General features: G+C 28.1%; 7 protein-coding genes and 1 long non-coding RNA gene across 18 annotated transcripts; 3 read left to right on the forward strand and 5 right to left on the reverse strand.

The window, feature by feature from the left end:
• The first annotated feature begins 3,911 nt into the window (after nt 1-3,911).
• On the forward strand, nt 3,912-6,737 carry LOC113551452 (protein FAM183A-like). Of its 2 annotated transcripts, XM_026953700.1 has the most exons (4): nt 3,912-4,017; nt 5,191-5,299; nt 6,120-6,267; nt 6,373-6,737. In XM_026953700.1, the coding sequence occupies exons 2-4, from the start codon at nt 5,212-5,214 to the stop codon at nt 6,521-6,523; spliced, it is 387 nt and encodes a 128-aa protein (XP_026809501.1). In that variant the 5' UTR covers nt 3,912-4,017; nt 5,191-5,211; the 3' UTR covers nt 6,524-6,737. The 2 variants fall into 2 exon arrangements, with proteins under 2 accessions (XP_026809501.1, XP_026809502.1); XM_026953701.1 differs by lacking the exon at nt 3,912-4,017 and having other exon boundaries at nt 4,490-5,299.
• LOC113551450 (phospholipase A-2-activating protein) lies at nt 6,731-12,420 on the reverse strand. The gene is made up of 11 exons (XM_026953699.1): nt 12,101-12,420; nt 11,171-11,364; nt 10,457-10,729; nt 10,211-10,355; nt 9,512-9,682; nt 8,817-8,951; nt 8,574-8,748; nt 7,765-8,152; nt 7,530-7,682; nt 7,185-7,456; nt 6,731-7,107 (listed from the first exon to the last, which is right to left on the reverse strand). The coding sequence occupies exons 1-11, from the start codon at nt 12,226-12,228 to the stop codon at nt 6,820-6,822; spliced, it is 2,322 nt and encodes a 773-aa protein (XP_026809500.1). The 5' UTR covers nt 12,229-12,420; the 3' UTR covers nt 6,731-6,819.
• Nucleotides 12,421-16,667: 4,247 nt separating this feature from the next.
• On the reverse strand, nt 16,668-22,359 carry LOC113551816 (transportin-3). The gene is made up of 17 exons (XM_026954320.1): nt 22,240-22,359; nt 21,956-22,159; nt 21,487-21,864; nt 21,261-21,424; nt 21,045-21,195; nt 20,592-20,738; nt 20,313-20,524; nt 20,108-20,253; nt 19,786-19,977; nt 19,614-19,714; nt 19,395-19,535; nt 19,176-19,316; nt 18,884-19,116; nt 18,652-18,808; nt 18,396-18,563; nt 18,210-18,322; nt 16,668-17,309 (listed from the first exon to the last, which is right to left on the reverse strand). Exons 1-17 carry the CDS (start codon nt 22,357-22,359, stop codon nt 17,249-17,251), a joined length of 2,829 nt encoding a protein of 942 aa, XP_026810121.1. The 3' UTR covers nt 16,668-17,248.
• A 7,794-nt stretch (nt 22,360-30,153) lies between these two features.
• Nucleotides 30,154-31,216, reverse strand: LOC113554353 (WASH complex subunit 3). Of its 2 annotated transcripts, none has more exons than XM_026958165.1 (3): nt 31,078-31,216; nt 30,849-30,952; nt 30,154-30,790 (listed from the first exon to the last, which is right to left on the reverse strand). In XM_026958165.1, the coding sequence occupies exons 2-3, from the start codon at nt 30,930-30,932 to the stop codon at nt 30,449-30,451; spliced, it is 426 nt and encodes a 141-aa protein (XP_026813966.1). In that variant the 5' UTR covers nt 30,933-30,952; nt 31,078-31,216; the 3' UTR covers nt 30,154-30,448. The 2 variants fall into 2 exon arrangements, with proteins under 2 accessions (XP_026813966.1, XP_026813965.1); XM_026958164.1 differs by having other exon boundaries at nt 30,849-31,013; nt 31,078-31,095.
• Nucleotides 31,217-32,276: 1,060 nt separating this feature from the next.
• On the reverse strand, nt 32,277-33,583 carry LOC113554563 (60S ribosomal protein L44). The gene is made up of 4 exons (XM_026958462.1): nt 33,443-33,583; nt 32,613-32,786; nt 32,427-32,543; nt 32,277-32,363 (listed from the first exon to the last, which is right to left on the reverse strand). The coding sequence occupies exons 1-4, from the start codon at nt 33,443-33,445 to the stop codon at nt 32,343-32,345; spliced, it is 315 nt and encodes a 104-aa protein (XP_026814263.1). The 5' UTR covers nt 33,446-33,583; the 3' UTR covers nt 32,277-32,342.
• Nucleotides 33,584-33,727: 144 nt separating this feature from the next.
• Nucleotides 33,728-35,644, forward strand: LOC113554564. Of its 2 annotated transcripts, XR_003405280.1 has the most exons (5): nt 33,728-33,957; nt 34,038-34,171; nt 34,359-34,497; nt 34,611-34,673; nt 35,558-35,644. It is a non-coding gene; the product is annotated as an uncharacterized LOC113554564 (long non-coding RNA). The 2 variants fall into 2 exon arrangements; XR_003405279.1 differs by lacking the exon at nt 33,728-33,957 and having other exon boundaries at nt 33,966-34,171.
• Nucleotides 35,645-36,457: 813 nt separating this feature from the next.
• LOC113554561 (L-2-hydroxyglutarate dehydrogenase, mitochondrial) lies at nt 36,458-40,839 on the reverse strand. 8 transcript variants are annotated; one of them, XM_026958456.1, is made up of 7 exons: nt 40,719-40,839; nt 38,036-38,553; nt 37,801-37,974; nt 37,463-37,627; nt 37,227-37,336; nt 36,958-37,137; nt 36,458-36,885 (listed from the first exon to the last, which is right to left on the reverse strand). In XM_026958456.1, exons 2-7 carry the CDS (start codon nt 38,525-38,527, stop codon nt 36,660-36,662), a joined length of 1,347 nt encoding a protein of 448 aa, XP_026814257.1. In that variant the 5' UTR covers nt 38,528-38,553; nt 40,719-40,839; the 3' UTR covers nt 36,458-36,659. The 8 variants fall into 8 exon arrangements, with proteins under 8 accessions (XP_026814257.1, XP_026814258.1, XP_026814256.1 ...); XM_026958457.1 differs by having other exon boundaries at nt 40,685-40,746; XM_026958455.1 differs by lacking the exon at nt 40,719-40,839 and adding an exon at nt 40,385-40,570.
• Nucleotides 40,840-41,174: 335 nt separating this feature from the next.
• LOC113554560 (E3 ubiquitin-protein ligase TRIM9) lies at nt 41,175-107,121 on the forward strand. Its single transcript, XM_026958453.1, is given in 10 exon segments — nt 41,175-41,907; nt 41,909-42,322; nt 93,899-93,994; nt 94,974-95,207; nt 95,679-95,835; nt 97,525-97,664; nt 102,019-102,157; nt 103,737-103,961; nt 105,366-105,538; nt 105,643-107,121. Coding segments are annotated over 10 exon segments (2,082 nt in total). The 5' UTR covers nt 41,175-41,523; the 3' UTR covers nt 105,763-107,121.
• The last annotated feature ends 3,058 nt before the right edge of the window (nt 107,122-110,179 follow it).

Raw genomic sequence — 110,179 nt, forward strand, 5'->3', positions numbered from 1 at the left:
TAAATAAATAAATCATACAATTCATGGTTTTGAAATTATTATGACACTGTAAATCCGTATTATTTTAACTGTTGTTTCAGCGTTGTATTTTCAATTTTGTGTGATTTTCGAGGGATGTCCAAAATAACCATTATAATGACCGTAAAATTCGAATAATTTATTGATATTCAGGATAAACTGTAAACTTAGATTAAAAATAAAACTCGAAATGTGTTCAAATATGGAGACACATCTCTCCCTACAAAATAAAAAAAATACGCCACTGGGTATCCTTTTGAGTAAACAGTTACCTAATCCTAATCAAATGGCTGCAACCTATTGCTATGGAAAAAAAAAATTAAGGTATGACAAGTGTACCTATTTATTGTATATACATATAGGTAATATGTTACAATCCCTTTGGAATTACTTTCTTCGTGAAAAATTATTTTAAGCAAGTCTTCCACTATTTTTCTTGTTTATAAGTACCTAATAGTTACAAATAATTATTATAAAGTAACGCTTAACATAATAAATGTAATATGAAATTTAAATTATAATTTTATACTTAAAATTATATCAATTTCTGTTTCAATAGGCATTTTCAAATAATTTATATAATCATAACATACTAAACCTAATGGTTTTTGTTCTGTAAAAAGTATATGACCGCAGACCGCTTGGCACTCGATACATAATGTAAACTTTAAGCCCCTACCATCTCAATACGGGGTTGACAACAACACTTGGACTCAAACGCATCGTATTTTAACGAATATACACAAGTGACAATAACAACAACAAAAACAACAAACACCTATACAAGTATATACTGTATACATCAAGTGACACTGTTTACTGTTTATAGCTACTATAATAATATACACTGCAACAGAGGAGCGACAGGGTAAAAGTTTAAAAAACAAGACCTGTAGTAAAACAGTGTTAAATTGCGCGCATAAAAAAGAATCCCAAGGAAATATATGTCGATGGCATTGGACTCGATGCTATTATTATTTTGTAAACGAATTACGAGGTGATCTGTTTAAATGACACTACACTAATAATTTTTCCAAATAAATTTTTTCTCAATTATTTTCATATACCTATTATAATTTATAACTTATGAAGTACCTATAGTATCTACCATTATTATTTTTTAAACATAAATATTTTGACAAAAACTTATTTAGTATGAGTTTTATATTTTTTTAATCATCAACTATTTGAATACATAAATATTTCAATAAATTACAGTATACATATTTTATAAATCGTATTTCCTAGATTGACCAGGGGGCTGCAAATATTATAAGGAAAATTACATAGGCAATTTAACGTGAAAAGCTTTAAAGGGTCGCGAAATAAAAGATTTAATTTTTTTAAGAATAATTGTTTGATTATTTATTTATTATAAAAATAAATATTTACGAAATACCGTCAATGAAATAGAGTGAATTTAATTTATGAATGATGCGTGACGTCACATATGAATAAAAGATCCGGCAAATCCATACTCTTGACAGCGAGTGCAACGGTGACCTGTGTTTATACACCATCATGGAAAAGTATAAATGTACTAATTGTACTCGTAGTTTATGATTTTTGATTCTGAACGGCGCGATGAGCTTATTGGCTTTTGGGAATTTGGTATGCAAATGACTTATCAATGATGTGTTTTTTATATACATTTTTATTTTTATTTATTTTTTTATCTATTTTTCATATAATAGAAAAAACGATTTGATTTTAACTTCATTATCTTTTCTAGTAGGAAGGAATAAAGTTGGTACTTTAGTAATCAAAGATAAAAAGTCTTAGACATTTTCCTAATGATTATGAAAAATACAAAATATTTCGGAAACAGGAATTTTATGCAAAACCGGTTTTTGAAAAAATCGATTTTCTTATTTTGAAATAACTTAAAACGAATAACTTATATAAATATATATAATAAATTTAAACATTTTTAAGAATTCTATAAAATTAGATATTGAAATTTTCATCAAATGTATTTTCTATATCTATGGAATAATTTTCAAAATATTTAAATACTGAGCTATTATTATAACTTATAAGCATTTAAATTTTTTTTCTATAAAATATGTTGATAAAAAAATGTTGGTTTGGTAAAAAACATTGAAAATGGAATACAATTATTTTCATGAGGAATTTATAATGAAAACAAAAAATATAAATTATATAGATGTTTAAAATATATATAAACCTATAAGCACAATATTTTCATATAGACATTTTAAATTCAAATGTTGACGATACTGAATATTTGAACAAATAACAATTTTAGTTAATTAATGTTTATTGTTGATATTCTAATAAATTCGCTGGCACATGTCATTTTTAAATTTATTTTTATTATACGCAATGGTATTTTTAAAACATTTTAATAATATTTATAATCTATTGTAATATTGTCTAGTTTATATCGTATCGCTAATATAGAAGAATAAATTACTATAATTCCAATATAAATATATATTATATATGATATAATATAAACTTAGTAATGTAGGTTAGGTCTCCGCTATTATTATAATCGATTTTCGTGTGTTATAATTTATTATTATTATAGATTCAAATTTAATGTAGGTATCCATTATAACAGTGACTTACTCAATGACGAGATATATTTGACATCAACTGCACGGCAGCGGTTGCCTACTTGGTTACTTTTTACAAATTTTTTTTTCATATGACTTATAACCAGGGTTTGGGATTTATAACACTTAAAATAAGCGCTTAAAAACATCAATACAACCACTCAAATAAGCATTTTAAAAACTTAAATTTTAGCAGAAATATTTAATAACACGTTTCTAACTAAAAAATCAAAAAACATAAATAAATCTTTATATTATAAAAAAATCAAACTTCACTTTCGAGACATTTTGCCTTATTGTTTATAGATTTTCCGAGATATTTTCTGAAAAAACTATAAAAAGTAGAAAATTGGTCAAAAAAGCAAAAATAATCATAAAAACTGAAAATAAACATATTTTTTAAAAATCGTTGAAAAAAGAAAAAAAAGCACCCAAATTTTATAATTGAACATATTGTAACATAACATACACTTCCATAGCACACTGCTACATTTTAAGTCAATCTATGAAAATAAGCAAATGCTTTAAGTCCCGAGCCCTGCTTTTGACATATACGGCTATATTTAGTAGAAAAAATGCTAAGATGTTCAACATAAAATTAAGTATAAATAAAATATATTTTTCCAAGATAGATAATAGATTTCGAAACAATAATGAGTGTTTTAGTAAAGCAGCTTTACGTTAAAATATCATACTGTATAAAAACATTTTTATGTGAACTCCCCCTTCTGCGTTTCATATCCAACTCAACCCGCAGTTACATTATTTGTATTTATAGTACCTACCTATCATAAAAAGTATACAAATATATATATATATATTGAGTTCAAGTAGTTCAGATAATCAGATTTTAAAATCGAATCGGAGCTGTTTATAAAAAAATAAATACGGTGCATGTTGCATGCGTACAGGGATATATACATAGAAGATACCTTTTTCTTAACTATATATAGTTATATATTAAATTGGAGTAATATAGTTTTTTTCGAATAGATGTATATATATATTATACTTGCGTGAATGGCACATATTATAAAAAAGCTACCAAACATATTATTTATATATATGTATATTATATATGTGTTACGTGCCCATATAACAGTCAGTATATTATTATTATTATTATTTAGTCAATGACTCAAGAGTAGGTACACTATAGTCGTCTGCAAGATTTTAAATGTTCAATGCCATGTATAATAATTATTAATTACTATTATAATATGCGTAGTACGACAGTCGACAGAGTATTATATGGCCAGGTGTAACAATTAGTGATCATTTCGTTTAACTGTTTAAAGTAATAAAGTATAGGCACGATACACACGTATTATATCCATATAATATACCTAAATACCTAATATACAACTTGTCAACTTCCGACACATTGCATATTTAAAAGATCGCACATTTTTCAAAGGTAAGAAAAAAAAATTAATAATTTAAATTAAATTTTATTTTGGAGACTAAATTAAAATATAAATAAAAATTTGATATTCAAATAATATATATAACTAAATGAGGGAAAGTTGTGACTTTGTGAGTGCCCGCGATCCCTCACCTAGAAAATGTTTATGAACATTGTCTCAATAAAATAACTCGTTTCATTTCTCTACTACCGACGTTAGAAAAAACACATTCACGTAAAATAATTTTTTTTTAAATAATCTTATAATAAAATAACGTATTATACAAAAACTATAAAGAATAATACTTTTGATGGTTTTTTGTATCGGTTTTATATTTTATTAATTGACTTTAAAAATACAAAAAATTTTTTTTTATACATTTAAATAAGTTACAAATTGATACTTAGATAAATAATTTATATCAAACCCTCTTTAAATCTATACTATGTTATTTTTGTAATTGACTATTTTACTCTAGGATTATTCAAAAACACGAACAAAATTATACTATACATAGATGAATTGTTTATGGAGTGTGTCATGTGTGGGCTCTTAGAGGGAGAGTGTGTTGATATCCTCTAGTCTAAGTTAATTAAAATCAAAAGTTCTGTCTAGGTACCTCTAAAGATACAACACTGTATAATAAAAAAAAAAGAACAAACCATGTTTATAATTTAAAAAATAATATTAAGCGTAGGTATAAAGTGGGTTATTAGAAAATATATAAATAAATGTACGATATTTTTGACCATGTCCAATTTCTCCTATAATTAGACTTTAAATTAGGCGTAAATAACACGTTATTAAGCAAGCATATACTTTTAAATGACAACAATATTGTAATATTAAATCGGTTCTAGATAATGTATTAATCCCGAATTCCCAATTCTGGATAAAACTCAGAAAGTAACAATGGGATTAGCAAATTTATTAGACTTTTAAACATGTTTCGGTTTATAGGTTGGTAAGTTTACAATAGAGATGATCGTTAGCCGGCAAGACAAATATCATCATTAAGGGACTTCGCAAAAAATGTGATGATTGTTATTTTTTTCGTAGGGCGTAGCGAATGCAACTATCAACTATGGTAGTGAAGGCGACTAATAACCATTTTAATTTTGTTTGTTACTTTATAACAAAATTATTTGTAACTATAAAAACAAAACTATTCTATTTTTTTTTAGTTACACGAAACACATAATATAATGTACGACTACACTCTTTTGGTTGAATTGTACAAAAAAGAAAAAAAATTTCAGAAAGTTTACACAACGTTTCGACCTAACTTAAAAGGTTAGTTATGAATGTTATGAATTTATGATAGTCGCGAAATTAAATCAGTGGATCTTTTGCATTTAAGCTCTTCTTAAAAATTAACTAACATTATTTTATTTTATATAAACCGTACATAATGTGTGCTTATTATAAAAGGCTTCATTTACAGATTGTATAATTTATTTTTCATTAAATCATTACATTTAATTAAAAAAAAAGTTATAATAGTTTTACTGTGATCATGTTATCATGGATTTAGGCTAAGATGTTTCTCAATGCAGGTGCGGAACAAACCTCTCACTAACAATTTTTTTTATTAGGAGTAATTATTATTTGATATAATATATTTAATATAGATACTTAATTTTGATCATTATAAGTTCAATTCTCAGTTCAGCATAAGAAATGCACTTAGTGGCTGACTTGAGTGCAGGGATATGTACATGGCTCACAGACTCAGTAACACAGTAGGCTTACAGATGGTTGATTAAGTGTAGGCTAGAAAAAAAAATGGTTTTTGAGTACCACCCAGCCAAAACTGGTCGTCAACAGATGACAAGTATGTTTCTTAAGTTGAACAGAGGTCATCAAATAGCAGTTTATGAACAAATATTATCTACAACAGACAAGAAATGAGTTTTTTTTTTTGATTTTGCATTTACTTTCAATGAATAAAGATGTAAGTACATACAATTTTCATAATCCCCAAAATGTCTTGAATTCCTTAAGTGACCCAAAAATATTAATTAGTGACCATTGCTTTAGAGTACCTTTAAAATATTTTTATGTTACACTGGTTAAACTTGATGAGCATTTGAACACAATATGTAATTTATAGCATCACCTGTAACGGGGAAATTTTATGCTCGCCACGAAGCAAATGTCAATCAAGGTGAACCAAACAATCACTACATAAAACTTTTGGCACAAGCTAAATCTTTAGGGCCAAAGAACAAATTTCCTTCTCCAAAAACTGAAAGTCAAAGGTAAGTATTGAACTGGACATAATAAATATGTCAATGAAAATTTTTTTTTTTTTATATATATTAAACATTTAAGGCAGCATGGTTCTAAATTCATTTTTTTTGTAGGTATGGATGGTATAATAAAACTTTCATTCCACGAAAAGAAGATATTTTGATGTTTCCACATGTAGAAGCTCCCGAAATTAAATTAGATATTATACTAAAGCAGAATTATAAAAATGAAGTACCATTTAGTGGAATACCTTTTAAATTATAATAAAACTATAAAACAAAATAAATTATAAAATCATAGAATAAAACTGTATTTTTTTTTTCGGTTTAAATCATTTAGACAAGGTATTTCTTAGATATATAAGTATATAACAATACAATACCTATCAAAATTTATTTTTCAACATTTTTAAACAGTAGAAAAAAAGTACAATATTATTTTCTTTTAAAAATTATAAATATTATACTTATAATTAATGTTTTATTAACAATTTATTCCCATTCTTACATTTCAATTTATTATTAAGTATAAAATATATAAATAATGTTTTTTTAATTTAATTACTTTCCAATAATTGTCATCAAATGTTTACAACATGATAATACCTTTGATGGTTCTGAATTCGATGCCATCAGTTCAATATAATCTCTAATTTGTTCCGTCAAAGTCGGAGGATACTTTAAACTTAATAAGGTTCCAATAGCAACAAAACAACGAAACATTGCTTCAGGTTCAGTCAATTTTGGGCATACCATATTTATAGTATTATTCACAGTCTGTATAGCTATTTCATCATCAGATTGTTTGATCATAACACTAAAATTCAGCATCAATGTGGCGACAGCAATCTATTATAAATTAATTAATATTGTAAATTATTTATAAATTCAATTTAAAAATGAAAATATCAACAACTATGTCTCACTTGAAGCTGTTTTGGAGAAAGGTTTTCATTAGATAAATTTTGAATAAGTTTTAAGAACTCTTCATAGTATTTTACTACGAGAAGTTCTCCTGGTTCATGATGCATTAGATTACATAAACATCTAAATGCCAACATTTGATTAGTAGGCTTATCAGTATCATAAATGTGTGGAATTAATTTATCCATAATTAAGTTGTTTGAACACAATAGATTATTTACATGTTTATTGCGTACAGCCAGTCTTGTAATATCCAATACAGGAAATAAAATATCTTAAATGAAACAATATTTTAGTATAATTTTATAAATATATGTTATACTATAATATGTAGGATTATTATTTACCTTTGGGCCAATCAAGTAAGTTGATCAAAATCTTTATAGAATTCTCATCAGGATTAATGTTTACATCACAAAGTTTCAGAAGGGAATCAAGTTGACTTTGGTTGAGTTTATTAAATGAGTCACCTGATTTTTTATTAAATTCTTCTATTTTATCTAAAATAGACAACAATCAAATAAAATGAAAGTATATTATAATGAATAATATATTATTTCAAATATTTTTATCTTTACTAACTTAAAATTGTTGTGGTATTAGCTTGATCAAATTTTAAATAGGTAGCTTGAGGGAAAAACCTGTTGTAACCTGAAGATACTTGACCCAGCTGTTCAGTAAAATGGTTTTGACCATTCGTTCCAGATGAAGAAGTAACGTTACTTGATGGTACATATCTAGCAGCTCCAGTATAAGGATCTACATAACCTTGACTAGCAGGTAGTGGTGGAGGAGCAGTTTTTGAATTTGAAATTATAAAGTTTGCCACAGTTTCTAAATAAGATTGTGGTAAATTGTGTTTGTGTATAAATGCTTGAGCTACCACCCAAGGATCTTCATCTCTGTTAAAAGGTAATTTGAGAGGAGGTGCACCATCTTCTATATCAACGTTCCATACAAAATCATACTCCTATAAATTACAATAAAATTGAAAAACTTAAAATAATTATTGACAATACAGGTTATTCAAAATGATTAATTCAATATAAATAATAATATTTTTTTGGTTTTAGAGTAACATGTGATACAAAAAATAAAAGAATATATTTTCGAATTTATTTAAAAATACCAATAAATGTTCTACATTGCTTCCCTTGGTTACAAGAACGATATCTAGTTGGAACTCTAATTCATTCCATATTTATCATAAGTGACTGCGTTAATTTTTAGTTACTCTTGGGTTGATAATAATAGTGGTACATAACCAGTATATTTAACATATCCGCTAAGTACAGAGTATAGCGTGACGTAAAATAAGATGATCCAGGAAGTCAGGTTCAAAACATTGGATGATTAATTTTAAATAACCCTATATTATTAGTTTAACTTACCTTTCCTTCATGCATGTTCTTATTTGGATCAGATGCACTTAAGACATCTCCAACTTTATCCCATTTACATTCATTTGATAACCACTTATAACAGATAGGTTTTCCGTTTTCATTAACCATTATTATTTGGCCATCACTTTTTCCAGGTTTATATAGTACTTCTGGTCCAGGCAAACTATTGAATATACATAAGTAAAATAAAACTGTTTCATAATTTAATATTATAACTAATACAAAACACACCTATCAACTTTAATACCACCAACTTCCTTTTGTGCCACCTGGTTAACATTGTCAACTTGTTCTTGGAACGCTGCTTGAGCTTCATTTGTCGCTTGGCGATTTAAATTTGTACTGAATATTCTTATTAAGCCATCACTAACAAACAATAAATATAATTCAATACATTTTTATTACAGTAATTGAATTATTCAAAACATAATATTATATTTATTGTTTTAAGAAATTGGTTGAATTAAAATGTTTGCTCATTAACAGAATATATATGTATATATATATTTGTAATAATGATGGAAGACTAATCAATTGTTAACACGTTTACCACCACCGCCGATCACAGATTGGCGCTAGCAGTAGGGCAATGATGGCCACTGCTGATTGACTAGTATTTATACTTAGAAATGTTTAAATAATTCGGCCATTGAGACACTGCTTCAATATTTATCATGGCCATTCAGAAATTATTAATAAACAATGTATTGCAGTTGGTTTTTGTTTCCCATGTATTTTGCTAACTTTTATAGAAAACAATTGTTATTAACAGTTATATGCGGCATGTGGCACTGATTAGGAATATACGTGTGGAGGTGAACGTGTTAACGTTAACATTTTTACTATAATTTAATGTGCGCTTAAGTGATAATTAAGATTAACTATGACATGAAGCAACATTAAAAATTTGATTAAAACATACATACCTAGAGCCAATAACAATATCTGTATTTGGAAGAATAGCTACAGCCCATATACTTTGTGCTGGTTGTAATATGACTTGTTGTTCAGAACTTTGCCAAACATTTAGGTATCTATCTTCTCCACCAGTCACAACTAATGAATTAGTCATATCGGTTCCACAAAAAACACTTAAACTAAATGACAAGAAACAAATTTTAATGACCATTACAAAGCAATATTATTAAAAAAGAAAAGTAATAATCGACCGTGAGAATATTAGTGTACAGAAATCAAAACTAGTTGTTTTCTATCAACTATAATGATCTGGATGAATGCACAGTAATAAGCACAAAAAAATTATATTCTTTCAACGCATGGAATATAGATGTCATCTATACTTTATTCCAAATAAGGGTAAAATAAGTAAGTAACACAAAGGTTACATGGTTTATTGGAATGCTCTGTGCTTCGATACAAATAGAAGCAAGTGACACATTACTCTTAGATCACATGTTGAAAAATTAATACTATACTAAACTCACACATTAGAGAATGAGCAAACCTGCCAATCAAACATATGATGGTGGTAGCTTTTGAAGTGGGATATGCTGTGGTAACCGTTTAGATTGTAGAAGACTGTCACTCTTATTGGAATAGAGAATAGTTGTAATAATATTTTAACCACTAATCACATAATAATATTAAAGTTTCTAATTATTTACCTATAAATATAGCTAGGATGACCATAAAACGTTTCTAAACATTCACCAGTTACTGCATTCCAACGTTTTACTGTAGCATCATTTGAACAAGACAGAAATTCATTATCCAACAAAACTGCTAAATCTCTCACACAGTCAGTATGGCCTAAAATAAAATAATATATTTATAGATGACAATTAAAAAAATCTAAAAATATGACAAAAAAATAATAATATAATAATATATAATATATATATATAAATTACCAGTTAATTTTTTTATAACAACAGATGAATTTTCTGGATCACCTTGTAAAATATTGTGTATAAGTAAAGTTTTATCGGCTGAACAAGTTACAACTTGATTTATAGATAGATGTATTGAAGACCAAACAGCTGCCGTATGTCCTTTAAAAATTGTTAGCAATACTGGCTGATAAGTATGATCAGGATTGACTGTTATTTTCCAAAGGCGTGCTGTCATATCCCACGAAGAAGTTAAAAATGTATTTGGTAATATACCAGGAATGATTTTACACACTAAAATATATAAAAGAATAAATAAATAAGATTTTTTTTTTAAACATAACATTTTCAATTAATAACTTCTGTTGATTTTAAAAATTGTTTCTTAATTCCACTTTTAGATGGATTTTCATCAAGTTCTTTTAGAACTAAATTTTAATGTTTTAAATCTGATGAGTATGAGAAGATACATTTTTATATTATAAATATATACATGTCTCGAGGTATGTTTACTTTTCCAGTCCTTCAAAACATTTTTAACTTGTTGGAATCAGTTACACTTTTAAAATCATTTTCATAATATTTATTTTAATTTTAAATATCATCAACATTATGAAGCTTGAAAAGTGATTGTTACAATTGTATTATTTATCACAATTATTTTAACAAAATTATTATGATAAATATCAAATAAAAATAAATTAAATAAATAAATTGCTAATTAATTTATCTCACCAGTATTTGTATGACTAGTGTCAATAAAAACTGGTTCTGGTGATTCAGGAAGAAATCCACATAAAAGTTTATCATTGCCACCAGTTAAAATGAGACCATTTGGTAAGATATCAGATTTTTTTAGTATTGTGACTGATACTACATAATTGGTATGGCCTTTGAATGTTTGAACTTCTGTGAATCCAGCATTTTCACTGAAATAAGAAAACACAAAATGAATAAATATTATGTAATTTATCCTGATACAATAAGTTATTTTTATAAAAACAAAACAATACCTTCAATAATCTTGTACATAAATTTTAATGATCTGTATAATTAGTTAAAAACCTAAATTCCTATTGTTTATCATCAATAATAATTTAAAAAAATAGTAAAATATTCAAGTATAATAATATTTAGTATTGTGTATATACAACTAGATTCATCCATCATGAATTGGATATAAATATATGAATAGAGAAATTTTACTAAATTGATGTGACATAGAAAATGTAGTGGTTGAATTGGGAAAATATTAGAAAAGGTATAGGTACAAACATTTCTAATGCCTACATTCTTTATTAATTACTTAGGATATAATAAGAAGAGGTACACTTAAAAAATGTTAATTAATAATTTGGTTTCCGTTTCTCTCCAATTCAAATAGATACAGTATTTATTGAAATAGTTAAGAGAGAATTAAAGTATAAGTAGCTATAATCGATATTTGGCTAATAATTAGACATATCTTACTCAACCTAAGACTATTTATATTGTACATGGTGACAACCAGTAAAAACAAAGAAAATCAAAATAACTGTTTACCAGAGCCAATTGGAAGACGAATAGTACATTTCGATGCGTGCAGAATGTGAGCCGGTAAGATTATTAATAGAACAAGGGGATCGTTCAAAAACTTAAAAAATAGCATATTTATTGAAATAATACCTGTTCGGTTTCCAAAGTTTAGCGGTTTTGTCTCTGGACGCGGATACAATGTAACCGTCGGATCCGGTGGCCAATCCGCGGACGTCCATTACGTGTCCATAGAGAACGGAACTTAGTTTGTACGCCATAAATAAAGCAGGCGAGATCCAGGAGAACAACAAGAATAATCACCGTCGGACTCGAGGTTTCGCTAAAAGCCGACGACAATAACGATGATAGTAATTGTTTAATTATACGTTGGATGTGCCCGGTACCGTACCTAAAATATTAAAAATAAATAATACTTAACAATTTTACATTAAAATATATTGTAATAATAATAATAATGGTAATAAATGTAAATTCACTTACCGATATGAAGTGAAAAATGTTTGTTATCATTAAACATCATTCAGGGGTTCTCAAAGTGCTACCAATTTTAATTTACAGATTTCAAATTGCCTCCACAGCCTGCTGCTGCACAAGCATATTATCCATTTTGTATACAGTTCTGATACAAATAATTTTAGGCGTTGAATAATTTAAAAATAGTTCGTTCGAGAGGTAAGGAATGTGGGATGATACCTATAGGGAGAAACAACTTTTATTTTCAATAAAGCGAACTGCTCACATTCTCACAATGTGAGTTGCCACTTTGCCAGTAGACACAGCATACTTATTCAATAAATAAATACATGGAGAAAAAAATAAAATGTATGATATTTGTTAACAATGCAAAATACTAAAATAGTATTTTATAATAATAATGGCTTATATCGGTCTTAAGCTTAACATTTAACAATTAATTAATTAAATAAAATGCATATATAACAAAACCGAAAGAGGATAAAAATAAACCAAAAATCACAATCCAACTGGTTCATTCGACGCTCGCGTATTCTCCCGCAATCCCACCACTCTTGTTTTGTTGATGCCCATCACTTATATTTCGTATTTTCGATGTGCTATAATAATCTTTTTTACAATTTTTCTTTTATACTGCAGATAAAAAAGGTTATTATTAAAAATAATAATAATAACAACAACAACACGATAAATACAAAAGTATGATATATCCATATATATATAATATAATATTATTATATATCTATGGATATCCGATATCGCCATATCAGTGTATGTGGTGAAATAAATTAAAGGTATGCGATTCGTTCGAGGAAATAATGAGATACATCCGAATTTTGACCACCTGCATAAGTTTATCTATTTTTATTTTTACGATTTTATCCATTATTTTTTTTTAAATACTGCACTATAAATTGTATTGAATTATTTTTAATACCGGGGATTTTAGTACCTTTTTTATCTGCAGTATAAAAGATAATAGCATTTCGAAAATACAACAAATATAAGCGGCGGGAAAATACGTGGATGTCAACTAAACCAGTACCCTAAAACCCCTTATGGCTTTAATTTTGTAATTTGATACCTGATGATGGTCAAATAATAATTACATTACATACAAATATACAAATATACAATCGTATTTCATACAAAATAAAAATTCATAAGCTATAGATGATTACATAAATAGCACAAAGTAAGTTAAATAAATCTATAATAATTCTAAATTTATAAAAATAATAAAAAAATATTAAAATATTAAATTTTATACAATATGACTTTTGATTCTTTTTGAATGAAAAATGTTTACTGATTTTATTGGCTAATGATCAATCCTCGGATTCTAATTGATTGATTTAGGTTGAATACATTTGTGCATTTAAATCTGTTTTCAAGACGATTCCTTACAGTTGATTTAAATTAACTGACTTTGAAATATAGGGGGACCCGGGGTCCCGATATTATGTATATCAAACATCAAAATACCATAAAATAAAATAGATACTTGGTGAAATTTGTTTTGTTTTTTGATTGATGTATTGAATTTTTATTTGAAACTATTTTTAATTTATTCTTATCGGTGGTTGATTATGTGAACTTTGCTCAAGACGTTTTAATGAAACTGGGTTTAAATATTAAAAAATGTCGAGGCCATCTTTGATGAGTAGAGCACATTCAGAAATGTAAATAAGGACAAAAACATAATAGGTGTTGTTTTATCAGCCAAGTATGTCCATTGCTGATTACTGAACTACTGACAGGGCCGGATTTAGGGGGGTACAACTGGTACAATTGTACCGGATGGCAAATTTTTTGGGGCGGCTATAGTTTTTAGGAGCAGTAGTAGTGGTACAAAACGTTGAATAAATTCTAATAATAATGACGGAAAGTAAAACAAATAATTTAATCATTTAAAACCTTTATAACATTTAACACATTCGAAACGAAACACAACAATAGAAAAATAAGTTAATCACGCACTGAGCGCGTAAAAGTATTTTATAGAAATAATAATAGGAACAGTATTTTAATTGGAAAATTAAAATGTATAGGTAAATGGTTGGCTCCACGTGGACTGTGGAGCACTGTTTTATTTATTTTTAAGTGATGGCAACAATTGCGTTTTCCCTAGAAATAATTTCTATTGACTTCTAATTTTGTTTCAAATATTTTGGATATTTCTCGTGAATTATATCTAATTATATCTTTATAAGTATAAATCTACTAAGTATATTTTGAAATACATATATAACATAGAATTAGTTTATAGTTAATACATACACATAATAATATATGATATATATTTAGCATAGTAGGTACTAAAGTTATTTCATTATTATAATGAGATGTTAAAAAAAATAATTTTTTTTGTTACAATAAATTATTCCTGTTTTATAAAATTTGAAAGTAATTATATTAAAGTATATGTTTTATATTTTCATGGGGGGGGGACAAATACCTAAACATATCTCCCTATTATACCCTAGAGGGAGGGGCGGTGTACAATTTAATTTGTACCGGGCGCCAAAATCTTAAATGCGGCCCTGACTACTGACTACTGTACACTGTACTACTGTAGCAATAATTGAATTCTAGGGCTTTATCAGCTTTGGGTAAAGAGTTTGGTGATAAAGTTAAAAAAAAACTCATGTCGATAAAAACGTTTATCTAGTATAGTAATTTTAAATATAAAAAAAGGTTATGTAAAATTAGACATTATTTTAATTGAGTTAACATGTTTTGTTTATACATTCATTTCTAAAAAAAGTGTCAAGTGGGTATCACTCTACTGTATAGACGTATAGTAGAAATCAGTAGTAGGTCACTATAATAGATGTGCTAAATTTGAATGCAATGACAGCCGACAGGTATTAATGTATCATTGTATACGAAAAACGATTCTGAATAAAAAAAATAAAAAAATGTATTTATTATTTAAAAATTGGTTATGCGTAAAAATTCCCGTTTTACCTGATGCATTTGAAAACTAGATAGACCAGAGTACCAACTAGATGAATTTTCCTTTTCAAAGAAGGGCCGAAGTCAAAAATCAAAACATTATTTCTACTCTAAAACAAAATGACAGACATAAAAATAAAAAAAAAACATACATCATTGTAAAATCAATACATTCATCACTCCGTTCAGAATCTTAAAGAACGAACCAAAACTCTAAAAATTGAGAAGATAATTGACAATTTTGCCAACACAAAATCAGGAAAAAAAATTGTTTTAAATAAAATAATTAAAAAAAATGTACTTGCTTTTGCTTTATTTAACATTTCCATATATATATTTATGTAATAAATAATTTATATATATATATGTTAAAATATGGTTATAAATTTATAATGTCATTTGATTTTTAGTAAAAATATAAAGGTAAAATATTATATAGTAAATTTTTTTTATAGTGGCCCCTAAATTGTTTTTGCACCAGGCCTTAATTGAATTCATTTTAGAAAATAGCTGCTCGCAGCAAGCTTCGCACATATTATAAGTAAATTCAAACATTGTAAATAAAGTAAGTCAAACTAATGTTTTTAAAAATAGTTATAACAGTTTTACCTTGACTTTTCAGTAAAATCTGTGAATAACTTCCAATTTCCATTATTTTTTTAAGTCATTGTAGACTAATGTTTCTTAGCATATAATACAATGGAAGTCGATTACCGTTGATTATTTTTTTTATTCCAACATTTCATTAGAAAAAAGTTAAATAAATCCATAATGTTTACCAACCATACTTGGAGCTCCATAAATAGTTATTAAAACACTATTTTGAATATTTATTTTTAAATTTATTAACTTGTTATGTACCTTATTGATAATATTGTAATCAGTTGCCTTTTTTTTTTTAAACAATTGCGTATATTACTAAAAGAGTGTGTGCATGTCATAGGTTCACCATTTCTGGACTATAATGTTTTAATAATACACAGTACACAATGTATTGGTAAATAATACAAGTACTTTTATTAGGCATGGCCACGTAGATATCATATACAATAGATCTATAGTTTTGAATACTTTTTTGAGTTTATGAAATGTACTTCAATGCCACAATGACTTAAGTACACTTTTAAAGTAATAAAGACTTTTAGACATCATATTCCTATCGTCCATAGCATTTTACGGACCCAGCGGGAATTTAAAAATAATCATATCATCATATAATACACATTTTTGGTAGCTAAATAAATAATAATACAGTAATACAATATTCTTATGAATTTTAAAAACAAAAAACTTTAATTACAATTAGGTATTCAAACTATATACAATGGTCAATTTAAAGACTGAGGTAGACACTGCTACCTCTCACTACTCTATGGATACACTTTTCAGACAAAAAATCAACCTGAATGTTTATTGTTGAAATAAAGACAAGAGAAAAATACCATTTTTAAAACTGAACAGAATGTTAGATATTTAAAATTACATTTTTGGCATAATGCTCAAATATTAAAATATTAAAATTAATTGATTTATTTATTTTAGTAAATAAATAAAGGAAAATTATTAGATATTTCTTGTACTTTACTCAATAATAAACATTTCACACAAAAGGTAAGTGAAAAATGTTCAACCAATGATAATTTATTTATACATGATAATTAGTTAGTATATCAACTATACTGCAATTAATAGTGATTTAACATTGAACATAAACTTAGGTTTTTTCACAACTATAAGCACAATCAAATGGAGTGAATTATTAAAAATTCAAAACAAAATGATTTAAACAGCAAGGTCAAAACTGAATAACATTAAAACATTTTAATATATTAATCATAGTCAACACTACCGAAAATATCGCGAAAATTCCCGTAATGAACGGCATAGCTCTCCATCATTTTCATAACTAAAACAAGGCATATTTAAATTATTTTTATATTAAATAAACCTATAAATTATTATATTTTTTTGTATAATACAGTAGACGCCGCTTATAAGACTCACGGATATAAGATTCAGTCACTTATTAGATTCAAAATCATCTGGAACGGTCTAGACGTATCAAAATACATTAAAAAAAAATCGGTTATAAGACTTAAATTTTGTAAAATAAATAGTAGAAAATAAACTTTTTTGGTTATAATTTAGAAATAAATTGGTATTGAAAAATTAAATAATATTTGTGTTGATTATTTCTAGTTTCTGTTGGTACCAGGGGGTCATTTCACATTTTTTTATGGGATGCAAAATCAATATTGAAAATCTAAAGTAATACCAGTCACTCGTATGGCTGTCATCCCATGAATATTTTTCAACACACATTTTGTGTAAATGTAAATAATTTTATAGAAATTATAATATAAAACAAATAACAATAATTTTGTTCATGGGATGCATTTGTACACCCTTGCATACCACAAATTACGCCACTGGTTGGTACCTTATAACGTATAATTTTTATCGCAGATAAAAGTTCACATTTATTGCAACGATTATCGTTATTAGATTTTCGGAATATTAGAACAAAATAAAAAATAAACTAAAATTACAATTTTTTTTTCAAAATAAATAATAAATACATTATACATATAATCTTTATAATTTTTATAATATTTTTGTATGTAATATTTACTTATTATAATTTTAGTTTTTTTTATCAGGATTATTAAATTTATTCAATAATAAGTATGTATAATAATTATGTAATATGTGTTAAAGTATTAAAATTAAAGCAAAATATGTGCTGGTCCCAAAGTGAGTCTTATAAGCGGCGTCTACTGTATTATATATATTTTGTAATAATTACCTATGAAAAGAGTTTAAAAATTGTAGACACTGTTCATTTGTTGCTGTAACTAAACCGGCAGAGTTTTGTTTTGGTAATTTTTCAACTGCTCCAGTTAACCATCTTAATGTTTGCTATATAAATATTATAGCATTTAGAAAATCAAATCATCTATTTATAAAGTTCATACAAAAAATAAATTCTTACGACTTTATCATAAGCCATCAGTTCAATAATCACGTCGATCACATCAGGTAACATGTATGTTTGAAGTGAGAAAACGCTCGCTTGAATTAAATTGTCAATTAATTGTTCACCAATTGAATTTATTATTGAGGTAACATATTGTCTACATTCTTCATTGTTGATATTGTCCTGTATACATCATATTATTATGTTTCAAATATTAAATATAGTTCTTAATCATTATAAATAATAATGATAATAAAAACAAATCATTTACTTTTCTTGATTTTCCACATAATAATAAGTCTAATAGAAATTTCATAACAGATGCATTAGCTTCTTTATGGTCCAATGAAACAGCAGTTATACTGCACCTAATGATTACTTCAAGTACCGGAGACTGAAGAAAAGGCATTGGAAGTTTTTGAATAAATCTAAAATGTAATTTATAAAAATACAAAATAAAGTAATTATTTTCTTAAACATTAGGGTCCTGATTTCCTTTCTACCTGCACGCCAATCGAAAGAAATCATCAACGGTATCTGGATAGTTTCTGAGTCCATCTTTTTCACTAAATAATCGGAATGCCGGTTCAATGAATGCGTCTATCATTTCTAATAGGAGTGAGTGACATTGTGTCATAACAAGTGGGTTGTCATATTTGGAACCATATTCATCAACCAAAATTGAACCGATATAAAGATAACAACTGTGATGATGCTCTTTGTATAAATACGCCATCTACATAATATAATTGTACATAACATATTATGTTTGATTTCCTGATAAAATGCACTTACTTGTTGAGCAACTGGTGCTAAAAGTGCAGTTGTTGATCGACTAACCAACCTAATCATAAATCGAAGACACCGACAAAAATGTTCAGTGATACGTGAATCGGTTTTATATCTAGTGCATATTTTTGACATAGATGGCCACATCTAACCAAAATATAATACATCATTAAATAAAATAATAAAAGATAAAAAAGAAAATTTAAAACTAATATTAAAACATACTTCAACAATAGCAACTACACAAGGGTCTTTTTCATTATTTGATTTGGTTGCTAAATGTCTTAAAATGGCTGATAAACGATCCAACCAATATATTGGGTCCGTAGAAGTATTAGTTTCAGGAACAGTTTTTTCTGATGTAGACTGAATAAAGATATAAAATTAAATAACTATGTAATTACATTATTTTATAAATTTATATTAGACTAACAGCAAATTTACCTCAACTAAAGCTAATAATGGACTTAACTGTCTCCCACAAATTTCTTTAATTGCTTTATATACATGTTCTTCGGGAACTTCAGCAACAATCACAGCAACACCTTTTATATAATTAAGAAAAGTAAAAATGAATCAACAGAAATTATTAATTAATAGATAATCTACTACAAACCTTTTAATAAACCAATCGCAACATCATTCGGTAAATTCAGCATATCAACCACTTTAAGGATTTCAATAAGCCCACTGAGATGTTTGACCATGTGATGTCGGCAAGTAGTACAAATACTATGTAAAGATTTTGCTGTGACAGCAGCAAGATTTGGTTGGCGTAAACAATACTGTAGATAATTCAATATTGGTTCTGAAAATAGTAACATTGAAATGATAAAATAATTTAAATTTAAATATTATTTATCTATCATTAATTAATAATTTGTCATTAATAGTTTATAGATAATTTTTGAATTATGTAATTATTAACTATTTAATACCTAAAGTTTCTGAATGTTGTTCATGTGATATCCATTCGCATAATTCTCCTAACAGCATCACTGAAGTGTATCTCATGTTTATGTGAACAGTTTCTGGCATATTAAGGATAGCTTCAACCACTTTCGGAACCACTTCATTTTCATGTCTATGTGAGTTATAAACATAAATCACATTGTTTAAAATGGGTAATTAATAGTGACTTACGGCAATATATTCCTAGCAATGGCTTGCATAATAAACAGTGCTGCTTCCATTTGATCCCAAGTGACATTAGACACAGAAGCTGTTTGTAAGAGCATATACATTTGTTGAAAAACAGCTGATGAACTGACTATAAATACTACATCTTTAATTAAATCTGAACATTTCATTCTGAAATCTGCAAAGTCTTCTGTGCCTTCATCCAATAGACCTTCCTGAAATGTAATAATTCATATTGAAGTTACAAATGACAAAATTAAATTAAAATAAATTAAAACTCACATGATCTGTATCAATCATACAGTGTTTATATAAAGCACCAATTAATTGTTCAAAATAAGGTTTAAACATTTCAGTTAAAACTACATTATTTATTTTATATAATTCTTCGGATAACCTAAACCATAGATTGAATGTTATTAATAAAACCTGAAAAAAATAATGATACATATACATGAATTAAACATCTCATAAAATTCTAAAGAAATATAAAACTGATAATTTATCAAGTTTTAGAACCGAGAAAACTTTCAAAGAAAATAATGTTATTTAAGGTAACTATTAATACGAAATATTGACATTTGCCTAGACACAAATTATAATGAATTTGACTAAAAACAAAATTGACTTAATAGCCAGTTATTGAGTTATAAGTAGAAATAATTACTAGTAGAAACATTTTGTTAATAATACATAATTGGGTTAGTAATTACATTTTAAATATTATCTATTTACCTCATAATCATGATGGTTAGCACATAAAATAACCAATTCTAATGCTTTTATAGAGAAATGTGGAAGACCATTAGATCCTAAACTTTTGTTTACCATAGTCATTACTAGTGATTCTGCTAACTCAGTGAATATTCTACAGTAATTAACAGTTCTGTAATAAAATTAACATGATATTAAACATAAATTTACATTTATCAAATTGATCATGCAACATACCGATCCAAGTCTTCATTGGTAACTGACATCATGTAAGCTTGCTCTAATCTACTAACTGAATTTATAATTTCAATTTGTATTTCATCTTGATTGTTATTATCTTCTAGATTTTGGAGAAATGCAATCACTGCATCTGCAGCTGCTTCTTGAATCATACTACATTCCTGTCATAAAAATAGATATATTTACATACATTTCTTAATTTAAATATTAAATAAATTTTTACATCAAAACTCAACACATTAAACGCATTTGATAGCACATTGCTATGCCACACTTGTGATAATGATACACTTCTGATATTCAACCATGATGCAAAACATTTGTACGATCGGATTTTGATGAGATTATCATTTGCTTCAGATGTCAAGCACAGCTCTAATAATTGATTAACAGCTGGCAAGTTATCACTAAATTCAGTATAAATTTCAGATCGACGATTAGCACCCAGACGTAAAGTTCGAGAATTGACTTCTTCTGGCAACACAGTCAACAACTCTAATATGAAACATGTTTTCAGTGAATTATATCGTGAAGCAATATCAACAGCAGCGTTCTTCCACGAACCCATTTGGAGAGCTAAGTGTGCCAATGCAACGCACAACTAATATACAAAAATGTTTCAATTGAGCACAAAAATAATGTTTAGAAACAAATCAAAATAAATTATTATATATTTGAAACTTAGGAGATACCTGTGTAGCAATTACACCGTCAGTGGTATCATCTAATTTTGACAGATGATTCAGTAAGGCATCTCGTAATGACGCATGTGAATCTTGAGGTAGTTCATGAAAGGAGTTTTGTAATTTGGATCGCATAGTCTGTGCTGCCAAATAACACGAGTTCAGGTCCACCTTCCTGGCCAACAATTCATCAGCTATTTTCCATGCGTATACCTGGTATGATGAACAAAATATGATGGATTAAAATTTTGGTTTTCGGTTTTACTGCAGTGTTTGGTCGATGTGTCACGTACCGATTTCTGCATTTCGTTAAGCCAGTTCGAGGCTCGCTGCTTTTCGGCAGGGTTAGTGTTTTGGTTGTAGAGCGCGTAAATAGCTTCGTATACGGTTTCTATCGAAGGCGAGTCTTCCATTTCAGCGGGTAAATATAATGGGCGTAAAAGAGTAAACTGTGTTTTTTTTTAATTAATTTATTATTATTAATTAATAATTACATAATAAAATTGAGTGCTAATCTAAGTAAATCGACTATGAATAGTATAAATTTAGTTGCTAGTAGGTATAAAGTTGTTGTAGTAAGTAAAAAATATAATTCATAACATTTGTTTGATGTTTATAATATTGAAAAATGATAAACCGTAACGTGTGATAGCGGTATTCGCATGGAAGAGACTAAATGCAGGTGCCCCCGGGACTGATTTGATTTATCCGCTTAAATATTATAATTAAAAAACAATTAATTGAAACGGTTGACACTGCGCGTGAAAATCCATAAACTAAAAACCGTGAAAGTAACACTCGGCCTATGAATTATGATTTAGACAATATGCACTTCTCTACGTGAACGATCGTCACGATCCTGTAGACGTCCCGTGTATGACTGCATCAACCATCGAGCCATAATCGACCGCAGTTCCAAATTGCGACTCACTCAGACTGTCAGACGGATCCGAAAACCTGTAGGTACCCTACTCACTACCCGTTGAAAAGTCACACGATTTGTCCTATACTTGAAGAGTAATCGAAAACCTGTCTAGAAAACGGTTGATTTTAGCCAGCCAAAATCAAATTTTAGTCATTTTTTTTCAGTCCCTATTTTTGTGTGCAGTAGCAAATGACAAATAGACGAATAAAAAGTTTATGTTTACTAATTACAACCCTTAAAATATGTTTGTCTAGGTATGTTAAAATTAAAAAAAATGGTAAAGTGTGTGGTAGCAAAATTTACAAAAAATAGGGATTGCATTTTATCAGGTACGTAAAATTATAATACACACATTACACATAATATTATTAGTGTGATCATAATTTTATTTTTCCAAGATAAAGTATCCACCACTTTCTAATTTTTTTTAAGAATTATTATAATTATCTTTATCTCCAAACTATTGGATAAATGTAAAAACATTTAAAACCCTTATGTAGTTAGGAATACCTATTGTACCAATAGTAGGTACCACAAACCATTCAAATATTCAATATACCTATAATCATTTATCTAAGGGGTCGAGTAAATATGTGTATATTAACTATTAACTATAAAAAAATAGTAAGCGATCATTACTCATTATTCATTAGTGTGTCAGTGTATGTGGTGTGTGTATAAATTAAACAGCGGAGCATTCTAGCTAACCGCTCACATGTGTATGTAGTATATTATATATGTAGTAGTATAGTATCTACAGTATGTGCATTATTATGCCAATAATACACTACGTAATAAATACTAATTATTATTTTTTTATGATCAAAAGTATCAACATTTTGCTAATAAAATATATAGTACATACGTATAGTAACTATTTATCCGATAAAATGTTAAAAAACATATTTGCAGAATTCGTCAAGAAATTTATTTGAAAATGGTTTTCTTAAATTTGTAAATTAATTTTGTCACATTAATATTGTTAGCATTTTTGGCATAATTGCAATTTATATATAGCTACGACTACCATGCAATTTATTTTTTTCGAAATATGTATTTCAAATAGTTAATAACTATTATGGTGCAAAAATGAATTTGCCCAAATGATTATTTTGGATGTTATATACTCTTCTAAAGTTGGCGAATTTACGCTATTACGCATGCGCACAATGTAACACAAAATAACGAATTTTTCAATTTATTTTACATATTTTAATGAATTTGAATGATTATGAAATCATAACACGATCGACTGTCCAGGTGTACAACAGCTGTGACTGGGCCACTGGGGCTAGTGGTTGTAGATGGTGATTACTTTTTTATTTTACTGGTAGGTATAGGTTAGGATTATTTGTTAGGTTACTAGCTGCCTGATGAAGGGATCGCCAACCTTCCCTCCACAGGTTAGCTATTTCAGCCCCTGGGGGGGAGGGGGTCGAGCTCCCATCTAATTCGTGGTTCGGAGGACCGAGTCTGGTCTCGGAGCCGGTTGGCGAAGAAACTAGGAAGCCATTATACTTGACATTTAATTGTTGGCAGGTTTTTTACTTTAAAACCTAAGTAAAATTATTCAAGTGTACTAAAATTCGAAAAATTGTTATAGACGCGGCACGTGGCCAGAAAAATAGCGTAAAATCGTCAACTTCGGAAGGATATAACTTCCAAAATGATAATTTGCGCAAATTCGCTTTTACACCAACGTTCTTAACTCGTTGAAATACATGTTTCAAAAAAAAAAAAATCGAAAAAATTGCGTGATGTGAGCTAAACCTGTTCCACATTTTTAAATTCTTGATATTAAAAAATATAATATTAAATATTATAATAATATTAAAAAAGTTTTAGTTAACGAAATAAACAAAAAACGTCCATTAGGTAAATCAAAGACTCGATAAGCGAATGTTATAGCTCAATATATCAAAAATATAAAAAAAGAATCGTTTTTAAACGATATATATGATAGAAAGAATGTTCATGGAGTCATGTGAACTTTTAATAATCAATATAGTCATAATATAATATATATTATGATTAACAAAAGCCTATAGGATCTAATGTACCTACTCCACATTTTTCTATCAGAATTTAAAGCATTATATAATCATCATTTTATGTATCATTGTACCAAATATCATGATTACGAGGTAAATAGATAATATTATAATATAATTATTTAGGTACTGATAGCGAATTATGTTTTATTAACGAAATGTTTTCATAACAGTCAAAAGGAAAATAAAATTTGTATCAGCCGGATCATTAATAAACTGTTGATTTTTAAACATGAAAGTTACCTAGCTGTATCATTTTTAAAAGTCTTAGTTGTTACTTGTAATACATTGTCGCATAATTTAATGATGTTAGAATTTAGAAGTACAGGAAAATATTTTCTTTGTTGATCAATGATTGTACATAATACATTGCTTTACTCACAGATTTGATATCATGACACATAGCGATAGTGTATATTAAACCGAAGGTTAGGTTTGGAGTCGGTAAAACAGTAATTCTTTCGAAATTTGAATTATTTTTATTGGTATACTAGAAACTGCTGATTCCTCTGCTCGTCAGTCGTCACATATAATTTTTTCAGATGAGTTATCTTTTTATTTTATTTGGAGTATCCGCTAGATGATTATATACATCTATTATTGAGTACTGAAAAATGTTTGCAAAATTGATGCAGTATAATTTTTATAAAGAAAGCAGCACAGCTTTAAAAAAAGTTTATCGCATTTTTGAATATTGAAAAATCTATGTTTATATTAGTATATTACAAACAGCTAATTGTTCCTATTATTTTTCTCTGACACTGTCCACTGACTGACAGAATAATATGAATTTCTAAATTATTCGTTTTACTTTATAAACTCACTTCGACTTCGAGGTTAGGTTAGGTTATTTGTACTTGTATTTATATTGATGATAACTGATAAGTATATTAAATAACCATAGAATTTTTCAAACCTGTATCGAAATCAATGTATATAGACATTACACGAAAACGGCAGTAGGTATTATAGAAATATAGACTATCTATAATCATTACTGGATTTAGGAATGTATAGAAATCTTAGGCCCATCCTTAGTGGTAGCTTTTATGCATGTATTTTAATAATTTTAGATAATATGTATAATCGAATATTTTTATTTCAATTGTGATTTTTATAAATTTATTTGAAAAAAAAATCCATTATGTGGAGGCTTGGAGGCCCAAATTGGGTCCTTTTCTAAATCCAGTTCTACCACTAATCATAACTAAAATTTAAAAAAATCTATAAATGTTAAGAACTTAGAAATTTTTAACGCTTTTTTTATTTCATTTTCTGATAAAAAAAGTAATTATAAATTAATATTGGTTAAAATTCTAGTCCAATCAATTTAGTAGATCATTATAACTTTAAACATGTAATTTGTAGTTATAAGAACGTAGTTTCCAAAATCCACCATGTAACATGACATATGATGCGCTATGATTGAATATTTTATGATAATTTCACTAATGTTGCAAAATATGTCGTATATTATTTAATTATACATAATTGTTTATTACAGCGGTCCCCAACCGGGACGAATTTAGAGTCTGCTCGGGGAAGGGGGGGAATATAGTGATGATGGAATTACGAAAATAATTATGTTATTTTACAATGTGTAAAATTGAAATCACTATATTAGTTTTCAGTTTATCGGGTATCGATAACAATTATATATTATAAATTTCTCATTAAATTTACTTATATTATTATTTTTGTTTTTGTATTCAAACATTTTTTCTTATACTTAATATTATTACTATTTACTTCGTAAGTTGATTTATAATACATTTTTAAAATTATGAAAATAATAAAAGTAAATAGTTATATATTGTTTAATATATAGTTATTTTGTATGATTTATTTGTATTTTGTACTGCTTACAAAAAAAATTCGCCTAAATTCTAATTTAAGGAGGGGGAGAATGAGATTTTAGTAAATTTACATGGAGGGCGTAGAATGAAAAAGGTTGGAAACTACTGGTTAATTATTATTATATATAGTACCTAGTTAAATAGAAAATAAATACAAAATAAGTATCTAGTATATATGGATATGTATATATTACTCTAAGGTCTATATAGTATGCTTTATAATCGTCTTTTTTTTTCATACAGATCATTATATGAAAATTGGTATTATCTCGACACATCGTGTCCTCGTTTATTGTTTTACTATGTTAATAACAGTATTACTACAATAATTGTTGACGTATTATCACGTATAACTTAATAATTAAATAAGTATTAACTATTAAGTACTAAACCTATTAATCATTATCTACCTATTCATAATTATCCAGCATTTCAAACAATATGATAATTTTATTTTTAGTAGGTAGATTGGTAGATAATCTGATCCTTAGTATTTAACATGATAAGTATTGTTATTATTTGTTAATATTATTATACGGCGGATGCGAATCCTTCTACTGCCGATTAACAGATTTTATTATTATTTGTTAAAGAGTTGTTTAGACATTGTAATACATATTATTTATGCGTAGTTAGCTATATACTTATAAGGTGTAACAAGACTATTTGACAAACTTTCATTACAAATATTACTATATTGTGTTCTCCCAAAACTCATTTTTCTCTATCTTTCATTTGATCTTCAGTTTCTTCGAGATCGATCCATCTCATCCTATGATATTACCAAAGATTACATAGGCGGAGTTAGGGGAGAGCTTTGGGGGCTAAGCCCCCCTAAGTTTCTGATTAGCACCCCCAAAATATATACACCTTAGGTATGTATCTACAGTTTTGTATAATTATTCACAAATATACTACTTAAAGGGCATCATAAAAGTAATTTTGTTTTTTACCTACAATTTAAAATTGGTATTTAATAAAACAGTTATAGTTATTTCATTTACATCACTTTTTTTATTTTACAGTTTATTTTTGTATTTGTAGTAATATTGCATTACTATGCAATACATTAATACATTTTAGTTTATTTGATCATTGATTTGTATTGAAATATAATTAGCTGCCACCCGCTGATCGCTGGCTATTTTTTTGTTTTTACAATACATAAACATTAGATTATTTCTAACTAAATAGGAAGTTATTAATAATTATTTTCATTAAGTAATCTGGAACTAGAGCCCCCAACTTAATTTACTAAGCTCTGCCTATGTCAAAGAACCTTAAGATTTTCTATTTATATATACGTACCACTTCCAGTTTTATTTCTACATTTAGCAAGTCTAACATTGAGATGTTTGTCATCTTTTCCGTCCAAAAGATTCTCTTAAACGCAAATTATTGATCTATTCCTACCTACAATAACTACTCTACTATTCCATTTCTAGAGTGTCTTTCTCAACACTGTTTTAGTGTAGATGTTGAAAAGGATAGGTGAGAAAATGCAGCCTTGTCGAACACTTTTAGATTTTTAGTAGTTTGGAAATTTGGAATGGGTATAAAACACCTATATTTTAATTATTTTATTATACGAAGTGTCCCGTGAGGATTTACCCATTGTGTGCATTGCGATATTTCCTGAAATAATGAAGATATCATAATTCTGGTTTATAAAAAGATTCACAGGGTACAGGGAGAAGAACTACAAATATTTCATGTTTTATTTAATTTAAATATTTTGGTAATAAATATAAGAGCCATTTTGTACAGTTCTTTTTTTCTGAAAATATTGACGTTTCAACATTTTAACTTCATTAATCTTCTGATTTTTAGTATTTTTTCTAGTTTCGAAAAAAACTGAAAATACGATAGTGGTATCATTGTATCAAACTTGTAGCCCGCGTGTCAGCGAACGCTTTCACTGTTTCTTTCGAAACTAGAAAAAATATTAAAAATCAGGAGATCAATGAAATTTAAATGTTGAAACGTCAATATTTTCAGAAAAGTTAACTCTACCATAAGATCATCTTCAATTTTTAATAAAAAAATATATATTTTAACTTTTTTAATAAAACATTAAAATAAATTAAAACATGACATGTAGTTCTTGTCCCTGTGAACCTTATTAGTTATTAAAAAACCAGAATTATGATATTTCCATTATTTCAAGAGATATGGCAATGGTTTAATCTTCACGGAACACTGTGTGTGTATATAATATATTATATATTAACAGTGGTGTATTTATAGTATATAGAAACTATATAGGCATGTCGCACGTGCTTACAGCGGCAAAGTTTGAGAGGCAGCAAATTTTTTAATGTTATACTTACACATTTTATGGTTATATATAATTTCCAAATTTTATAAATTTAATATCCAAATTACATTTTTAAATTCTTTGAAAATAGTTGAATTAACTTAATTATCTGAGAAATTGCCAAATATATAAACAAATGATTTTTTTTTCGTCAGAAACCATAGACTAAGCCCGTGTTAGAAACTCAGAATGTGTACATTTGCAATCGTATTTATTAAATAGTGATAATGTCATAGATAATTTAATTCCAATCAAACTAAGTAAGTAATGCGAGAAAAAAATCTTTGCATATTAAAATATTTCTAAACACTGACACTGAATAAAACAATTTCTAATGTATTTTAGGCTTAAACATAATTCATAAAGTACCTATGTGTAAAACGTAAAACTAGTACAAGACAGTATTCTGTGATTGGTACGTTAATTATTGCACACATAGCAATTGGCAAGGGCTGAGGCTTGGGAGGTCTTTTAACATTTAGCCAGCTTTTTAAACATTGAAATATGCATTTTTATGTGCTAACAAATTTTGTATATCATAGTTCATAGGAAAATGAATTGTCAAGAAAGCTTATCCAATTGGAACTTCATACTCTTAGTAAAAATATAAAAATCCATTCTCTAGTTATGACTTATGATATTTGTGAAATAAAATGTTAGTTATTACGCAAGAAACTATGTACAGTTATTATCAAGGAACCATTATTTATATTACATATCGGTAATACAAATCACTACCAAATAAAAAATAAGACTAAATCATTTGTCTCTATCTATTTTGCAGACATGAGCAAAATTATAAAATTTCTTTTGAAGAAACTTCTCAAATTATTCTCCAAGCATAAATATATCTACAGTTTAGTAAAAATAAAAATGTATAATTATATTAAAATATAGTACAAGTTAAACATAACAAATAGGTAGGTAAAAAGTAATAACTAATAATAATTATTTTTTTATAACAATTTATCATTATATAAGTCTTATAAGAATAATATTATTAATTATTTTATCACAAGTGACACAATAATGGTATATTTATGGAGAAGACATTGTATGTGAAAGGGTAATGGTTTCATAGAACAAAAATATAAATATATTATTAAAATTATTATTACATAAAAAAATCTTTGATAATATAAAAATGGTATTGCAACACCTTACAGGATTCTAGTTTTTTTTTTTAATAAAGTATTGTAAATGGTGTAAATACAATTAAGTTATCCATTATGTGGTAATAATATAATGTTTATGTAAAAAAATAAAATGATTTTCATAATGTTTTCTTTATAAGCCCCTACACAAAAAATTATAAGTTTATATATAATAATTGATACATAAATATTTAATTTATCACAATAGTTTTGGATCTAGTCCTTCATTGACCATTTTTAATTCAACAGCGCCTCTAGGCACACCAAATTGAATCATTTTACGATATTTTAATATTGTTGGATCCACGGTAGGCTCATTAGTATTCTCATTAATAACAGTTGGTTCTGATACATTATTTTCTTCAGTTTTACTAGGGTTTTCTGTTGTTTCTGTTCTAATAGGTTTATCAGTTATCTCAGTTTTATTATGTTCATTGGTTATTTCAGTATTATGTAAATTATCTTTTAAATGATTTCCAGAAGGTTCACTTGTTTGAATTTGAGGTGGATGGAGTTCTTGAAGTTCAGGAACAGAATTTAACTAAAACACATATTATATTATGTTTAAATGTGTTGTTTAATATTTAGTTTAGTTGTACCTTAGTTTCTAATATACACAGAGATGCTGAAATTTTTTGTAAGCGTTGTTCGGATTTCATCATTTTGGCTTCACAGTGTATCATGAAATCGTTTAAGAATGTTACTGTGGATGTAATAAAATGATTAATATACGTCACTAATTGACGTTGTTCCATTGGAGGAACCTAAAACAACCAGGGAAAAACAGAATATAAAAAGTCAGTTAAAAATATTTTATGAGATACTTACTTTTTTAAATTCTTCCATTTTTATTTGTTTGAAGAAATGGTATTAATGCTAAAGTAAAATTAAAAACTAAAAATTATGTATTATTGAAATTAGACAAAATTCATATAGACAAACACACAACATTTAACGTTTGGAAGTGTAACTCTCAAGTCTCACCAAGACTCCTAATTTGGTTTTGTGATAAGAAATTTGATTTTAATCACTGATAATATATATTATCTATTTTACATTATTACCACGAACTATGATACCTTAATATATATCTATTACTATGTATTTTTTTATTTAAGTAAGAAATATTTATAGACATCATAATTTTTTTTTTATATTTATCATCAATCAACCATTATAAAATATTTTGTAACAAAACACATTAACAGAAAAGAGAAAACAAGAGGCACAAAAAGCTACACAATTTTCTTTCCTTAGTAATTCATTATTAAATTGTTTTTTAAAAAAATAACTATAATACAATTTTTAATAGTTCTCATGTAAAAATTTGATAGTTTTCTATTTTATGTAGTTGAATACAAGAATTTACTACATGCTAATAGAAAGCAGTGCCAGCACAAGATATTATGGCGCCCTTAAAATATAATTTATTATTATAAAGAAATGTAATTATTACAAACTGTTATCAAAATGTTTTTTTATTACTAAAACATCATGTTTTAACAATTTTTAGAGCACCTACAAATACGCTCCTGGCGACTGCCCAGTTTGTCTGTGCCTTGGGCCGCCACTGATTGTACATTTTACATTAATCAACATTATTTATCTCACAACTATTCATTTTAAAATTCTACATGAAAACAATCCCTAGCTCATGAAATATTATTTTGTAAATGTTGACTTAATTATTCATATTTTTACTTTTATAGGACAATGCATATGACTAATGTTTAATTATGTAATATAAAACCAAAAATATATATTCTAGTATATGTATATAAAAATACCTTTATCACACTATATCTATTAAAAAATTGTTTATAGAATAGTAGAATACTGTCAAAAATGTATTATTACAACAGTGTTTAGAATAATATTCACTAATAATTACAAAAATGAAAAACCACTTAAAATGTTGATGTATTATTTGTAAACAACAATTTTTTAAACCAAACCATACTTTATTGAAAGGAAATGTCATAGGAAACACAACAGTGAGGACAATTTTAAGAAATTTTAACTAGAAATAAAAAAAGCAATTTGCAGTATGCACTTATATATTGGTCTTAAAAGTAACAAAAAAATGTTTAGACTTAAAACTGGATCATTTGTCCCTGAAAAATAAAATAAATAGAATTAACTTATAAGAATTACATTTTACTAATAATTTTTTTTACCTTTCGTTTTTTGTCACCTCCCAATTCAAAATGCTTGCAACGTTTCAACGGGATTTGTTTACGGTATTTGCATTCGGAACATTCCATCCTCAATACAATCTTTTTGGTTGTTTTAGCCTGGTAAACAAAAATTCATATTTGATTTAAACTAATTGGTTTGTTATTTAATGGTATTATTTGATATACCTTCTTTCTGAAAATAGGCTTAGTCTGACCACCAAAACCACTTTGTTTTCGGTCGTAACGACGACGACCCTGAGAAGCTTGACGTTCCTTGGATTTTTTGTACTGTGTTACTTTGTGTACCTTATGTACTTTGCATTTTTTGCAGTAAGTACGTCTCTGTTTAGGTACATTCACCTGAAATCACAAATGTTGTGATAAAATAAGATATAAATACAGTCTATTTAAAATAATTAAATGTACTTTTATAAGTTACTGTCATTAAGAATACAATTAAGTATTATAAGAAAAACGACAAAATGAATATTTGAAATTATTTTAAAGGTTTTATAAAAATTATTCCAATAATATGAATACAATAGAATAAAAACAGGTTAATAAGATATTGAATTTTAATAATTGAACATTATTTAACCTTGTTTAAAATAAAATGTCATAATTTTACAACAAACGCCAAGTTTTCTAAATAAGTACATTGACATATGAAACTAAAAAAGAATTTTTATACTTAGGGAGATCAACAAGGGATATTTTATTGAAAAATTCGTTATTATAACAGAATTTGTGGTCAGTGAATACCAAATCGGTATATCAAAAATAAAAATGTTTTTTTATATGCGGTAGGATCCAATTAACTTAAGAAATGGACTTTTGAAATACATGGTCGTAGACTATAGCTTATAGGAAAGCGACTTGAAAATATCACAAGACCTTTAATATCCTAAAAAGTTTAGAAATGTATAGAACTATGTAAGTAGTAGACGCCATAATAAAATTAACAATAAGTTTTATTTGTTGTACATTAAGATTAAAACGGATGAAATTTTACTTACCATTTTTCCAAATTGTATATAAACGTTTTAATAACACGACGAATGAACTACAAGAGAAAGAGAATGATGTTCGACGAGAAGAACAACAAATGTTGAATGTATCAGTGATAACGTCAATGTATAAACCAAAGACGTTTTAAAAATCATGTCAGAAAAAATGCATCATATTATGGTATAGGAATATTGCGCCGCGAACCGCGGTTATAGTTATGTGAAGCACGACAAAATAGAACCCGACAAAAAGCCATAGTGGTCATTTGTCGTATGGTTTTATATCGTTTTCTAAATCTACATTCGACAAAAATTAATTTGACATACAGTCACTGAATAAATAAAATATACGGTTATCAATTTCTAACAGTGGACTAATCGTTTCAAATATCTAGTAGAGCACATTTAAAATTCAATTTTACAGATTTTTAATTATATTATAGTACAATACTACAGTCCCACAGAATATATTATCTTCTATTAAGAGATACCGACAAAAATATAAAATGATAAGCGTTGTCAAAGTAAATTTTTCAAATATTCCGGTCTTTTCTATTTCCAAATCCCAATATTTTAAATATTTCTAAGTTTTATTTGATTTTAGTAAAAGAAATGGACCAGAATTTGTTGAATTTTTGGAAAAACTACGAGCACATAATCGATTGGGGTTATCGAATTTCAGGGGCTAGAGGAACGGATAGCAGTGGATCATCGGCACCAATCAATACTGAAACTATAGTATGTTTTTATCGATATTCTCTGCTTCAATAAATTACACATTTCTGATATCTGTCATCTAATTTTAAATTTATGGAACGTCGTTCGTTTTACTAGTGTTTAATGGTTTTTAATTTTGTGAAAAGCGATAAAATTCTTATGATTGTGATTTTTAAATTATATTTGTAGTTTTTTATTTATTTCCTAGGAAATTAATACTTGTAGAACTTTTAACACCAATGAAAATGAATACGATGCTTGTGAATATTCTTCCGATAGCAGTGTTGATATTGATTTAGAATATTTAAAGTTTTCTAAAAAAACATTGTAACATCAAGAAAAAGTAGGTTAGTATTGGTATATCTATTAGTTAACTTATTATAATGATTTAATTAGTAAATAAAATATTATTATATTATAGATTGAAGTATAATAGATGGGTATTATTCATTGTTTATAGAATTAGAAAAGAGAAAAGTTGACAAAGAGTACGGATTGTGCAATTCACCAAGTTTTGAAAATGGTAATGATTTGTTAATTGTTTTTTTTAGTATATTTACAATTAAATATTCAAATTTGTATGGCAATGTAAATAATTAGAATATTGGGTACATGGGAGCAATTCCCACTTCTAGACATCATAAACTACCTAAAAATAATTTTCAAAAATTTGTATAGAAGTTCAGAATGTTTATAAATTATAAGCATGACCTCTGTAGATAGTTAGATAGGGAGACAAACTTTTAATTTTGTTTTAAATTGTTTAATAATTTAATATAACTATTTATTTTAAATTTTTATCCTCACATTTTACTATTGGATACATGCTTTTCTCTTTGTATAGGTCTAAGTGGGTAATAGTTAAAAGTGGAATTTTTGAACCAAAAGGATATTGCCTCCAGTCCTCCACTTCTCTAGAACTCTAGAAGATAAATTTAATCTATTACTAATACTAAGAAACCTTGAAGTAGATAAAATATTATAAATTTAAACTTATAGATGTCTGTATTACAAATCAAATGTATGTATGTAATTTATAAGGGTGATAAAGTTTCATTTCAGTTTTGATTGTTTTTTCTTTTGAAAATTTATTTACATTCCTATCATTTTCATATAAATAATAAATAGAGATAATTTTAAGTATGTAAATTACTGTGATGGTAATATGGTACACACCTTTTTAAAATAATTATTTTGGTTATTATGTCCTATGTAATATAAATATATAATACACCAAATTTGAGCATTTGTTATCATTAAGAGCATAGAGTTACAAATTGTTTTTATGCTGCCATTGACAAGACTATTGTATGTTTCGGTTCAATGAATAGTTATTAAATTGTAAGAGATTTTTTTAGTTGTAATTTTTTCTAAATAAAAGAATCATTTGATAATTTGTGTTTACAGAATGTACCAGTACAATCAAGGTAAATGAGATTAATCCAATAGAATTCTATGGCTCGAAGATAAATGAGATTGAATGTCTTGAAAATAAATTGCAGTCTGAATTTGACAAATTTTGTTCCATGAAGAAACCAGTATTATGGCCTGGTATGGCATTCAATTGGGATGTACCAGGTAGTTATGATAACTAATTAATTTAACATACTTTTATTTAATTGTATAGCTACATAAAAATATTATTATATATTAAATAAATAATTATTTACTTATTAAGAGAATGTATTACACATATTTTTTTTTTATAAATGCATAATATAGTAAATTTATGTTTGTTTCATTAGTTATGAATTTATGATGCTAGAATGTTTCCATGCTTTGAGTGTTTTTTGTTTTAATTTTAAAGCAAGTGATTAGTAATTTATACAATTATAACTCTCTTTGAAGGTTATAGTTTTAGCAAAACACAATGTTTTTACCTTAAGGTTAGATATAAGGTCAATTCACTATAATATTAAAACTAATAAAGTTAGATAGATAGCAAAAGGTAATGACTGCTAAATGTATCAGAACCTTTGTTTTTTATTGTATTTTAATTTTGTTTGTGAGAAATTTGACACCTAATGGATTTTTTCCAAACTGTGGCCATTGTCTATGATTATATTCATCTAATTAGCTATTAGGTATATTTTATTATTTCCAATTTTATGTTTTTATAGTTCTGAATTAATTAACTAAATACAAATTGTGTTTTTTCCCTCAAGTTAATATTATTTTTCATTTAATTTAATAAACAATAATGAATAGTAATAAGCAAAAATCAAGTAGATAGATTTACATAATATTTATTATGGTAATAATATGATTTTGATTCAAATATACATAACATATTTTGATTAGTGTTAATCTAATTATAAAAATTAGTCTGTTTGGTTAGATTATTCTAAGAAACTTAAATCAATGTTGATATTTAAAAAATGTACTAAACGAGACCTCACTTTTATCTAATAAACTGAAGTATATTATAATAATCTAACTATCATCAATCAAATGTATTTTATAGAATATAACACAAGTGTCAAATACATTATTGATATAAGTAGGTAACTTAACTTGGTATATGGTTTAAATGTGGGTATTTTGCAAACATTTTGTCAACAATGACTTCCCCAATTGGTAATGATGATGTAGCTGAAGGGGATGGAGCACTTCGGCAATGCATTATTCTATGCTTCACTAAATCTGAAGGATCATTTGACGCAATGTCTAGCACCAAATCTTCTGCCATTGTTCCATTTGCCCACAGTGGTTGAGCTCGAACACCCGTAGGACCTCTATTCATTTATGTAACAGAAATGAGTCAAATAAATATTATTAGTCTCAAATTTTTTTGGTTTTTATTTTACTTATTAATATCATTTTGTTTGATATCTGGAATGTACTTTTGTATTTCTTTAAGCTGCATGGCAGGAAATAATGACTTAATTGTTTCATTTATGCCAAATTTCATATGTTTTGCCATTAGTTTTTGTACTCCATCTAATTTTAAAAGCCTTATTGTGTTGGAAACACTTACATCATCCCAACTAAAGACATGAATAATATATTAACAATACTTACAAATTGTTTATATAATTTAATATTTTTTTAATTTAAAATTATCTGTTCTAAAAACCTGTATCCTTCTTGTTTTAGAGCCAGAACTGCATTTGGACCCAAAAAAACAGAGCCATCCATTCTTGGAGTAAAATGTACTCCAAGAAATGGTAAACTGGGATCAGGTACCTAAGAAAAAAAACAAATAAATTTAGTAATTAATGACTGTTATGATGTATAGTGTATAATAATACAGGTATTAGGTACAATAATGAATGTGCACTAATTGTATATTAAAATTAAAATGATCATTACTGGATAAATATTGCCTTTAACGAGGTGTGCTTTTTCTTTGCCAAGTAAAAGATATTCACCACGTATTGGTAATATGTATGGATCAGGTTGACATCCAGTCATCAATGATAATTCATCTGATTGCAGCCCACCACACGTGATGACATAATTTGCTAATACTTCTTTCTGTAATTTTTTTAGTTTTATGAATAAAAATTTTTTTTAAACTATTAACATAGCGTATTGTGTTGCTTAAATTTTTAGGCAATCACCCATTTAAAAGAAGTGTCAGTAAAGTTTTAACACAAGCCAAGCTATATATTTTTGTATTTTTATGTACTACTTTATAATAAAAGTACATTTTTTTCAGAAATTATTCTGAGTGCTCTGTTATGTTTACATTCTTCAAATGATTTTACTTTAAAATTGTAAGTTATTTTGCCTCCTAAATTTACAAAGTCTGCTGCATAATGTTTTGTCACTACTGCCCAATCTACAATTCCTGTATGTGGTGAATGAATTGCTCGTACACCCTACAAATACGAAATAAAAAAAAATTAATCTGTAAGTTTTTTATGACTTATATTGACTTACATTACAATATGGTTCAATGGTCTTAATATCATTTCCATTTATCAACTTAATGTCAGGAGTACCGTTTTCTAATCCCCGCTCATATAAATCATTTAAACTTTTTATCTGGGACTCGTCAGTGGCAACAATAAGTTTTCCACATTTTTTATGTGGTATATTATTTTTAGCACAGTATTCATAAGTTTTATACAGACCTTCAATGCACATTTTTGCTCTCATTGAACCTGGTTTGTAATAAATACCTGCATGTATAACTCCACTGTTGTGTCCACTTTGATGAACTGAAGGCCTATTTTCTTTTTCTACCAGACCTACATGTAAATGTTTATTGCGTGATAGTAATGCTCTTGCAGTAGCGAATCCAACAATACCTCCTCCCACAACAAGTACGTCATAACTATTTGTTTGACATTTACTATATAAACGTTTATATGAACTTGCAAATAATTTAATATTTCTCAATTTTATTGTGGTAATTTGGACTAGCTTCATTTTGATTAAGGTATAATGGTTGTTTCCTAAACAAACAAATAAGAAAATAATTATTTTAACTGTTTTGAAAATGTATGATATCATAATTAATGTTGTATTTTAAATTTTAATACCTGATGTATTCAAATGATATAAAAACATAGCAATGATTTTATATTGTCATCTAAATGACAAAAATACATAGGTAATGTCGTTGATTTTATAATATATTATAAAATCAATGGTAATATGAACTTAATAATAACTCAAAAATACTGAAGAAAAGCAATCAAAAAACATTTCTTATCTTTTACGCTTAAGCTTTTGGAGTATTATTTTGTTTATAATTAATGTTCTTAAATAATCTTCAAAAAAAAAATCAATTTAATTTTAAGTATTTAGGTATATTAATCCACAATTTGAGTGTTGCATTTTAAAAGTATTATTTGTTCAAAATACTGATCTGTCGTGTTTGTTATTTTTTAATAGACAAAAACCAAAATCGATATCGAATTGTCCATAAATGAATAATGGTCAATATACATATATGTAATGTTATATTATAAAATGGCTTGGCGGCGAAAAATTGATTATTATTTCAAATAAATACATTATATTTTTATATAATGTATGAATAATATATTTAGTTTTTAACTTTATATTAAAATGTTCAATGGTTGTTTGATTATCCGCACAAATCGATTATTCGCACCCCCTTTGGTTCTAATTAGTGTGGATAATCGACGCGTCACTGTAAATAATATAATATATTATATTATAATATAATTATGTTATAATGTTGTAGCATGATGATAATGGCCAGTAATTTTATTTAACAAGGATTACAAATAGAAATAAATCAAGAATTAAAGGGATAAAAAAAAAATATTTAAAATACCATTCAAATACTTCAAAATAAAAAGTATTCAATAAGAAAAAAAAGTATTTGAGTATTTTTACTCAAAATTTTTACCTAATCCAAATAGTTAACAATACTGCAACTATCTTAAAATTTTAATATTATAGAATAAAAAAATTATAAAAATTACGTTCACCAAATCCATTGCTAAGTAAGTATAGGATGTAACTAAAAGATCTGACAAATGGAATACATTTTGTTCTAATCAATATTTTTTTTATATAATTTACAAACACTTAGGCTGTAAGTATAGGAAAATTTATTTTTTTTATTTTTAATATAGAAAATAAAAATGTTTAAATTTATTCATATATTTTTGAAACAGATTTAAAATGGTCAATTTGTTAATCTAATTTCAGAAAAATTCAAACAGTTTAAAAGTTTATTTAAGGCAAGTAGTTTATTTTTTACAATTATATAAAATATCAATATTTTTTTGGAGTAAATTAATTTGAAATGTAATTACTATTTAGAGTATTATTTTTGAAAATTTCAGACTTGAATAAATTTTAAATAATTTTTATCTTTATAATTTTCACGGGTTTTTTCAGATGTTTAACTTGTGTCTTGTATTAATTTTTCATTTTATTTGTCAGATCTTTCTGTTAGTTTATCATCTTAAACCGAGATTTTCTTAATATAGTATATGTTAATGATGATGATATGATCATGTTTCCATTACTTTTACAACATATTAACGTGAATTAATAAATAGAAATTTAAATCTGTTACCATTTTGAATGGTTTAATTATTATATAATTAAGTTTATCATACCATGAGTTCATGCCATGTACTTAATAGACTATAGAGTATTAAAGTTAAAATTAATAATTACTTATACTGTGGCCTTTCAGTTATTTTATAATAAATATATGCAACGTTTTTTTTTACGAATTTACTGTTTCTTCAATTTAATTCTAAACTAGGGACTCGTCGTTTATATTTTGTGCTTACTTACTAAATCGTCAAGTCCCAACTTGGCTAACTCCCTCCATTTACATCATATAAATAAGTCATATTTGCATATTGATATTCTACCACTTAAACTATTATCTAATTTTATATAATATTATTGTTATAAATGTTATTATTAAATAATGATTGATAAGGATAAACAATGTTTTAATTTATATTATGTTTTGCTAACTGCAGTACAAGGTTTATGAACGATGCAAGAAGAATATCTTCTCTACATCGTTCTTAAGTCTTATCTAGCTATCCTTATAGTATAATTAAATAATAAATTTATTCAATCCACCTTGATTACAATATATTATCAAATATCAATTCACCTTGAACGGCTTGAACAGATCGTTATCCAGACTGAAGTGCTCGGTTATCTCTATATTTTTATCATTAGATGTCCGTGACCGTACTGCAGCAGTGTGACAAACGTTAACCAACCATTTGGCTCCGAATGAAAACAATTGCGTATTGTCACAACAATATGTATTCAAAATTGCAATATACGTACTTAAAAACACAAAATGCATTTCATTACTGTTTTCCAGTGCACAATTCAAGATCGATGAGTCGTTTTAGCTTGAATAGACTCGAACGCTCGACAAGATAGATCCATTTTGTCACAATTGTTTGCGTTTTCGCTTTCGGGTAAAATTGTCGAGTTTGCCGACGACACTGTATGCGGCGACGGTGTGCGGTACTCGCCGCCAGAGTTCATTAGCGTCGTGTAAACAAACGTCGCGTTTTATTCCGGCTAACACAACAACAATAATACACCAAGACGTATCAACTATCAACTAACACAACTGTGACCACTTAGTTTTTGTCTGGCGTGTGTGTAGTCCTGTCGTGTGTTTATGCTCCGTGCCGCTTGTACATACAATTCACACAGAATAATTTTGTAAAACGCCACTGCGGTGTGTGTGTGTGTGCATTAAAGTGTTTATTTTAGTATTTATAGTTACGTATTTTCCGATTTTTCTCGCGCAATCGTTTGGCCGGTCGGAGGATTTTCCGCGATGTGAGCTATTTCGATCACCGATCGACACGACGACGACCGTTTAACCGCTTCCGATCTCGAAAACAATCCTCAGACAAATCCTTTTTTCTGTGAGTATACGTTTCACCGCCGCGATGGAAGACGAACTGCACTGCATCGCCTGCAAGCAGCTGTTCAACAATCCGGTGCTGTTGCCGTGCTATCATGCGTTATGCCTGAACTGTGCGGTGCACGCACAGCGGCCGCTGGAGCCGACCGCACCGCAAGAGAACAGCGGCAACTCGACTACCAGCGGCAGTAGCACAGCCGAGTCGCACGCGTCGTCCGACTGCCATCCGGAGTCGGACAAGCTGTCCATACTCAGCGAGACGGACAGTGGTGTGGTGTGCAACAGCCGGCCGAACAGTTACCTGGGCACGTCCAGCCACATCGGTGGCGGTATCATTGCGTTCCCGCCGGTCATGGCCGGCTCGTATTCGCTGTCGTGTCCGGCTTGCAGGAAGACCGTGTACTTCGACTGACAATGGCGCGCACAATTTGCCAAAGTACAGGACGATGAGAAACATCGTCGACCGTTACGGCGAGCTCAGACACATTGTGCCCAAGTGTCAGCTGTGCGAGTGTGAACCGGCCGCCGATGCTACTGTGCTGTGCGAGCAATGTGAGGTGTTGTACTGCGACTCGTGCCGCGACAACTGTCATCCGCCCAGAGGCCCGTTGGCCAAGCACAACCTGCTGGAGCCAACCGTTGGCAAGGTGGCGCTCAGGAACAAAATCAGAAGCAGGGACATCATCTGCAACGAACACGAAGAAGAGTGCCTGTCCATGTACTGTATGGTCTGCAAGATACCAGTGTGTGCTGTGTGTATGCACGAATCGAGGCATTCAAGTCACGATGTCCAAGCCATCAACACCATGTGCAAAGCTCAAAAGGTAACATTACTAATGATTATTTTGTAATATATATATAGAGGTACCTCCAGGTGTATAGTATATAATAAGTCTTTGTTTATCATTAGTTAGTTGGTCATCAACCGGCAAGTAATAATTAATAGGCGTCTTTCAAAAAAAGTACTCGGGTATACTTATGATTTATAATATATATGTTAACAATGTAATTTTAGTTGTCTAGTTTTTGTCACTTTCAAAAAAATCCATCTTCCAAGTCACCAATCCAAGATACATTTGCAAGTCTTATAGTTCCTTGCTATGTGTCTATCATGTTTAAATACATTTTACAAATAGTTAAGTAACTTTGTAACAAAAGAATTGAAAACATAAATTAATAGGGTAATTAGATAATTATTATAATTAAAATGTATAATCTACCTATCAAATTGTTCTATTATATATCATTGAATAGTGAAGACTGTGTTCTTCTAAATCTATATGAATACAACCTCTGTGATAATTACTACTTAATTAGCTTTGTTACTCAATATGTGACATGTCATATTGTCATTACATTGTAGTAATTCAATAGGTACTCATGTGTTTTTTTGAACCATAATATCTTCTATAATATCAAGAGTATAATACTATAAAGTGATGAGATAGTTTGCATTATATTCACTTACAAAAGACTATCAAATAGAAGGTAAGTTTATATGAAGTTTGTTAGAAGGGGTTGGTATAGGTCAAGTATAGGTATTAAAGCAGATATTAAAATATTGAATGTTTGAAGACTGAATTATTTTAAATTTAAATTTTTTACTCATAGTCATAAACAAGTAGCATGAAACTGAAAGATTTATTTTTTAATAAAAGTAATAAACTTATAAATAATTATGTAGTATTATATTTCTAAATTTTTTTTAGGGAAAAATTAATTATATAAATCACCCTTATTTGTATGGCTGTATAGGTGCACCACAAATAATTGGTTTTTCTGCCGAAAATTAAAATGCTTACCATAAATTCGAATTTATTAATCATTGATTGACAATAGTATAATAACGAAAATGCAACATAAAATGTTAAAAAAAATTCGGAAATTCGTAAATATTTTTCAAAATTCTAAGAACATTTTAAAATTAGATTTATATAAATGTTTTTATTGATAAAATATTTACGTTTTCTCGACTATGCCAAGAATTTTATAAGTAAATAATTTATAAATTTATAAGTAAAAACATAATTTTTATTAATCAAAGTTTGACAGTTTTATTGCTAAAATGTATTAATAAGTTCCATTTTATACGATACATTATGTTTATTATTGTGTAACTCGAAATTTGTTTTGATTATTATGTATATATTTATATAATTAATAATATAATAGAACTTTAATATAATAATTCAGAAAAAGTAATTGATAGTTTTATTTTAATCAAGTATGGAATTCAGGGGCGGATTCAGACCAAGATAACAGGGGGGGGATTTTTAAAGGGCACACATTAATTTTGATAAAGTATTTATTTAGGTACATATATATGTTACTTTCCACAGTCTCGTACAAAACAAAAAAAATATTTTTTACAGTAGATAATAGTAATAAAAAAATATACTAAAATTAAAAATATAATATTTTGTTACCCTTGAAGTATAATTACGTTAAAAACTAAAATCAGGGACTTAAACTATTTTTTTTGAGAGAACGGGGGAGAGGCGATCGCCCCAATCGCCCCCCTCTGGATCCGTCACTGATGGAATTGTAGTGTATTATTATTGCCCTATCTAATGAAGAAATTCGTTAGGTTAAATGTGTTCACATGTATAATTCAAGTAATAATATAATGTGTACTGTGTAGGATAAAGAAACATTATTAGCATTTATATAAAAATACACGTGCGCTACTGCTTTGTCATTTAGGTTAATTAGGTCGAGTTAGATCACGATTTAAACACGAGTGTAGACAATTTATACAATGACTGAGTAAATTAAAAACGTAAAAAAAATAAAAATAGAAAGAACCGAAATGCGAGCAGATATCTGATACTTTTAAATGTCTTGTTTTTAAACAAGGGAGATTGTTAAGACCTTGGTTTTGACTAAAGTTTACGCAGTATAATAATAATATAAAATATAATGTATAATTGTGAATCTATTAACTAATAACTAATTAGTTATTAACTTTCTATTTACTTACGTTTTTAAAAAAGTTTTATAATTTGACAGGTGATAGATTTGGCATTTAGGGTATTATTTTTGTGATTGAATTATTTTGATGGTAGTATCTAATTCATTAATTATCGTATTTTATTAAAGTAATTCGAGATATAAATTTACGTTTTTCGTAAATTGTAACAAGATTGTAATTTAACTGATAAATCATCTAAATAAATATTAAGACAGCTTTTAGGATTTTAATTGTCATTAACGCCATGCACTTATTTTGACGGGGTTAGGATTTTCACGATATTTTAAATATTTAATTATTAATTGGAATTCTAGTATTCCTAAACTGTTTATAAAAATAAATCATAACTCACTAATTCGCGTAGATTGCTATACTATATAATTTTAACAACTTTTTGGTTCGCGTTTAAAGTTTATTAAAGATTGTATTATATTTGTATTTTGGTTAACGAGTTAATGTATCTATATATTAAGATGTTTATGTATTTGCGTGTTACTTGAACTATGTATTTAATTTGTTTTAGAACTATTTATACATATTCTTTAGTTAAAACTTTCAGAGTTTTAGTTATGGCTTGTCTACTGTTAGGTTCGTCAAAGTTAATTTAAGTTTTGAACTTTTAAATTCAACATTAATCTTATTTTTGGACAACCAATTGAAAGGGTATACTCAATTTATAATTAAATTATAAAATTTCTAAATTCTCAGTTTATACTAAAATTAACTAAATAAAATATAATACATATTATTGTACGTTAAGGTTGGATTAAATTAGGTTTTATTTTACAATATTTAAGGTATGAAATCTAAAATAAATACAATATTATATTATGTTTAAAGTTAAATTTTATTTCTTGAACATACACATGTTACTTATACGATACACGACTTACTTATACACAATTAACTATAGTTAATATTAGAGAAAATTTAAATATTATCTAATAAAGGAGAATAAATTAATAATTGAGCCAGAGGCCCAGAGCAGAGGTTATTTTTCATGTAAGTTTTACATTTTTATATATTTTTAAATTTTTTGTTTAATTTTATACATTTATTTTAAGTTTTTGTATTCATTTGAAAAAATGTACTTTTAGTAATTTATTTAAACATTTTCTGCTCGGGATTATATTTTCTTTCATGAATTTTATAATATTTTTAATTGCTTTAATACAAATATAAAATATACCGCTCGTAGATTTGCTAAATGTTAAGCTGAAGTGTGTGTAAGACAGACAATACATACGGATGTAGCGTCCTCTTGAAGTAAATATAATATTATTAAATAGGTACCTAGATAGGCAGATAGTAGATAACTAAGCAATTACTATGTTGAACATTTTGGTTTTGGGATTTATAGTTGTATTAAAAAATAAACATCCATGTTTTTCGAGTGGTTGCACAATATTTTCATTATTATTTTACAAGTGTATTTTCGCTCCTAGTGATATCAATTATTCAAGTCAATAACGCGGGCAAAGAAAAATTTACTTCGTCAAACTTAATGGGTTTTGATGGGTATATTTTACGAGTAGCTATACCTACAGTCAACCGGAAGCATGGGGGAGATTGAAGGCGGGCGGAAAAGCAATATTCGCGTAAAGTCTGTGTCCCTTAGGGGATATTTGATTTCATTTTCAATATTATCTCCTGACAAAAGTTAAACACTGTAAAGGCGAACGCAGTCATGTTAGTCGGAAGTCATTTCTCTGACATTTACTTTAAACTTTAAGTATTGTTTATAAGAATTCAAATTGATATTGAAATGCGTTGTATTATGACCACGCATAAAAGTATAAAACTATAGAAGATATAAAACTTTGGAATTTTTTGTTTATTCCAAGCTCTATTGTTTCTTATTGTGTTTAAATATTTAAAATTATACATGTAGTATGTCAAAAATGATTAATCCATAGGTAAATATATATTTTATTAAAACCTGCACTGATATTTTTTTAAACTTTAAACTTTAAAATATCAAAAATAATACAATATCGATTTATTTGAGTTAAAATTAAAAAAAAAAAAACAATAATATTTAACTACCTATAAAAAGGCCAGATTAAACTATAGTTTTTAATTTTAATATTAATTGGTGTTTGGAAGTCTGCAATTATTGAGCTTTGTAACATGCGTGTTCAACAAACGTGTTTTTGTGTTTATAATACACTAGTTTATTGACATCCAAGTTTGATTCTCGAAGAAGTTTTCCATTATAAACTTTTGTAGTGGCATTAGATACTTTACCATACCTATGTATTATGGTACATTTTGTAAAAACTTTACGTCTTTGGTTAAAATTCGAATAGCTTCATATTCGTCCTCAATTCCTCAAATATTGATTAATGGTTTATTTTTAAATTCTATATTAAAAAATTTAATACTTATACTACCTATCTACCTATATTAATTTATCAATTTTTAAGTTATTTATATATTTTAAAGTGAGTACTTGTACTATAAATTACATTATATGTAATATAATACGTTATATAATACAAAATATTTCAAGTTAGTTATACATTTTCAGACAAATAATAATGTTGGATACATTTCTCGTATCTAACTGTAATCTGTTAAAAATAATGTACTTAATACAATATAATACTATTCTTTTATATTATTGTTTTAGAGTCTTAATACTGAGTAATTTGTACATGTCCTACGATTTATTTTAGATAGTATATATAAAAGATTTATAGAACGTTAAATATATTTTATCTATATAGGTATGGTCGTAAAAGTTTGAACGAAATGTCGTCCTTTTCACGTAGTAAAACAATAGCTAAATCTGCGAGAGAATGAATTAAATTTCATTAATTTGAAAAGGACTTTTACGAAGCTTGTTAAGTTATACAAAGCACTAATTTATGGACCGATGTGGCTTGTACATCGAAGAAGTTAATATAATATAATATTGATGAATAATTAATTAGGGTCTATTGACAAGAAAGTTTTCTTCTTCGGTTTTGGAAATAGGTCACTGAGCATTGTAGTATAATCGAGAGTTTAATATGATAGTGGTTAATTGACTATTCAAATAAATTCTTCAACATGATTGGCTTTGGCTTTTGGATTTTTGTGTTTTGGCAATAGTTTATAATATATTTGTTATAGAATACCGGTAGTATTATAATAGGATGAATTTGTTCTTAGTGTTTTATTAATTTAAATTGCATATTCGTATATAACACCAGCTATATTATATTTTACATTGTTTCACCTCTAATCTAAAATTTAAGTCTCGTGCACGTGTACGCCCCTATACCGTGTTTTATATTATTGTGCTAAATAACAATGTTATAGTAATGATAACAAAGCCTCATTTTAATTTATTCTTTCTAGAAGTAAATTAAGTTTTATAACTTCGTTTTTATTAAGCCTATATTGTATATTATATTATGTTGTTTTACTTTTTACATAATATATAAAGAATAGGTTATAAAATATATTATTGTATAACAAATTGTACAATTATTCTAATTGATTTGTTGTTTTTCAGAAACTATATATTGTTGTTTTTATATTGATAATATTATTTGAATGATGGTTTTAATTAAATTGTATATGGGATTTTCTATAATAGTTTAAAACTTTTTTTGTCTTCATTTAAATGTGTAATTATGGATACTTCTCGCAAGATCTATTTTTTATTCTGATATGATTGTATAAGTTTTATTATTGTTATTTTAGGAACTCAATTTTTATTTTCTTAATCATACCGCCAAGATATAGTTGATATAATTAATGGCGGTCGACGAGTAAATTAATTTTTTTTTTTAATTATCTACTATGTATTTTTTTAACCTACCTTACATTTACATTGAAATGGCTGAAAGCCAAATTGTAGTTGTCGTACAACAGTAGGTACGAGAAATATCCGAGGATAAATGAATAAGCATGCATTAAGAATGAAGATCGATGGTTTTTACATTTTGTTCAAAGCCGTAAAGCATAATAAAATGATTTTGAAAAGTAGTCTTGAAAATAACATTTTTTTTTCTATTCAAATCGTTTCTAATGATATGATTAATATCATTAATGGTACACTGTATAGTATATTTTTATCTTAAAGGTATACGTATCGCTTTTATATGTTGTATATATCACTAATCAAGGCATTTTCTTGAATTTTCTTATGTTGCAATACCATTATTTTTCTTGAATAAATATAGGTATTCAGAGCTCAAAGTTGTTATATTAAAGATACATAATATAATACGTATATTATATACGTGATATACAAATATTTTGCAGTTATCAATCATGTGTAACCATTATAATATGTCATTTTATTGTTTTATATTATTTACGACCAACCTGTTGTAGCTTTATTACAGTAATATTATTCAAATTTCTAAGTACATTTAAGTCTGATCTTTGATGTATTTCGTAATGATTGCTGTAGTAGTTATTGATTTATGTATGTCGTTAGATCGTTTATTGTACGAATTCAATTTATTGGATATGTGAAGTAATAATATTTTTCTCTCATATTCATTATAATATAATTACTGAAATTCTATATTTATATAAGTTTTGAAATTGCTGTTGGTTATGTAGCATGATTTAAAAATCAAAAAGTGTTGTTTTAGTGTACGTATATAATATATAGTTATGATAGAATAGTAACGAGCAGGTGAACGATGTATTTTTACAGCGGATTTGCTAATATTTGATCAACGATAAGACGCGTAAAGGAAATGTTACAATTTCAACGTTTCGGAAATTAATTGCTCCTCTGAACCTCGCGGGTTAGATGTTTGTACAAAGCAAGTTTGCTCAAGATATTAAAAGAAAACGGGCGCGCCATAAACCCAATGGCAAGACCCTTGCTATTCAATCAATTTCTCGGTGAGCGCATGATGGTGTATATTCTTCCAGTACTCCGTTTGTATATTCTCGAAACGCATCGATGCGAAGGCGCTGTGTTTAATCTGCAAATCGGTCTCCAGATCCGAAGCGTCTTGCTTTTAATTTTTCTTCTGTGTGATTTGGGGGGGGGGATTTAATGGCTTTTTAGATGGAATGAAAAATTAAAATTTCAAGACCTACACCTAGGCTCTGATTGCTACTACAGTCTTAAAATGTCACCACATCTATAAAAGAATTATTAATATTTTGTAAATATATATATAATATAGCCGGGTACAGATGATCCATTAAATTAGCACTGATTTTCTATGTCAATTTTTGTATTATTAAAACAATTTTTTATAACATTTTGAAGTTTAGACCTCCGTAATAAGATGGCGATTAGTACACCCTGCAAAGGCGCAAGTTTACTATATTTGCAATTACTTATAAAGTCTTATACATCATTTTTTATCATTTTTTGCACCTCATCGATATTTTAGTAAAGTATTTCGTTTTTAATTATACAAATTGTATAATACAATTATTACAATAATATATAAAGATTGTCATTAATAAATTAAAAAAACCTAAGCACTGGACATTGGTACATGTACATAAATAAATAACTATTTGAACTTGTATAAAAATTAAAAACATTAATTCTCTTTTGAAAACACGATAAATTTACTTTGAATAAATATAGTATTTTACAGTTAATAACGGGTAACTCCATAATATTTAGGTATGGCATATAAAATAATCGAGTGATAGAAGGAGATAGAAAATTAAAGACAGAGATGGAGAGACTAAATCCGACTCGGAGATGAAGGAAAAACTCTTACCCTCACCTCACACGTATACAATATATATATTATATATACAATGTAATACTTACAATTTTCTTCACCCACGTATCCATGCTATATCGTAGTATAAGGTATTTGCAGGAGGGGGTGGGTGTAAATTTATATGTATATATAAAAAAGAAGAGGTTTACTTTGAGAAGAGGGGTGCGGTACATAGAAGGCCGCAGATTTCGGATTGCTTTTGAGCAATTTCCGCCCCGGTTCCATCATCCCGTGGTTAAGTGCTAATACATCGTCCGAACCGACGTGGTTGTATATACTACAACAGTTACGCGGCCGATCGGCTAAAAACATATCGGTGGCCGTTTGCGGTACGCGAAAACGGATTGTTGTGTATTCAACCGTATTATGATGCAGCGGTGGGAGTTTCGATCAAAGTGCCGTCGCCGAAGCGGATGACGGATACGGACGGATGTGAACACGATCTCGTGTATGTATTATGATGTATCATATATAGGTACTTCCTATATTCATGTACGTGTCTGTGATGTGTATGATACTTGTATACAAGGTGATTTTTTATAACGTCAAATATATATTTTTTTAATTTTAAGTTCTTATATAATAAATGAGTTATTCTGAATTTGCTATATTATACTTACGCTATACCTAAATCAAATCTGTATCATATTATATTTATACATTTTTTGAAACTAGAATTCATATATATACAAATTGAAAGAAATATACAACCTATTTAAAGTAATTTTGGATACCCGTGCGCATGATTAAGACTAGATGGATAATATCACTAAATATTATGATCCGTTTGGATTAGAATTTTCCTGAACTAAACCATCAGTAGTTTTCCTTAGTAAATAGATGATGCTACTGCAATAATAGAAGTGTGTACAGAAATCTATATTTTCTGATATTTAAAATATTTTGGATGAAATTGGAAAATTTATTTCCATAACTCGAATCAATGAGTATTGCATTTTGCAGAATAAATCTATTACTAACTTAGGTGGTTTTTTTTTTCACCACCTAAAAGTTTCTATAGTTATTGTGTTATTAATAACTATATACTATTCAATATCAAAAAAAAGTAATTTTTCAACAATTCATTTTTACGAATTCATAATTTTTATATAGACCATAATGGTTCAGTTTAAATAATTAGCCCAAACAGCTGATTGTAATGTTTAGATATTATTTTTTCAGACTGGTTCAAAGTGCTTTTTGTTACCTTTTTAGCATTATGGAATATGTATTGTATAAAATCGTTATACTAAACTTGTATCTAGTAAATACAAAATTATTGTACCTATAGTTGGTTAGAAGATCGAAATCGACCAATAAATTGTTACAATCGACTGCTTCGACGCGCATAGAGCGGAAAGCGTTTCTTTTATTTTATTATTAAAATAAAAGTGTTTACTGACCGTATCTCTTTAACCATAATATTGAATCGGATTCGGACATTTTTCTGCCGAAAGCGAAAATCGTGTAATTCGATTTAATCGTATCTGCTGCTCCAGAGAATTACTGATCGAATCGACCCTCTCCTTCTCGTACGGGATGCTGTCTGCTTAATATTTATATTTTAATACAATTTAACCATATATATATATATATATATTTATATATTTATTATTAGTTGGGTATTGGTAACTTTTTTAGAAAGTCTAGTTTTAAAATCTGGCGATATGGAAAAATAATAATATTTAAAAAAAAATCTGTTAGAAATTATAGAATATAGGTATACTTACTATACATAAGTACACATGCACACGCATATATATAAAACAATAATATTACCTTATTAATAAGTTTTTTCTATATATTTAACATTATTAAAGTTTTATAAATAAAATTATTTTTAATTTATATCGTCAGGACTTTTGACTATTAATTTAAAAATATTAATTCATTTTCTAGTGTTATTTTCATCGTACAATATACTAATAAAATGCTTTTTACTAGTTTCTATATATAGTTTAGGTTTATAGATTCTGTTTTTTATATTTTCTTTTGTTGTATTTTTGTAATAAGTTGATATATATATGGTTTTTTATTTTATTATATATCTGTATTCTGTATGTATTAGTTATAAGCGATTTACTTTGTTGTAAATATGTAGACATGTCTGTATGTGTAAGTTTTCTATCATTTTCTATATTTACAAAATATACATGTTTTTAAACTATTGTATTTTAAAATATACTTTTTTTTTTAGACTTCTGTACTAAAAATAATAGACTTTTCTAAATTTAGTTGTATTAAAACATATGCATTCAAATCGATACATTATAAATTTATAAATTTAAAATATTATAATGGTGTATGTATCGTTTAATAGGTACTGCCTATTTAGATCGTCGACGAAGAAACATGTATTTGCACACACACACACACACACACACACACACACACACACCTATTTATATTACATATCGAAAATCTAAAAAAAAATACAAACTAACAGTAAATCGTATTAAAAACTTTTTTTCCATTATTGTCGAGCGTTCGGTTTGTATATTATATTTGTTTTACGCGTTCAGGCGTATATATTATAGTGATTTCGTTCATGTTGCAAAATGGCCTGCAATCCAATTGACTTCTGTTTGTGTACGTTCGTTGCAGTACCTATCTATGTATTTATTTGATAAAATCGTTGTGCTTTCGCACTGTAATAATTACATTTCCAAGGATCGTTACATGGGGGCTGTCGTGTTGTTGGGAAAGCTAGATTCTAAACGGTATTTTCTTAACGAAAATGAATTGTAATGAATAACACTGTTTTTACATCAATAAACAGCTAGCGAATTTATTTTTGCCGTGAAACCCTTAAAAATGTTTTATATTTTGTTTGTTTCAGCTATATTTCTATACTGCAATGCAGACGATGTTATATCTCTTTGTTTGGAATGTATATAATAATAATATGAAAACCAATAAATTCTATTTTTTAATTGAATACTTACACCAGCTTTTGATCACGCTTTGATCTTTTATTGTGGTTATTAAATTGGAATAAGTTTTATTTAGGCTGCAACGTCATTTAAAAGAATAAAATAGTTTTTTTCTCATGCTGTAGTTGCATGGTGGTTAAAGCGAAGGTTCATTGATTAGCAAATTATAATCGAAAAACGGGATTCTAGGCAAACCTCGTGGAAACCAAGAGGAAAATAATTATCAAAAACGCATTGTTGTGTATTATCTGTATACTCTGTATAGGTATACACAGAGAATTTTATTTATTTTCAAATATATTTTATATATATAGCTGATAAAATTATTAAAATACTTTTTTTAATTATATTTGTTGTTGGTAAATTTTTAAACTATCATAAAAGTTTTTCCTTATTATAATAATAAATGAGAATATATATTGTTCTAAGATAAATTGAGTTTATGACGAATAAAAATACTAGAATTACTAATAAAATATCGAATTAAATGTTCTTCCCACGTCTATTTACAATACACGTATATTATTTTTCATTGTCGTTTCCATTCAAGTATTCTGCAGAAATTTAAACCTTTTTTCTTTCCATATTATACATAAAAAAAAAATTCGATGTTTTTATGATATTTCTGTGAATGTATTAAAAAGTATCATGCCCGTTGAATACTATATATGTCGTATATTTTCATATGTGCGTATTAATTTGAATTTTTAAATTATACGCATCACTATATTTGTCGCAATAGAATGAAAAAGTTACATTTTAATATTGTATATATTATAACGGACGAAATTACTTTTATGTTATAAATTATAATCTATTTATTGAGGTAAATTTAGTTGCAGGGTTAGTTCATTTTTTATGAATCATATTAATATCGATGTGAGTATCCAAATATATATTTTTTATGTACTTTAGTTCATAAGTGATCAACTGGTGCTTGATAATCGTATACACAATATTATTGTAGTCATAATTTAATATACAATATGAAGTCGTGTACTGCGTACGTATATTTCATAACAATAATATTTAGTATGCATGTGTATAACTAATTCAACTAACTACATTATAATTTATAATAGTTACTACCTTAATTGTTTTGTTGATATTTTGACAAGTCACAATTGTACAATGCATACTAAAAATATAATGATCATTGCAAGAACATATATTGTTTATTCTTACTATAGAGAAGATTTTAATTGTTTTTATTTAAGATTACAAAATGCTATCATTATGTTCCAACTGTCAAATGGAATTCTCGCAGTGTTGCCGCGGTAGTATTTGTCGAACTTGTCGTGGGTATGAAGTTAATCGTAACTTACTAAAATATACCGTTATGAAGTATATAAATATATAATTCATTTTAGGTGCAAATCTTATGGATATTAGGGGTTTAAGGGATGTTAAATTCGATTATATATTATTATACTTGCACAGTTACATCAACATCATATAATATTGTCTTGAATTTTATTGTTTTTATATAGCTATATTTTACACATATTATCTTTGTTTTTTAAATTTTCGTGTTTGTTACAGATCAATCTATCGTATACCGAATTTTTAATTTTATATAGCCCTAAGCGGTATATATTTTTTTTAAATGTCGCTGTACAAAATATTCCTTCAGATCGATAATATTTAACCGAATAGATATTTATTCATTTAAATTTGAATAAGTTTTTAGGCGAATTAAAAAATTTTCCTGACGCTTATAAGCGACCTTACAGACAATACAGGTGCCTGTATATACATAAACTCGATCAGTATCATTGATTATCTATAACCAAATAAATATGAGACTTCGAACGTGTCGTTCTCACGGTTGTCTTCCCCAGTATTTCGGTTTGGAAAAACAATACGTCTTAAACTTGTTTGTCATATTGCATACCTTTATAGTACATAATACATATAATATACATATATACATGTGTGGTTTGGATTTCGTTTAGAAAACCGTCTTTGGTCAGCTACTGTAGTGCGGCCGACGATGTATTATATTTATAAAATAATATATAATATAAAGTCAGGTTATACACGTCAATATTTTCTTTATATTATATGTCCTAAATCCCGTCTAGCGGTCGTTCGGGTCCGATGGACACGACTTTATATTAGTACAAATATATACCTATACTTCGAAGCGGAATCCGCGCTCGTTTCTGTTCGCAACGATGTCTATAGCCAAACAGGTTATAACGTGTATGATATAATATTATGATAAATAATAATATAATATTGGTAAACGTCGTCGTGTGGGTCGTGGAAAACAAACGCTTCTCTGATGGGCACGATAAGAGTCTCATCGTTCGCGATCCAGTGTTGATGAATGATGTCTAGTTTGTGGGGAAGGCGATCCGTCAGTCGTCGCGATCGTGCATCACTCTTATTCTTTGTATAATTTTGCGTATGTCTATTTATTTCAAGACGTGAGCGTATACTAGATAATTAATAAATATTAATAGTAATCTTGTAAAAGATATTTTTTAGATAATTTGAGTACAATTACTGATACTTAAAAAAGTATTTATAGCCACTTTTTTTTATTTCTAAGTTTTTTATTATTGTGTAGGGCATTTTACACCGTTTAATTTGGTGTTACTATAGATAATTATTCATCTGTTTTCTTTGTTAAAATATATGCATTTTTGGGAGGAAATAAATTTCATAAAAAAATATTATATATTCAGTTTTTCGTTTTTATTTTACCCACAATATTATTATAATATAGTGTTATATAGTATACTAGCACACACTTTCGTACACTATGTATTAAATGGATATCGTGCATTCGCCCCTTGGCGGCGGATATAATACGCTATGTGTGCGTATACGCGATGTGTCCGTAACGGACGAAAAACAATATAATAATAATAACATATTATGCGTTGTCGACACCCTTTCTTCAGACAGCAAATATTACATCGTCCATAGATGAACATATGTAATATTTAGTTAAGGTATATATAGGTACACATTAATAAATTCACTCGGACGAACCGGACTGCAGGCCATATTGCATCACACGGCGGTGTATACAATGCGTTATATTATGCAGACCTAACCGGTTTCACGTTTGGTTTTTTTTACGAGTTCATCGACAACACTTTTTTCACGGTTTGTATACCACGCGGGTATATACACCGTTTTATTTATCGTTTACGATAATTTTTTTTCTGTTTTCAAACGGTCTTTGTGCAAACATTTTTAAGATTATTCATATATATTGTACAGTGCGTGCGCGCTGGGCACCTACATCATCATATGGGTACAGCCTATATAATGGATATAATGAACTAAAAACATATGACCCGTGAACTACACACATGCAGTCGTAACTTGCACTAATATTATTTGGTAAAATATTTTAAACAGCGCGTATAAAATATATTACGCCTATATATAATGTTTACAAGCTGCAGAAAGAGAATTCTCTTTACGCGAGGTGATAAATCTTTGAGCATATTCATATACCACAGTTTATAATATTATAGAGGTTCTACGAAGCTGTTCAATATCGTAGACATAATATTAATAATATGTTCATCCCTTTCACTCGTTGTTATTATTATTGTATCTATACTGTAGCGGTTTCAACGGCCAATTTTCGAGTGATAATATAGGCTGGTGCCTGGGGTTCTATCTACCTTAGATGATCCTATTATAATATCAATATGTAATCTCCACTATACATCAATCTAATATAGGTAAACAGCATGATCTCTATAAATCGTAAAGTCCAGTATAATCGTACTCGTATGAATGTGGATTGCGCGTATCAACAATAAAAAAAACAATAACAATATATTGGCATAGTAGAAAATTAAATCATTTCTATAGATGGTGGCTAGGAGATCTAGGAATTAAATAAAGAACCAGGTTTAAAATAATTGTTTGTATAAGTCATTTAAATATAAATTAAATACTCATAGTTTTATGTGAAAATAACCACTAACTTATAAATTATATTGTAGGTAGTACCTACTGTTAGTCTGTTAGTGCAACAGTCATGAATATTAATTATTAGTATTATTACCATAATTTTGTAAGTTAATTGATTTAAACGACTAATAATCTTGAAATAGTATCCAAGAACCCGCCTCTTATAGCCGCAATAATAATAAGTTCCTAGGCGTTTTAAAATTGTTTTCTTTATCAGTAAACCTAATATAAGGGGATAAGTTATATAAATGAAGGTAAAACGTATAATAATATTACTTAAAAAATATTTATTGTGCGGTTTGAGTGGCTCAATGTTTCCAAAAAATACAACCGTTACACCAAAAATATCGTGCATAATAAATATTATAAATATACGCGCAAGTGCGATGGTTGTATACTGCACACGTCGTGGGTATCACACTGCACGATGAGTTGACGTGTGTGTTTACCCGTTTCATCGTACCGCTAAAACGGGAACAAGGTAAAAACAAATGAACAAAATAACAACAAATATCACATCAACAATATTATTATATGTAATATAACGTTATAACGTGCTGCTTTGGCTGGCTCCTTCTGGATAAAAGACGTTTGCAGCGTGTGATACCAGTTTATATGTGTCCAATATTCATGCGCTGTAGTTTAGCTGTATAATCATTTTTATAATAATTAAATAATAATTATGTGATTGTTGTTGTTTTTAGTGGTTTATGGTTAATCATAGCGTATAGCGAGGGAAGTTGGATGTGTCGGGCAAGTTCATTAATTTGACTTAAAAAATGTGATGTACTAAGGTTAAAATATCTAAATAGTAATTCTCATGAACATTAAGAGATATATTGATGTAAGATATAAATTACATCAATAACTATTATTATCTTATAACACATAATACATTGGGCTTGTATTATAATTTGTTTGTTTATTGCATCACAATTAAAATGCGAAGGTCGTAAACAATAAGGAGTATATTATCCTACAGTTCTCCGAAACATTAAACAAAAAAGTATAATATTTTAATATACTAGATAGAGCTATTTAAAAAAAGATTTTAGGTTTTTTTAAATGTTATTCAATAGAACTTAAATAATATAATCTACTATTGCTCATTTGAAAAGTCTTCTTGCTTCGAACTATAAGAAATAAGACGATGAAATTGATAAACCTAGGTTTTTAGGGTTTTTAGTTATAAATCATAAAGAACGGTATTTTAAGAAACCAATATATTAATCTTAGTATAGATATTAAAGTTTGTCTGAAAAAAAAAGTCAAGTTGTAAGTTGTAACAGGATAATCATTGAAACCTTAACGGTAGTTAACATGTTTCGCTCTCCCCGTCATAATTTCTGAAATTCAATTGACGCGAAGCAGTTGTGACTGACTTTTCTATGTGTGGTTACCATTGATTATTATAATACGTACGTCTATACTTATAACAAATAGCACACCAAACAGAAACGAGTATTATATATTCTGTATTAGTGTTCGGTAATCGAGGAAGTTTATATTGACTAGTCTGGTTTGCGCAAATATTGTATTCTATTATCTCGAATTTCCAGTGTTGGTTTTCTCCTACCTATGTACTTGTTCACCACTCATACTGTTATTATACTTATCGTCGTGTAAATATTTCGTTTTTTCCTGTTATTATTATCGTTATCATTATCGTCGTCGATGCTATGATATTGTTGATAATGTCTCGCAACGACAACGAATTTCTCTCATAATTTTAGTTTTAGTTTTTTTTAGTTTTAGTTTTAGTCTCGTGTGTCACAATATACGCTAGACTGTTATAAACTTATAAAATAATATACATTATAAATTATTATGCATTCATGGCGTACGTGATGTTAATGTGACTCTAGAAAAATGATAATTCTATTTTTTGACAACACTTTGATGATATTTAAATGTCTATACATTTATTTTCTATGACAATTTTGATATTATTGAAAAACACGGTTTTTAGTTTTTTTTACATTGTTTTTATGCCAGTATTTATATTGAATATAGTTATTATTTTGATTTTATATTTGGCTTCTGATTATGTAACTAATATTACCTTTTTTTAAAAAAAAAATTTATAAAACAAAACAAGTAAACAACCGTTGATGGCAAGTATCTCTAGTGAATTTTTGTTACACAGATTCGTTTTAAATTAGTTAGTGGCGATCGATGGAAATAAATGATTCAAAAAATAGAGACTTGATAATGTAACTATAGAAAATGATGTATCTACCATTTGTTTTATTAATTTTATTTTTAGTTTTTAATCAAATATCGGGTTCCAGTAGTGATTTTGTTTCATATTAATAGGCAATAAATTGCAAAAAATCCAAATTCACTAAAAATAATAAAAATACTTTGAGTTGTTTTTAAAACATATAAAAAATTTATTTGAAAAACGTAGTGTAAACATATTATGTGTTTATAATGCATTCTGTAGAAACACTAATCAAATATTAATCAATAATTATTTTATTTTAAAACATATCATAATATATTGTGTATAAATAAAACTAGCAAGATGTTTACCATTCCTTCCTGAAATGTGGATTGGATATTTCATTTCACGCGCGATTCCGTTTCAAACGAAACACAAGATGTTTATGTGGCACTTGGGTGGTAAAAGATTGCTGACATTTCATATTGTACAAACAATATAAGTATTGTATACCTTTGGTTGGTTTTCGTTTTGAAGTGGCATATAAAAAAATAAGTAAAATAAGTAAAATAAATAGGGAGCCAAAAATATTATAAAGAATTATTCTTGTACAAATAATGATCGTGTCCATTATATAATGGAGTTGTATCGCGCTTTACAGGGATCGTTCATTATTTTATCGGAACGATTTTTATTTTCTTATTTATGTTTTATAATATTATATGCTCACTTAATTGTATACAGGAGGTTTGTTTATGAATATATTATTACGATTCCATTAATAGATGTTTAAATATTTTTTTGGGGGTTAAAAATGCGTACCTATTGTTTGCATAATCTGCACGGTATATACCTATTATATTACTACTATAATGCGCGTGTTTGTCTTCTTCATCTGTCCTGGTGACGACGACGACGTATATTATGTACTATTGCTGTCGTGTTATAAAACGAAATTACAGCTCTGTAAATGTAATAAACAAACGACTGTATACCGGTGCGGGATGAGAGGAGAGACAAAACAAGGTGCCAGAAACGTTGTTGTTGGAGTTTGCCAATTTATATTTTATGAATTCTGCCATTCCTATGGATACAAAATGTCAAAACGTGCCAAGTGCCAGCAAGATGATCACTAACGGCAATGGTTTTTCGATCCAGTCTGTAGTATAACTTTTTACAGTATACTACTGAAGATACGTCATTTGGAGATCGAAAACGTTTGTACTATAACCTATATACAGAGTGATTCACTAAGCACGCTCACCCCGTTTTTTTTACAGTTATTCAAAATCTGATTTTTGATTTTTTAAATATATTATACTTTACTCAAAAAATTGGTTCATTCTGATTAATTTTGAACTATGTTTATCAAAATTTAAAAAAATAAAAATAATAATAATATCATAATTTATAATAAAAAAGGAGGAGGGTTCTTATTTAAAAAAACAGAAGTTTGTATCGCCACAAGACGTTTCTTAAAGTGAGTGATTGAAAAATCTCAATAATTATAAAATATGGTTTTTAATTATATTTAAAAATTTCGAAAATTTGAATTTGAATTAACTCATTATTAAAGGGAGTAATGGGGGTGAGCATGCTTGTGAATCATTCTGTAAGAAATATACATATTATGTATTATGCTCTAGTAGTACCTATAGTAAGTCTAGTGGTCTAGTCTTCTCTTTTAAATACAGACCCGACCCGGCCAGTAATTATTTATTCTGGTAATCAAATCCTCCTCTAGAGTCCTTGATGCGTAATATTATTCTACGTTTCTAACAAGATTAATTTTGCTGCTTTAAAATCCGAGAATGATGTGCTTAAATTTCCGTAAGCTATTATAATATTCATTATATTGTAACCTGCTGTATAGCGTACTATTTTGGATTCGATTTTTCTGTATATTTTAGTTCTTTGTCAGCTTTTTAAAACAGTTTCTTTCGACTCAACATATTTCTAATTATACTATCAAGTTTGTAATAAGGTATACACCATTATTGATTAAACCGTAGTATTAAGTAGTAAGAATCGAATAACTTTATCTTATATTATAATATATACATGTTAGGTTTGTTGTAGTTTAGAGCGTTTAGCCGCTTTCTATGTTTTGGTAAAATGCGCCAACACATTATTGCGGTAATATTTAGTGAATAAATTTGTAGTATTAACCGCGAGTATACAGAATCGAGCGTGTGTCATAAAAGAGGAGGACACTTAAGTGTTTTTATACGATAACGTGGCCGTGGTCTATGATCGCGATTTTACTGCGTTTTTATATGGGACGCCTAAAAGCAGCAGCTTATCTTTTATGACAAGAGCTCCCCTAGTCGTATATATTCCCAGATCGTGAGTAGCGCGTGTATCTATATAGTGTAAGACTGTCCGAGCATCGGCGGAATTGTTGATAAACTTCTTGAGAACTATAAAAATGGCTAAACGTTTTCTGTTTTTCGTCGTTGTATTTATTATTACGCCCGCTATTCAGTTTTATCCAATTTTTTGAGATCATGCTGTAACAGTGTAACTGCGGATTCCAACCAAACCAATATATAAAAGTCAAGTATCCGCGAACCAATCTAATAATATATAGGCTAGTATAACTACACATCTGCAGAAATGGGCAACTAGGGTAAAAGTTACTTCAAAAAAGTAATTAAATACCTATACAATTCTAGTTAGGTACATTCAATATTTTTTAAATCATACTTTTAAAGTATATCGCTTTTTTTTACTTTTAGATACAAAGTACTATAATTACTTTTACTAGACACTGTATCTAAAAAAAATTAAGATATATTTTTTAAAAGTTATAATTTATCTACTAAGAAAAATTTCTATGATGGAAAATTCTTCATATATTATATGTCATACTTATAATACTAAAATTCAGTTACAAATTTAAAAATAATTTTTAAGTTCTAAGTACACTTCAAAGTGTAAACTTTTTCTGAAAGTTGCTTTATGTTTAATTTTATTATTTCGTGTATGGAAATAACATTAAGTAAATTTATTTAAAAACCAATTTATATTAATTTGTTTTATTGAATTTCGAACATTTTTTATTTTTTTTTGTATTTGACATCTAAACGTAAAAATAAAAATAAAAAATGACTAAACACCACAAACGATCGAGGATCTATAATATATATGCAAGAAATTCGATATAGTTAACTTATAACAAATGATTCAAGATACCATAAACATAATAGGCGTGTGTACAGAATGAAATTATAGGTGGTGCCTATACAGTATTTTTGGTATATCCTAAAAATACAAATAATGTTGACAAATTATTATATAATTTGTATATGTAATTATATAATTATATTACAATGTATAAAAATATATAATGATAAATGCCTGTTACTTAAGTTACTGAATTCGTTTATTACGAAATTTAAATCAACGTTTGAAGCTAATCATTGTTCTGTAAATAGTAGAATTGATGACTCCATACGGTTTCGGGTCATGGTACTTCACCTACTATAAATGATAGTTTTTACACACAGATGTGAAATGTTGTACCTAATATACGTTTAATTATGCAATTTCATCATGGACTAATATTTCATTATTATTCATTTAAATTTTTTTTTCCTTTTGTATACAAATTTGAATTTAAGTTAGTAACAACAGATAAAACACAGATCTTTAACTATAGATGGCTTAACTTTAGGGGCCTCAATTATAAATTTCAAGACATACATTGCGCATGCCTTTGGATAAAAGATTCAAATGTGTCTATGAGATGCCCATCACTGGTACAGACGAAGTTTAAATGGAAAATGTAGTAAGAACAATGTGACGAGTGAATAATTTTAATTCCGCAGAGACACTCTCGTCGGGCTTTTATCGGGCGCGGTGATGCGAACTCGTAAACTTCCTTTCTTGCATAATATAATATGTATATAAATATATATATAACTTTTTATCGGCCGTAATACGCAAGGCGTCCCAAGTGACTCGCACGTCATAAAATTGGTAGGAATGGATGAAGGGGGATCGTCAATTAAAATGTTTTTACCTATGTTTATATTATATTAAGTACAAAGTATTGGACGAAGTTATATTCATAATATTAATTATAAATTTTCAGAATTTAAATATAATTCGAATAGTAATCTTTTTGCCGAAACGCGAAATATACTAATTATAATGTATTTTTAATTTATACAAATAGATTTAAGATTATTAAATTTGTTTTGTTTATATTTTTATTAAATACTTTAAATATTGAAATTTGATTGATTTTTTTATTAGGTTGTACAATGTACAAACTATAAACCGTAAGCTTATTAAAATGCGTTAAATATAATAGAATTATTAAAACATTATAAAAGATCTTATATTAGTGTATATATGTAAATTATACACAGACTACTTGACAAAAAGTTTTTAAAAGAAGTAATATGTCGTATCTTCGTATTAGGATAATATATAGCTGATACCTATAATTGAAGATACTTCAAGTTTAAATAGAACACCTCCAAATTATAATTAAAAAAGCGTGCAAACGTTGAGTAGGTAATATATTATTTTTTTAGTCGGTAAATTTTGTATCATCTCTCGTTTCAGTATAGAACCGGCCTCGTCGTAATTATAATATCATTATAAATCTGAGAGAAACGTCGACTTTGAATAATAATAGTGTAAAAATGAGATTAACGTTTCGACACAACAGAGACTTATCTCGCATCTTCGTGACTGTACATCATAATAATATTATAATAAGACGTGATTCCTGCACGTGTTGACTCCAAGCCTACAAACGTAATACAATTTAGTAAATTTGCGTTTATCAGAACCTATATTTTGTGTTGTTAGTTATATTATTATTAATGTTAATAAATTGACCTATTCACATCAAATTAAGAAAAAAAAATAATATTAATTACTTAAGTAAGGATATTATCTGTAGTAGTTTCTCGTCTATTTATTTTACAATATTTTAATTTTAAAGCGAGTGTTATGATACATTATAAATGTATGTAAGATATTAAAGCATTAACATTTTTATAAATTGCTTACTTAAAATAAAAATAGAAAACAATTGACGAGATAAATAATTGACTGCGGTTAATATCCTTATGTTTAAATTTTTTATTTATAGGTTAATTTATTAACGGTAATAATATTAAAACTATCGCATAAAATGTACTTCTTTTAGCTAAACTTAAATCTATTGTTATACGTTGTGCGTTTGTAACATCACGACTTCTTGAATTATAATCGAATGATGGGTTCGGTTGAAAACGTATGTTTCTGACAGGAGTGCGTCGATCTCAGGCGTAAGTGCGCGGGTTTGTCGTCATCTTTAAATCACACGCATTATATTTATATATAAATAATGTGTCTCTTTATTATATTATAAAAAAAAGTTTTGTACTTTTAAATCTTCCGCATAATAATTGGTACGGAAACCAAAAAATAAATAATAAAGGTTGCTATAAACGGCTCAAGTATTACAATAATATTGCATTTAGAATATCAAATAATAATACCTTCTCGTATATTATTGTATATAGGTCGTTCGAACGTTTTTTTTTTATTTTTTTTGTCCATCCAATCTGTCGTCGCTCGAGTGCGTATTTGTGCCCGGTGGAACTTGTGTCTCGCCGCGGCTGCCATGGCAGCTGTTTCTCTCACTCCCTTTGGTTCCCCCTCACCACTGCCATATCCCGCGACAGTCTTCCCGCGAAAAAATAAAACAGAGTCGTACCTATTATATAGAATGAAAAATTTTTAAAAACCGATACCGCCACCCTCGCCCGCATTTTGCGATTTGCCGACGAATCCGTGAACCGCGCGTTGCGGCGAGGGTCGTGATGTGCGACGCCAAAAATGCAGTGAGATACTGGTGCTCTGTCGAGTAAAATATTATGCTATGCGTCGCACGCATCATAATGTTGTGGACCGATGGTGGTGGTGGTACTGCAGCAGTGCTGTGTACACATACGACGAACTCGCTAACCAGCTGTTTTTGGTTTTTTGTCTTTGGTTTTTTGTTTATATTTCGAGAGGGACGCGAAAGATAAAAAAACCGTACCCTAGTGTAATTACGATAATGGTGCGTACGTATATGACGTATATATTATTATATTACGAAGAAAAAGGAAAACTGGCGTCTAGTTTCTTATATATTGTTTTACTCGCATCACCACCCCCGCACATATTATAATATTATAAAATAATGCGTGTATAGTGTATATACACAATGCGTATGCCGCCTATACGCTTTGGTGACGACGACCCTTGTTGTCGTGTTAATTAGTCATGTGCTGTGCATGCGTGGAATTATAATATATACATAAGGGAGGGGGTGTTTATCCTTCGAGTCTTTGCTCCCGATGATGAATTTTTGAAGTTCTGCACTTAAAAGTGCATAACATCAGGTAGTTTTGGTTTATCATTACCCGAACTCGGAATATTATGAGCTACTAGATTAGGTTATTGTGGGTTATTATTATTGCTTAAAGTTCTCTATATTATGTGTATATTGAAAATATTTTTATATACACAAGTAAAAGTATGTGTCATAATTATTATTCAAATACGAAAAGTTAGGCACGTTTTAAAGTTTAGGCAGAATAAGGGAAAAAAACATTTATATTTTATACGGTAGCGTAATTAGAATTTTGTTTAAGGGACTGATAGTTGGTTATATAGTGGAGATTTAACTAGGATTCGTTGTAAGTTTGGTTTTTTGATACCGTGGATATATTTTTAATTTTTGTTTGTAGTTTGTACATACACTTTTTGTGGAGGAAACGAATGACATTGATATATTACTGTCACGACTGATTCGTAACGGTGCAGTACACTCGAATATCTAATATTCTGTTTCTAATTCTGTATAACATATATATATATATATATATTATAGGTACTATATATTGTAAAAACTTAAAAACTAATAAGATACAAAATAGAAATAAAATTAAAATCTGTAAACTAATACATTTTAGACTTGCAACAACCTTCGTATAAATTACAATTTTAATAGCATGTTTTAAATTTTCCTGATTTTTTTTTTAGAAGGGAGGTGGTAAAATATAAAGTATAAATAATTGATTGTGTACTGTTGTGAAGTATAATATTTTATGTGAAGCGTGTGATAATATATTTTAATAATGTGTATAGTTTTATACTTGTACACGTATGAAACAAAACACATATAGGTGTATATAAATAATAAATATATAATATATTTAAATATTTTACAGTTTTTTATGCAGTTGATGAAAAACATTTATAGTATATTATAATATATTATGATGTTATACGAAATCGATGTCACCCGAAATGGTTGAATGAAAAACATGTTATTTCCTACGGTATATTATAATTTTGAAGTGCTCAAATTAAATTTCTCTCGATTTCGTATATTTATTACACATAAAATGTATAAATCAACGAAATCATCGTCGCTATGTCTTTTCGCTGACTGATCAATTTCGTTCGAAAACTATTATATTTATATATTGTTATTATTTTATTTAGGTGCAGTATATATAGATTTATTGAGAAATGAATAAACACGAAAACGAGCACACCGTTTTACATTTGAATCGTCGCTATTTTAGAAAACCATAACGGTGCAGCAAAGAGTAATGTAATAAATTGTTCGCGCGTGACTTAAACGTCAATTTTACTGCAGCGTTTGAAAAATGCACACTTTTTTTACGCGGGCATGATAAAAACTTACCTAATTTACCGGGTATTCATCAAGCTTATTTACTTCCCTCCCTTTTAACTATGATTTTTTGAAATTTGTACGTACCTATTTAGATATATACCTTAGGTATTAAAAGGATCATATTTTCAATTACGTAGACTTTAATACTATTTAAGAAATGACCTGTGATACAAATGTATCCTTTTAATAAATGAGTACCAACTTTTTTTCTATAAATTATTAAGTAGCTATTTTTTTTGAAAATGTTGATGTACCTTAATCTAAGTTCAAATGAGTAGTTTCTCAGATATTAAAATGTAGATAATTATTAAAGATAATATTCCATACAAATGGTTCTACAAAAATATAAAATGGAGATATAATATCGGATTTAATATTTATTATACTAGGATAATATTTATAAATTATAAATTAATAATTAATAATTTAATTGTCATATCTTTATAGTTTTCATATCGTTCAAAACTATTATCATGGATCTACTATTCCTATTTCACATACCACTAGTTCGAATTTCGTTTTAGAAACATCAAGATTCTTTAAAAAGTTATCTGATTTACAATTTAAATAAAAGATGGTGATTCTCTTTGGAAAAAAAAAAGTCTGTATCGTTACAGAAGACTCTTTAAATGGTATAAAAATTTAACGATTGAAGATATTTCTCATAAATACACTTAAAAATTACAAAAATCAAAATTAATTGAAATTTAATGTCTCAGCATGCGTGCAGTGAATTCTGTTTTATATTTTAATACATTTCTTATTGTATTTTTTCTTTGATGCCGTGTTTGTTAATGTAATAGTTACTGTCGTGTAATTTAAATTAATGAAAACTGCAGTTTACATTGAAGCACATCGAATGGTCGTTAAATCGTTGTACAAACATTTTAATAACAACAATAATTATAATATAAACTGTATCACACGCCATTCTCATTCTTGCTACAAGATTAAATAATTGTTAAAACATATATTGTGTCGGTGTTAAACTAATTATTAAAATTAAATCGTGATACTTAAACACACAAGTGCAATAATGATATTTAAACTTTGTATTTTAGTAATATTATCTGTATAATAAATTATGTAGGTATGTAGGTACCCATCTAATAATTACTTATTACAAATTATCTATCTTTTCTTCGTGCCTTTGTTTCGTCGAGATTTCGTCGTGATTTTTATTTTAGTTACGTGGTACATTATTATACAATAATCAAATATCAATTTATAAAAATTGTTTGTTTCTCCTAGGAGCGAGCATATTTGTCAGAGGTTTTTAAAACGTGAAATATGCCGAGAAAATCTTTTAATTCTTTTAACGTAACAATTTACGAGTATTTTGTTTAATGTATCTCTGATGTAATTATTACTAATTATTATTATTTTTTTAAAGTGACTAATCGATATTTTTTTTCATTTGTTTATTTGATGATAAATGTTGTTTTTGTATATATTTAATTAGTTAATATTTTATTCCATCGTTTACTATTTTGGATTGTCCTTATACACGTGACTATGATATCATATTATGCAGACGTTTATGTAATTGAAAAAACATTAAAGGTTAATCAATTCATAAAGGTAGCTTTAAATCAAATTTATTGGAAAGAACGCTTTTTGTGTTAGATGGTTGTCTGCCTTGGGTAATGTGAGTTATTCTCATGATACCTATATACTGTTATAACTTAATATTAAAATAACAATTTAAATTATTGATACCTATAGTTATTACCTATACTCTGAAATTATAATATTGATAATAATCATGATAATATTCTTGGTGGTTTTATACCAACACGAGAAGTCAAATAAAACTTTTACTATAATGTTGGTTTGATATCCATGTACATAATAAATAAGAATATTTTATTTTGAGTGTCTCATAATTTTTTTGAACGTTTTTGAGATGAATCACTTCAATATGTAATGTTTCAATATTATACATAAAAAAGTCACTACTGTTCCACAGTATAGTAAAGTATATAACTATGCTACCTAGAACATATTTTGTATAAGACTCGGCAATTGGATAGGTATAATGATTATAATTTAAAAGCCAATGTTTATAATATACCGATAACTATTAAATAAGCGTCTACTGCAGCAGCCATTTGGATCTGTATCTGTAGTGTTATAATACATTATGTATAGGTTATTATAACTTAAGGATCCGGAATGACGTTATTTAAAGTGGTCCGTTAACCGTTTGGTCGTATTACATGGCAACGACTGTACTCTTATTGAGTATATATAGGACCTATACTATAGGTATATTAATAATTTATTAATAAATTCGAAAAGTTTGATGTAGCCTTCATTCAGAGTTATTTGATAATATTATAATATACACTATGCTTGTCCATATTATTCCGAGATGTATGTATTCCGTGTTCGATATTTACAATTTATATTTTCATCTATACATAATATTATGTAGGCGCCATTTTAAATAGAAATAGTAATAAGGCAGTTTATAAAATATAATAAGTTGTAGATTCATGTTATTATATTATGTATGCGAGTGATTAATAACTTTAATTAGTTTGAATAGGTACCGAATATAGTAATTTGATAATATCATTCTATTCAATTTCTGTATAATTATTATTATAATATGCTTTACGTACATATTATATATAGTTTTTACGTTACTGCCGTATTGAAATCGATAGAGAATTATTGAATTTCGGGTGATTAAAACGATAAAAGCGTAGGTACAATCATAATATTAAAATATATTAATAAAAAAATAAATAGTTCAAAGGTCTTTGATCGATTTATGTCGAATTAATTATGATTTTCACCAGTGCCAGTTTTGAATAACTACTTCAAATCGATCACGTGGAATATAATGTACTGTTCTTTATAGGTACCTACTACTAGGTAGTACGTACTTAATTATACGTTATTATTTTATTTCTGAACCGTAAAAGCAACAATATTAATAAAATGATCGAGTGTATCCATGTAGGTATATATTATATAATTATTATTTCGTGAAATCATTAATATAATAATAAATTACTATACCTATATATTATATTATTACTATTATTATATATTATTTTTTATAATCTTATAAATTCGATAAAAATGTGAAACGTTTTTCGATCAGAAGTGGCGTATATACATTACTAGAAAACGGATTTAAATGCTGTAAAAAATAAGAAAAATGCTTTAAAAAAATACGATTTAATTCACTCATAATAGATATTTTTTTAAAAATGCTCTAAAAATGCTCTTAAAACTATTTTTTTACATTGACCATTTTTTTTTATACTTTTTAAACATACATATATACACCCAATAAGTGTCTATACGTGCCAACAATAATTTCGTTTGACAAATCGTATTATACGTGGCAACGGTGTTATATTTATCTTATCAGTAAAAACATAACAAATACTAAAAATAGAAAGCAAAATTAATAATATTTAATTTTATTCTTTTAGAATGAATTTTAACTAAATTTTTATAAAATTTTAACCATTCATATATAAATGACTTAAAAACACGAAAATGCCATAAATATAAAATGCAAAATAAAAGTTACATTTTTTTATTTCTTAATGTATGAAATAAACTTTGTGCTTAAAAAGCAATGTAATCGGACATTAATAATAAAATGCAATTTGCATTCAAATCCGTTCACTATACATAACTATTGTATGGATAAGAGGGAGATGATCAGTGGAAATTTAATGCTCTAAAATCTAAGAATTTCGACTTTTCTTATCAAGCCTCTCTGTCAACTCTTCAAAGGCTTATAGTTACGGTTATGTGCGTGTGATTAAATATATGTTTTTACAAATTACCTATGGATTGCTGTGTTTGTTATAACAACACACTATAATAATAAATAATAAGAAGTTAAAATGTATCATTTATACTTGGCTTTTCCTGACAACATTATAAAAACATAAGATCTCCTACCTAGGAATAGAACATACACGCCTTATACCAACAAGTATTGAAAAGAAAAGTAGGATTTTATACATAATATTATAATATTATATATACACGAACGTATCACCTCTGATAACCCCTTTAAATTTTAAATGCATCTTTATAATGACGAACGTTCGAAAAGATGAAGAGCGAAGCTGAAAAATGTCAACTACCTTTCAGAAGCTCTGAGCTTGGAATTAAGTTGTAATATTCTCACAGAACTACTCGAATTCATATCAAGACCAAACTTCTCCAATCATCAAGTATATCAAAATACATAACAGTAAACCTGAATATACGTACATAAGTTATTATTTTTCTTTTTTTTTTGTAAATAGGTACTTTAACAATGTAACATAATCTGATTCTAGAATCATTATTACAGCGTCCGCAATAGCCTTAGATGTCGAAAATCGCTTCTAAGAAAAAAAACATGTTTAACACGCACGCGTATGAATTATGACAGCAACTCTTATATTATTCTCACAATGGTAGTAATTTTAAACCATCTCTATTAGATCGTGATGGATTTGCACGAACTAAAAAAAAAAAAATACATTTTATGTAACGCAAACATAAATTATTATTATTGATTATTAATTATTATATAGCACAAAAGCCTAAAAGATATATAATATTAAAACGAGCACCAACAATGAATTGAAAAAATAAACAATGTACTCATACGTATACTTATTTATGTATTCAATTCTGTTTTCGACGCGTCTTGGTCTGCGGTACATGTACTGTACTTATACCTATCGAGGAAGAAAATAATATTATAATTTAAAATACGGCTACATAATATTATATAATAATATGTGTTGAAAAATCCGACGTTGCCGCAGCGGAGAGACGATCGAAGTGTGAAGTGTTTCGTCGTTTCGTGTTTATTTTTGGAGGGCGTATATTATTATACAAGTTGTCGTGAAGAAAATACCTTTACCGGCTGTTCTCCTTCGCCTGTGTGATTTGTACATGAAATTCGATATTGTACACACTATATAGAGACGGTCGCCGAGTCGATTAAGATGTTAATAATGATAATAATCAGTGCTCGTAATGGAATTGGTTCGTTTAACCTAGGGGTGGGGCAGAAGAATAAGAAGCAGGTGGACTGAAAACAAACATGGATTTCGTGAAATTGTATTATAAAAGATATTAAACAACGATCATGAAATACACGTCTTTATAATTTTTAATAGTAACGAGATCGGGGACAAAATTTTTCATGTAATCTTTAAAAAATTGATATTTATATCATTATATAATCCACTATGTTTTGATTAAAATATTATTTGCGGTTTTGAAAATATAGTTAATAAGTACATTAATTTTAGTTGAAACAAAATTATTGTTGTGGCTGAACTAATATAACTTAAAAAAACCTTTCTTTTAATGTTTTACTAGAAGTACTACAGGTAGTATAATTATATTGTGTATTGGAATTATCTGTGTTGTGACTATAATATAGTGAGTCTGCATGAAATTACTTTACATTTGAAACGCAGTTTTTAAATTGTTGGTTAAGTTCCTCTACTTATAATTATTTTCGACTAAAACACTGCTATTATGGTGATAATAATAATAATAATAATAATAATAATAATAATAATAATAATAATAATAATAATAATAATAATAACAATAATAATAACAATAAGATTATACGTCGGTAGTGGAAATAATATTAAACAAGTTAATAAGAAAGTAAGGAAGGAAGGAATAAAGGAAGGTAGGAGAAGGCCCATGAAGGAATTTCGTGTCGCTAAAAATGACAAAATCGTTGTCTTTTCTCATTTTTTTATTTATACATTTTTGTTTATTTCCGGTGCTATTGCGTTCGGCCAACTTTATTTAAAATATAATATAATAATATGCTGATGACTGAACGCGACGATATAATTGAAGGGTTGTTTCATGCAACCGACCGACCGTGTCCGTTTTCTGAGGTACGATTTCTATTTTCGGTTTCGCCTACAGTATAAATAATAATTATAATAATAGTATGATGGGTGCTATAAGTGGTAACATACGGTGGTGACGAGTCGGTTGCATTCGTGTATATAATTATATTATTTGTGTCTATACACAATACGGCGACAATCGTTTCAACCCCATATTCCATTCCTGTTTCTTTCCTCGGAATTACGGGTCCCGCCGTGAAGCGGTAAGCCGGAATCTATAAGAAAATGGAATAGATAGGTAGGTACATCACGTACTACAAGTTGATTGATTATTTCCTCGCAAATTAGGAAACAGTTAAGAAAATATTCATAATTTTTAGATTTTATCAAGTATACGTAGATAGCTTATGATGGAAAAAAGTAAAATAGTTGGTGTACTCGTATTATACTGTATAATATGTTATTGGATGTTTTAAATAAAAATAATTTTAACGACAGCGGTATAGCTAGGATTTTGTTCTCTATGTATGTGTGTGTGATATGATGGGGAGAGGGCTGAAAATTTGTTGTATACTTACAATAGATTTCTCGGGCTATAGCACTTTTAGGTATTTTATTATAAAACTCGAAACGTTTGAGCACTATTTTTTCTGATATCATAACGCATTTGGCCTTGTAAGTATTAATTAGTTATAATAAAAATATATGTAGGTTTTTATGTACGTAAAATATATTTATAACTTTTTAATGTAAGTTTTATATAAGTTAGAAGTTATATATTATAAACATAAATTAAAACTAAAAGTCCTAAATGCGTTATGCCGACAGCGGGCGCGTACCTCCGAACTTCAACAATGTAAATCGAAAAATGCCACGAATTTACTATACGTTATACGTGTGGTTGTGAAAAGAACCTAGTACAACAAGAATTGTAGAGGTAGTGGATTGTGATAAAGTGCAATATCAAAAATCCATCCATAATTTCCCAACATTTTTAAAATTATTATTATTTTAATAATTTAGTATATGTATAATAAACGAATATAAGTAGGTAACACGTTTTTGTGTATTTGAATTATTGTAAATATTATTAATACCTATATAATAGTTTAATTTAATTATAATATGCCATATATTACTTGCATTATACTTCTTTAAAAAGGATTTTTCATTTTGTCGAAACGAACGATACCCAAACGTGGTATCTTTTTAGGGATATAGTGTCCAAACGTGTAAATTTTGAAAACTTAACAGCAGATGAAAATGTATAATCGTGTTGTACTACTGGAAGTTCACGTTGAAGAATATTTTTTTTTGTTTCATTAAAAAAAAAAAAAAAAAAAAACTAATAAATGACAACGACAATTGCAGCAACAATATTAGTGTCGCGTTTTCGTTTGGACGGACGCGTCGTCAAGCACGTTTTTCGTGGCGAAACCGGAAAAAGAATATAATAATGTATAATAATTTACGGACTGCGAGGATCGCGTACAATACGATTGCATTTTATGAGTATATATATATATCATAGAAAAAAAACTATGGGCCCGACGAATTGTTTTTTCCGGTTTTTCGTTTTATATATTATTTTATTATTATTATCATTATCATTGTGCGTTATTATTATAACACGCGTGGCGCTTTCTCCTGATTACCTATCTCTACTCTGCTGCTGCAGCGCTCCGCCGGAATCGGAGTTTTTGTTTCACCCCCTCTCCGTCATGGGTTTCAAGTGTTCCGACTTCCTATTTTATCTATACATAATATTACCCGCCGTATGTACATTGAATATTGTATATTTCTCCGGGGAAACGCGTGAAAAACGATTGCTATCATTGATTTCACCTGTATACACGCACGATCGCGAACTCCCGCATAAATCGTCGTCCGCAGTGCCTCGCCGTACTGCCAAATCGTCGTCCGTACAATATAATATAGTATAGTTTATTATGAATTTATGATATGACTTACACATTCGAGTTCAATTTTCATCCGAGAAAGCGTTTCCATAACGGATTCGGGCACATCGATGACGTTGTCTCCGCCGTATCCTTTGTTCGTTAATGATTCGTAGTCCATTTACGCTTTATATAATATATAGGTATTATACTATATTACACTCGTCATGCGAGTAGTGACTAGTAAGTATGTAAGTAATGTGTGTAAGGGGGGTGATGTATGTTATTACATAATAGATTATGAGGCCAGATGACTGTAGGTACACAAAGTAAAATAGGATTTTGAATACTTTATTGTAGTATAAGCTTGATGATTTTTAATAAGAATCAGTGATATATTTGTGATATTTGTTGCTATAAAATATCATTTGAAAATGTAAAAAAAAACATTAAAAAAGTGTTTTATTATTTTGTATTAACAATTCAACACGTTGAAAAATAAATTTATAAACACTTTCCAAAACGTTAATAATTTTTAAAAATGTAGGAACTTTTACCTTTAAATGAATCATCGTCTTGTTTATTATAAATAATATACATAATGTATAAAATATAATACTTCGTCACTTGGTCGTATAAATAGGAGGCACCTTCAAGTTATATATTATTATGTATACAATGTGCGCGTGTGCGGTGTATGCGACAGAATGTTTAAAACGGCCCCGAGTATTTTCCTGTGACTGCGTTTTATTGTCGTAAGTTTAGGACGTTTTGTGTGGCTGTGAAGGAGGGTGGTTGGGCCGCGTATATGTATGTATCCCAATACAGTTATAAACGTCCCTGGAACGTACGGACGAGAAAAGATGCGCTTTAATTTCGTAAAGAGCAGTGAGCACGATATAATAATATACAATGCATAATAAACGCAGCCGGTTTATATCGTATATTATTTATAAAGCCGTCGTTATCATCGTTTGTGTTTCTAACGCGCAGGTACTTATATAATATAATATTATATTATTGTATATTATTTTGTTCTGCAGTATGCATAAGTAGATGTGACCAAAGTCGACATTATGGGCACGTGCGTTGTTGGTACTATTCAAAAAATAAAAATATCTTATATTTTCTTCCCTGTAGCGGTTGGTTTAAGAGTAGCTTTTTTGTACCCATTATTATTGTTTGAATTTGAATCGAAACTAGCACTGCTATGTGGTATACCTATGATATCCGGTATCTACAGATGCTTAAAAATCGTATATTTATATACCTAGTAGGGGGTAGGTATAGATTTCTGGTATTTAGAGGTGAATCAATATTCCTGGAATATATTTTCAAATAATGTGTACATTTTTTTACTATAGATTATAAGTAATAAAAGTTCATTAAAAATCTGATAAGATTTTTTTAGGAATAAAAATTTACTTGTATATATATTTCAGTTATATTCCTAAACATATTCCAAGAGTTTTTACAAACTATACAATTTTATTAGGATTATGTATTAATTACTATAAATGTTTAGTCATCCAATTGGACCAACTATCCTTAGTAGGCATATAAAGTTTAATTACTCAAAAACTACTTGTTCTATTTTCAATTTATTTAATTAGAATATTAGATATAATATTTTAATAAATCATCTGTTAAGAAATTTACTACAGATTAGAATGTTGGTTCTCATTCGGAAAAAAAAACAATTCATATTATTATATGAAGAATGTTAATGGCATACAAATATGGCAATATTCCTAAGTATGTTTAAAAATTTAAAAATATAGAATTTGAATAAATTCCATTAGGTACGCTGAAAGAAAATATAAATGATGATGAGCATAATGATTGGTGAATCAACCTGTATACGTTATCTATGATGCAAATACATTTAAATACTTAGGTATAATATTACATATCTTCCAAGTATACATCCTGTGCTAAGCTGCAATGAATTATACTCGATATATTAATACAGCGAGAGTGTGTTTATCTTCATCCAATTTCAATTATTTATATTTATTTAAAAAAATAAAAATTCAGTTGTAGAACAAAGTAAAAAATATTCTGAAAATAATCAAGTTTTAATGAGATTGCCTGCTCAGCCATCTTCCATATTATTCATCTTGATACTATGTATAACTGACAACAGTTCGCTATAACCATTATTAACCATTATTACAAATGCACATTACAAGATGAGTTTATTAGCAACGAAAATGAAAAAAAATTAACAAAAAACAAACATGACTGTCGTATCTTTACATTTTTATAAATATATAGGTGATTTGCCTATGATTTATGGTCACCGAACAATATCAAATTTGTAATCGGACGAAGACATTTGAACCATCCCGTATACGTACGCGTCGCATACGCGCGTAACTGTATTTTTTTTTTATTAATTGGGTGATTCAAATATAATATTATACATAGGCGGCGATATGATACATCGCGCGTACACACAACTGCAACACGTGTATTATGTGAGCCGGGAAAACGATTTACTGTGCCGAAAACGCGGCTTCGAGCACGTACCTTTATAATCTATTTGAATCCGACATCAAGTGTCTATAATATTATTATTGTAATCTAACGCGGAACTTGCTTGCTAAATTGCGTTGTTGCAATAAACTATATAAAACACCCGATGTGTGCGACGTCCATATAATAGCGATTTAATACATAGTCGTTCGATGTATAAAAAGTTCGTATACGATTCGTATTACTACATCATATAATATTATTATGCATGGATCTAGGAAAAAAAAGTCCTGGAATATAAAGCCTCTTAGCAAATAATTATTAAGTAAATTAAGCTATGTTGTATTATGTAATACAAGTATAATAGCTGCAATTTCCATAAATGCATAATATTATCATTTTGACTGTGCATTGGATACATTAAAAAAATACTTAAAATTTAAAATTCCGAAAAATGTATACTAAAAAACCTTATATATAAATGCATTTAAATATCCTAAAAGTCAGTAAACAATGCACCTATATAAGTATAGTATAAAAATAATCATAATTCAAAAAATAAAATAAAATATATCAAGTGTAAAATATTTGAAAGTTATTATTAATAAAATAAAGTTTAATTGAAATGTATCGTGCGTACAGAAAACGTTAAATATTCATGATATAAAAGTTAAACAATGATTTGAAATGTGTGTATAATGTTTTAATTTGCAAAAATAATTAAAAACACGATGTACTAATAAATAAATCAAGAATTATCTAGAAAAATCAAAAAAAAAAAAAAAACATAAATGTTAAGAAATGAAAAGTTTTAAAATTGAATTAACATGTACCTAATTCAAACTTTGCACTAAGAAAAACAGTGAATTTTTCTACAAAGTCATCGCCAATTGTATATAGATAAATTTAAATGTTATTTAAATAATAAAAAATTTTTTTTTAAAAAAGATAGTTTAATAAATGTGTATAAATCAAAAATAATTCGATAGTATTGTTTATCGACGATATGGATTACTATGCATTACTTATTATGTAATATACAATTACCTACCTATAGCTAAAATTTGTATTCTGCATTTGTTTATTATTTTTAACTTTTAATTGTGTAGGGATGGGTTTTCGTCTTTCGGAGCTTTTTTTCCTTACAACGAGGGTTTTTAGTTTTTACCTTATTTTATATTAAGGCTTTTTTTTGGAGGTTTTTTTATCATTCGGGAATAATTATATTTTAATTATTGAATTAGTCACTTTACGGAAATTAATATTACAGGATTATGTCCTTGTAGTATGAGAAAAACATTTAACCCAATTCGGTCGAAAAGTGATGTTTGTCCTTTTAGACCCAACTCAAGTCACAGATTTATGCGTAACCTGCAGTGGCGTGTTTAGGATTTCGTTGCTCTATAGGTAAATATTATTTGTTGTTCTTTTCTGAGAGGGGTCCTGAGTGAAGATATGTTGTTAGATGAATGGGAGAGGGTGAAATTTGACATTTAGTTTTAATGTGTACAACTCAAAAATTTGTCTTGTATACATTTTTACAATCTGATTACATCTAATACATTAATATATTAATATATTACATCGTGGTGCATTTACTTGGTCGATTTGTATAGAATAATATATGTAATACTTTCATTTAATTTTTCTTTGTACACCATCATTATATCAACTACACAATGCATATTGGATAAATATGAATTTTATTATTATACCATGTTTATTTATATTTTTAAATCGATTTAATTACTTATAATATAATTAAATAATTAGATTTTAATTTTTTATAAAAAAAAAATAAATAAATAGTGAATTATATATAAGTATGGTTTGCTAAGCATGCCTACAAATATAGCTCCCAAATAGTTTCTAAAAAAATGTCACCTGTGACAATCACCTTATCTCCAATAACACGTCTTTTTATAGTTGTACCACTGTAATCAGCGCTCTGAACTTTTCATCTTAAGCTCACTTTGATTTGTCGCATTTTGTGATTAGGTGAAGTACAAATTCCATATTGCGTATTGTCTGAAAATTGAATCTAAAAGTATTCAAGCCATATCATTAATTTATTGCTATTCGGCTCATTAACGTAATCATGCTGAATTACTTTACCACGTTAAAAAATTACCATACATTTATTGTCGGGAATCATTTTTCTCGTTATGACACGGGGTGGAGTGTTACCTTAAGCAGTGTTTGTGTGGCAGTGTTTCTTTTCTCGTTGTCCGGCGCAATTGACGCGTGTATAAGTATAATTATAGGTCTTTTTCGTTTTAAAATTGGTGGTTATCAGACATCGTGTCGCGTTGTGCGTTGTTGTTTTATTATACATATATATATATATATATATATACTTATGTATACTCTTATATATACGTTTATTACCGTATAGATCGATGTTGAGCTCAAACTAAACATTCTCGGCACGGAATGGTGAAAAAAAGTGAAAAATAAACAGGCGCCACATGTGAACTGAATTCGTTAAAAGTTGATTCAAAGTAAAAAAAAATAAGTAGAGAAGCAATATAGAGAAACGTTTTTGTACCTTTCACGTGTATATATATATATATAACTGCGTGGGTGGGAGAAAACCTAGGACATAATATCGCGCTACGGTAAATTGCATTTTTTTTCTTGGACGCATTTTCGATTTATTTCTCAGTCTTAATATATATATATATATGCTATGTATTGCTTTATATATCGCGTTTTAATACTTTACTTTTATATTTATACATGTCGCATCCGTTTAGTGAAATCGTTTTTTTTTTCGTATAATACTATATTATTTGTATAATTACAGTATAATATCGCATGCAGTATACTAAGTGATTAATTTAAAAGTAAATATTCATTATTTCAAAAAGTATGAATGTTTTTGAATATATTTTATTTAGATCATTACAAAATAATACTTTTGGAAAAAAATATCATTATAAAAATAATGATAAATTCTTAAGTTTTTATTTTTTCGAATACCATACCTAAGTTGAGAATTTCAATGTTTAGAAATCGAATTTTGAACGAGTAGTTAATTAGTAGTTAATTGGTTATAAAAACTTAAAGTTTAAATGAGCGAAGTGGGTTAACAGTTTACTGGGTACCTCGGATGTGTCACTCCACTTCGCTCATAATATATGATATTAACTTGAAGATTTACCTAATTATAACCATATTATTATGATTAATCGTTGGAAATGCCATTATTAAATAGATATTAAAGGATATTTATAGATAAAATTCTCTAAATAGTATTATGCTTGGTAATTTGAATTAAATTATGTATGCTGCCATTAAAATAAAAGTAAAATTTATAAAAATTGTAAAAAATGTATTTTTGTTTTATAATGATATGAATTATGTGAAAAGAAATTATTTTCCAAAATGTTAAAACTTTTCTTGAAAATTTGAGTAAATGTTATGCCTCTAAAGAATCACCACGAATTCGGGTTTACTGTCATGGCATTTTTCGACAAATCGCTAAGTGTATAATGTACAGCGTTCCCACCTACCTATATAATGTATAGTTGGCGCGTGTTATTATTCATTTTCACGTGACACAGAAACTATATGTAAATCACGAATGTTCATTACGGGGTATTAACTTCCGGTTACTCGCAGTAAATTAAATACGTTCTCGTAAGCGCTATTCATGTTTTTCGTACATTTTTTTAAACAGAGTTATAGAACCTATTAACCGAAAATTTGAACGTTATACGCGTCAATGTACGTGGCATATAAGATAATATAAGCACCAGAAATCGTCGGGACTTGGGAAAACGATTTAAATATTTTAGTACTGGAATGTGTATACCCGTTATCATCATCGTCCACCATATACCCACCCAATATAACGATAACGTCGATTGTTGTACTTATATATTGGTACCTATAGGTAGAAGCAGTGGCCTTACTATTTTTGATTTATATTACTGCATTTATAGTCAACTGCGTACCGTCAGAGGGTTATTGTTATTATAATATTCATGGCGCCTACCCATATGTAAGTATAGTATATAAACGGTCAAAAATTGAAATCGGGAAAACAATATATAATAAGAAAAAAAAATAATAACAATAATAATAACAGGAAACAAAATAATATAATGCTTTTGGTTTTGGCGGGGGTTGCCAACATCTAAATTGATTTTTTTTCGTTTAGTTTCCGTATAATAATAAGTGGTATCAAGTGTAGGTTTTATACGCGCTCATCCAATGCAACGACTCAAGAAAACTTGTAATTGGACACGCACTCTCGTTTACTTTTTAACGTGTTTTCGTAGACGAGCATAGGAGGAAAACAGCTTGGTTAGTTTTATCGCGTGTAACGCAATTCTAAAACAGCGAATTCCATTTTTCGCCTCTCGTTTTTGTAGTGCACCTATATATTTACGTATATACAAAGGGTCGAAGGTATTATATCATATACACAAGTCTTCTCGGCAATATAATATATATTTTATTCTTCGGATAAGTGTGTTGTTGTCGTTACATTCGTGCGCGTCAAGACGAAAGCTAAATATATAATGGAATTTATTCATCCGCTATGCCGGGTGGCGCTCCCCTACGCTGCTGAAGCATAAGTCGTTTGAGCATCACAATCAATTTTTACTCGAAAAGTAATAACTTGTTCGGGCGCCCATTTCGTTATCCCTGCTATAACACTATGACACACGGCGTATACTAAAGTTAACATTTTTAATTATTTGTTTGCGAACACCAGTAATTTATATCGAATTACAAGATAATTTTTGCAATTATCACGTGCGAAAGTCCATCTGATATCTACCATGCCAACTGCAGTTATCAAAAGTTATAAACTATCAGAACGTACTAAAAAATGTTAAACATAATTTTATATTTTGGGTATTCAACGTTTGTGTTATACAATTCTCCAGTATGACAGTATATACATATAAATACTTTGATCTTGTTCGAAAATTTACTTAATGAAAATCAAAGTAGACCGACCATCGGGATCTGTCTGCAGCATGGTAGCAGAAATCTACACATCGTGCTCTGGCGGGACACTTCGGTGATGATCTTACAACCACTCCGTATAGCGTGAAAATGTATATAGTTGTGAGCGCGTGCAAGGTCGTGTACCCGTAAGTCCCATAAGTCCCGTTTACGTATATACACATTACATTATTAAAATATATAATACGCGTACAAGGCGTTGCGTGAGCTGTGCAGTTCTTATCGCATTGTGTGTCGGTAATTGTCGCCCGTCCCCCACACGCGTGTTATATAAGCATATACTGAAAGGGGGTGAATTTTAAGCGCACGTTTTGTATTTTAAAGTCTCTCTCTCGGTCGACTATCGGGTGGTGGTACCGTGGAAGTGATGTATATAAATACTAAATAGATTTCATTCGTATATAATAGGTACGTTTTTTCTCCCCCTCCCCATCCGTGCATCGTAATCCTTTTATATCCCGCGGTTGACTCTCTTGTACACGAACGACGCTGCAAGTTCGTCACTCATCTTTTGGATGTGTATAGCTTTTTTTTGTATTGCTGCAGCTGCTGCCTATTCAATCCGTCTTCTTGTACTCAACGTCGTATAATAAAATATAATAATATACAATTCGTCGTCGTTCCCGACGGTGCAGTGTTGCGTGGCGAGACTATAATGAGTAATGACTAATGACGACGACGCGTGTCTGTACGTATTATATATGTATCGTTTGTGAATACAGAATATAATAATAATAATAATAATAATAATAATAATAATCCTCGTGTCCGAGACGTCGCGGCTGTCGGACATCTTCACGCGGGCAGTTCCAAAAACGAAAATCATGCTGTCATGGTGTTTGTCTTGGGCATAGGGGCAGGGGAATTAATAATGTTAAAAACTTATATTTTATTCCCGATAATGTCGATTTGGTTTGTTTGTTGTTGGAAAAATCAAATATTTATATATTATGAGTTTATGACGTATGAATTAGTATCCCAATATTAGCGTTTTTCTTTGAAATATTATTAAAAATAGGTACTTTGGTAATAAATTAATTTTAGGTTTTAATTTATAAATAAAATTCAAAACTACCAACACGAGTCTTAGGATTCCATAACTATATTTCACGTAGTTCTTAAAATCGCTACCTAGTACCCACATACATGAATATAATCTGATTAGGGGTGCTGCATTGCAACAATTGGCTATTTCACCGGGGTTCTCTGTAGGATATCCACTTGTAAGTTGTAATTGCGAACTAAAATAACAGAACTTATCTTATAGTCCGTGGTCGATGTAACGAAAAAATAAATGATAATAACCACATTCTTGTGTTGTAAGTACATTTTTCTAGAACAAAAATAAACATAATGCATAGATTTCAATGGTGGATGAAGGGTGTCCTCTATCAGATCGATCGCTTCACGCTCGTCTATTATAACATATAGTCGGGAAGGAATGATGTGTAGATTGGTACAAAATAAATCACATTTTGGGACTTAAAAGTATAAGTTGTTCGCGGAAATTGTATGTATCGTGTCTTGAAAACTTTTAAAGTTTAATTATGTATAATAATACTTATTATGTGTAATGCTAAGGAGGACCTCTTTATACGACAATGCAGTTTTAAATGTTATAATAAATGCTTTTACCGTCACTGGGACACGCATTTTATACTCGTATAATAAATGTAAGTATGTATGTATGTATTTATTTATTTATATATGTATATATGTATGTATGTATGTATGTATGTATGTATGTATGTATGTATGTATGTATGTATGTATGTATGTATGTATTTATGTAAGTACAATTAATGTACATACTTGTAAGTTGTAAGTAATAATGTATTGTGTTGTTATTACGTTGATGAGATAATCTGCAAGTGTACCACTGCGTGCTCGGTTTGTAAATTAAATAATGACGGATACACTTCTTTTCGATTTCTTATCTGAAATATATGTATATACTTATATCATATATATATAAAATAGAATTCACGGTTAGGTTAGTATAATAATACAGGGCGATTCGTCAAGCATATTCAACCCCGTTTTTTCCTTTATTAATAATTAATTTATAAAATCCCGATTATTGCATTTTTTAGTAGGATACTTTAAGGACATATTTTCAAATTTTTTTGATTTTTGTACCGTTTATAAAAAGTGTTTTATGGCGATAAAAATTATTTTATTTATAAATAAAGACGAACGCTATTTACTGTAAATTGTTAAGCAATAAAAAACTTTTATAACAATAAAAAATAATGTAATCTAGTTTTTATTATCATAGAAAAATTAAAAATTATATACATAGAGTGCCAATAAATTAATATTGATTACTAAAATGTTCGAATTTCGATTTAATAATGCATTGATGTTTTAAAAAAAATCATCTAATAAATAATTTTCAGGAAAAAATGCGATTCTCATTTAAAAAAAAAATAAGCAAGTGGGTACCGTTCTGTTGTACATTAGGTGTCGAATTGGTCTATTATAATTATGATATATTATTGATTACGAAATACAATTCTAATTGGAGATGGTTGGTTAGGCTGTCAGCCTATATATAACTAAGTATATTTTATATGTTTTTGATAAATAGCTTACAGTTTTTCTTTAACTTTTATTCTTTTTTATCGATTATAACATTTATTAAAAAATAGAATTTTTTTTTTATTTTTAATCCTCCAAAGTAACAACCAAATGCAATTTTCTATCAGAAATCACCCTCCCCCAATTTTGAAAGCATTTTTACTGTTTCGAAACATGGTTTCCAATAGCTTTGTGCGCGATCCTTATTAAAGAAGCATTCATCATTAAAATATTATAGATGCCCTTGGTTTATTTTACATTTGACACCTGCTGAAGCAGTATGAATAGGCTATTATTGAACGTTTTTACGATCTCCCCGGAGAGACGTCGAAGAAGTCGTTATGATGTTGTATTATATTAACATTATTATTTATTGCTGTTATTGGGATTAATCGATCATTCGCTACTGCAGTGTATACGTTCTGAATGTGTTTGATTCCTACTTCGGTTTAGTACGCAATATGTATTACTATTATTTAATAATTCACATCACAATAGTTTCCGTTGTATATTTGTATGCATTGATTGTGTGTACATTCTAATAAGTTCAAGCGATTACTATCTGTGCGGGCAATGTGTTTTTATGTTGTAAAAAATCGAAAACTAAGGGATTCGCGTGCACAGTGTAAATATTATGTCGTGTGTTAGTTGCGAACGGTAATATGATTGTGTGTTATCGTAAATATCATAATAATACAGTTTACTAAATAAGCGAGGACAAAGTTTTACCGTAAAGTTCGTGTTTGAATTTTCAAACAGTTGTATTCATTATTTACGCATATACCTAATGAATTGATCCGTTTCCATGTCAAGTTTCGACATTGTTTATATGAAATGTGACGATTGTGACCTCGTTTACAATTTTGGTTCTGTTCCAAAACGTCTGGGAAACATTGTGCGCGCGCCTTTGTAGATTTTGTATTTTTTTAAAAAAAAAATAGTATGAGTAATAAATATGCAAGCAGTGTTCCCGTCCATTGTAAATAAATCTTATTGTCTTCTATGTCGAACTCGAGAGGTCCGACTGAACGTATTTATCATAATATACTACATTAGTATATGCACAACAATGTGATAAACTAATAAAATGTAAATAACAAAAAAATAAAAAATAATAACAATCAACTGTTCTACTAAAGAGAAGCGAGGAAAAGTTATTATATTTTAAATAAAATTTTCCTAATATCGTAACCATATAATATTATACATATACTTTGTATCTGCCATCCGAATCCTTTTTTTCGGCTATATTCAGCAATTTCGATTGAAAATACTTAAAATCATAACGCAAAATATACAGTATACACATACACAAATTTGTATGCTCACTTCTTTCTTCAATTATGCAGTTATCAAAATCTGCTTTGGAAATTTTAAATATACTTGATTCAAGACTATGTTTTCAAAACGAGCATCTTCTCGTTTATACTGTAAGTTATTTAGTGGATATTTATTCTGAAAATGTTAACATATTATCTAAATTGAACTTCGAACTAGTAGTTTTTGAGCTATTGAATTTCAGATAAACTAAAAATAGCTCTTTGATAATCGATTTGGAAGATTGGGGGCTATGGTGATTAGAACATTTTAGTGATTAATATAACTAATCTATCAGTATTTATAATTTGCTAAAATGGCACAAGTAAAATTTTAAAAATTTTCTAGGTATATTAATTATTCCAAAAATCAGAATTTTTTATTAAAGAAAAAAACGAGGCCACGCATGCCTAATAAATTACCTTGTAAATTATAATATTATCTTGTAATATAGAAATGCGAAGAGCATATTATTATACAAAATAATAAAAATAACACATAATAATAGTATGTGCGTATTTGGTATACACATATTTATATACATATATATTATGTTTATACTACTATTTAGTATTAGTAGTAATAATAATAGTAAAATTAACGATCAGGTGAGGCATAAAATATTTTTAATTTCGGATATAGATTTCGAGCGTTTTTACTATACTAAGCTTTCCGGAATGCGACCGTTAAGCTTGTAATAATAATAATAGTAACACACACACGCACACACACACACACACACACACACACACACACACACACACACACACACACACACACACACACACACACACACACACACACACACACCATACAAGCACGTGCGCATATATACACTTATACGATTATAGTATTATGTATATTATGTTAATGCACACACGAAAATGTCGATATAGCGCTGTTTTATTCGTTGGACGACCGTATAATAATAATACGGAGGAAGTCTGCGAGTATTTTTACTTTAAAAATGTGTGGGCTAGCGCTATACTTACTACGGTGATGTCGCTCGGCTGCTATCTGGATGAATGTCAAACTGTCCAGAACCGAAGAGCTTATACCGCGGGGACTCGCGATGAGAAAAATCTATTTACGACTCGCCAAATCTGTTCGGTTTAATATATTATTGTATTATATGAAAATCTGTGTCGCGCTACTCGTTCTAAATTTAACGTAAAGTATACGGGTTGCTGCACTCGCTCACGAATCCCAGTGGCGTGAATTTTCATCCCCTATACACAGTGACATTTATTCACGAGAGACTGATCGAAGCGATAAATCAGCCCCTTAGAGCTTTTTTTTTATTTTTTAAAAATTTGGTTAAAAAATATGTATTTTTATTTTTATGCTTTTATAGAGCCTGATTAAGTGGTTGGGTATTATAATTTCAATACTCGCTGAAACATAAGAAAACGACTTTATTCGTCCATAAGAAAGTAAATGTTTTTTTCCACCCATCGCGATTTGATCGCAATGTCCAATATATTAAATATACTGTCTGTTAGGTGATTTGCACCCGTGCTGTTTTATATGAATCGTTTTGGTGAATCTAGATACCGATAATGGTACCAGTGGTTCATTATGCCATTATGAATTACCGTAATATCGATAGTGATGGTGGCGGAGGTGTTACAAAAAAAAAAAAAAAAAAACTATGCATGGCTCGTACGGGAAAGTAATTTCCGTCTTGGGAAAAATTCAACCCTCGCCAGCACCTGCTGCACTGTGCGTCGTTTGCGATTCAAATAGCTCACTTCTCGCCCTCGATGCACAATATAGGTATTAAACAAATATATATTTGTTTACATTGTGGTGTTTGTTTGATTTTAGATGAGACAGCCATAGATTTATAGTGAGAATATACGATTTTAGGCCAATCTTAAATGGTACAGAGCAAAGGAAGTTTTTTTTGTATTTGTTCATCGCCCTCCCCAAAATTGTATAAAAATACGTCCTAACACCACCCTTACTCACTATACGTAGACAAACACGCGCTTTTGACGACGATCGTGATGTTCCGTATAAATACATATTATAATGTACAGGAGGACCACTGCGTTTTTCCGCTTTTTTTGTGTTAGCTATATTCACACGCGCTGATAAAACCGTGATCCATATACCCTGTATAACGCGTACGCATCCGTTGTCGTTTTCACGGCAGTAAGCACAGAGTAAAAAATAAAAAACGGAACCGACTTTCTTATTCTATATATTATTTTTTCCGTCGTTGGAGCACTCGTTTCGTATTTGCGTCACGTTGACGAACGAGTGGGTTTTTTTCCCTTAAGATTTCCCATTTATCGTCGTCGGGTTCAAAGCCACATGCCGCCGTCGACAACCATTGTTCACCGTAAACCTTTATTTGCATGAATAGTATATTATACGATTATAATATAGGACCTAGATGGTTTTTTCGTTTTGACGTGGTCGTCGCGCAATGACTGCTGTAGTGTGTTCATGACATACACAATAAGGCAATTCACCAAGTATGTTCATTCCCATTTTTATTTTAACTATAAATTAATTGGAATTTCGATTTTTTTAATTTTTAAATATACTTAAAAACTATATATTCAAATTAATGAGATTGAATTGAATATAGATGTTTATTATTACACTTTGACTTTTTTTACTAATTATAAATGTTGATAAAGATACTAGATTTTTCACTAGTCACCATAGTCTTCACGTCTACCAAACTTATTATCATTTACCTCACTAGTACACTTACTTATATTAGTAAGTTAAATAATAAAAAACTACTAGTTCAAAATTCAATTTTGATATGTGAACATTGTCAGAAATGTTATCTTCTATGAATAATCTACAGTAGTAAATGATAGTTCTTCATAATATGAAAAATAGAAGTTTTTATCTACACAGAGAACTTCTTAAGTTATACAAACAATTTCTAGAATTTGAAAATGTAGTCTAAAGTATATTTAAAAATTTAGAAAATCAAATTTTGTTTTAACTGTATTGCTGAAGCAAATGAGTGTGAACAGGTGAACACCATGCTCGATGAATCTTCTTATTTATATATTAATATATGACATATGTTTTCATATATCATAATAATATATATTGTACTCATGATAAAGTATGATATTATAATATTTTCCTGGTTTGTCATAATATGCTGCGCGCAGTTATACGATGATAAATATATATAAATATAAAACATCATTACTGGGTACATTTATTTTAATGTTTTCCTCTCTCCCGTTCGATAACGATCGACTTTGAATCCAAACAAATATTTTAAAAGAAATATATTGAATATTATAGTTAATTTAATAAACCAGTTATACTATTCATAACACCGTAGGTAAATTACAAAACGAAAACCTATATGAAGTTCATATAGTGTGTATACACGCTGTACTGCATGCAGAGTATTCAACAAGAAAAAATCGAAAATTTGGTAGATTTAAAAATTTAAAATTGATCGCAGGAATAGAATAATGATCCGATCACCACGGCGTACGATATGATGATGTACGACACGAAACTCGACGATGTATACATCATATATATACAGGGTCGATTCCGTTGGGGGAGACGGAAAGCTGAAAATCCTTACGGTTCTGCCATTATAGGGTAGCGCGCGAGATAAAACGCGTGTGTTTCGATCACCCCTCTGACGTACAATAAATAATAACGATTGCGATTTGCTTGTAAAGTCAACGGTTGTTCTTTAACGTATGTATAGGTATAATATGGTATTATACAGGATGTCTCGATGTGTTTTTCTTGTTTGTACACATCCACGTGCATCCCGCGATAAGACTTTAAAAACGAACATAATATTCGTACTTTAATATTTGTTATTTAAATATTCGTTGTAAACCTTAAATATTTAATAAATTTTAATAATTCCACAGGATTTCTATAATAATAACAATAATTTTTAAAATTGTATTTCAACATTTTTTATGGTAGACAGACTCATATTTACGCAGGATCCTAAAGATTATTGGATCCGAGACGTCAAATCTAAAGAATTTCAGGGATCCTTTATCCAACATTATATTGTTTTTTGTTTTCACTATAAATAGGAAATTTCAATTGTGATTTTTAAATTTTTCTTGCCTTATACTGTTTAACATTAAAATCTTCTTTTGTATAAATTTCAGCTTAAAATTGTCAGAGCGAGAGCTTATAATATAATGTATAAGATTATAGTTTTTGAAGTTTGGTAGTATAATATTTGATGAACCCACAAGATGTCACTAACTAAATATCATTGCAGAGTTAAATAACTTTTTATTATTTATGTTATTTATTTTTAAAATACATTTTCAATTTTAATTAATTTACCCAAGTTTGGTCATTTTTAAATTTGTATTAACTGTGAATTTTAAACGAGTATCAGTTTTAATAATTGCAAATATCATATGTATATATTATATATATATATATATATATATATATATAAATAATATATACGTACATTATACAATGCATGTATCATGTTGTAGTTGTATGAATTAATCACGAACTATATATTATTTTAAATGTGTTTTGGACGCAGTGGTTTCATATTTAATGAGTTGTCTTGTGAATATGTATAATATTATCAGGGGGTCCATGGTCTTAGGGTTTGCTCCGCTGGGTCTCATATATTATTATTTTCATACCTGGCCCTGCGCGACGGATATACTCTACAATCGCGGCGGAACACCCTGTATATAATAATATATTGTGGGTGTGTATATGCGTGGGCGTAGAGGACGGTAAGAATAGGGGAAAAAAGGTAATTTCACCCGGTTTTTGGGGGGCTTTTAACGGGCAGACTTTTCCGATCCGCGGCGGGAGGGCTGTGTGCGTGGCCGTCATGTCTTTTTCAGTTATATATAATATGTACCCAAACGAATAATCCCGTATCTTCGGCATACGCGCGTTTTCGGTCACGACGACCATTGTCCGCATTGTTATTTTTATAACATATGTATATTTCACGTTATTGTGTATTGCGGTGTATCGAATGATATTTATTGAAACACATGGTGTCGTCCCGGCGCACCAAAGGCCTCTGGAGCATTTATTTTAAGTGGTCTCATATCAGCGTATATACCTTAATTGAAAGAACTTTTTAAAATAAATTTGAAGTATTGCCAATTAGTTTTTGAATGTCAATGACTACATACTTTTTTTTTGAGACATTAATTAATGGTTTTAGGTATTCTTCAGTTTTGTAAAAGATACTTTATAAAAGTATAAATACAGATGCTTATTTTGAAAAGTATTTAAAATATGTATTTAAATAGGTACTTAATAAAAAAAGTATTTGAGTACAAATATATATGCATAGAATTTAAAGATAGATACTTGTAATTATTTTCAAAAGTTTTAAATAACAATAAGTACTTTACTAGTTCGTTAGTTATTAATATTTTTAAACTAGATGAAAGTAGTTCCTAAAAACAGAAGTTCGTATATCCACTGGACACTCCTTAAGTAGGTAATATATAAAAATAAATTCAAGAATTTTAAAATATAGTAAGCTATGTATAATAGTTCTAATAATCGGTTTTTGAGTTATTGCGTTATTGAAAGAAAGGGGTGGATCGCCCTGTATATAGCTGGATTATATGTGCGTGTATTATTTGTGTGTACTTACAGTTGGGTCAGAAAATATTTGCTAGAAATTGCGCATTAAAACGCAAACACGGATGTCGAATACACACTTTGTATGTATGTACAGTATATATGATAGTGACCGTATGTAATGTGTGTGTACTCATATATCTATGTTATATTATTATAGTATATACTAGCTAGTTGTAAATGTATATGAATCCTCGGCGTGCCGCCTTTAATATACACACACGCGTGTGTACACTCACGTTCCTCTGCATCGTTTCTGAATACATCGAGTCATGGCTCTCGAACGTTTGTTTTAAAATCGACCATTTGGTTAAAATGTATAATATGCTCGTATAGTAGGTTTCAAACAATTATTATTTGATTATGATGTAATATGTTAACGAATAACGAGAATTATAGTGTTTGGATTCACGTCATCACCACTACTCGTTATTATTTTCTTCGTAAATTTTGTTACGCATTGTATAAACGCACGTATAATACTCGTACTTATATTCATGTCCATTAACGGAATGATTCAATAAAATCATAAACATCCAAAAATAAAAAGATACATAATATAGTATTATATATACATTTCTTTTTCGAAATGAGAATTGATTTATAATGATATTATGTAAATATATATATATATTTAAAAACTGATACTTTTAGAGGTGACGAGTCGTGGGAATAGAAATTGTCAACTAAAAGATTTGAAAATATTCCCTTAAAAATATACATTGATCATATGAACCATAGTGTAATATAGTGAGTAGGTTACTACTTAATTATATTGGTATACCGTGTCGTAATCGACTATGTGTGCAATTGTTCACGTTTACCTTATAATATATTAAAAAGTCAAAACTCGTCTTAATTTTTTTTTCTGTTCAAAAATTAAGCGTGTTTATAATATTATTATTATAATATATAATAATTGCATAAATATACATGGCATGCGTATTGTGTGTGTATGTCGCATGCGGCAGAGGAAATGTCGTTCACGCCTCTCTCATAATGACCGTGTTTGAGTGTCATATTTTAGTTAAAAAAAAACAACGCTGCTGTACATCGTTGACTTGAGTTTACACGCTGTTCTGTATAATATATCCTGCAGCGTATTATGCAAATGTCGCACCGCGCCCCGCATATTATATTTACACTGCGATAGTACGCGGCATACCTATATAACACGTTAAAAATCGATATTTTTATTGAAAGTTTTTTAACGGACGAGTATATATATATATATATATATATGTGTGTGTGTGTGTGTGTGTGTGTGTAAATGTAATTACGTTATGAATATATAGTTTTCATTCGATGAAACCATGTCTTGGATCTCTATAATGCGAGGGGCTTGCTGAATAGCATGCCGGATTCCACCGACTAATGTGTTTAATAAATATACTTGAATAATCGTTATATTACATGAATTAGTCATGTAGACCATTCTAACCAACTATTCGCGATTTGGCGAATATATATATAATTTTTTTTTGAGTCATGTCACTACCGACAATACGCGAGGAGATAACGAATATCGAATATTTTTCTAATATACGAGTCATGGGAACCAAGCTGTATGTACAATAATATTCCCGCCAAGCGTAAAAAACCTACAACATTTGCAAATTATGAATTAAATTTCATTAACCTCTGCTATGTACGCGCGCACCCGCGTGTGTACATAGTGATGATAATTATTAGGTACTCAATGTAAATATACCTACATTTGCGGATCGATAATGTATACGCGCAGTGCCGAGTATGCAGTGAGGATAATTGGGTTATTGTGAATGAGACATCAAACTTCCGGAGTAAGTTTATATATATGGTTGTCAAATGCCTGGGGGTCGTTCAGAACGTGTAGTGTGGTGCATACACATATACCATCGCTCTATAGGGGGTCTTGCCCGCCAGGGTGTATGCTGTAGTATGGAGGATGTATATTATATTATATATATATAATAGACCTCTCCTGGGCGTACGTTCTATGCTGCACGTGCGCTATATATGTATGTGAACTTAGCCAGTATATTTGATGGAGTTTTACGCATAGTTTAATGGAACGTATTTTAATAAAAACAAAGGATTATAAAATATATATAATGGAAGGGTTGGGTGTAGCTAATAGCTATATACGTATACTGCATAATTTGTAAATTACACAACGCAAGTCTTCGTATGGTTTGAGATATCGCTCGAAATGAGTGTTAATGCGTGTGATGTACAACTAATTTTGTTTAGACAGCAATTTAATTTATAATTTTCTGTTTTTTTCAGACGGAACTATCTCAGAATCTCCAACAATTGTCCGAAAAAGCACGGACCACTACAGAGTTCATCCAGAGGTTAAAGCAAATGTCTGAAAAACTGAATGTAAGTTACTGTTTACTTTATTATTAATACATAATAGATTATTTTATGACGGTATATTATGCCGTTATAGAAAATTGTATAAATTATAGTTGTGTAGCGATGTATTTTAATATATTGCAGTAATTAATTTTGATCGAAAACGATGAGAGTGCTTATTTTACTAACGCATGATGTGTTCTGATAGTTGGGTGACTTCGATTTTTTGTTTGTGTTTTCTTCAGTATATTATATTTTAATGAAAATTAATTGGAATACAAATATAAGTTCGTGGAATCGAAGACAATAAATAATTGCGCTCGTTGTTGATGTCACGCAGTTAATTGTTTTATAATACAATCTGAGCGCGTGTAATATAGTATGTTTATAATAAATGTGATAAATGTACATGTACTGCAGTAGCTTGCACACTGACAAACCGACTAAGTATAATATATTTCTGCAGTGTATAGTTGGGAGTATAAAAAGTTCTTTCTTCTATTCTGTACGTTCCGCGTTATTCAACGGGTTCAATTGAGGTATATTTGTCAGGGGATAAAAAAATCGATGTTTAACTTCACATACTATAATATAAAATCTCCGTTGTGGTGGTAGCGGTCGTAAAATACAAAAATGGAATAAAGTCCAAACTAGATAGACGTGCACATCGCCCACGTCCCACTATATACAGCGTATATATATTATATATAATATATATACACACATAGATTAATATATATATATTCAACAGAGTACGTGACTTGGTGTTGCTGGGCACGTATAACAACACTCCTACGCATAAATATATGATATAAGTTGGTTGCGTCAGGATACAATTTGTCTGAGGGCCCGCGAGTTGTTTAACTGCGGTATACCTCTTTAGTAAGGTTATTATAATATAGTAGCATCTTAGAAATCGACTGGGAGTGTTGTCGGTGCTCGAGAAAAAACAAAAAAATAAAACCTATAACCAACGTTGTCGGTTTTGTGTTCGTACTTGCAGGGCGAATGCGAAGAACTAGAGCGACAAGTGGATGCCAGGTGTGACGCGCTGATCCGGTCCATCGAGAGGCGTAGACAGTGGCTGATCGACGCGGTGCGACAAGACAAGGAGATCAAACAGCGGTCGTTAAAGGACCACGTGACTAGCTGTACATGCAAGCTGCAGAAAACCACGTCCTTGTTGCAATTTTGCATTGAGGCCCTCAAAGAAAACGACCCCGTTTCGTTTTTACAAGTAAGCAATCCCGTGTTTTCAATTTTTTCCCGCGCTGTTGGGCTAGGCATTTTTAAATTCAATAGGCTCGTTAATTTCCAGAACACGATGCTCCCCCCCATTCAAAATTCTTACAATTTTGTAATGCGCGCTGCAATCGTGCAGAATTTTCGGAGGGCCTGATTTTAGCTTTCGAAGGGGCATTACTCCTCTGAGTCCCCCAAATTCTATGATAGTGGATCATGTTACTTGTATAATGTACTCCATCAAATAATATGATATTATGGGGGTCGTACAAGCCCACACGTTGTACACACTCTGTATAATATAATATAACCTACACTCACGTGTCAGCTGTCTTTTTAGCGATAACCCGTATGCGTTAATACCGGCAGCAAATTATAACATTAGGTATATATTATATAAATATTATGTATAATATATGAAAATTTATCGTGTCGTGTTTTTGTTGTTCTCCTCTCCATTCTGCAGGTCGGGTCCATGTTGATAGCCAGAGTTTCGAATACGGACATGACCTGGCACAAGGACGTGTTGCCGTCTCCTCGATCGTATCACCAGCTGGATTTGACCCTGGACGATAACACTGTGTTGAAAGCTATTGAGCACATGAACTTTATACAAATGAAAAGTACGTATAATATACACTTAAATTTACGCCCGTGCGATAACTTAAAATAATGATGTTAACTGTTAATTGCACATTCACACATTTACAGTAATAATATCATATGTATGCGTCATTTATCGTGTACGTTTTATTTAAAGTCACCTAGTCATTTTTATTTTTATTTTACTATACGTGCGAATTTTTATCTATTGCTTATGGTTTTATTTTATCAATAATTGCTAGCTAAAAAAAAACTAAAAAGTACAATAAAACACATTTAAGTTTATGAAAATCGTTAAAGTTTTTTCTTATCTCGTGCTTAACTCCCTATATAGTTTTTGAATCATAATAACTAATAAGCCTAATTTAATATACGATTTATAATTAAACGATGTATTTGCAATTATTGGTGTGCATTTTATAGATGACAAACCATTTTTGAACTTAAATGTATAAAATAGTTATCCATTAAAATTTGTATAAATCAACCTATGCTGACTCTCGTGAACTGTTTTTTTTTAAATTTATTTTTAAATCAATGTAAAATTACTGAAAAACTGTACCGTATTTAGCATAATGTTGTACAGTAAAATAAAACTCAAATTCTAAAAAATAAATATATTGAACTAGGTCGATTTTTATAGAACACTCGCGACATGATGCGTTATACATATATAATACAGTAAACTGATTATATAGTAACACTTGTACTTATTATTAAACACATATCATATGCAATCTTGTGAAATAATGATAATTAAAAAAAAAAAAAAAATGAATTTAGTCGCTTACAAAGTATTTATGATTTATTTCAAACACAGTATTTTAAAAAATATTTTGGAATTCAATTAAAATTGCAGTAATTTTTTAATGTTTGAGTTAAAATTGATTAAATCACTATAATATACATTATAACCTATAAGTTTAGTATTTACCAATTAAAATACTTTTTTTATTTTTAAATCTATAAGACATTATCTTTACGAGATTGTTAATATATTGTATATGTGCAGTATTTTACACAGCTATATTATAATATATATTATACAAACTAACCATTGTTTTTTTGCTGCTTGCACTAATCTTGTAAAGCTATCGGGGACGGAGAAGACATGAAGACAACAGGTATAATCATAATACATATTATCTTTATATATATGGGATAATCCATTTAACATTTATGATTTTAAAAAAACGCTAATGGTTTTGAAAATATTTCTTTTACATAATTTTAAATGGATTTAGCACCCCACCATTTTTGTATCGAATCCGCTTAGTCGTAACAAAAGGACATTCTTAGAAAAATTATGTTTTTACTATTTTTAGTTTTAAATTCCCAATTAGAATATTATTCAGTTTTTGGAAATAATAAGTGAATCACCCGGTATATAATATCCGTGTCGAAGTAAATATGGTGTATATAATGGTTAATGTATACCTATATCGTATACCGTTGTACGATTTTACCAAAAATCATGATTTTAGTAAGACGTATAAATGCATGCGATGATTTTTGTTCTTATAATATATATAGGTACAATGTATGTATAAAATATATATTATATGTACACAGCTGGTCTGTAGTTACCTGTAGAGTGTTGTTTTCGGCTGTCTTGCCATAAATAATATAATATTTGGTATATTATATTATATACTTATCGTCGATATACGTGTGTCGTCTGAACAATATATGTTTTTTTTTATGTATAGCTCCAAGCGCGGCGCTGATCATCGCCGAAGAGTGTAGCGCAGAGAACAATAGCGTTACGATCGCGTGGCAACCACCAGCTTCTTCATACGTCGAAGGTTATGTATTAGAACTGGACGATGGCAACGGCGGAGACTTCAGGGTTTGTACAACAACAACAATAATAATTTTATCCTCTAGGCGTATTGATTTTTCGCGTAAAACTATGTGTAGGATAATAGGTACATGTACAACCTACCTGTATGATGTACGGAATCATTAGAAAATTGATTACCCTCACGGCGTCGGCCAACCGATACTTGAGCTTCGCAAATTAAGATTAACGATCGGTCGTCGTCCTCTATATTATTATTGCTGTCAGGCGAGATTATTACGATTTTATACATAGTGTGATATATTTACAGGGCTCTAGTTTAATTTTCTACAAGCAAATTTTTATGTTTTTTTTGTAACCTGAAAAGTATTTATTTTAAATACTAAATGTACTTATAAAATTGTTCCACCGTGGTAGTATTCTGCTTTTTATTACAAAATATTAATATAAAATATAATATATTTCTTTGTAAAAATGAAGTGTTATACATTTATAAATATTTCAAACTACTAGTATACCTATATCAGATGATTTATTCAACGTAAAATACTCAATATTTTAAAATATATTAACGTTCTTGAAAATATTTTTTATTTAAAATAACTTTGTCGTTAAAAAACATTCTTTTTACCATGTTATAGTTTTTAAATTATAAAGTACTTAAATTTATAAAAATCGAATTTTGGACAAGTAGTTTATAACGAATAGAGTGGTGGTATAAGAAGTATACCCCACAAAATGTTGCTTCACTACTGCGCTCATGTATACAGTAGGTATACTTATTAAAATATTTTTAACTAAAACAAACTATTTGTTCAAAGTTTGATTTTTAGAATCTGAAATAAACCAAATGATATTTTGCTTTGAAATAAGCCGATATTAAAAATGTCTTTTAAATCTAAAAATGATATTGTTGAAAAATAGTAAGATATCATTTTTTTTTCTAAGACAATAATGTTTTATAACAAATTAAATTTTTGTAAAAAAAAATATTGTCTAAAGCGTTAGTGTTTTTCAAAACAATAAGTGTTACTTTAAAATTTAAATCGATCGCTTCGTATATTTTGTAAAAACATATTTTTTGAATACATAAAAGGCTGACTTAGTGCATTAATGTTACCATACTATCCAGTTATAAAACGCTCCACCCCGTATATTACGCTTGCGGAGAAAAAAAAAGTTTCATTCTTTCGTCGTAAAACAATATTTTTTTTTTCGAAAATGATAGATTGCCATTGTAAATATAATAACAATGTATTATATACTATACGACGGCACAAAGCTTCGATTTACGAACTGTGTTCTGCAATAAAAATAAAGTCATTGGTAGAGAAGAGTGGTAGTTGATTTTTCGTGCATTTAATTTTGTAGGCTGTACATTATATTTAAAAGACGTATACTAGAATATTCGAATAAAACGTTTATCGTGACGTCTGGACGTACTAAACGTGGCATTTTTGTAAACAGTGTCATTGGTTGTTGATGGATTTTAAATTACAGAACGACATCCAATTTCCAATAACAACACCTCGGTCCTCGACTCACATAATATATGCCATTAAGATTTGTCGTCGGCATATGGAGATTTTTTGTTGTTGTTTCGTATACCAAATACCATTGAATTTTAAGAACACATAAAATATTAATACGTATTTGGTTATACAAACAAATAATAATAATAATACACGTCGAGAAAACAATACATTTTTTTCATGTCATTTTTTCTTACAGTATATACAATATATACATAATTGGTAATGCTTTGGGATAGTAGTATATTGATTTTTGTCTTTCGTAAAATCACTACCAGTATGATATTGCAAAAAAATAAAAGTAGTTAATTATATATGCATATAACATGACCGGCAGACCGAATATCTATTATTTTGCTTTTATGACCCATTATAGATGTGTAAGTCAACATAAACTCGGTGTCATTAATAAATATACACTAAAAAAAACAAAATATTTTCAATATATTTTTTTTATTTTATCTAAATTTAAATTAATATAACTTCTGACGAAATTATATGTTTGCTAAATTACTTTTTATGAAACCATAAATCGTTTTTAAATGCCAATAAAATATTTAAATATGTACATATAATGAACGAATTTAAACTGCACAAAACGAATACTGGGTTTAAATGAACTATTATTTTGTTGTATGTTTTTGTTTTTACGGTTGTTTTTCGTTGTATATATTATAACAATATTCCTATTTTGCATAGCACATTGGATAACTCACTATAAGGCGTAGTCCTACTACACCTTAAATGATAATTACATCAAATTTTCAACTAATAGTAGTGATATTTTATTTTTCCGATAGAACTCTCTAATTTAAATAGTTCCATGTTTCAACTTAATTTAAAAAAAAAATGTATCTATCTAATATATATCTATCTACTTGAAAAGAAATTAAGACTTACTGTCATTAAGAGTTTAAATAAATGTAGAGGATATAATATGTATAGGTATATCTATTAAATATTTACGTAATTCGATATGTTTAGTATATTATGTAAGTAAATTTACTTAATAAAGCTTAGGGAAATGAATCTGTAAATTTGAAATGGACATCTAGTTATTTATACATGAATACTTGGCATATTTTGGAGTTTGGAGACCGTCTGTTATTAATGATCGCAATAAAATGTTTTTATGAAATAACCATAATCATAACCATTCTATAAAAATAAACTTTAGATGACCATAATTTATTATGGGAGGGTACAAATATGTTCCAGGCGATAATACTTGACTATCTACTTATATACATTTTGTAATTTTTGTTTGTGAATTTTAATTTTCGCATTATTGAGTGTTAATATCTAATAAGAAATAAATAAATACTTAGAAGGCTTCTGATATGTACTTATATGTTTTAATATCTGTGAAATTGACCTTTCGTTTTAAAAACATTACATTGGAAAAAGATCAAAGTTCTATTAAATTGATTTAATTCCATTAAACTTATCTTTGAAGATATAAATAAATACCTTATTAGTTATTATTGACATAGAAAACTCGTGGAAAACAGTAATTTTTTTAGGAAAAATGTTAATATTTGAATTTTGTAAACAACAATTGGTTTTATTTTTATTGATGTTTTTAAATTGAAGTAAATTGATCTGGTAATTACGTACACGCACACATATTATTATAATAACGAATGAGTATTAATGATCTGGTACATCAGTAATTGATAGTACCTACATAATATATTGTATTGTGTAAACAATTTAAAAATGGTATTGTTTTTCTTTTTCGTGACTCATAAACCGTAAAATATATTTCATATTTTCTACTGCCATTTTGTTTTTGTTTGTATGTTTATATACTTTTTAAAATAAATAAGAAATTTGTAAAAGTTGATATTTAAAAGTTTTAACTAGTTTAATACTTTACAGAAGTAGACAGTAGGTATAATTTCTGTATGAAATTGTACGATTCTTTTGAAATTAATATTTTATTTAGTTTATTTGAGTATTTTATTCCGACATTTAACTTTTGAATGAAAATTTAAAAAAAAACTTTATAGTTGCGGATAGAAGTCATAAAATAAAATGTTGATACCTATCTATATTATATTGTTTACCATAAAATAATATTATTACCTATGATCAATAAATTACAATAATTTTACGTTGAAATTTGAAATTTTCAAGTTGAAAGTGCGGTAACCAAAATATCTTAACTATAATATATAGGTAATAGGTATTTATATAAATATGCAAATGACGTTGTACAGACGATAAATAGTATAAAAAATGATTTTCATAAGAAATTGTTTTAGTCAAATATTATGTAATATTATTTTTTATTGTAAATTATAAATTGTAGTACTTCCATCATCAGATTTCAATAATTTAATAAATGGTATACTTTTCTTATAAAATATAGTTATTAGTTGTTATATACTATGTATAATTTATATAAAATTTACATTTGAATTATTTTATTATAAAGACTTTTAATTCAAAATTATTAATTTTATTATTATAATATGGCTTTCCTACATTAACTACCTACTGTATAAATAAAATTCTAAACTATGTTTTAATTCAATTTGATATTGGATATTTTTAGTTTCGATATTAATATCTAAATTATATTTCGTTTAGTTTTTCAAAAGCTGTAAACACATTATAATATATGAGGACCCAGTGATTGCATTAATAATGTTTGTACATTTTTAAAATTTGAGATATTTTACAATATAATATAGTACAAAAATAAAATATCCTATAGGTAAGAACAATACTTTAGGCGTATTTGAGTAATGTGTATATTTTTTTAATTAAAATTAAATTATTATTCGTCTGAAAGCCTCCCTTTGTAATATTCTGTGTTGTTGTGAATTAATTCGACCATATATTATTTGTTTTTGCATTTAAAGGAGGTGTATTGCGGCACGGAAACCATCTGCACCGTTGACGGGTTACACTTCAATTGCACGTACAACGCCCGAGTAAAAGCGTTCAACAGCGCGGGCGAAGGCGAGTACAGTGAAGTAATAGGATTGCAAACTTCTGAAGGTAATATATATACTTATGTATAAGTAACACAATCGATCTACTGCCGAGAATATATTAATATACATATTATATACAGCTAGTATCGGATTAAAAGGAATTGCGTCTCTAGACAGGATTTTTTTTATATAATTCTTAATAAAATAAAAAAAAAAGTGCTATTCGGTTGTATATATGCCTGCATCCTATACAGACCTACAGTTATAAGGATAAGTTGTGTTTAAATTTTAAAGTGACGTTGAGGCATCGCATTCAGAAAACGATCTTGATCGGTGCTCGGCTTATTACTAAGTCTATTGAGTTATAGGTGTATATTGTATAGCAGGGATGGTAAATCCATAACACGCGTGCTCAAAGTGGCACGTGAGTAGATTTTGAGGGCATACGAAAATTTAAAATATTTTTAAAGTATCAACGAATTGGCATCAAGTAATAATGATAATAAAAAAAAATAATCAAACAGAAAATAAATAATTAAAAAATTAATGTTATTATATTATGCATCTAAACTAACCTTTTTTAAATATTAATATATTAATCACTTAATAAAATTACGATAAATTTTTTTCTTATAATATTTGAAATAATATACTAATAATATTTTTCATGAGACGCTCGAAAAAGAAAGTTAATTTTTGGCATGTAGCGTTTAAATAATTTGACAACCCTGTTGTATAGTATATGTATATATTAGTGATGTTTCTATAGATGATATTTTATAGCAAGAATCTTTTAATGATCGTTTTTGTTCACATTTAATATTTTGTAAGTGTATGACTAATTAAAAAGAAAGCCAAACTAATAAAATATATTTCTAAATTTAATTAAAAAATATCACTTTTATAATAAGTACTAAAGACCAATTCTAAATTAAGATTGTATTTAAAATTAAAAATATAATTTTAAAACTATATACATTTCAAAAACACCTTAAATATTTTTTGAAGTACTTATTGAATTTCTGAAATTGAATGTACCTAATTTATAGATACCGTAATTCAAATGTTTAATATAATAACTAACAATGGTTAGGCTAGATTTTTAATGATATAGATTAAGTCAAAGAACGTGATATCAATAATCTTATTGTGTAAAACATCTCAAAAGTGTTCATAACTGAAAAATGTTTATAAAACAATTTAATTAAGTTTTTTTAATTTTAGTTTAAATAATATATGAATGGGATTGTACTTAATGCAGCATTTTATCATATATTTTATCATTTTTCAATATATTTTTTTAAATCTATGGAAGAAAATTTCAAAAACAACCTTTCAGTTTGTACCATCTGCGTTTGATTTTTAATTTAATTTCGCAAAAGTTTGGAAGTTCTGAATTCCAAGAACATTCGCAATTAAAACGCGATTAATGTACCGTCACTTGCGGGGGCATTCTATTAAGACTGGAAAACACCGTAAAACTTTTTCTAAATTTTACTGACGAACAAAAACGAAGTTATGATGTGTAATCTCTCATACTTTTTCATGGACGGTATTACTGTATTTTTAAGTAAAAATGGAAATTGCATAACTTACATTTACTTTATAATTATTTATGACCGTTGAATATATTTTTTTTTCAGTGGCTTGGTTCACGTTCGACCCGTGCTTGAGCTCGCCCGAGCTGTGCTTTACACCCGACAACATGACAGTGACTTGCGAAGGATTCGAGCACCGCGTGGCCCTGGGAAGCGTCGGGTTCTCTAGAGGTGTTCATTACTGGGAATTTACGATCGACCGGTACGACGCCGATACCGATCCAAGTTTCGGCGTGGCAAGACTTGACGTATCCAAAGAGGAAATGTTAGGTAAGTAGCTACAAATTATAAATTGTGTTTGAACAATGACGTACAACTTAAAACAATTTTTGCTAACATATTTTACACGTATACCAAATTCTATCGTGCTGCGCACACTAATATTGGCATTATTGCTCACTTTAGACTGTCATTCTAAATATTTTATTATTAATATTTTATTTTGTACATAATAATCTATATATGTATATACATTATAGGTACAAAACACAGTTGTATTTTTGTATTTATTTAAACATAAAATCAGGGTGCAAGACCAGTGTTGTATACGAACATTAACAAACAAAATTAACTACCTTTTAATACATTGCAATATAAAATGATTTTATAATTTATTAATTTATTACTTTTTTAGGTACTTAAAAAAAAGTTTATTTTAATAATTATAATAATCGACAATGGTTTTATATAACAATTTTACAATGTCGTATGTGTGTTATTATGTACATATAAAATAAAATAAAAATTAACATAAATAAGTTAAATTAATTAAATATTAAACTAGCAGTTTTTTAATTTATTACTGGCAGATCTTAACATATTAATAATTTCATCTTTGTTTATAAGTTCAATGAAATTTCTTCTCGTTGAAAACAAGACTGACAAAATAAAAGATCCAAAGATATTGTTGGTTTATCAAAGATTTAAGTTTTATTAAGAAAATATTAATTTTTGAAAATACTATTTTACACAGTGTAAATTACACTTAATTAGTGTGTATAGAAGTATAAAAATTTATTTGAATGGTATGTACTGTGTGTTAAACAAGCCATGCTATACATTGTCGTTAATTCAAAAAAACATTTAAATGTCTGTCCCACTTATCACTTTTAAATGATTTAAATAAACCTAGATTTTTCCTATTTTACTAGGTCCTTAATTTTGAAAAATATCTAGGAGCCCCGAGTAATCACAGGGTAGATGTTTCACTTGACCAACACTGTACAAGTCGACTTATAAAAATATTGTGTATCTATATTATTCAATGTTGTACTACATACCAGTTTAAAAATACATTCCTGGAATTTAAGAACAAAATTTTATTTTGTAGATTTTTACATATCTATTTTGGGTTTTTTTAAAATTTTTTAATAAAATTTTAACTTTTAATATTTAATATTTATATAAAGAATAGTTACATAGCATGTAGGTACAATGTACATGTTTTTATATATATATAAGTCAACATATGCCACTTTTTACTTATTATTTAGCACTAAATATATATGTATATATTTTGGCGGTGGGATGTTGGATAAGCCTATTGTTTTAATACTACTTAAGTCTTCCTATTAATTTCCACTTATAGAATATTGGCCATTCACTTATTCTAACTCACAGTTTATATTTAGAATTGGTTGTTATTATCGAAATATAAATTTAATTTTGTTTTAGGCAAAGATGAATCTGGTTGGAGCATGTATATTGACAAACAGAGGTCTTGGTTTATGCACTGTCGTAGTCATGAGCAGAGGTGCGAAGGTGGGATCCAGGTGGGATCCACAGTTGGCGTGCTCCTGGATCTGAACAAACACCAATTATCTTTTTTTGTGAACGACGAACCACAAGTAAGGATTGATGTAGAAAATTTGCTTAACTCTTTGCTTTGGAGCCTATGCATTAATATTTGGTTCATAATAATAATTATTTATGCTTGTTTGTTTTTGAATAGGGTCCGGTGGCTTTCAATGGTCTGTATGGTGTCTTTTATCCAGCGGTCAGTGTCAACAGAGGTGTTGCTGTCACGCTGCATACAGCACTTGACGCTCCCAGTGACTTAGAAGACTGTTAAGACTTTTTTACAACCCTATTGTATATTTTCGAATAAGGTGTCCACTGTATTGCATAATATAAAGGTTATAGTGTTATGCAGGTACTAGATCGATAAGATTTTTTTTTAATCATAAGAGTATTTTTTATTTAAAGTTTCTATAAAAAGTTATACGAGTCCAATATTTTATATTTGTACGTATGTAAATGTATATGTATAATTATTGTGTATTTTTTTTCTTTAATTTATCATTATCTCAAGTGTAAACTTAACTTGAACAGGGTGGGAAATTTGAGTTATAGATCACTACAATATACATGTACACTGCATAATTTTCCCTTCCAATTTGCTTAAAAGAACTAATGTATTTTTTTAGTTACTCTGTAATATTATTGTCATTATAATATTACGTTATTATGTATTTTATACTGTTTCGGCTGTTTAAATATTTATGGTGTGTTTTGGATGTACAAAAATTGAATATGCAAACCAAACGATTATGATGATGACACCGTTATTGTGATTATTTTATTTTACTTTCGACAATTTATTTATGAGTCCTTAATTTAGTTTATTTATATATATATATTTTAAATAGTAGACGTATTAATTAAATATATTTTTTTCTTTTGCATTCTGTATTACCTACTAGTAGTTGTTTAAGTTGTATAATAGCATAACAGTGTATTTATAAAGTAAATATTGTATCTATTTTTTGTTTTATTTTAATTAAATACAGCAGTTCATTATTCTATAGCCCATTCAAGACATTGTTCAAAACTTGCTCGAGTACTAAATAAAAAAAAACCCCCTAAAGCTATTTGAAGCTTTATTATGTTATTATTTAGAATGCCCTATGATGTAGTTGCTTAAATGAAACATGTTAGATTAAAATAGGTTTAGTTGTTTTTAATTTTATACATCTAGTCAAATAGATTTAGATTGCATATGATTTTTATCATAAAGACTGATGGATATGCGACAAAAAAAAAATTATATATATATATTATACAATGTCAATGTTATTATTTTCAATTTTAACGCATCTATAATAGAGAAGAATTTTAATCTCATCTATGATAACTATCCAACCAACTATGTTATTATTTTTAAATCTCATGTAGTGATCATCAGTGTCCATCACAATTTTTTCAGCTTTTTTCAATTTTTATTGTTGATAAAAGCCAATTAAACTCTATTATTTAAGGTTCAAGAACATTATTCGATTTTGTCATTTTATATTATTAGTGGAATCGTTAAATAAAACTATTTTCTTTTTTTTAACAGTCCAACGTGATGTTTCTTACATTAAATATCTTATTGTATACCCAGATTGAAGATTTATTTTTATTTATTGAAAAATTCCAATTAATACTATTCCAAAAAATAAAAGTAGTAGTAAAAGAAACACATATATATGATATTATTATTATGTATTGTTAAATTGTGTCAATTAACTTTACTATAGAATAAATTGAATTCCTCTGATAAAATCTGTTTATAATAGCTAACTTTGCATAAATAAAAATACTGGAATTTACATTATGTACATTTATATTATACTATAGTGTTTTATGTTTGTATACAATATGTTTATATTATATTTGTACACGTTTTATGTCAACAATTATGCATAATTATTAATTGTTATATAATATGATTTATTTATAAATTTGTAATACTTAACATTTAAGTTTGGAAATGGAAAACAATAATAATAATAATTATTATTGTTTTTGATTCTTATACTCTACTATAATATAGTATATACTGTAAATGACAGAATATATGGTACTTTGAATCATTATGTTATAATTTTTTAAATACTATCCATAGCTCCTTTAATAATATTGTAGAATGTTGTAGATCATTCTCACCGCCTAGATATAAATTTTATGAAATGAGTGTTTAACAAATTTTACATACTCCTTTGCTATTTTGTATTGAATCAATAGTTGGGACAGATTTGTTTAATAATTATTATTCCAATACAAATATACACATTATAGTGTTAGACTGTTAGATTATAAGTTATAATAGGACAGTTGTTAAAATAAATTAATACATAAAATATCTTTTAGAAACTATGTGTTAGATTTGTTGCAATGACAAAAACAACCATTAGTTAATAGTTATGTGAAACTCACACTAAAATTTTATGATATGCTAAATAAATTATTTATTAATTCTTAAGAGGACGTCAGACCCACATGTGTTGTCTTCGTTTTACTATCACATAGCATACCATAGTTCAAGTTTTTATTGTTACCTTAAATATTAGAGTGAATTGTCCTATTACCTATCAAACTTAAAGTTAAGAACATTTAGTGTGTTTTCTTGTTGGCTTTTTATAATATTTTAATTATTATTTTACTTATTATTAGTAGGTAAAATATTAAAATGTAATAATGCCCATTAATCCCTTAAAAAAAAAAAAACATCGTAAAAACCCAGTGAGAAAAAACAATGTTCTTACCTTTAAGTTTGATAATAAATCAACTCACTCTAATATTATAAAAAACAACACAAAACTGGAACTGCTGAACCTAAATATTGGTATGTTATGCATTAGTAATTAAGACATTAGTTATAACATCGTTTTAATAAAAAAAATCATACTAATTATATTGTAATTTATATTAGTTGTATTAACAAACATTTTTTATATAAATTTAAATTTGTAATTAAATTATGAAAAACATTATTCTTTACATTTTATTTGATAATTAATTTTTTCTTTAGTAAAATAAAAAGTAAATAAATATTAGTTTTTACTACAAAATTATATAATAAGCAACAAATTTGTTTATTGTTTACATTAATATTATTTAATTTATAAATATATAAAACAAAAAAACGTTTTGTCATAAGAAAATATTTATATAATATACTTAGAGAAGTAGAGTTACTTGTGCGAAGGGTAAACACAGTAGAGATTGATCTAATATCCTAATGTGCCAATAGGAAAAAACTATCATACCTTCCTAGTCCTTTTATCATATCTCAATCAACTCATTTCAACTGATAATTATTATTTATTATGAGTAAATAATGTAAATGGGAAGGTGGTTGCTGTTCCGTCGTTCATTTTTATTTTCTGTTTTTCATTAAAAATTATTTATAAAACTGTTTTATTCAATCATTGATTGATGGTTAGATCAATGCACCTCGTTAATTGAAACGATTGGGAATTCGCCTCACTGGTAATACCTAAAATAAAGATTTCTTTTATATACCTTTAGGCCGTAGAATTTAGCAAAAAATTCACCCCTAACAAGAGTAATGTCCATATTTAATAACAACCAATAATTTCGTACTTAGACACACCCATCATATTCACTCGTATTTTTAACACATAATTATATTATTACTTTATTTACGTATATTTTTTATAACCTTAATATTTTTTTTTGTAATATTTTTATCTATATTGCAATAAAAGCTGTTTTATGTTAATTAATATGTATATAATAAAATAAAAAAAAAACTTCTTTAAAAATTATGTAATTGTAATGTAGGTATATAACAGATTAGGTACTCTTAATAATATTATGCTTTAATTTGTTCCAGTTAATTTTAAATTATTAATTTTCTAATTTTAGTGATAATTAAAATTTTTAAACTGCAATTAATATTATTTTGTTCTTCTTTTTTCTTTAAACGAGACCGAAAGCATTATTTTACCTAAGTTGATGTATATGCTTATTTAATATTGTTTAATGATTTATTTATATTTTTGCAATGGAGTTACAGCTATTATAATAAGCAGCCTAATAAACTGGTTGCTTGTACAAAAAAATATAACTATTTTAATAATTTTTCCAATTTTGGGGAAATTTAATAGATAATTAATATTCAATTTTTGTAAGATCGAATGCATATGAGGCTTCGACAATCGGAAATGTACGATTTGATGTAAGTGGTGTATGTTTGTTGTGTAAAGAACTAAGGAACATAATATTATATACATTCCATAAGTTATTTTAATTTACATAAAATATTATGCAAGCTGTTAAGCTATTATTATATATTGAACGTAAAAGTAAACTTTTCAAAGAAATTGTGACCATGGTATAAAACAACAATAATAATATAATAACCATTTATGATTTTATTTTTAAACCTATACTTTTTCACGTTGGTACTATGTATTAACTGACAGAATAATAAAAATTCTAAAAACAAAATATTAATCTCTCTTAAATTTATCCATGACTTCTAAGAAATCTCTGAAACTGTTACTAATGCAAGTGTATTTAATTTTTAATTTTAGCAGTCATATACTCATGTTCAGGATTTTAATTTAATTTGTCCGACCTCTAGTTCCTATACAGAAAAATCTTAAATGACGTCTCTGAGGTGCGTATAATATTTTACTTTCTTGATTTTAATCAAGTAAATATGGTAATTGAAATAAAATAAGTCTGAATTTTTAAAA

The sequence above is a fragment of the Rhopalosiphum maidis genome, chromosome 2 (assembly GCF_003676215.2).
Source record: "Rhopalosiphum maidis isolate BTI-1 chromosome 2, ASM367621v3, whole genome shotgun sequence".
Lineage (NCBI taxonomy): Eukaryota > Metazoa > Arthropoda > Insecta > Hemiptera > Aphididae > Rhopalosiphum > Rhopalosiphum maidis.

Excerpts from the sequence above, each read along its gene's own strand:
- LOC113551452 (XM_026953700.1), top strand. The coding sequence starts at position 5,212 with ATGTACGACTACACTCTTTTGGTTGAATTGTACAAAAAAGAAAAAAAA. Across the intron at positions 5,300-6,119 it reads GTTTCGACCTAACTTAAAAG|CATCACCTGTAACGGGGAAA; the intron begins GTTAGTTATGAA and ends TGTAATTTATAG. Across the intron at positions 6,268-6,372 it reads CCAAAAACTGAAAGTCAAAG|GTATGGATGGTATAATAAAA; the intron begins GTAAGTATTGAA and ends TTTTTTTTGTAG.
- LOC113551450 (XM_026953699.1), bottom strand. The coding sequence starts at position 12,228 with ATGGCGTACAAACTAAGTTCCGTTCTCTATGGACACGTAATGGACGTC. Across the intron at positions 10,356-10,456 it reads TGTTATAAAAAAATTAACTG|GCCATACTGACTGTGTGAGA; the intron begins GTAATTTATATA and ends ATTTTATTTTAG. Across the intron at positions 7,683-7,764 it reads TAATACCACAACAATTTTAA|ATAAAATAGAAGAATTTAAT; the intron begins GTTAGTAAAGAT and ends TGTCTATTTTAG.
- LOC113551816 (XM_026954320.1), bottom strand. The coding sequence starts at position 22,359 with ATGGAAGACTCGCCTTCGATAGAAACCGTATACGAAGCTATTTACGCG. Across the intron at positions 21,865-21,955 it reads ACGGTGTAATTGCTACACAG|TTGTGCGTTGCATTGGCACA; the intron begins GTATCTCCTAAG and ends TTTGTATATTAG. Across the intron at positions 21,425-21,486 it reads TTAATGTGTTGAGTTTTGAT|GAATGTAGTATGATTCAAGA; the intron begins GTAAAAATTTAT and ends TTTTTATGACAG.
- LOC113554353 (XM_026958164.1), bottom strand. Across the intron at positions 30,791-30,848 it reads TGTGTATATTAGAAACTAAG|TTAAATTCTGTTCCTGAACT; the intron begins GTACAACTAAAC and ends TATGTGTTTTAG.
- LOC113554563 (XM_026958462.1), bottom strand. Across the intron at positions 32,544-32,612 it reads AGCCTATTTTCAGAAAGAAG|GCTAAAACAACCAAAAAGAT; the intron begins GTATATCAAATA and ends TTTGTTTACCAG. Across the intron at positions 32,364-32,426 it reads GAGGTGACAAAAAACGAAAG|GGACAAATGATCCAGTTTTA; the intron begins GTAAAAAAAATT and ends TTTATTTTTCAG.
- LOC113554561 (XM_026958456.1), bottom strand. The coding sequence starts at position 38,527 with ATGAAGCTAGTCCAAATTACCACAATAAAATTGAGAAATATTAAATTA. Across the intron at positions 37,975-38,035 it reads CCATTGAACCATATTGTAAT|GGTGTACGAGCAATTCATTC; the intron begins GTAAGTCAATAT and ends TCGTATTTGTAG. Across the intron at positions 37,138-37,226 it reads CTAAAACAAGAAGGATACAG|TTGGGATGATGTAAGTGTTT; the intron begins GTTTTTAGAACA and ends TCATGTCTTTAG.